The 144,179-nt window shown below is 38.8% G+C and overlaps 4 protein-coding genes across 4 annotated transcripts in view; 2 read left to right on the forward strand and 2 right to left on the reverse strand.

The window, feature by feature from the left end:
- Window positions 1-1,856: 1,856 nt before the first annotated feature.
- On the reverse strand, window positions 1,857-17,734 carry LOC140229706 (WD repeat-containing protein 74-like). Its single transcript, XM_072309950.1, has 10 exons — window positions 17,662-17,734; window positions 16,242-16,348; window positions 13,710-13,904; window positions 12,564-12,707; window positions 12,025-12,126; window positions 11,389-11,489; window positions 10,462-10,517; window positions 8,919-9,061; window positions 3,194-3,250; window positions 1,857-2,762 (listed from the first exon to the last, which is right to left on the reverse strand). Exons 1-10 carry the CDS (start codon window positions 17,732-17,734, stop codon window positions 2,544-2,546), a joined length of 1,197 nt encoding a protein of 398 aa, XP_072166051.1. The 3' UTR covers window positions 1,857-2,543.
- A 1,208-nt stretch (window positions 17,735-18,942) lies between these two features.
- LOC140229715 (E3 ubiquitin-protein ligase UBR2-like) lies at window positions 18,943-88,449 on the forward strand. Its single transcript, XM_072309957.1, has 51 exons — window positions 18,943-19,017; window positions 30,240-30,505; window positions 34,806-34,884; window positions 35,555-35,662; window positions 36,034-36,164; window positions 37,547-37,610; window positions 38,138-38,215; window positions 39,611-39,797; window positions 41,511-41,615; window positions 42,336-42,424; window positions 43,447-43,545; window positions 44,691-44,772; window positions 45,301-45,376; window positions 46,923-47,022; window positions 49,212-49,340; window positions 53,504-53,588; window positions 53,885-53,971; window positions 54,443-54,504; window positions 55,202-55,312; window positions 56,141-56,206; window positions 57,227-57,334; window positions 58,370-58,433; window positions 59,379-59,503; window positions 59,776-59,828; window positions 60,659-60,764; window positions 62,257-62,305; window positions 62,677-62,831; window positions 63,302-63,392; window positions 63,937-64,025; window positions 64,535-64,809; window positions 65,274-65,429; window positions 66,251-66,297; window positions 67,223-67,316; window positions 68,722-68,904; window positions 69,121-69,284; window positions 69,339-69,376; window positions 69,413-69,584; window positions 70,225-70,321; window positions 70,844-70,904; window positions 71,214-71,301; window positions 71,832-71,887; window positions 76,830-76,926; window positions 77,984-78,057; window positions 78,762-78,918; window positions 79,877-80,000; window positions 81,190-81,329; window positions 83,248-83,419; window positions 84,606-84,683; window positions 85,162-85,338; window positions 86,150-86,251; window positions 88,139-88,449. Exons 1-51 carry the CDS (start codon window positions 18,976-18,978, stop codon window positions 88,272-88,274), a joined length of 5,574 nt encoding a protein of 1,857 aa, XP_072166058.1. The 5' UTR covers window positions 18,943-18,975; the 3' UTR covers window positions 88,275-88,449.
- Window positions 88,450-119,610: 31,161 nt separating this feature from the next.
- Window positions 119,611-122,825, reverse strand: LOC140229724 (uncharacterized). Its single transcript, XM_072309967.1, has 3 exons — window positions 122,478-122,825; window positions 121,625-121,914; window positions 119,611-121,448 (listed from the first exon to the last, which is right to left on the reverse strand). Exons 1-3 carry the CDS (start codon window positions 122,755-122,757, stop codon window positions 120,159-120,161), a joined length of 1,860 nt encoding a protein of 619 aa, XP_072166068.1. The 5' UTR covers window positions 122,758-122,825; the 3' UTR covers window positions 119,611-120,158.
- Window positions 122,826-139,231: 16,406 nt separating this feature from the next.
- Window positions 139,232-144,179, forward strand: part of LOC140231206 (uncharacterized) — a 12,452-nt gene continuing 7,504 nt past the window's right edge. Inside the window, exons 1-4 of the mRNA XM_072311387.1 lie at window positions 139,232-139,516; window positions 140,374-140,518; window positions 142,252-142,358; window positions 143,827-143,968. Coding sequence (XP_072167488.1) covers window positions 139,232-139,516; window positions 140,374-140,518; window positions 142,252-142,358; window positions 143,827-143,968 — 679 coding nt within the window. The remainder of the gene's footprint in view (window positions 139,517-140,373; window positions 140,519-142,251; window positions 142,359-143,826; window positions 143,969-144,179) is intronic.

Below are 144,179 nucleotides of genomic sequence, written 5' to 3' on the forward strand. Positions count from 1 at the left end.
TTGAAACATGTGGATGATTTGAAGAGATGTAAAAAAGGAAAATTCATCTTTTTTTTCAGTATACATGTTGTAAAAACAGTGCAGCTAGTATGGGATCTGAAATGCCGTGCTGGTATCAGTTTTTGCTTGATTGTAGAATCTTATGTGATGAAAATTTAGCAATGAGCAGTCAACTAATGGAAAGAAGCTGCCTGTCAAAAAGCACAAATTTTGAAAAATATCCTTTATCAGAACTAGAAATAATGTGTATTTGTAGACAGTCAGTGACATAGCCGACATAAAAAACTCTAATAACCCACTACATCTGGATATGCAAATGAAAATATTAAAACATAGATGAAAATAGCTTGAATTGGTTGACCATCTTGTGATGACTGAACTAAATGCCCTGAATCCACAACATTGAAGGTCCTGGCCAGGGCCAGGAAAAAACCGTGTGTGTGTGTCTGTGTGTGTGTGTGTGTGCGCGTCCAATGTGAAAGCTGTATCTTTTGTTGACATGGATCAACGGACTTACACAATACACCGTGTGGAACGCATGTTGCACCCAAATTCTTTGCTCACATGTCGCAAAAATCCGGTGAAATTTGAAAATGACTGCATTTACAGAATTGGGCGTAGAATAAAAAGTTCTGCACCAAATTTAATGATTTTGGTATCACTGTCTTCTACGGAAGATGCTCTTTCTAATGATGTCAAAAAATATATATCACTTTTAGAATGCAAGGTACTGAAAGTCCACCATTCCGCTTTTTTGGGGAGACCCGGTATAATAATGGAGGTGATCAAACCAGAAAGACCTGCTCAGTAAAGAGCAAAACCTATAGATGAAGAATACCTGTTTGCAGTTTCCCTTTGGGAATATGTCTACGTACCGTATAATGTGAACAGGATTAGATAATGGTGGTCCTGAGAGACTGAATTAATATTAAACCATTTGTGTGCCTTGAGTGTTGATTGGCACAGAAAACCCCATAGCCTTGTACACAAAACCTCAAGTCCCTGATACTGAAAGGGTTAAATTATGCTACTCTCTCTAAAAACATACCCTACTCTTAACCCTAATCCCAACGGGTTTTTTGAGGGACTTGAAACCACTGGGAGGGGGGTTTGCCCCCCCCCCCCCTCAGATCTACGTCGTGGATCGTGCGATCTTCGCGAAAATTTTCACTGAGGTAGAGGCCAATGTAATCTACTAGACTGTAGTTAGATTTTTCAAATTTTAATTTATGTATTTTATATTAATTAATTTGTGCAAAAATAATTTTTTTGCCTATTGACCGATTCTGTGACGCGCTATGTGTATTTTTGGCATGGGCAGCGCCATTACGCGGTGTCTCAGCCGACCCCCCCTTCCCACTCCCCACCCCTCTCCCTACATTAGCACGCGCGCAGAATGAAAAACTGACGCATGGTTGCTTTAGCCAATGGGCGTCTCGTACTGAGTGCGCGAATGCTTGCTTAGTGCGCGAACCTTTGTTACAAGTGCGCGATAAACATGTTGCCCGGGGGGTGGGGGAGAGCAGGGGGGGTCGGCTGAGACACCGCAATTTGAGCTCATGGCTGCACCCAGTGCCACAAAATGTCTGCTGCCCTCAACGAACCCGAATCGGTCAATATATCCAAAAATAAAGCTCCAAGACTTCTAATTTTTGGTGAACATATTCTTTTCAATATCCTCAACAATAATATTGAAGCAAAAATTCAGCTTCATAATTATTATTGAGAGCATCACGCATTGCGGAATAATCACGCGAAGCGTCGAGGGGGGGGGGGCCAAAATGCCCCCGTGGGAATACGGTTAAGAGAATTTCAGTAGCCATTGGGCTGAGAAATATATGACAGCTTATACAGTCACTTACCTAACGTCTCTTTGGCAGTACCAACAACTAATATTGGGATTTGCCTCAATTTAACATCTCTAGCACAAACTGTATGGCCAATGGACTTGAAATTCATCGTGGAAATAGCCAATAAAAATTGAAATATACACATTTTCTCCCACTGTCTGGGTATGATGCACAAGCATTAACAGGGAGTGTAACTCTTTTAATTCCCACACAGAAATGACAGAAAGTTTATGTGTTGTTGTCAATCAAGAAAATAATGTGACTGAACACTGGTAACTTATTGCATTTCAGGGTAAATTCCTTGTTCATAACCATTATAGGACATCCTGAATTGTTATTTGTCATTGAAGAGTAAATCCCCTATGATATGTTTGCCCTTTGATAGCAATTAGTATAGGCAGGTATGTTCATATCATTTATTCTTGTTACTTTTTGGAAGAACAGATCTGAGAATTTACATCCATACCATTTGATTACTTGTTCAGGGACTAAACGATATCTCACTACATTTCCACAATATTCAGTACAACAATGTGAGATACAGCAGAATTCACATCCTCTTGTCTTTTGCAAGACATGTTATAAAAACAAGTCGGAATAATGTTCCTTCACATCAAGTTTTCCATAGAGTCAAAATTTTGCGATTAGTGATGCATCCTGAGAAGATAACGATGACAAAAGGGGACATCAATCCTAGACGTCCCGCGGTCGGCCCGGTTTCCTCTTCTTTCGCCCAACTTGACTCTCCCTGTCTGCCCCGCCCGTTCCTGCACTCTTCCTCCTCTTCTTCTCCCCCTTTGGAGTGGCATCGCTGATCGTCTTCATATCTCGCCAGATCTTCTCGCTCTCTTCATCTTCGTCCTCTGCAGTTTTCCTTCTGGATTCTTTCTTTCTTCCTGTCTGATCATCATCCTGTCAGAGCATAAACATTCATAAAATCAATATACTGGTAGATTGATAAGCCTTCAAGTGGAGTAAAAAAAAACCCAAAAAACAAACAAACCCAACAAACCAACAACTCAACAAAAACAAAACAACACCTAACAACAACAACAACAAAAACCTATACAAATGCAAATTAACAAAATAACAACTTCCTCCGATTATGCTTTACTAATGCAACCACATATCAATTCACATACTTCAATATACTATCAACTGCCAGGAGGGCTTAGCAAGCAGTTAAGTGTTGTTTAAAATGGTGGTTGGAAGTTTTCTATACAACTGATATTCCTTTGAAACTGTAATTGTCTTGGTGATTTGACAAATATTTATCACACCAAGGAACACATCCGTCGCAAATAAAATCAATCGAATGAATTATTGCAGAATCTTTTTCTTACCTGTGTGAAATCTCTTGATGAAAACAGTAAGCAGTTCAGCTTTGACTTGAGGTAAATCTGTGAAGTGAAAAATGAACATTGAGAAAAGGGTGCTGTTATGAGGAAGCAATTTTCACAAAGCACTGTCATCCAAGAAAGTTACACCATTGTTACATCATTGTTACATCATTGTTTTACATCACATCAAATGTTCTTTGTTGTGAAACCTCAATCAGTACTAAGGAATGAATATGGAAGGACAAATGAGCGATACACCACATACAGTAGCTGCTGTGATGAAGTATAAAAGATACTTATGACGAAGGAATATTCTGCAGTGTATTAATCGTGGTGAAATAAAACAGGACTCGGTGTTACTAAGATCACCCATCTCAAATTCTAATTGGTGTCTGCCCATGTCTTAAATCATGGTCAAGATAATTGGATCAAATGATCCTAATTGGTTGAATTATCACGTTGATGATGGGAGGATCGGCCCAAATATCATCCCCATGTATGAATCATTGCTGTCCCAGTATCCGGTAAATTAACAACTCTGCAGTGATTTACAATCCTGTCATGTTTGATTGTATGTGATCAAATGTTTCATGGGCTATTATGAAGACACTACCATTTTTAGGAGTTGACCTCCCACTTCTGTCTTGTAAGAACAAATCCCTGTGGCTTGCCCAGTTTGAATCATGTCTACACAAGATTAGCTGATTTCGAAGACAAAAACAACAACAACAACAAACTGCTTCTGGACTCACCATATTCCAAGACATCAAAGCAAAGATAAACATTGAAAATGAAATAAGCAGCAGAACCCAAGATTAAGAATGTGTAAACTACAGTAAAAATGCCTAAAGGGCTCCACATTCATTACATTCAGTGGCAGTGCATAAAGATCTATGTACTGTAAAAGCAGAAATTTTCACAGTGTTGACATTTTCATGCATTTCGCACAACCAGAAACTAGTGCAAATATAAAAGCACACTAATATTTTTTGTCTGCCATATGTTCCAGTAGTCGATGTCTTGATCTGGCAGAAATAAAAACACACGAAACTCATCTTACCCAGCCGAGCCCGAAAAATTACTCATGCGAAGATATCAACTTTTACAGTATATGGTTTGTACTGTAGTCTTCAGTACATCAAAATTCCATGTAAGCAAGCTCTGCCAATCCATCCCTTCAACAATATAGTCCAAACCACCATGCTTCAGGCCTTTCATGCCTTGTAATGAGCTAATTGACTGGACGTAAGGAATCCTTTGAATTTCACTTCTACAACAAAGGTGCACTTTGTGTACATTAGGTGTTGCATCGTCAGGCAAGCCTTTGGGCAGCACAGGGCCAGGCTTTGCCATATTGCCATGGATAATTTTTGTATGGGATTTAGGCAACCATGGACAGGAATTACATTGAGCCACAGCTATGTCCAGCAGTTCTTCTTGCCTGAGGTAAATCAGGGGCTGTTTTGACAGCCCCATGCTTTTAAGCTATGATTCATGTATTTACTGAGGAAGGTGTTTCACGGAAGGGTGCTTGGTAACATCTGTTTGACAGATGCCAGGACATCAATCATGACGGCAAACAAGGTCTACGACTCCAGATAAGCCATGAATCTCATCCAGTCTCCCTCTCCCTGCAACATCACATCCTGTGTCATTCCTGTGTTGATTTATTCCGCATCATAAAAATGACCCTACACTAACAAATACCGTTGGCTGTGATTGGAGGGGGGAGGTGGGGGGGGGGATATCTCTGTGTGTATCATGCATGGTTCCCCATTAAATCCAAGTTAATGTCATCATCTAAACTGAACATGCCTTCAAAACATACCTTGGGAGCCATATCGCAAATCGTCCATAAAAATACATGTACTGTGTAAACATTCACACGTACTGAAACACTTGTGTTTCATGAGATACTATGCACAAATACAATTCTGACAGAATCTTCAGCCAGGAAAGAATGGGGGATATTTTTGTTTGTAAAACTGTAATGACAGAAAAACTAATCAATCACCATTTTTCAGTCAAGCTGTAGACCCTACATGGTTAGCAGAAATCCTCATAGTGAGTCATACTGGTAAGCACAGAAGACTTTTGGCTACAACTCAACATCCTACTTCTTATCCTTCATCCTTGCCCTGCATCTCACTCCTGATGAGAGGTAAAGGATAAGGAGGGAGGTTGAGGGTCTCTTCTGCTGAGCATCATATCATCCCGTTTATACTGCAGGCGGGTTTCAGAGCCTCCTTGGGGAGGCTTGAAAGCCTGCTCAAAAAAATGGTCTCTTGTCTGTTTATACTGCTCGGGCTGGTTTCACGTCCTTAACAGAATAATATATTCAGATGAGGTTTTAGAGTGTGTATGCTTAGATTGAAAGGAACAGATGGCTCTACCAGTGAGAATATCCGGTTCCCCCTCCCAAAGATCACATCTCATTTGATACAACTGAGAATGGTATTCACAGGAAGTATAATTGATGATGATGATGACAATAATAATTGATACTACTACTACTACTACTACTACTACTACTACTAATAATAATGATGATAATAATAATAATAATAATAATGATAATAATAATAATAATAATAATAATAATAATAATAATAATAATAATAATAATAATGATAATAATAATAATGATAATAATACAATAATATTCCTTCAATTCTTCTTCTTTGTATCATTATTATTATTATCATCATTATAATACAAAGAAGAAGAATTGAAGGAATAAGATTTTACAACATTTCGCCCTATTTGGCCAGTGAACATGTATTTATAGCGCTAGCAAAGGAATTATTATACTTGAAGGTCCGCCACTGTTCCTCTTGGAGCCGAGGCCACACTATTATTGGTCGATGCGGTAGTTTTTAGCAAATTATTGACATTCCCGCCAGAGGGATAGGCTAGCTATTGTTCTAGGTCACATATTTGAGGCCATGGCAGTAATAATGATAACAATAATAATGATAATAATAGAATAATAATAATCTTTATCATTATTATCATAATAACAATAACTAATAATGATGATAATAATAAAAGAATATATAACAACAACAATACCAACGTTGTTTTTTTTTCGTCAGTAATGGATAATGTTATAAGAAACATCTTGCCCGAGATGAATGTAAATCCTTGGCAGGGTTCAATGTCATGATCCTCTGCTAAAGAATCCCAAGCCTTACCTGATACACTACAGTGCATTGCTTAGACTGACATTCACACTGTACATTCCCATTAAATACTGCATATAACACAAACAAATGTCATTTACTGGGAAAATCATCAACTGTAGGCAGCACTTTTTATATGTACATGTATCTATAAGAAAGTTAATGAACACATCCTTATATTCTCCCTGTAGCTGGTTTCAAAAGGTCATTTTAGACTGAGATATCACCAATTGTATGTTTCACTCCACAGACTTTACTCACACTTCACACATACACACACACGCACACACACAGACAAACTTCACAAGTCTTCACTGATATTCAGAGTGATTCCAAACAAAATGCAACTGTCAGCCACAATGCCACTGAAAGGCTACCAATACTACCTTACTCATAAAATGCCTGAAAAGAGCAGACTACAAAAATTCCCACGACAAACAAAGTGCTTCTCTTTACCCTTGCAGCCCTCAAAACTAGTAAAAAAAAAAAATTACATAAAGGGACTATGGAATGCAAATGCATGTTGACTTGTGTTGATTCATGATACCCTCAACATCACTTATGTGGCCAAATGAATATCTAAATAATAACTATTCTTCTTCAGATAACCTGGATACACCCACACACACAAAAACAAAACAAAACCCAAAACACACTTTCCAAACCAAGATTCTGTCAGTGAGATCACTGTCAATCAGTACTAAATGTGATTAAATGTGATTAATAAAAGACACTGGAATTCATGTTTCCCTGGACTGAGCATAATTTATATGTTTCCGTGTCACCATTAGAAATATGATTACACCAGTAACAAAAGACATGCAGGGAAACGTGCAGGTAATGCTTAGTCTAGGGGAAGGTGCATTCTAATGTCTTTTGTGAATCATAAATAGTACCTTACTAGTCATTGACAGATGATGTCACTGACAGAATCTTAGTTTGGAATTTAAAAAAAGAGAAATCATAAAACATAAAGCACAAATTTAGATATTCTTTAAGCCACATATGTGATGATCAAAGTATTCTGAATCAATACAGGTCATCATGCATTTGCATTGCATAGGTCATTGCATGGTTCCTTTAATATTGCTACATGTCTTAATCTTAGCAAGACACAGAAAAGGGGGGGGGGTGAAAGAAGACAGCTACTCTATACGCTATATATTTTGTGAGGTTTTTATTTTCACGAATTTCGCGAGTCAGGTGCTATTCGCAAAATTAAAGAGACGCGAAAATATTGACTCTGATACCAATGTGGATGTGACGTACGCATGTACATTTCTCTGTTCAGTATACGAGTCCACGATCGCGAATTCGTCAGAGATTCCCGATTCGCGAAAATTTAGACTTGCAAAATATATGGCGTATACAGTATTGAGTGTGGTCATTCTAGCAAAGCACAAAGAATGAACCTCTGTGCAGTCACATACAAGGGTGAACCAAATGTCCCTTGCAACTAGTACTACTGGTTTAACATACTTGAAATTTAGCAAAGTTATTATGCAATGTTTTGTTGTCACTGTCTTTAATTTACTCTTCACAGGCTTCAAACTTGAAACAAGATGTACAGGTAGATGTATAGAAAAAAAAAGTGAAATGGAGATATGCTAATTTATGTTACATTTCTGAACTTCGTGTTGTTTCTTGCTTGTTAAGCATGAACTGCATTTTCCAAATTGTCAGTGATTTTGTAGTGGGTAGTCGTGTACACCCTTACTGCCAATTCCCTGCCCAAAGAGGGCGCTTTGCAACATATGATGGCAGTAAACCATTGAGTGACAAATTTAAAACTTGTTGTAAAAAAATAGTTACAGGAAAACAGTATACTTGCAAAGCATGAAGGAAGACCAGGTTTACAATACCTACTAGCTACAGATGCACCCCTGAAATAACGATACTTTATTCATCATTCAAGAAATAGAATCATCTTAATCCAGTCATTTGTTAATGTGCTGGGTTGATACTTGTAACTGACTACTGCTACTCACATGGGGTAATCCAAGGGGTTGGTATCACTCATCCATTTTCAAGTGTTTGAGAGCACGTTGAGTGAACCCCTTCACAAGGTTTGTACTCTCACATGTGTGAGTTGTGACTCCCTTTCACAAAGACATGGGCGCTCCCTTTTGTGCCATGTATCTCGTGGAAAGAGTGCTTTTGCTTCTTGGTAGAGTGGATGGTATGATGCTACACAACTTTGCTCAGCTAGACTCATTGGACCCCAAACCCAAGCCCCTTCACTGCCCAGCAGACATAATGCCCACTGAGTGACCTTGCAGTCCTACAAACCTACTGCAAACATAAATACAGAGTATCACTATGTGCTTCGGACCAGTCAACTGAAATGAATCCATCATGTACTGGCCGATATTTAATCATTGATCAGACTACATCCATGCAGTGTCAAGAAACTACCAGACTGCAGCACCCTTGTGCATCTCAAGCTCAGAGGGTATTGATGGTTACATTTCTCATAGGATGATGGTGAAACTTGGGAAGGTACTGGCAAAAGATGGATGAAGCATGAACAGAAGACAAGTGCCTACCTTGCTCTTGAGTGTACCGTCCTGTCTGTCGTGCACCCTCAGGAACCTGTCGAGACCACAGGACGCCACCAATGGCAGGGTGGGATGGCACCGAATGTCCCGGATACTTCCCGCGAAGCCCTTATATATCCTCCCAACGACCCCTGTTTGAGTCACAGGAAAACAATGCTACCACATCAGCATCTGAGACATAAATACCAGAGTCTTAAATCATGTGCGACCTCTTGGACCCCGTTTACAGTGCGGGGCTGGGCCGAGCCGCGGCCGAGCCCCGCAATTTTGTCCGTTTACACTGCCGGGCTTGGCCGCGCTTTTAATTCAAACCTTTCAATATTTTGTCGTAGTGGCGCTCTGCTTGCAAACAAACGCAATTTGGTATAGTATAGTTTTCAGACCCTTTGCCAACTGGATTCTGTGGCCACGAAGTCACCGTTCGGGCAAAGGCCTTTGCCGAAGGAAAACTCCTTTGCAGGACAAAACCACCTTAAACTATACTAGTTTTCGACGTTGAGGGGGTTAATATCCTGAATAGCGAAATAGTACGGGCAGAGGGTTTGGAAGCCAGACTAAAATTGGCCGCGCATTTACGCATTTGCGTTTACACTGAGAAAAGGCCGGGCTTGGCCGCGGCCGAGTCGCGGCCGAGACCACCTCCAGAGTGTGGCCAAATGCGCGGCCAATTTTGGCCCTGCATTCGGCCTTTTGCGCCTTTACACTGAAATGAAGGAGGGCTCGGCCGCGGCCGAGCCGCGGCCCAGCCCCGCACTGTAAACGGGGTCTTGTTCAATCATTTCTGCATGTAACTGGTGCAACAACCGAAGGAAATGTATAACTACAGGAATTACTACGGGCTATCTATGTATACTGAAATGTATTGGAGATATTTAAAAGGAGGAGCCAGTAATTATAATCTGCAGAGTATGTTTACTCTATGAAATACCCATTGTCCCATAAGCTTTGGGACAAAGAAAAAATATGCCTGCCAGACAGTAATTGTCATTGTACTAATCTTTTCTATGGCAGAAGCAAGTTTATGAATAAGAAACTAACATTTTTTTTTTCAATTATTCTTGCGAATGGCAGGGAAAACAAGGAGCACTTTTTAATTCCCAGTCTGTCTATATCATCTTTCTCTTTAGCTGGGCAATCAATAGTTCTTATGAAGGCATGAGTGAATTAATAAAAAAAAAAAATCACCCCAAAGTACATATTTTCAAATGCATTTATGTTATCCACACTATCGGTTGCCAAACAGTCAAACTTTTGTCTATTCTTGGCAATCGTTCTGCATGGAAATTAAGATGTACTTTATGTGATTACATTACAGATGTGTATATATACATGCATACATATAACAAAAATTGCTGAAATTGTTAAAAATAGCCATATTAATGTGTAATGCCATAGGCCTATATGTATACACAGTGTTAATGAAATTGCTGCAAATTGATGTAACTGCAATGCATGCCATACAGAGAATAAATCAAATCAAATCAAACCCTATTCTTATATAGTGAATCAGGGATACTGTGGGAAGATTTACCTTTCCGCAAGTCAATTTCAGCCATTTTGCCCTGTGTGTTTCCAACTATCACTGACCTGAAAGGTAAATAGCATACATCCAGCATTCATGTATGATCAAAGTTTTGTTTTTTTTTTTTTTTCATATTTTAGGGCCTTTTTAACAAACACACTTGTAATGACCTTAGCTATGTCTTGCACCTGTGTAGGTTCAATGGTTATCAATGTCAAGGCTTTCTGCAATATACAGCACAATGCAACTCTCATCACTCTGAATGGCTAGGCAAACATCATTTACAATAGTACAGCTGCCTTCAGCACTACACAGCATATTTCAGCATATCCACACACTTCATGACACCATCACAGATCATCTCACACTAAAGAATGCACACTCAGGAAATGGGTAAAACAAACAAACAAACAAACATAACAAAACAATAACAAAGTGGTCCTGGACTGGCATGAATGACATAACATTAATGAAACTGTGAGTATTTTGATGATACTTCAGCACAGTGTTTACATTTCTTTGCTTCATTCATTCTAAAATGCAACTTTTTATAGTGAGACACTGGTTGCTAAATGCAACTTCTGACACAGGAGGTAGCATGAAATAAACAAGCCAATATGAAAAAGAAACAAACAAACACAAACACACACACACACACACACACACACACACACACACACACACCAACATTCTTGTCATGGCATACTCTTGTAGGACACCCACAGTAAGTTTGTCCCACAAACGTATACTAAATAAAGCCAAAATCTATTGATTGCAGTTGTGGGACCATTTTTTACGCTTGTGGGACCACTATTCTCAGGAATTTCTTTTGTTGGTTGTCCTACAACAGTATGTCATGCCTACCCACACACACACACACAGATAAATCACAGGAAAAATGAGTTTCAGTGTCTACTTACTCAAAGTGATACTTACTTGTCACCTGGAACCATTGCCATAGAAATGAACGGATATTCATCAAAGGACATATCAAACACAGGCCTCCTCTGAGGTGAGCTAGGGTCGTACACTCTGACCTGCGATGAAGCAACAAAAAGCAAAAATTAACAAGAGTCTAAGAAATCATACAGCTGCAGAACACCTGTTTGTTGACAAACTGTGAAAAAGAGATTCTTAATCTTACTTTCTTTTCTTTTTAAAAAAATCCTGATTAAGCAAAGGAGTTCTATGATATCATCATCCATGATGACGGAGGGTATTCATCTCTTGAAGCCTTAGCATTCTTTTTTTTTAATTTTTTTTTTATAAGACTACAATTATTCAGGTTTTCCTCCATCGCATGATTAGTAAATCTTCTTTTGATTTGAAAAATTGACAGAGACGTAGCCTGATAATATTTGTTATTGGTAACATAACATTGGCAGGATGCCTAGATACTGGTAACATTTGACGATCTTGGATAATAACCCCACAGTAGTTGTTATGGAGATTTACATTTTTATGAGCACTTAGGTATTCTCCAAGGGAGGGTGATCGGATGTCTAAAGAACAACAATTGATGGACACAACCATGCATTCTGTTTTCAAGTCTTGAGCATTTCACAGTCATACCTGATGATGGCCTGTACAGGTGACTATCTTAGACGAATCCTCCATGAACTGCACGTCGGTCACCCACACGGGTACTCTCAGATCCAGGAAATCGTTTCTCACCTGCACAGGGATATTGATTTCATGCACAATAATCATACCTGAAGATAATTCACCATCATTGGGAATGACTGTTGGCTTTGTATTCTGTTTTTCCGCCTTCTCATCTTCTTCTTCTTCATCTTCTCCTAATGCCTGATATTTGAAGGTTTGCGTGGTGAAGTGAGTTTTGTGAAAAGAGGTTTGTCATTCCCATGATATCATTATGCTGTTTCTACAGATAATTTTCTGTTATTTGAATGAACACAAATGGTAAAACACAATCAGATCATAATTAATGTATTTGTGTAATTAAATAAATCTAATTGCTTGGCAGAGCAACATAGTAAATTTGGCACAAAATCATACACAATTTCAGCAGTGCATCAAGTTAAAACAAAACTCTCGTACTGAACACAGAAATGTACTCGGGGCTTTGGCCTCGAATGTGGTCTACTTACATTTTTGGCACGGAATACAGGTTCTGTTGGTCTCTCCAGGTTCCAGACTTTGAGATCATTCTCCTTCCCTCCGGTGGCAACCTGGTTTCTGTGCTTGGGGTGTTGCCGCATTCGGCACAGGTTGGATCCGGCGCTGAATCCTGCCTACAGTAAACCCAATGAACAGTGCCAAAACATTACAACTAGTATCATTACAGACTTATTTATCATGCGTAAACTCACATCTTAAACTAGCCATATTTCATCTTGTTTTCATGATTGACAATATAAAAGCTGATCAAGATTTTGGGAAGTAGATAGCGAAAAAGAACTCACTGCAGTTGCCTTGTTCTCACATCACAGACAACCTAACTAGCTTTTCTTGTGTTGTATTACAAACCATTCAGTAACTTGAACCAATTTTGTGATGCGGAGTATGCAATGTGTGAAGGAAGGCATTTTTCCAGAGCAGCTTTTGGCACATTACTTTGTGTTTTGCAGAATACTCTTTCTATGCACTTTATTGATGAAACTAAAAATACAACAACTGTGGCACATACAACAATGAACTGATATTTCTCATGAATTGAGCTTTAGTGAAGCACATATTTTTGAAATATTGAGTCCATATGCTTCACAGAAAGTATTCCTCATGATGCTGGATGCTGTTAAGAACCCACTGTAATATACACAGAAACTGACTAAACATTTCCAAGACGAGATGCATAATCTGCTGTCACACAACCATGTGGCTGTCTTGCTTACATTAAATGAAACCCTGCAGAAGCTGGGAATAAGCTCCCTTACCATACAGGTCTCTCAGGAACCCTTCATATTGGGCACTAGCACTTGCACCACCACAACAACAATGACGACGACGACGACGACGACGACGACGACGACGACGACAACAACAACAACAACAACAACAACAACAACAACAACAACAACAACAACAACAACAACAACAACAACAACAACAACAACAACAACAACAACAACAACAACAACAACAACAACAACAACAACAACAACAACAACAACAACAACAACAACAACAACAACAACAACAACAACAACAACAACAACAACCAACAACCAGCAACAACCACCACCAACAACAACAGAAAAACTAAAACAGAACAGAAGCCTTAAGTAATGACTTACTGTTGCTTCATCGCTTCCTCTTTCCCAAATCTGGACTAGTCCGGATTCCTGGCAAGAGACCAGTCGGTCATCTTCAAGGACCCCAAGCCCCTTTAGCAGTCCCTTGTCCACGTCACACTGCACAACATCCTCTTCATATTCTGTTGTCTTGGTGTTGAACAGGCGAACTGTGCCATTTCGTAACCCTAACAATACCTAATGAGTGGAGAGAACATTGATGATGACATCACTAGATTGTGACTGTAATGAGGGTAGGCTTTACAAGCAATTTAATTGATACTATATCAAAGTCTGTGAACAGGTAACCACCACTCTCTTTATTTACAACCTTGGCTGCACAAGTCAGCCTGTGTGAGTCAAACTTCATGAGAACTTAGCTTGATATCTCTGATTTTTCACAACTGTTCACTGTGATATTTGCTTTATCTTAATGCTGGATCATGACAAGATTTGCAGTCTGAACACAGGAACAAGGAATAGGAATAGGATTTGTTTGGAAAAGGTGAACACCAAAACCAATGAAGCAAAGCAGCACACCAACAGCTAAAATCACTTAAAAGTATCTGTATTCTGCGACATTATTCTAGCACCCTCTGAAGGACAGTCAGCTCATCGGCTGATCACCCAAGCACTAACTTAGGTCACCGAGATGGGCACCGCAACTGAGGACAATGGAAAGTCAACCCAAGAACAATGGAATAAAGAATTTGGAGGAACATGTTTTTGTCTCAAGGGGTTGGTAGTCTCCACACCTGTAGGGGATGTCTAAAAACCCATCAAGGAAAATGTCACCTATGAAGCTCACAAAGCTATATCATCTTTGATATTTATGGAATTGTGATGTAATGAAAGCCATCATTTGGGACCTTTTTTGTTTATCGTATATAAGAATGACCTACCTAGAGTAAATAATCAAGTGTCAAAGTTTGCTTGTACATGGCTGTTAATCAGTATAAATCCCACTGAGCAGGGAGGTGGAATAGCCACCCTGCACTGAGCTAGAGAAAGTGGTTAACTATGACTTTAAGTACAATATGTGACTGGTTATTACACAACAAACTCAAGCTCAGGTGTTTAAAAAAGCCATTAAAAGGTTTAAAAAAAGAGTAAAATAAGTGGAGATGTTACCAAGAAAATTGACAGTTTGTCTTGCAAGAAAAGTCGAACAGTATAAGTTCCTTGGGGTTATCATAGACTCAGAACTAACATGGAAACCTTATGTTGATGATATTAAAGAAAACGTGTTTAGCCTTTTTGGTATTTACGTGTTACATGTTATAATTACTGAAACCCTATAACTTTCATGTTAATAACTTTCATGTTATAGGGGGGCAAGATATCCTCTTGATCAAACTTTGGCATTAACCCTGTACGACAAAGTAATTTGACCTACTTTGATTAGTGGAGCACGATACAATGTATGTATGAAACTTGACTCTTATCTCCTCAAGGAGCTTTACATTCTCCAAAACAGAGAACCCTTGCAGTTACCTGAAAGTACTGGTAGATGATCACAACAGTCAACAGGATTTATATCAATACCTACAAATTGATTGCTTGAATGCCAGGACTAAAAAAGAATGAATATGGCGTACAATTGAATATAAAAACCTCACATTGTTGAAAAAAAAAAAAAAAAAAAACACAGCACACTTCGTACAACAGTTCAATCATGAAACAACTTATCAGAGCAAACCAAGAGAAACAAAGCTCTTGGCCCCCTGAAAACAACTTAGCTCTCTTTTTGTTCTAGAATTATGACTACCCCATACACGCAACCTGTATCATGTTTCTTCTATCCATTGTTCCTTTTTGTTTTTGTGTTAATGCATTGTTTCAATGCATAGATCTACAGATGTATTTTTTAATCTCAATTTTCCTACACACATAGTTATCATTTGCTTTGATATCCATTAGATTATCATTTCTACCTTATGTGTTTCATTTAGGTGTGATACTATTGATATAATTCATATTTGATTTGCCTTTGTCCATTTACATATGCATATCATATCTAAAGGCTTGCTGAAAGACAGCCTCACAGATGACTTTTACCTTTTTATCCTTACTTTAATAATCAAATAGAATGAAAAACAAACTCCTAATCTAAGAAAGAATCAAGATGAATCAAGACAGTTCACAAATTATTCACTACTCAAAATTCTTCATATTTTCATGTAAAATCAAGGATAACATTCAATTATAATTGTATTTTTCACAAATGAAACTTTTTTTTGTGTGGAAAAAACAGATTATCAAAGCTCTGAAAAAGAATTGCCCAGCATTCACGAGAACATACGGCAAGCTCTTAAATTCTAGGTTACAATCACAGTTAAAATTCATTTCCTTCACTATTGTACTTCACTCAAATCTAACAACAGCACATACATTTACAGCATATGGATTACTTATAAACATATGATTCTGAACGAAGTGATCCTGCTTCTGTTTACAAATGATGACTGCCATTGAACTAATAGCTACCTGGGTATATGAAGTGATTTAAACTCAAAATAGGACAAGTACACTAACCTTGTCTTCTGTATCGTCCGACCAGGCCAGTGAAACTATCTCCTTGTCTTTTTCCAAGCTTGTTAAGTCTGTAAAGTTTGCTCCAATGTTTTCCTTCAAGTTGATTCCTGAACATGGAAAGGAATCAAATAAACAAACAAAAAGAAACGTTTACTTCCGTTCCACAATTGCTTCACTGAAAGATCGGTCTGTATCTGGTCGTCGGGGATTTGTTCCGTGGAGACTGCGTCTGGCTTCACGGATCCCCTCCGAGGAAAGCGATAACGTCTAAAAAATAAAAGACTCCTCCAGACAGACGGATCTAGATCTGTCTACGCAATTTCATGCCATTTAACATGAACTGTTGCTGTTTTATACGAAGTGTTATCAACATGATCAACAATGATCAAATTATTGAATTGAATTGAATTGAATAACTGAAACTGCACTGGTCTTGCACTCGAGACACAGTGAACAGTTCCAGCACGTTTATTTTCATATTTCACTTGACATCAAAATACATCCAAAAAAAGAATACAAACCAAGTAAGATACAAAATATGTCATACGTCGGGACATGAACAGAAAAAAGTGTGTCAGCATACACAATGTACATAAGACTATTCTCTATAACTTGTGAAATATGATGGAACCGCAAAAGCAAAGCTTGTAAACGCAGGTTCCATGAAAAAATACCGGTGTAAATTTTCTATGCAATCAATGGAGATAGGACACAAAGTAATAATGACGAAACGATTATGAAAGCTAAAATATCAAAGTACAAAGGGAAAAAGAAATAAGAGAATAAAAAGAAAAAGTGAAAAAACAAAACAAAAAACAAGAACCCAAAGAATAAGAACTAAATGAAAATATGGCATATATAATTAGGTACACAAGTATATACGTGCACATTATCTATAATCAACTTCATAATGAGTTCAAAATGTTAATACAAATACGGGTGCAGTGATTATATAACGGGAGCATAAACCAGAATTCAATATTATTGACAATTATAATAATAATAATTGTCAATATTATTGACAATTATTGTGAAGATTCAACATGTTCAAATAAAATATTGGGGCCTACAGGCTACAGCTCATCAAATCACTCGTCAAATAAGATTGATGTCTTTACAGAAGATCCACATAACCATTTGACGATGATAATGATAATACAGTGCATCGTTAATAACGACATGAGCTTCAGCCACGGGCACAGGGCAACACTGACTTAGGTCCCAGCTATAGGTTTAATTTCTACAAACATAAAACTAAAGGTATGGGACCAATTAATACTGGTCGTCTCGTGACAATTTAATAACGTCAGTGTCCATACGCACAAAGTTATTATCTTTATCGCTAAAAGTCAATAATATTAACATGAGTATGAATTAAGGCAAACGGCACAAATACATGGATGAATTTCCGAAATCGAACCTTTCAGTATTCCAGTTTGGGCCCCTACCCAAATTTGGAATTGTCGCTCATGATTGGCCATGTGGGCTGCCATCTTGTTGTTTTTTCTTCTTTGTCGTAGTGGGTGCCCTACACACACAGAACTTTGCGACCATTGCATGCACTTGTGTAAATGCTTGAGCGAGCTTCGAGTACGACTTGCGTGCATTGGACCGGAGCTGCTGCTGGCGTAGATCGTGTGAGTCCAGCCAGCCAACCCCGATTTGATGGCCTGAAGAAGAAGGATGGTTGCGAATGTGACTCCTCATCCTCTAGCTCTCACACCGTCGCCACGCATACGTAACCATTTTAATTCCATTTCCAACGCTTACCAGTGCTGTAACGCTATGCATTATTGTACTAGATCTAGTAGATCTAGACGTCCAGCAACTACACCTTACTACAACGCAACGTAAGTTTCCAGCTGCATGAAGAGACCGTGGATATAGCGAGTTCCTCAAGTTGCTCAACAAGGCCAAGCAAGGGCTTCGTCTTTGGATCACCGCCGTTGGTTTAGAGTGTCGAGTGTCAGTGTACAGCCACCTACAGCCAAACGCAAAGCAAAGGAACAGGAACAGATTAGACCTGAGAGACGTCGACATTTTTATTTTTTTTTCGTAGTGCCTAGTGGTTACTTGTCGAGTGCCGATAAGCACGATAAGTGACCTTTTGTCTTTTGATACTACTAAGATCTAGTCAGTAGTCTAGAGACACAACTGAAGCCAGAAGGGAAGCCGAAGCTATGCCCATGTCCCATGAAGGGTAGGAGCAAGTAAAATTTGAGACAAAAGTGTTGTGGAGGGCGTAGTGGGGCCTACTTGTTTGACAGTACAGGATGACTAAATAAAAATCCTTAGACCCCAAGTTTATTGGATTGATTTGACTAAATTTTCAGATTCAAGAACTGAAGCTGCCGGTCTCTTCATTTGAAAAGACTCCTCTTAACCGTTAGAAGACTGCAACATAGAGTCTTAGAACAGTTTTACAGAGACTTTTGTGTGTGCGTGTTTTTTTTTTTTGTATGTTTGGTTTTTTTTTGACAAACATTCGGAGCCAAACGCACTGTCACTGTACTGAACGTGATGTTTGAAGAAGAGATGGATGGTTGCAGGCATGAGGTGTAACAAGACATGATCAATAAAAAGGACTAACGTCGGACTAAATCCCTTGGCCTTGTCCCTGTCTTATGATTCAGTGGCTGTATGTCACTGTGCCTTTATAGTTAGTCCACTATAAATCCTGTGAACAACTAGAACAACGGTTCTAAACGTCTAAATTATTTCAATTCAAAGAGACATGGAAAAGACAAGAAGAACCAAGGCATCGCTCGTTGCCGAGGTAAGTAAAAAGCTGTAGGGTTCTACGCTTCTACAATACAAAATACATTGTACATCATAGCATGACAACAAATATGCATCGCGAGTTTAGATTTAAGAGTGCTTTCATGAATCATGGGACCCTTAATTCATTATTAACCTATTGAAGACTAGGGCCCAGTTTTATGAGGAGTTATAATTGATTTTATAGTTGATTTCAATCAATGATAAGTTTATGGCAGTACAAATGTATGTGTGTTATTTTTTGAAAGGAAATTTAAAATCGAGTAGGGCCCCTAGGTTCTATATCTTTTGATAAAACGGGGCCCGGATAATCTAGTCTCGAGTATACTCTGGCAGGTGTCTATAGGGAAACTTGTGTTATAGCAAAATCAGCTCATTCTCGATGGGTTAATATTTAAATTTAGTTTCCCAGTGTCAGTCTTGCGTTTCCTGCAGTATTTTTTTCTCAATATTATCAGCAAGCCAGAGATGTTTATGAGCCAAGCACAGTTACCTGTAGCTGTATTACATGTATTTACTGCACTTAAAGACACTGAAAAGGCATGACTAGGGAAAGTACTGAAGTAGTACTGGTCTCCGTTAACAGAGTGGAATTCTTGCGTGTTCAGCTTTGCACAATGATGTCATAATTGTCCTCCTTCGTGCAAGATTTCCTTGTGCCCCCCCCCCCCCCCCTTCATACCACTTGCCAAATGTGGGCGAGTACAATGTATGTGCATCCATGCACAGTAAATCTAATCTAACAAGGTTTAAATAGGGTCATGTAAAGTGCATGAAAGTGGTATGGCAAAATTAGTGGGGGGGGGGGGGGCGAGGGGAGGTGCATAAGAACCTCTTTTTCCTACTTTGGTCATATATGATGAAATTGTGATAAACATTGCCATAGTATGCATGCAAAAAATTGCACATTGCTTGCTACTATTCTGGGTGCAGAGGTGCATGTGTGGCTGAAATTAGCCATTGCGATGCTGATGTATTGTCGGGATATTGTGGCCTTCAAAGTTCAATGTATGATCTTGATCAATACGCAAATATAAGACCAGGGCCCTGTTTCATAAAACTTGTTATCAGTGACAAGTTGTCATAGTTGTTATAAGCTACTGAAATCCTTGCTTCTGATTGGCTGAGAGCAGATTCGTCATAGAAAAGTGGTAGTTGTCACAAATAATATTAAGTTTTATGAAACAGGGCCCAGGAGTTTCCTTTCTGGTGATACAGTAAAACTTCTACATGTAGTTTAGAATCTCCTGACACTAAACTCTCTTTGAGAGAATAGTGCTTATGCTATGACACCAACCAAATAATTCAAGAATTGAATGTCTCACTAGCATTGATATTATTCTTTTCTGCTTTCTATGAAACAACTATAAATGGAGTCCGGATACTAGGGTAGCCTTGTATTAATAGTTTGCAGTCATACTTGTGTAAGTGCAGGCAAAAAAGAAAAAAAAAAAGAAAAGAAAAGACAATTGCATGACTGGTGCAATCGAGCATTCAAAGATACATTGACCGAGTTGTACTGAGTTTGAGTCTCTTTGTTTACAAAACTCTGTTTTACCTACATGATGCTGATACATGTATGCTATAAATTTTGCAGTTTTGAAGGCACAATCCAGAGGTCCAACATCGTTCAGTACTCGGGATTTTCTGTCACACTACATATATACATAGGAAATACACTGTATTTCCATATTTTATTGTGTTTTTCATGAATGTCAGTATCTGTATGAAGGGTTTGTTTGCAAAAACCGATAAGTCCATTTTTGAAGATTTTGAAGTACGATCTCTGTCATAAAGTACAAAATAATACCTTTTAAATGATATATTGGTCACTACATATAAAGGTATATTTTTGAAGTTATGGTCAAAAGAAGTAAAAATTTTCTTATTATTCTCTTTATTTTTCTTGACCTTTAATCGCAAACATCTCCATTTGGCAAATATGGACTTATCGGTTTTTGCAAACAAACTCTTCATATGCAGTGTGTGGGATTTACAAATTATGTGTTAAGATTGAGTGTCTTTGCTAAGTTTTTGAGCTACAGCTGTAATTGTTCTAAAGACACATGCTGAATACTCTGTAGTGATTCGAATTAAGATACTGTCAAATTCTTGACGTATGTAAAGTGTAAGGGCACTATCCCATCAACCTGCAAACGCCAACTTCTGTTTTCATTTGTTAACACGTCAACAGATGAAATAATGAAAACATGAGAATCATTTATTCATGTGTTTTGTTGTTATTGTTGTTTTTATGGTGTGCAAAGTCGTAGAAAATTGTCATGACAGTCTGTAGGTGCATGTGGTTGTTCAACATAACAATTTGTTGTTAAACCAAATCTGAACTTTGCCCCTATTATACACTACACTGTGCATGTATGTAAGTCATACATTTGAGCTTTGAGTCCCTTGGCATGCCCTTGGTTTCTAAGATCCTACAGTGTAGAGTTCTATGATTATTGATTATTTATCATCAAAAGCATCCCTCTGTTTTACCTTTTTTAATGTTAAAATTATTTGTCTGAAATTGTATTTTTATCAGAATAATTATCATTTTGCTATGCAAATTACATTGCATATCCTGACACACAGGACCTACAGTAATATTAACAAGTTTTGCTATGTATCATTAAATGTGTTCAAACATGATTACAGTAGGGCACAGTGATGTATTTCTAATAAAACATTCCATTGATATGATATCTTTTTACGTTTCATTGAACTTTTATCCAAATCTTAAGGAAGGAATCTGGCGCAGGGATTTATTTTTTTTTAATCAATTCATACATTTACCAAGTGTCACAACAGAATGATGTACATTGCCTGAAATGTTCACAAATTATGCTTGGTATGAGCAATCTCTACAATGTAAACCAATCTAGAACTCTTCAATGAATCTAGGCTGTAGTACATGTAATGTCAATATTTGTAATGTACAATGTAATATGTAATGTTTGCTTTTGTGTAATGTCAACAATGGAAAATTTTGAATAATATCTTTGAACTACTTTTCATATGACATTTACAACCAGGAGAGCGGAACCCTCAGAAATGTTTGATATTTTCAGAAATGTGTATAAAATTATATTGTGTTTTTTTTTCTCTCTCTCTCTTATAGTGGGTTTGAAGCCCTGGTATGGAGTTACTTTAACCAGTTTTTTAAAGAGAGCATCTAGATACATGTAAGACTCTTTTGATGCTTCCATGTTCAAATGGAACAGGAAATATAGGCAAAATATTACCACTCCTGCCACAAAGTTAAAGAAGGAGTCTGTAAATCATTTTATACAATGGCTGATAGTACTGTGAATCGTTCTGTGCATACACGAGACGTACAGTACATCTAGTTGATCTAGCAACCTGAACGAAAGATTGCATACCAGCTGGGGTCTGTGAAGAGTGCACAGTGTAGCATTACAGCTTGTTTGTCATAGTTGTTCAGATGCATGAAAGCTCTCAACTGTTGATGTAACCTGGATGTACTGTTACGTAGAGTAGTGTGTACAATGTATTGTAGGTAACACACAAGAGGTGGTACTGTTGTACCTACAATTGTATGCAGTTGTAGACATGAGGTGATGGTAACCAGCCCTTTGCAGTTTTAATACTTTAAAATGCAATATTTTCGCGGCAAGAAATTTTTGTGAATTTGAGCCAGCGGCCTTTTTTGCGGCATTAAATTTTCACCGAGTTGCCTCTAACATTCAATGCATATACTGGATTTAGTAAACATGAATTTTTGCATGCATTTTAATTTTGTAAATCTTGGCTCTCACGAAATTTGCAGAAATGCATGCGAACAAGCCTCGTTTTACAGTGTCACTTTTCCCTCACATTGAAATAATGTGTAGTTTGTGGGTTTCTGTTTTTGTGTTGTAGTTTACATTGTGCGTGTGTGTTTTCCTCGGCTCAAGCTAGATCAAGCCGCATGAATACTGCAAAAGCTGTAATTTTCACACACAGATGTTTTCGCAACATGAGTACACGTAGGTCACAGACGATTTCATGAGATTTTCTTTGTGCAATTTGACAATGAGGCTATCGTTTACTCTGTCACTTTACTGTACAGTGTACATGGTGATGTTTTCACCTGTCATTACATTTCTTGAAACAAGAATGATTTGCAAAATTGGTGAAAAGAACATCTTTTATAGTTCATAGGATATCTTTGAAGATTTTGTCTGTGGCTTGATTATGCTACTGTAGAAGTGGAAATTTTCGCGATGTTGAAATTTTCGCGCATTTCGCCCAACCAGAAACTAGCACAAAAATAAAAGCACGCAAATATTTTTGCGTGCCATATAATCCGGTAGTTGATGTCTTGATTCCGCGGAATTAAAAACATGCAAAACTCTTCTAATCCGGCCAAGCGCGAAAAATTAGTCGCGCGAAAATATCCACTTACAGTATGTATGAATTCCATCATACTGGAAGAAATCTCATTCTAATTACTTACAATGTGTACATGTGTCTCTTTGAGTACCGGTATGTGTCTATGTATGGTTGGGGAAGAGTAGGGTAACAAGGGGTGATTGTAAATATTTGTGAAGGAAAATGTACCCTTCTGATAACTTTGATAGTCATGTCCTGGACTTTAGCACACAACAGAGCTACATGTAGTTTGTTGTGGGCATGCAAGTTTCTTTAAATGAGTTTACATAGTGTACAATGTAGTTCTAAAATGCAGTCTATCCTTGTGCCTAAAAAGGGATTTACATGTAGATATAATGGTTAAAGAAGCAATCCTTTAGATGTGAGGTTATTATTTTTCTTTTTATTAAAATAAGGGAAGTTATTTATAACATGTCATATTTTTGTTCTCTTTTTAGACAAATATGAGTATGATGCAATGCTGGTATAGAACATAAACATGTTATTAAAAAGCATGGATTATGTGGGCAGACACTGATGATTCATTGAGTGCTTTCATTGAGTGCTTTCATGTACATGCAATATGTACCGTGTCACTGCAACAGCGGTTGTTTATGTAAACTTGTAAAGAGAAAGAAATAGAAAGACACCCACGCAAAAGGCATCTTGCTTTTTACTGCTGCAGCTAAGTCAGGCTTTCCTGTTCGTAAAGCTCTTTCCTCCAGCTTGGATGTCCCCATGTTCCGCATGCTGTCTGGATGTGTGGAAAGCCATTTGATAGTCCACTCTTGTGTTTCATTTACTTGCACTTTTCACTCTGTACAATTCGTCAGTTGACATTGCATCCTATTCCAGCACATGTGACAGACACGTGCAATGTACAAATGTCTGTACAGATGCACATTATGTGATACAACAGCACGCTGCAGTGGATGCTATCTAAAATTGGTGCACTGCATTTTGCACATGAAGTTCATGTGAAATGGAGCTCTAGCTGTCCGAGAGAAATGAACCTAGAGTCACCTTTCAGACAGACAGCCTAGCTCCAAAGTGTGCAATCTTTCACACACATGTACAAAATGTTTTTGCATAATACAGTGTATACTGTACCGGTACACGTATACATTGTACAGATGCAGTTCTTGTGTGTTCTGTAGAGAAGCCGAGTAGTTTGTTTCATTTTGCGTATAAAACAAAGATCTCTGCCTACTACTGTAAAACCAGAAATTTTTGCTTTAATGACATTTTTGCAAATTTTCCATGGAGCCAAGATTTCCAGATATTAAAATGCACACAAATACATGTATTGTATGGAAATTTGCATATGTTTTGCACTCATCTATTATGCTAACAAAAAAAAAAAAAATAAGGAGGTACAAAATATTCATATGATTTGTTAATTGTCATGTGTGAATGTGTGAATGTTGTCACTTTCATACTGATTGTATAAATGCAGACAGTCGGCAAACATACATTGTAAACATGTATTGTACAGTGTATGTGACATTCATCTTGACGAAGCCCATAAAAACTAGTCATGCGAAAGCTGCTACTATTACAGTCGTTCTGATCCCTGTTCTGACACGTGCTTGAGAAGGCAGAAGATATCAATTTATGCATGTTGCATGAAGGTACACCGTAGACCATACAGCAGCGCCATTGTCAATAGGCTTTGTACAGTAGCCTGTGTGATAGAAGCGGGTGTAGGGAAATGGCAAAGTGCTGTGTCATCGGCCAGTTTGTCTAAATATACAAGAACTTTTCACCTGATGCCATCAATAAAACCAAAAGTGATTCCAAGAGTAAACCATGAATCATTAGCATGTGGCTAAAATTACTTTGCAGTTCAAGTATTGGTCAGGCACAATGGCTCCTCAGAATCATTGTGGGAATGTAAGGGTTTTCGGTGAGATTGTCACATTTTGTTCTTGGTTCCATCATGTACAGTAGGATCCTCATGACAACATTGGAGCCGTCTTGAAGGCTTATCCAGCATGGTGACTAAGATGATATCCCCTCATAGTTTACATTTTATCGAGACGAAGATTTGATTGACTGTATATGTAACAAAGTATTAAATCATATACCCATAGTCTGTATGTTGTCCAATGATTAGTGAAAAGGGCATTGTATTGAGCATTTGGACTGTTTTCAGGAAAACTTGTCCAGGCCAACTTCAACCACACAAAGGAAGAAGGCAGAAGCAAAGTCTTTTGAAATACAGTCCTGTGATTGTAAAATGTACTTGAATAGATCATCTGCACCATTTTGTGTATGGTATGCATACAGTGTACAGTGTACAAGAGTGTGGGGATTGATTTATGGTCACCCGTACGTGATGCATGCCAGATGATGTTTTATTTCAAGTAGCATGATGGTAGATGTTATCATTCTCTAAAATCCATATCCTGTAATGACACACCAGATTGGTATCTTTCAAACAGTTTCCAGCTATTCACAGCCAGAAGTGTTGCTGTATCTTGTGCATGAAAAGTCATTGGCCATGTGAAATCATTGCAGCCAGTTCAACATTTCTTTGATACCATTCATATTAGATTACTGTATATGCAAATGGTGGGCATGTATACATAATTATGGTATATAAATGTCCACACATCAGATATTGTGTAATAATGATTTCAAGAAAACTTGTCTAGGATATTTGTTGTTGTTTTTTTTTCAGTATTGCCGACGTAGTACTAGTCTTAACCGGGTCTAGGGCAATTACCCTCTGGGCAATTAACCCGCACCCTTCCCCTGGCCCTAATCCTAATCCTAATCCTGAACCTAACCCTAACCCTAACCCAAACTCCTAACCCTAGACCTAACCCTAACCCTAATCTTTACTCTTACCTTACCACTAACCAGTATTTGGCCGGGGGGTAATTGCCCTCCGGGGGAAATTGCCCGGATACGGTCTTAACCAACTAAATATTTTATTTTAGGTTGTCATTTTAAACATTAGACCTGAAAAGGAAAACAATACAGTAACAGTAACTGACAGGATAGCCTGGGGTAGAGCCATTAAGGAAATTGATTGTCCAACCCCACATATAGTGGGAAAATGGAAACAAAGAGGAAATCCAACCCAATGATACGATGTACTGTAAAACATGATATATTCGCGGCATGAAATTTTCGCGAATTGGAGCCGACAGCCCTTTTCATGGCATGAAATTTTCGCAAATTGCCACTGGCGTTCAATGCATGTAGTGTAGACAAAAACTTTCGCGTGCATTTTAATTTCGCGAATTTTGGCGCTCGCGAAATTCGCGAAATTAAAATGCACGCGAAAATTTCTCGTTTTACAGTAAATACAATCTAAAAGAAAGAGAGAAATATTCCCTGTAGAATGTTCCAAAAATGATGAAATTGGATAAGAAGTAAGGAAGATATGACATTCTGAAATTTCACATCTCCTTGGGAAGCATTTCTTGACTAGTCCCTATGAATTCAAATGAGCAAGCTGATGATGTCATGCCCTCACAATTTTTAATGTATGTTATATATGAAATTCAATAAATTGTTGTTTTTAGCTAATACAGGTAAATCAAATTCCCATCTATACCAAAATATATTAGAGTTAACATTCTTTTTTTTTTTATGTTGGGTGGTTTTTAACCAACCCATTGAGGATGAGTTCTGAGTATACATGTGTAAGCGTCTATGGGAAATGCGTGTTGTAGCAAAATCAAACCATCCTCAATGGGTTAAGGCAGGTTTTAATATCTATACAGCTCAAATATGAGATTTTTGTCATTTCTGTACATGAAATGAATAAGACATTGTTAGAGCAAGGAGGTCTTATACGTGGAGTTCCAACTGGCTGTAATTATTCAAACAGTTGTCAGATTTCTATTGATGTACAAAAGAATTCTACAGGTGCACTTGTGCCTTTGATGATCGATGTTCGAAGCCGCCGCCTTGCTGAGCAATCTGAAGATTCATTTTGAACGTTATCATAATGTTGGCCATATTTTGCTTATTTATTTATTCAATGAAATGAAATTTCACTTAATGATAGAGCATGTGAAACAAAAGTCAATTCCGTCCAGAAATTTGTGCAAAAGTGTAAATTAGAGATGTATCATGAGAAAATGTTAAAACTGTACCATCATGGAAAGCTGGTTCTATCACTTTTCCGCTTAATTTCCACAAATAAAACTACTATGGAATAATCTTCCAAGTATAATTCTTTATTGATAGATATATCAGATTAGTGCCCGGGTATGCCCAGTCAAGTAATTTTCATCTTTATTTCAGCATTTTTTGCTCAATTTCTATTCGCGCAACCTCGTGTCTGTACCACCTACCTTTGATAAGAAGGGATAGCGAAAAGTAATTACCATCACAAAGATATATCTTCCTTAGAAAGTGGCTGGTGATTATGCAATGAGACACGAGTCAGTTGTCTTCCTATCTGCGCGACAGATCCTGTTTGGCACATGCTTCAAATATTTTTGAGCGGCGGCTTCGAACATCTAGCAAAGGAAATAAGAAGGTTGTTACTCCATTCTCTTGAACCTCCTCGGTGAGAGCATGACATCATCAACTTGCTGATTTGAATATTTATAACGACTGGTCAAGAAGTATTTTCCAAAAAAAAATTGAAATTCCAAAATGTCGTAACTTGCTTATTTTTTATCCTATTTTGGTAATATTTGCACTGTTTTGTATGGAATTTTTTTCTCTTTCTTATGAAGTTGATATCAAATTTTGAAGTGGATTTCTTCTTTAAATGACAGTGATGATGTGGGTAATGATGATGAGGATTAGGCAGGCAAGATATTTTAGAAAGGAAACAAGGACTAACAGAAATTTTGCCAGTGATAACAGAAATCCTGAGAAAGAGGCTAACAATATTGTAATATGACAGCATCTTTTCACAGTCAGCAGTCTAAACCTGCACAGTAGTTCATACTACCTACCCCATGACTACCATTTATCTATTCAACTAACATCAGAATTGACTGAGGTGTTGATGGAGGAGGTTGTAACATTTTCACTTCCACAGAATTCATACAAACATTTGATTGACCAAAAAAGTATTTCAAACAGATGCTGAGGCATTAGCATGTGTATATATGCATATCTTCCAGAGCTTTGATAACCTACAACAAATGTTTGTATTATCCTGTTGAGTATACAAACCATATGCCATTTTGATTTTGTAGAGACTCCCTGGATGTGTCATAGACATGATTTACACATCTGTGTATAATTCATGTACATAATGATGAAACTGCCAAACTGTGAATATATATGTTCACATAGCATAACTTTGCTATGGCAGGTACACATTACTTTCCAGTAATGCCATGCATCTCGTCTGGTTTCCATTCATGATTAACTGTGAAATTATTTGATACGCCCTGTCTTGATTGTCTGCCATGATAACGACTACAGTCAGCTGATTTGATCACTCAAGAAAAAACAAACAAACATATAAGTTCAGTTAATTTTTGCATGTTTTTCATAGTTTGCTTATCTTCAAGTATTAGATATTTTGTGTGATATAATACTCATGGTCTGAGCAAAGTTTTCCCATTTGAGCCTGGTGAAAGATGATTGCACATTAAAGATGGAGTGTACAAACACTCTACTGCAAATCATCACAAGTGGGTGGGGATGGGGAGTTGGAGGGGTAACCTGCATTCACACCATCTATCCTTACATGTAGCTGTCAACCTGGGAAGAATGTGATGTGCATTTCACCTACCTACGTTGGCTTTATGGAATCTTTTGATACCTCCTTCCATCATTTATCTAATCAATTAGCATAGGATCGAGTCCAGTAGAGATTAAAGGTCAGGGCCATTGGCCAGCATTTTGCAGACAGACCTCAGAAGTAGCCCCATTCATCAGATGGTTGTGCAAAGGTGACGATTAGCAAAGCTGGTATGCGTTGACTTTGCGTCGACACTACAAGTAGCACCTCCATGCTGTTCATTCTGATGCTTTGGGGTGCAAGTTCGTTGAATGTTTTTCCTTTTCTGTGTAGTTTGGTATTCCTCAAACTGTCAGTGGCTGACTTTATGATATTGCGAAGAAAGAAGTGTAGAGAGAGAGACTAGCATTCTTTGTCTGTGTCATGTAGCCTGCATGTGGACAGATGTAGATGTCCTGCTGAGATCCACGGAAGTGTGATGTAGAGTTGACACACCAGAGTGACCTTTTGCCACGGTGTACTAATTATGTCCCCTGTCAGTGGAATTAGAATATTTCAAATTCAGTGGTCCTTAGATCATTTCTTTATAAATGCTGTCAGAAGCATGATGTGTATCTATTGTCCAAGGGATTAGCCAACTAACCTTAGGAAAATTAGGATATCAAATTTGAAATTATACATGTATGAATGTGCTATCTGCATCTTATGTGAATGATTGGTCAAAAGTCAGAAAGAATGCTGCAAAATCACTGCAAGACGTGTTCATAACATTGACATCTTTATGTTGGAGTTTGACTTGTTCTGTGTACATGTCCACCCGTTAAACCATGAATTTCTTTCCCGTGGTTTTCAGCCTGTATCTTGTTTTAACAGGGAGGTGAGACACCTCCCTGGTTTTAATGACACTGACGTGATGCCAAGATGAACCCTTGCGTAGCCATAAAGGGCATCACCCCAGATGATGGGAAGAAACAGGTGTCCGATATGTCTCTGGTTGGTTGAGAATGACATTGATGTCATGGCCATCACAAATAGATGATACATTGTAATTCATGTTTATTGGCATCTATACTGTATAACTTCTAGAAATGAATGGTAATGAGATGATGATGATAGATACAAGAAGGACAGTTAAATGATCTTCTACACTGAACCTGCTTCTAATTTTTATCCTCTTGCAGGAGTGGTCCAAGTGTAAAGAAGCGCGGACCCTGAGGAAGTCCATCTTCTCCTTCCTGGCCGACATCGTGCCCGAGATCTTCCTGAGCAACGGACGGCAGAAGGAGGAGGATGAGGAGGAGCTGAACGATCGAGTGGGGCTCCTTCTGGAGTGGTTCCTTTTTGGCGACGATCCCAAGGTGGTGCTAGAAGCCATCAAGGCATCTGAATGCCCGCCCCAGCTGTGCGGACACGTCTTCAAGAATGGCGAGCCCACTTATTCATGCAGGTTAAGATTGGTCTTTAACATTATTGGTGTATATATATATATATATATAAATACTGTATATATATATATATAAGATAAACACTTGTTGGGATTTTGTTTGTTGTTTGTTTGTTTGTTTTGTTGTTGTTTTTTGCAGAGGGAGACCCTCTATGCTCAGAATTCCTCTGTACCCAACACCGAAGTATACCGAAGCGGTAGGAAGCTGAATGCTTGCCATGCGTGCACTTAAGAGTGGCAGGATTGCTCAAAGCAATGATGATGATGATGATGATAGTAGTAGTAGTAGCAGTAAAAATAATAACTATGATTGATGTTGCTGTTTTTATGCCTCCGCCACGAAGTGGTGCCGGAGGCATTATGTTTTCGGGTTGTCCGTCCGTCCGTCCTTCCGTCCGTCCGTAATGAATTTTGTGGACAAGGTAACTATCGAAACCTGTTGAGGTATCCTAATGAAACTTGGCATGTATGTGTATTAGGGGGTGAAGTTGTGCCTATCAACTTTTGGGTGCACATGCTTAAGGTCAAAGGTCAAAAGGTCAAGGTCAAATATATCAAATTTCACTATTTCCACCATATCTAGTGAATGCCTGAAGATATTTTCTTGAAACTTAGTGTATACATGTATTACCCAATTAAGATTCTCTGGTGAAAGTTTGGGTCATGAGGTCAAAGGTCAAAGGTCAAAAGGTCAGGGTCAAATACATAAAATTTTACTATTTCCACCATATCTATTGAATGCCTGAAGAGATTTTCTTGAAACTTAGTGTATACATGTATTACCCAATTAAGATTCTCTGGTGAAAGTTTGGGTCATGAGGTCATAGGTCAAAGGTCAAAAGGTCAGGGTTAAATACGTAAAATGTCACTGTTTCCACCATTTATCTATTGAATGCCTGAAGAGATTTTCTTGAAACTTAGTGTATACATGTATTACCCAATTAAGATTCTCTGGTGAAAGTTTGAGTCATGAGGTCAAAGGTCAAAAGGTAAAGTAAAAATATTAAAACTTCTTTTTTTTCTCCGTACCTTGGAAAATTGTTCAAGGTATCTTCATGGAACATAGTATATACATGTACTGACTGGAAGTGATTATCTAGAGAATGTAGGGTTCATGGGGTCAAAGGTCAGGGGTCAAAGGTCAAGTGCAAGACTTCAAAATTTTACTATTACCCTCATATTTATGCAATGCCAGCAGGGTTATCTTTTTACACTTGGTGTATGCGTGTGTAACCTAATAGAAATTCTCTGGAAAGTTTTTTTTTTTCTCTTTTTGCCTCAAAGGTCAAAAGGTCAAAGATCAAGTGAAAGTGCTGAACTAACTTTTTCCTCCATATCTCGGAAGTGGCTCAAGTTACCTTGAAACTTAGTACATATTATGCATGTTCTACCTGAAAATAATTATCTTATGAATTTTAGGGTCAAGGGCCAGATGAAAATGGTAACAATTTACTATTCAATTCAGAAATTGCACTTTTTCTCCACACCTGTACCTTGAAAATTACTCAATGCCTAAATGTATGAATGGGTCAAAGTCAAATTAAAGTCCTTAAATCCTTAGATACATGCTCTCCTATTCATCCAATTAAACCTACGTCAAGGAAGGTGAACATTCAACACATTTGTGACAAACTTGTCATTCCAATATTTTACCAATTTTGTGAAAATGTAATCACACAGTGTCCACATGTACTATCTAGACCTATTGGGAAAATCATGCATTATGGCGGAGGCATACCAGTCGCCAAAGCGACATTTCTAGTCTATCTCCTGTCACAGTTGCTGACAATATTTGTTAGGTAGGTCCTGAACTGATAGTGCAAAATATAGTTTGTGTTGAACCACTGCTTAATCTGTGGATTATTACAAGTCATTGATTATTGTATACACCATATATTTTGCAAAGTGAGACTTTGCAAGACAATTTCATGAGGATTTAAATTCACTATGGAGAACCTCGTTGACCGAATGACATACACATGTAATATTCCTCTTCATTGGAAATCATGTAGCAATTTCCAACCTTGGGGACGGACAATATATATGTGACCGTGCACCTCAAAACAAACAAAAAGTCGCTAGACATGAAATTTTAGTTAATACCATATTCTGAAAGAGCAGACTTTAAGCTTTAAAATGATGTATAACTCAAATCAAATGGACTCTCCTAACCTATCTAAATATTGGAAAGAAAGCACAAACTCAGGAAAAGTGGGAACTGAGAAAAGAGACTCTGAAGTACAGTGTCTATTCAAGCACTTAATCTTTACCAAAACCGTGCTGGCTGTGTGATGAATGGGACAAAAAAACAGGAAGTAAACCACCAGAGTAACAACAATGAAGGGATTATAAGATTAAATTGAAATTAAACATGCCTCATTAAAACATTCTGTCCATAATCAATGCCAACTTTCAAAGCAGTAGTACTATCCTTTCAAAAGTTATTAGAGTTGAAAGTGAAGAGTGTGGACAAGGTTTTTCAGAAATGAAAAAGGGATTCTAAAGACACACCTAATCACACTATTCTACCAAAAATGTTCGAGATAAACTGCTAAAAAACACACTTTCCTGCCCGTTTTATGATACCAAATTTTAGCATAATGTAAAAGAAGACCTGCTCTTTCAGAAAATATGAAAAAGTCAAGTTCGGCTAGGTTGACCCATTTCACTTATTTTCAGTCCTCACGCAAAATCAGTGTGTGCGACTTTATGTTCGTTTTGAGGTGCACGGTCACATATGGCACTTGTGTTTTTCATAGGGAGGCAATATTTTCACAAGTTGTTAATGTTGTGAATGTTGCTCAGCTTGCAAAATTTGTAGGGAAAAAAAATGCAAATTATATACTAAGTACAATACATCATTGATCATAATGAATTATGAAGATATATTAGACACTTTAGCATTTCAATCTGTTGTGTTTTTTTTTTTTTTTTTGGGGGGGGGATTTTTTTTTTCTTCATTTAAGTACTCTGTTTGGACTAAAAGGTAGGTTTACATGTTGAAGTATGAAGCATATGGAGTATATATCAAACCTTTTTCCAACAATGAAAATTGATGTTTCTTCTGAAATGAAAACTTGCCATACATCAGAAATATGTGGTAGGTGAAACATAGGATATGAATCCGATGATGCATTAGAGGAGACCAAGAAACGAAGGGAAGTGCATACCTGAGACAGCATGACTTCAAATATCATAAAAAGGACAAAAGTAACAACTGTCTTATGACGTAAGAGGTGCAAGTAAATTCTTTGAAATTGTCAATTTTTTTTTTTTTTTTTTTACATATTACACTTCCCATAACCATCAATATTCAGGGTTTGAAAAAACAAACAAACCTGTCTTGTAATTCCACCATAGGTATCTATAGTCATTGTATTTGGGGATAAAAGCAAAGCTGACTTCCTCATGCCTCCATCATGTCTAGACTAGAATGAGTTTCATTGTTTTGTTTCTCTCTTTTTTCTTTTTTACCACATATTTGCTGACTAAGGCCCATCCTGTACTATTGCTTTTATCAGCAAACCTTAATGTGACTATTATTGCAATTTTCTTGTTTTGCTGTTAGTATTCAGAATGTCAGAACTGGGTAATATCACCCAGTGGTCAATTTGACTCTGCAATTGTGTTCCTGGGAAAAGGATGATACTGTGGCTGTCTGTGCTCTGCATTTTTCTCCACGTTACTGTCGATGCCACGGATGTGCGCATTATCTGTAGCCTCCACTCAAGGCTTATCTCATAAATGTCTTCCTGAGTCTGTATCCCGGCATCCGTGATGAGTTGTTCAAGTAACCTAGCTAGACTGCTTGTCTCTAATGCCTTGTTCAACTGCGGGTAATGGTAAATACGCCAGGTCACATGTGCAGTCTAATTGCTTGAGTGCCAATGTCACGAAAGGTTATCTGTGTTATACCAAGTTAAAAGGTATCGTGAGGTTTGCCTGACCAAGCAATAATTATGCTGTCTGTATTTACAGTATCTTCCAAACATAGAAATTGATATGAATACGCATATGTAGTACATAGTAGTAAAGTAGGCCATGTGTTAAAACAAACTTTGCAATTCTTAAGATATAACATGTAATGCAGTTGTCATTGTTAGTTGATATGACTCTCATGCTCCTGCTGATGCTGATTGGCTAGTACTTATCTGTTGCCATGGTGACCGCAGGCACACAAATATATAGGATGCTCTAAAGACTTAAAAGTGCTTCATGAAAGGAAGGCCTGTGTGTGTTCAAGAGAACTGATAGGGGTTTCCCCTGTTCTTTGTTGTTGTTTTTTGTTCCACATTGTTATCAGGGACTGCGCCATGGATCCCACCTGTGTGCTGTGTATTGACTGCTTCCAGAAGAGTGCACACAAACATCACAGATACAAGGTAGGCTGGAAGACAGATACAATGTCAACAGTTCTCTTCCCACCTCAGTTGCACCTCTTTTTGATTTGGAGGGCCAACACACTGGCTGCGTGTATCATTATAGTGTGAAAAGACTAACAACAGCAACAAAATAGTAGTGTATCACATACTAAAGGTGTTCCATTTTTTGTTTATAAAGGAAAGCAGTAACTATCATTCAATTTTAGCAAAATTCACATAATGTAGTCATCTGTTAGTTGGTCATCAGAGGTGTCCAGCAAGCAACTGCCTGGAATATTAGTTTCATGTTAAGAAGATGGTTGCTGCAGATTAATGGCCTGGGAATCTTTTAGGTAGATAGTATTTCTGAATTTGATTTTAAGTAAATGTTTATGATGATAAAATGTTTTTCAATTTTATGTAAAAAAGAAGAAGAATTAAGGTATATTTTCTTGCATCAGTTGTTGTGAGTGAATGATTCATAATTGTAAGAACAAATCTTTCTGAAAAGGTACTAGTGCATTGATGTGATAAAAGAGTGATTTGTCTGGAAGTTTACTAATAGTCCAGTCATGAATTAAAGTGCATTTAGTCAATACTGCAGTCCTTTCACACTCAATCTTTGCTGAGCTATGTTGCAATGTGCCCTTTGACTTGTCAACTCTGACCTGTCAACTCTGTGCTCTTGCAGATGAACACGTCTGGGGGAGGAGGCTACTGTGACTGTGGGGACGAGGAGGCTTGGAAGCAGGAGCCGTTCTGTCAGCTGCATTCCCAGGGAGCCACTCAACCACCACAGGTGAGCTGATGACACCTGCTTGAGTTGCTGAGTTACACTCTGTATCAGTTGTGCAGTGCATCTCGTTATAACGAACATTATAATGACAAAATTCTTATTAGAACGAAGTGAACATTCGGGTCCCAGAATTGTCATCTATGTATCCCTATATACTTTACTGTTCAGCCATAATGAAATTTTGAAATAACGAAAGAAAACTGCCGGTCCCAAGGATTTTGTTGTAATGGGGGTGCACCGCATAAGGGCTTAGCAAGGGATTAAGATAAAGCTGATATGATGTGAAAACTGTTTAATGGTTTGAGTTCTGTTTAAAAAAAGAAAGAAAAAAGAGAATGTCTTTCTTTTTTCCTTTATCTCCTGTATGTTTTCAGAATCCTTTGGACAACTTTCCGGAGGAGATCAAGAGTCGGGCGCTAACCCTCTTCCGCATCCTCCTAAAGCACTGCCGCCACACCCTCTTGCTGGAGGAACCAAAAGTCATCCCGGAGGAGCTGACGCCAACGTAAGTCCTAGAGATCTGTGGTCAGATTGAGACGTCCAATAGCCGAACCACTTGCACGATCAAAAAGACACATCAGCGTTGACCAACCAGCGTTGACCAACCAGATCTCAATCTTTTCATTGAAATTGTTTAAATCAATGTGAATTGGTGGTCTGCATTCATACATGTGGATGATTTGTAGTGTAAGGTTATGATAGGTCAGAGCTGAAAGACAAATGGTACTAGCACTAAATGACTCTTCCTTTAAATATCAAGAGGACGCAGTCATGTATATATGTAACCTGGCATGTAACACACAAGTGAGTTATTTCTGCAGTACTCACTTGAATATCCATGCTAACCACTTTTAAACAGGCCAGTCTCTGGAAATAGGGTGTAAAAAATAATATGTCTTGAGAGGAAAGAGTTACATTCCAAGTACAGATAGGTAGCATTGTAACCTGAGCATGGACATACTGTATGTGCTTATATTTTTAGGGTATGGATCTTTTACGTGAATGGCATTTTTCGTGAGCTGTGTGGTCTTTTCATTTTTCGTGATAATTGCAGAAATAGCACAAGCATTCAGAAGAAAGTGTGAATTCTCAAACAAACAGTTTTGTAAAAACAATGCTTGAAATGAGATCGATTCTCTCTGGAAAAAAGAAAAAAAGAAAAGAAGTACCTGTTACTAGAATTCCAAGGATTTGAGCAAGGCCTGATAGCATGACATCGGGGTTCTACAACTAGTAGTCACCTGATATTACAACATTAGTTGTGTGCTGGCCTGGAACAGTGAGTTTGGGGTAAATCTTTGCTTTTATTCTTGTCAAAATCATGTTTTGCTTGTTGTTATTTTTGAATCTAAGAGCCTACTCATGAAATTCGCCAAAATAGAACCACCTTGAAAATTAAAATTTCAGTGCATGCAGTAATCTATGACATGCCGGGAACTCCATTGTGTTGTTATGTGTGTAACAGCTATGACATTTATGCTGTGCTTACTATTGTCAAAAGCTCACTGGCATTTCTCCAGTAATTGAGCAATATAATATGAACTGTATGTTCAGACATTGTGTGTCATGTACAGAATAAATGGCACTCTGCCACATGGCATAATTCAGATGTGGGCACTCAAAACTGAGGTATCATCATTATTAGTATATGAATGAGATAATTTGTTGAACTTTATTCTTTTTTTTTCCTAGTTGTAATTGTTTATGGTGGAGGGGGATCCCATTATGCTCTAATATTGTATACATGGTGTATATGATGATCTGTGCAGTGCTGTTATAATTTTCTATCTTAATTTCCATCCTTGTCAGGGTTTATGAATTATCAACTAAGTGTATAAGCAGGCCACAAATAACCAGATACCACACGCACATTAACTGTTGTTGCAGGAGAACTGTACCTGAGGTATACTGCACAATGCTGTTCAACGATGAAGTTCATACTTATGACCAGGTAATTGATCGCTGCAACTTTGAGGAAAATGTATGTATAGGGGAAAAATATTTGCTATAAGGCACTTTATATGTATTATATTTTTAAGTAAAAAGTTTTTTGCTTGTTCCATAAGGTTTTTCAAGGTCAAACTTGCCTGCATCCTGTATGGTGTGAAAATATCATACTTGCAGTAATGTTGTATTCATCCATAATCATGTCACAACTTTTAATGAGAAATGCATTTGTTTACAACAAACTATTGCTAAGCTTTAAGGCAAACTGTGTCATTAGCTGCCACCTACATGTTGTATAGAGTTACCCAGTACAAACGACGTCTCTTGTGCCTATGTATATTCATATTTATTCATCGTGACTCTTGTATTATCTTGAAAATTGTGGATTTCTGTAGCGTATAAGTTATTTCCTCAAAGTCTATGGTCGAATTTTTGTCACAGTTAGATTACGTAATTTTGTACATGTCAGTTGTTTGAAGTTGAATGACTGCGAGGTATAAACAAAGTTTCTTTCCGTTCTCACCCGGTCAGGTGATAAGCTCATTGAAGAAAGCCATCGAGTGTAACAGCAAGACAGCGCTTGAGTTTGCAACAATAGTGGATAAAGATGTGAGTACCGTATTCTCCATCCTTGGCATATTTTTTCTGGCTGGGTACAATGTTGATAGAGCTGGATTGATATTCCTACTTTTACTAGAATGTCTGGGAAATGGCATACATAAGAAGGGAGCATTATGATATAAGAAGATATTTTGCCAGAATTTATTAAAATCTATATTCCAAGGAAATCTCGGTATTGTCGGTGGATATCTTAAAGTTAGTATGTTCTCATTTCAGAGCGCTGATGTGAATCTAAAAGAAGGTGATTAAACACAAAGGAAATAGTTTCGATAAGAAAAACAAATTAAAAGAATGAATTCTTGTTCTGCTCTCACCATTGTCCTGTATAGTGACTGAAGTTAAGACATTATGGCCCGAATTCACGAAGGTGGTACAAATGAAACCATGGTTTAAACCATGGACAAAAACCATTGAGCGCCAAGTGTCGCATGGAATATTTCGTTACGAAGTCAGTCATTTCGTCGATGAAATGATTATTTTGTAAAGAAATGACAACATTTTGTAACTAAATGAACATTTTGTCCACGAAATGATAATTTCGTTAACGAAACAGTCATTTTGTCGACGAAATGACCAATTTCGTAACTAAATATTCCGTTTGACACTTGGCGCTCCATGGTTTTTGTCTATGGTTTAGACCATGGTTTTGTTTGTACCACCTTCGTGAATTCGGGCCTATTTGTGTTAATGTACATCATTCTAGAAGATATGCAGTGCATGTATTATTGCATGCTGGAAAACCACAAGGTGACCCCCCCCCCCCCCCCATAAAAAAGATAAAAAGTTAGTTTCCTTTTGTTACTGCCTTTTAAATGTGTCCATTATTAAATGGGGACAGATCAGTGTTCTTCTGTGGCTAAGTGTATTTTAATTACCTCCATCAAGGAGGGAGGAGGTTGTCTGATAGTTGGTGTTGGTTTGTCTGTTTGCAAAAAAGCTCCAAAAATTGTGAACAAATTTTAATGAAATTTGCAGGAAAAGGTGATAATGACACAAGGAACAGATGATTCAATTTTGGTAGTGATGCATGAATTTTTCATGAATTTTGGAAGGATTTTTTTCATCTTTTTGCAAATAGGATCAACGAACATGGGGATTCAAGCTGCACAATATTTGAGCTTTGCATATGTGCTCTAAAGCGCGTGCTCTGCTCGGGCGAGGCGCCGTGTAGCTTTAAACTAATGATGTTAACAAAACTACATTTGGAAATTGAGTGATTTTCAGCATACATGTGTAATGGATGGAAATGATATGCTTGGCGAAGTTCTGCGCTCTATGAGTGCTTTTCTAGTTTCTTTTGTTTTGCTTCTTAATGAGAATTCCATGTAGGCACTGAGTAACTACGAAGATGATACTTAAGTTTGATGTTTTTGATCATGACAGGGTCGTAGTGCCGTGCGCACTGGTCAGGTAAGGGAGTGTGACCAGGCGAAAAGCATCATCGAGCGGACAACGTCACGGCTCGACAGCACCCCCCTCAAAGTGATTGTGATGCACACAACGATGGTGGCCCACCAGTCATGCTGCCTGTGGTTCCTTCGCTGGATGGCCTCACTCGCCGGACGATCAGGTACGTAGAGTTTCATAGCTTCAATTACTGCATAAGCTGTCATTTTCGCGTACAGATATTTTTGTGAATGAAGAGGTGACAGACATTTTTGCGAGATTTTTTTGTGAATTGACATGGAGGCTATTGTAAATGTGCTATTACCCTAGTGCGTGGCAACATATTTGTGTGTTGTTTAGTTTGTGGTCCAACTATGATTCACGAAATTCGCGAAAATGAAACCCTTGCAAAAATAACAGCTTATACAGTAAGCAGCAGTTGGCACACTTGCGTATATATACTCGACTAGTTGTAGAAGGTAAAGTCAAATTCTTTTATTCTGTGAATTTGATGATTTCAGCTTTTATTCATGTTTTGTGTCAAAGTGGCTGTACTCATTCCTGTGACACTTCTTACAGTATCCCCCCCCCCAATCAAGGGGAGGGTTTGGATATGTTAGGATGTTTTGTTGTTATTTGTTTGGTGTGATACACACATTTCTGTGACAGTTATCTTTCATTGACACCAAGTTGGCACAAATATCTTTACCTTTTTTTCTCTGTAATCTCAGTATCGAGTATACCGGGCTGTAGCTATGAGTTGCAAGTAATTCTTGATGCACTAGTAGCCAGGTTTAGTGAACACCTTCCGTGATTGTCTCCTACATAACTGACTTACAGAAATTCATTTACTTCAGAGGCAACTTTTTCTCTCTCTCTCTGGGGGAATGATTGGTTCAGCTATTTGACTGATTGCACTAAAATCAACCTTGATCTTGAGTTCTTGCCACAGTGCATGAACAGCTTCAGCCGTGTTACATAAGAGTTGAGATCAAACATAAGCCAGAATATCAGTTAAATGACAAGTTCACCTTCATAAACATAAGGATTGAGAGAATGCAGCAATATCAGTAGAACACATCAGTGAAAGTTTGAGGAAAATTGGACAATTGATGCAAAATTTATGAATTTTTAAAATTTTTGTGTTGGAACCGCTGGATGAGGAGACTACTAAGGCTCGTGATGTCATATGAGTACAACAGTATAAAGAAAATGTAAAGAAAATTCAACATTTTTTCACTTTTTTCGCATAATAAAAGAGCACTTGACTTGCCTCTTTCTAAAGGCAATGGGAATAATATTACCCATAACATATGTCAGTAACGAGTCAAGGGAATGTGTACTTTTTTCAAAAGATGAAATTTTGTGAAATTCTCTTTATATTTTCCTTATATTGTTGTACGCATGTGACATCATACACTGCAGTAGTCTTCTCATCCAGCGGTGACTGCACAAAAACTTCAAAAATTCAGAACTTTTGAACGGATTGTCCGATTTTCCTCAAACTTTCAATGATGTGTTCTACTAATATTGCTACATTCTCTCAATCCTTATGTTAATGAAGGTGAACTTGTCCTTTAAACATAAGTCTGTGAATGCACAATTATGATTTGCTGATACCTGACTTTTTAGACTTTGGTAACTTTTGTTTGATTGCATCATTTTATGCAGCAGGGCCCAGAATGCAGAAAAACCTTCATATGTGATGACAGTGCAGTCAAATAGCATCAAGTACCTCTTGCAGCGCAGTGGATGTTGTTTATATGCTTAAAAAAATGATTCATTATTTCAGTATTGTCATTTATGTGCATATAATTATATATATATTCTATATACTGTATACTCCTAATATATCACATCATTTGTGAATTGACGTGCTTTATCCTGGACAATGTAGATGCCTTGCGTGTGTTGCTATGTCAGGAGCTGCTTTGGGTGGATGAAGACCGTGGTAGAGCGATAGTTGAGGAGTGTATACTGGATGATACCAGTCTCTGGAAAGGTGAGCCAGTATTACAGAACTTTTTTCTTTTGTATATCAGTCTGTGCTTGCCATACACCAGTGTTAAGTTCTGAGTTGTGGAAGAAATATCTTTCTTTGAACAGTACTGGTGTTAGTGCCATCCTCTGGAGCAGTTATCGAAGCATTTTTCACAATTTCCACACTTTTTATATGTGTACATCTTATGCTTCGTTTACTGTATATACCAAATATTTCACGAACTTCACAAGTTTGGTGCTATTCGCGAATCTAAAAACAAGCGAAAATATTAAATCTTACCCGACATGAATGTGACGTGCATGCAAAGATTTTTAAGTTCAGTACCGTACTCCACAATCACAAATTTAACCACTCGCAAAATTGTTGGGAAGTCCCATTGCGCTAAACATTAGACTCGCGTAATATTTTGTGTATACTGTATATTGCCAGTACTACATGCACTCACCATCTAGAAGATAACACTTTCTCTTATCAAGACCCCACAAGTGCCTTGTAACATCCATGTCACTAGACTTCGTGGAGGTCCTTCATTTGCAAAGTCTTATGCAAAACTGTCAAAGTTTTGTGCTCCTGCATATGATAATGGGACAGGTCACTGTTGGTAAGATTTATCATGATGACGACGACAACAACAACAATGGCTCTTATTGCAACTATAAGTTTCTGAAATTTCTGATCATTGTTTCATTTCATGTTATTGTTTTCGTTGCACTTGTACAGTTGCCAGAACCCACTGGCACCAGCTCTTCATGCTCACATTGTTAATGGATGCTGAACACAAGAAAAAGTTTGCTGCTGTCTTCACAAAGGTAACAAACCCGTGTCCTCCAAATATTCATTCATTCATTCCATTCATTCATTCATTCATTCATTCATTCATTTGTTCGTTCATTCATTCTTACATTAGTGCATCATTCATTCTTACATTAATGCATCATTCATTCATGCCCTATTTGTACAAACAAAACAAACATTCATTTATACAGTAAATTATTTATACATTCTTTTTGCACCATTTGTTGCATCATAATTTCCTTGTTCATTCCTTCTTACATTGATTGCGTTCACAAATTCATATCTGCTTTGATAACTTTCCTGACTTGCTGTTGAAATTCAGGAGATTCTATGATGGCACGAATGTTATGTGAACAAACACCAAATCCAGGAACCAACAGACCAGAATGAAATAAGCATAGAGACGAAAGAAGTGCTCATCTAGTGGTTTCTTTCATTACAATTGTGTTTCGTACATAAATTCATCTTGTTGTTTTAAATTATCTGCGTAGGTTTCTCTGACAGAAATTGACACTCAATTTGCCATGTGAATGCTCTTAAACTAACTTAAAAACCACATCCACTTCAAATTTAAAGCACATTGTGTTAAAATAGTCCACTCCTCTCCTTTGAGTTTATTTTAATTGCTTGAGATTACTTCCTTTTATCTTTCAAGACCAAATTTTTCATGGGTCATTTTGATTTTATGCTGTTCAGGTCCTGCAAACTATGTTTATTTTTGTGATATTGCTACAGGAAAACATGGCTATCAATTGCACTTCTGCCATAGCTTCCAGGCCATTGAGTGCAATGCATTACTTTTTAGTTGTATTTCTTCATGAGATGTTTCTTAAGATGACATGACCTTTGCTCTTGCAACAGTTGCTCCGGTGTTATATTCTCCAAGAACGTAGGGTTATGGTTGTGAAAGGGTTTTAGGTTTAGTTTAGTGTTAGGTTAGGATTAGAGTTATGTTTCATGGGAGCAATTGTCAAAGGAGCAAATGTAATGGAAGTTTTTCTTTATAATGTTGGTTTTTCTTCCACATTGTTTGCAGCACTACCCAAAGATCCTGCTTGATTACGTCACCGATGATCATGACCACGCCCTGTCCATTTCGTCTCTGTCAGTCCAGATATTCACTGTCCCAACTGTCGTAAGTGGAAACCGTTTCTGGCGGGCTGATTTTGTTCTCCCCCCCCCCCCCCCCTTCCCAAGTCAGATTTATGATCAGAGTACTATTAAATGGCTGGACAGAATTTAATGAAACTTGGAATGTATTATCCTCAGCACTGTACAGTATCTGTTAATGAAATAGACTGCAACAGCACAGTGATAAAGTAAAACTAAAAGCAGATTAAGTACCTTCATTTATGTGGTATCTGACACATTTCAATTTCAATTTCTTTTTCTTTTTCTTTTTTGGTATCATGCTGTCATTAATAGAACATGAGAGAAAGTCTTATGATCAGTATCTTTATAGTCACATTTAAAAATGTTTTAAGACTCAACATTGTCAACTACTAACATCAGTTTCAATTTCAATATTGATTCAAATTTTGAATAGATTCTGGAACTTTCAAAAAGGATTCGACTGGATTGGCTGCAAAGAAATATGATGTCATATTGTTGATAAAGACAGAAAGTGTTATGTCAATATTCTGTTAAACAAGAATTTACCTTTAACAATTTGTGGATCAGTGAATTCAGAAATATGAGTAGAACACATCAGTGGAGTTCAGAGAAATAAAACAATTTATTTAGTAATTTTAAATGTCTGAAATTGTGGTTAAATCCATGTGCTGTCATTGCTGGTAAAGAAGACTACAACAGTTTGTAAGATCACGGGGCATATTTAACATGTTTTCACATTCTAATATACTGGAAAATGTCTACCTCCTTCAGAAGGCAGGGGAATAATGTTCTTGAAATACTCTATATTTTCCATTCTATTGTTTTACTATCAAATTGTTGCAGCCTTCTTTTGCTGCCAATGACAACACTTAATGTAAGAAAGTCACTCATTTCAACAACAACAACAAACAAACCACAAAACAACCAAACCACAAAACAACCAAAAACAGAGAGATACATGTACTATCACACCTGTAGACAGTGATATAGCAAACAGAAAACCCTGGTAATATTTGTCATGTTGTGCGAAATTAAGCATATCTTTTATTTTACTGCACTGCTTGTTTTTCTGTCTTGCCGACGTGTGGTTAGCTTTCACATTCACATTGATATGTTCAAGCAGCAAAAACAGAATCAATCAAAACCACATTCCTCATTTCTTGACAGTCTCGCATGCTAGTCGAAGAACACAACCTCCTCTATGTCATTCTCAGGAGTTACGTGGATCAGACCAAACAGTTTGTCGATGGTGAGTGGTTACAAAAGTCATCATTTTCCGTTATGTCATCATTTCAGGTGGCAAGTGCTCATCCCAGAGCCATTTTGGGATGTCACATGCCTGTAATAGACACTTGACTTTTTATCAGAGGGGATTGGGTCTGAATTGCTCTCGGTGCTCATCTGTTTTATGCGCTTTGGAGCAAATTTTTTTTTTTTTTCCGCACTGCTGCCACTGTTAATTTCACAAGTGTCAGCTGACCCTTGTAATAACAAAAATGAAAACGCTGTGAAGTATACTACATATAAAGTATGGGTATCCAGAAAGAAAACTGATAGATTACCCTCTTGGCCTGGCTTATAATCAAAGACATGCTGTAACTAATTTACAAAATGTATGTACTTAGTTTAATGCTATTTTCAGAGTTAAGTGAGGATGTGTATCGAGTTCTGAGGATATTTCTTATTCATCACTTTTTTTTTTCCTCAAACAGCCCTGAGTTTTTCTTATTTTAGGTCGTCACTGTTTCATGTCAATTGTATGCTATTTACTTTTCAGGAGAAGGGAAGCTGCAGTTTAGAAGAAATCCTCCAAATGCAATACGGAGAGCTCAGTGCGCCCTATTTGACCTAAGGTAAGGATCAGAGCGGGTTGATAGATAGAGTTGCGACACCGGAAGTTCTTGCTGATTGGTCAAACCCTCAAAATAGTTCCCCCTGGTCGTATGATGTCGATAAGACCTTAGAAAACCGCGTACACTATTATGACGCAAACAATGCATTCATTGTTATTTTGCTCCGTGGCTCGCGCAAAGTAGAGTTACGTGCTCCGCGCATGGGTTTTGCGCGAGAGTGCAAAATAGCTTCCCCTCGTCGTCATAACAACAATAAAGACCCACAACCCGGGATTTTGAATTACAACAACAATTGTAAAGGAGTGGGACTACATGATATTTCCGTCCTTACATTTTGACGTTCGCCCATCAACATCATCCAGGAGTGTTAAAACAATTCTGAAAATATTTCATCCTTTCCGGTTGTTTGCATCCGTTTCCTTAACTTTGACAGTAAGTACTCCTTTCTCTACTTGATTATGTTTACATGATTGCCGTAAAAACAGGACATTTTTCTCAACAAGTCACACTCCCGTCGCAAGCAACAATGGTATCTCACACTGCCGCTGGGTCCGGGTACTGCGCGCCTATGTGAAAACCCTGTAGAAATATTTCGTCGACATCGACGACCAGGGGGAACTATTTGACGTGACCTTTGTACCCCAGTGTCGCAACTCTATCTATCAACTCGCTCTGGTAAGGATGTAAGAAAAGAGAAGTAGTTATCATGGATTGAATGTGATGGACACACAGACGAATGATGCATTTTTTATAGGTATCTGCTGAAAAAAAAAAAAAGAAGACTTGTATGTGTGAACTCGTGTCTGGTATCATTACAATCTAAATCAAAGTTGCCACCTAGGAACAAAGATGCCCTGGGTCTTGATGTTTGAGGCCATTAACAGTGAATGCCAGTACTCTTTATCAACCTTCATTCAGCATATAAATCTTTTTAACAGCAAAGGGAAAAAAAAACAAAAACAATATGCACGAGAAGAGGTAAATAAACCTGTCTCGAACCGAAGTTTAGGTCATGTGTACTTAATGTGATTGTTAACCAGTCTTCTGTATGAGTATCTCACTGTGTCGGTGGATCAGCTTGTTGAGTGAGCTGCACAAAGACAATAGTGAGAATGACACCGAAAAGAGTATCAAATCTATCTTCATGTCCATGAATCCACCCTAACCACTGCATGTAAGGACCACATACAAATTTCTTCACAGAGAAATGGACATTTGTATGACTCCGTCCCATTCTGTCTACTGTGGCCACCTGCCTGCAGTGGTCACTCTTCGTGTCATTCATAATGGGGGTACTGAAGTGTGATGTCATAGCCATTTATCCCCATGGAAACTGGTTCTAAACAACCTCACATATTGTAGCCCTAACATCTGTGAACACAACTGTTGCTAACCATGCTCGCATCTGAGTTCCTACTCACTGCCAGAAGCCTTAGGCAGAGATATCATGTTTGGAATCAGCATTAAGCTATAAGAAAAGACAGTGACTGTATCACTTTGGTAAGAAAAAGGGGTGCTTCACTGTGCTTTCTCTGTGATGTTCCAGGTATGTGCTGTCAAACAAGCCGGACCCTTGGACGCCTGTGCTGAGAGAGCGAGTTATAGAGGGAGTCCTGGTTCTTCTGGAGCTTCTCACCAGTATGCATGTAAGTTATTTAGCTGTTTTTTGTTTTTATGCCTCCGCCAGGAAGTGGTGCCGAAGGCATTATGTTTTTGGGTTGTCCGTCTGTCCGTACGTCCGTCCGTACGTACGTCCGTCCGTCCGTCCGTCCGTCCGCTTTCGTTTACGCGATAACTTGAGTAATATTTACTGGAATTTTACCAAACTTGGTCCAAGTATGAAGTATGATGGGGCAATTATTTGAGTAGATTTTGGGTGAAATCGGCTGAAGGTCAAAGGTCAAAGGTCAAGGTCAAATCATGAAATTGTATCCGTTTACGCGATAATTCAAGACTGGATAGAGCAAATTTCACCAAACTTTGTTGGAGGATGATGTATAATGGGACGATTACTTGATTAGTTTTTCAGTGAAATCAGACAGAGGTCAAAGGTCAAAGATCAAGGTCAAATCCTAAAATTTATCTGTTTACGTGATAACTCAAAACTGGATGAAGCAGCTTTCACCAAACTTGGTCCAAGGATGATGTATGATAGGACAATTAGTGGAGTAGATTTTAGTGACATTGGCAAGAGGTCAAAGGTCAAACGGTCAAGGTCAAATGCTACAAATGTTGCAATTTCCCCCATATCTATGCAATGCCCAAAGGTATTTTCTTGAAACTTGGTGTGGACATGTACTACTGCGTAGAGATTCTCCAGAGAGAGTTTCATGTCATAAGGTCAAAGGTCAAAAGGTCAAGGTTAGGTGAAAATGTTGCAATATCACTTTTCTCGCAAATGGTTCAATGTATCTTCGTGGAACTTGGTACATACACATGTACTGACTGGCAGGGATTATCTAGGAAATTTAGGGGTCATGGGTCAATAGTCAGGGGTCAAAGGTCAAGGTCATCTCCTCAAAATTTTACTATTTCCCTCATATACTAGTATATGCAATGCTTGCATTATTAGTTTCAAAAATTAATACAGTTCGACCTCGATTATCCGGCCTCCTTTTAATAATAATAATAATTCACAACATTTATATAGCGCGTTATTACATAAAATGTCTCTAAGCGCTATGGGAAAAAGAAAACAATCCGGAAATTTTATCCGGAAATCTCTGTTATCCGGACGCGTTCACGCAGTGAAGGACTTTTTTTTTTTCATCCAAAAATTGAGCAAAAAACAGTGACTTTCATGGATCTATTTCACTAATTTCATAAGATGCGCATGATAGGTTTCTCAATATCTAATGAGGTAAAACATGTATGATTTTCACATAAAGATAAACTTTATTTTTGTGAAGAAGGGACTACAATTTTGCGCAGGCTAGCATAGATTACACCACCGTTGTGGGGTACGCTACCTGCCTACATGTAGCTGCCAGTGCACTGGGACGGCAGCTTGGACGGCAGGTATATACATTAACATTGTGTCTCCCATATCCGGCCAATTCGCTTATCCGGATGAGCGCCGGTCCCGACATGGCCGGATAATCGAGGTCGAACTGTACATGCATTACCTAATGGAGATTCTCTGGGAAATTTCCAGCCAGAAGGTCAAAGGTCAAAGGTTAACGGTCAAAGGCCAGAAAAAAACCCCAACATTTTGTACCGTCATTACACTCTTTCTTCATACCTTGGAAATTACTCAATGCATAAACTTATAAAAAGGTCTGTCAGAATTCAAGTACAAATTCTCAATTCCCCATGTGTACCTGCACTCTTAAAAAATTGAAGCAAACCCAGTTCAAGACATTTCTGACAAACCTGTCATTTCAATATTTTGCCAGTTATGTGAAACTGTCATGGATCACACATTGTGAAGACATTGTACTATACGCCTATTGGGAGAATCATGCATTATGGCGGAGGCATCAGTCGCCATAGCGACATTTCTAGTTTGTTTCTAAGGTCACGAGAGCCCCCCCCCCCCCAAAAAAAAAAAAAATAAATAAATAAATGAAATAAAATAAAACAACAAATAAGAGAAAGCAGTTAAGGTGCCTTTGCCATAGTCCTGCCAACTGGCAGAATTAACAAGAAAAAGTTTGTGCTTCTGAAGGTTAGTTGAACATGCAAGAAAACTGTGACTCCCACATTCTGTCAATGCATTAATTGTAGTCATTTTTGAGAGAAGCTACATGACATGACAAAAATATCTTTCTCTCTCTCTCTCTCTCTCTCTCTCTGTGTCTGTCTGTCTTTATGTCTGTCTCTTTCGTACATCTAGGCAATGGACCACGTAAGGCGTCAGGTCGGCCATCACATTGAGTATGACCCAGAGTGGGAGATGGCTGTCTCCATGCAGATCAGATTGGGTCCATGCATCACCCTCCTTCTAGACTGGTGTGCGTCCGATGTAAGTGCCAGCACATCATCTCTTCGGGAAGCAGTCATGACAAAAATCAGGAGAGAATTATAAGGGCATTAAGTTGCCCACCAAAGCCACAGTGTTTGAGGCAACTTAATGCCCTTATCATTCTCACCTGATGACTTGCACTGTGGATCTGAAGAAAATTTGGGTGAATGTTGTCTTGAAATGTCCTGTTTGCAAAAAATTACATAGAAGATGCCCGTCGTGGTTATGCTTGGCAATATGCTTTCACAATATTTGATTGTGATCAGTTTATAGGAATCTTTAAAAAGAATTTTGTTTTTCCAGAATGAGAGTTTAGTCCTTTGGTTTGAGAATAGAATAAAAACGGTATTTCCAGGAATTGAGTTTTCATTCAGATATAATGCAATATTTGGTACCCTGGGGTACCAAATGAAAATTCGCCATTTTGTTGAATTAATTATTTTTTTTCAGCGCTGTACCCTGGCTTACCAAAAAATGTGTCAAAATATTTTTTAGTATTATTATGCACAAAAATGTTTTCTTATTTGTGATTATGCATCAATTAATGCATGCAAGTGTACTTCGAAAAACACCTATGGTGCTAGTTCATTGCGACGACTTTGCTGTATCCGAATTCAGAATCGGCGTATCTGAATTCGGATACGCATTGTAAATAATGGGCATGAGATGGCGCTATACAACGCGGTACCCCGGGTTACAACGGTACCCTGGTGTACGGCGTGCCGAATCATATGCTGGCCAGGGCACAACCAACAACTCTTTCTACCCCTTTTGCAAAGAGTGTTTGTGTATATGTTAATGTCGGCGTCAATAAAACTACACCATTAACCCATCCACGTACGGGCCTCTGTGTAATCTGTAAAATAGTGCCTGCCTAGTAAGTTGGCCATGAAATTGGGCGCGATCTTCCCTACGGCGTGATCTACACGCGAAGGGCATTCATACGTCATTGAAAAACTGCCTGTGTCATTCCCACTAGGCAGGAGGGATGATGCGTGTACACTCGTGCTAATATGCACTTACTTGACTCAATGCAGCACTAGTTTATGTGAATTTTATGAAAAGAAATAATAAACTGTGCAGGAATTATGAAAAAAAAAATAGTTTCTGTGTATTTCATTCATAAATCCTCTTCATTTCAAGCCATCTGTAATCACATCTTACCCACTTGCGAATAGACGTGTCCATAGTGTCCTCGAGCCCCCAGAGATAGCTCTGGAACATTCCATTCAATGACGGGGTTTTTATTTTGCAACGTTATCTAATAACGCTCATGTAAGCAAGTTCTTGCTATGGCTAATCTATTTTGTAATGTATCATAATCTATCTATGCTGAGATAACCTAATTCAAATTTGCAGAGACATAGAAAAAGATTTGTTTTACAATCGTGATACGTTCAACTACTCATTTACCCTGTGCTGAAATCCGCATGTCTGCTCCGCACATGTTATCGCTATCGCTCAAACTTCGATCGCGATGGCTTGTGTGTGTGACGTCTACGTGTGTGGAGAAGCATGGGGCTGAAAAAACACGCAGCTAGCTCCACGTGGTGTGGTGAAAAACAAATCGGACGTTCGAAGTCGTACATTCAAGAGCTAAAACAGACAAATAGCGAATTCAAAGTCCACTGAAAAGGTCTTGACACTGTAATGTATGTTCCAAAATCATGTCTGGCTTAGTTTTGGGAGAATTTTCTACACGCACGAGATCAGGAATGAGATCGGTAAACTGGCTACAAGTCCAACGTGTGTTCTGTGCGCGGTGAACATGTGACTGGCCATGGCTTGCACATGGTGTAGCTAGCTAGGTGAGAGTGCGGCAAGAACGCTAGGAATGCACCCGAGATGCGGTGTGCTGCAAATTCTTGGGGTGAAATTAGACTTCCTTGTTCAGCCCGTCTAGTATTTATATTTTTTAAAATAATTCTAATTCTTCATAAAATCACGATAAAAAGACTTCAGATATTCATATATATTTTAGAAACGTAATATGAAATATTTTGGGTTTTTTCAGTCCAAGAAAAAAAAATAATAGTTTGAATAAAAAAATAATAATAAATAATCGTTCTTGACTCAAGTCTAATTTCCTGCGCCTTCTTGCAGTTATCCCGCAGTTGCCCATGGATACGATGCATATATAATCAGTTGTTTACGGAGTCGTACCAGTGTACCACCCTACTGCTCTTGTTCAAATTGAGAGGATTGTTATTTTATCGGTGGCATTTATAGTTTTATAACCTCATCCAATAAAAAAGACAAATTCAAACATCAAATGGTGTGACAGTTTTTGTTAGAATTCCCTATCAATATCAACTTGTTGCCAGGATAGTTTTCAGATTTCACTTGCTTCATTATCGAAGCTGTTTGACATTTGAAAGAACTGCTCCATAAGAAATCACCTTTCATTTGTTATTTATTTTCACAAACAAGTATTTTGGTCACATATATTTTTCATTATTATTTCAATGTCATGATTTTTCATGATGGTATGTGTTCTGTCTTTACATGGCAAGATGGGATTTTTTTTTCCCATCCAGGGTCAATGAAGAAAGTGACAGGAAAGAAACCAAAAGGATAGGGAGGAAATGAAAAGGATAGAATACAACACCTGATCAGCAGGTTCTTTATTACAATGGTGAATGCAGTACATCAGAATTTTAGTACAGTTCTAAATAATTTATCAGTTGAAAAATGAGCAAAGAAAATGGATTTCGTCGAGTTCTAAATGAAAACTAAATTAGCATCGCCATTTAGGCCTAGAATATAGTTCTAATATTTACTACAGAATAGACCTGATGCAAACTTGTCAAGCTTTTGGTTGAGTTTCTTCAGAGACACGAATTTTGGGTTGGTAGCACTAGATACCCGAGTGAATAAGAAAAAGGAAAAAAATTATAAATAATGCAGGTCTCTAGACCACTCCCGTGCATGAGCGAGCATCGGCCCCGTTTCTTCAGTGTCGCTCTCGTCATTGGCCTAGGCTATACTACTCGTGTCGTAGTTTTTACTCGCCATCAACGTCATGCACCACAGCAAAACCGTGAATATCACTCCCACCATAGTCACTCTCAGCTCACAAAACACATCAGCAAACGATACAGACATCGCAGACCTAGCTAACTAGCTCTAAACATAGTTGTAACTACGCTACGTTAGACATAAAAATGAAACGGAGGTGAAAAACTAGTAATGAATACACGAAGATCATCAACGATGGCATTTTACCGTAGAAAAAATACACAGAACATCTTGCACCGCAAAAGAAATCGAGGTAAAAAACTACGATGAGGAAAACTAGGGTGAAAACACGATGCTTGGAAGACGAACGATGAAGACACTTTACGGTAAAAATGCTTACACGGAAACAAACGAGTGGGTACCACACAAACTACGATGTTCTCTCTCACACACGTAGATAAGCTACATCGTGTTCAATCCAAAAACTCAACAAACACTAGGACAAAAACTCACCTCTAAAATTGTTGCAAACGAGATAGTCACTGAGAAAAATGAACAAAACACTCTCAGTAGTACGATTGTACTCTGAGAATAAAAGATATAGAATGATACGAAAGCAAAAGAGAGAAAAGAGAGAGAAATGGACGGGAAACCTAGAGAAGTTACCCACACTCACTAACGTAAATGGAATTCAACACAACACACACGTACGTACACACCGTACACAAGGATCAAGAGCTCGTGTAATCAGATATCGTCAAGCACTCTATGAGGAGATCGATATCACCGATACCGCGCGTAAGGAATCACTGCAGTTGCTGGGGCAACAAAGATACATGCGCGCTGTAAACATGAATATTGATTAGTTTCTCAGCAGGCTCGAACCCCTGGCAGGTGTTTTGGCCAATAAGAGACATTCTAAAATAGGTTTCTTTGCATAAATTATTTTTCTGAGTCCCAGTAAGGATCTCTGTGATTGGCTAGAATTATTCTACAGCTCCTGGCCAAGCCTGAGGTCTGAGGACGCCCTCTTTTGGTCATAAATAATGCTTCCCACGTTTTTTGTGGGATGAGACGTGGATGGGTTAATCACCTCCTTAGTTTGAGAGCAGTGCTGATTTTTTTTTTTTTCTTTCTCATTTTTGTAGTTGATGTTATTCTGTCTACTGATTCATCACCTCAAACCGTTTTTTCTCCTCTTTCAGAGGTCTTTGCTGATCAAGGCCTACAGGGCCACGATGGCGGCTCTCAGAAAACTCCCGAGAGAAATGGAAAGAGAGAATGTTCAAGGTAAACAGCTGGCAAATCCCTGCTTGGCCTATCCTGAGCAGTAATATGAAGATGCAGTTTTGTTTTGTTGATATTGTATTTTTAGAGCGTATTTTTTTTTCTTTGTCAATTAAGTCGGCCTGTTCTGTGTTTTTTGTTTTCTGACTCACTTTCTGAGAGTGTTTTTAGACATGTACCATTGAATTAAAAGCATTACAGATTTAATGCATGTCATCGAAATTGTACTTATTTTTGCTTGTCCTTTGTCATGTATCATTTTCATGTTTTTTGTCGTGTTTTGTTTTTCAATCTTACAGTCAACAATAAAGTGAGCAGCTGTATCAGATATTCTGTGAGCGAAATGCCGGTCAGTGTCCATTATTCTTTGGTCAGATTCTTGGCTGGTAAGTAGGAGGAGAATCAGACAGTCCCTTCAGAAGTTTTGATTTTTTGAAGTTTTGGTGCCATCACTGCTGGATAAGAAGAATACAACTATTGTGATGTTTTAAAAGGGGAATGATATAAGGAAAATATAAAGAGAATTTCAACTTGCTATCGTTTTTCTAGCTGAATGACAGAGCACTTGATTTATCTCCCTAAGAAGGCAGGGGGAATAATATTAGCCTCTACATTTGTCTATGATACTTGAAGAAGCTGTACTGGGATGAACCACACATGCGTGTCATGGGGAGGTGCTACAGTGATTATCTCTATTTACAATAAAAGTGTGCACTGTGCGAGTCAAATCTGAACACATAATGATAATTCAAATGAATGTGTACTTTGAGAAAAAAAAAATGAGTAAACCATCCAGGATTTTGAGCTATTTGTTTCGTTAACTGTGAACTTACTCTGAGTAAAATCTTGTTCCCCAGGGTTGCATCTCCACCTTGGCCGGTATGGACTCAATTTCTACACGGAGGGTTTGATGAACGGAGTAAGTGTTATCGAACTTGGGTGAATGCTTAGCTGGTTCCTACAATGGTGACTTTTAAGAATAGGTAGCTGTCTCAGTGTGTCGTAGATACTTGTCAAAAGGAAAAGATGGGTCATTTTCATGTACTACTGCTGTGCAAGAGCCAGTGTCAGTTTTCATTTCAGTAGACCATTAATCCTATGTGTACTTTAACTGCCAATTGGCACAGACAACCCTATAGAATTACACACACTGTCTAATTCTCTAGCACAGAGAGGGTTAAAAGAATCCTCTAATTTTTAGTAGCAGTGTACTCATTGATAGGGGAAGATTAAAAATGAATGCTAGCTTTTGAAGTTTGTATTTATTGAACATGGAACCCTTTTAACTCCCTTTGGCCCACTACTCCCCTGGTATTGACATAGAGGGAAAAGTGATTTGCCATCAACAGAGTTAGAGCAGAAGTTATTCAGTGTGACATTCTGTAATGTTTTAAAAGTTGACTAATTCACATCATTGTTTTCAGGAATTTTCTCAATAAAATCAAAAGCAAAACAAAAGAAGAGGAAGAACTTGAAATGTCACATGTTTGACGCTTGACATTTGATGCAAGTCAAGTGACAGAAAGCTTGTTGATATGCTTCTTTTACTCTCGCCGCCCTGTGCCCAAAGACATGGATCACCATTTCACAATTTGATGTGACCTTTGACCCCACAGCCGACCCTCCTCCCAGAAGAGCTGATAGAGGATCCCCTTCGGACCCAGGTCCTCATTGCACAGGTGCATGCTGGGATGTGGCGGAGAAACGGCTTCTCACTTTTAAACCAGGTTCGCCAGCATGTTCATTGTAATGATAGTAATAATATATTGGTCTTCATTATCCAGGGTAGCCTCTTCAGTGTTACCACTGCTCTATGAGAGGGCCCTGCCATTATCATCTCCCTGGCATTACCAGGTGCTTATTTACACATGTAGGTCGAGAGGGACATAGTGGGTTAAAAAAAAAAAAAAAAATTGTCCAAGGACTTATGCACTTGACTTGATTTGATCTGGGGACCTTCAGTTGAAAGTTAGGATTCCCATCCCTTATGCTGCAGTCCCTCACCATCAGCCAGCATTATGTTTACACTGCAAAAGACTTCTGTTATTCTTGATAAGTGGCATCAGGTTCTGTCATTTTTGTCACAGGTTGAATTATGTGAAAGTAATATAGTGAGCATTATTGGGTTTTATTTCTGTTATAGTCACAAAGATATGAATCAAACCCTCGGCAAGAGGAACATTCTTCTTGTGAGTGGTGATGTTGATAGAATCTGCATTTTTACAAGTGGCACGATGTCCCAAATATGTTTTGTATGTATATTGGTCAACATTAGCAAATTTGTTCAAGTTCTGCACAATGTAATAATCAAGTCAGTCAGATCAATAAGGAATGGGCCAATATAATCTCATACAATTATGACAAATGGCAAATAGCATGTACATACTTCACTAGCTATGTCACACATTACAACACTCCACATCTAGGCCGGAATGGTCAAGTTTACTTCTTTGCAGTTGTTTTCGTGTCTGTACACTTTGTTGCCTTGGTGACATCCCTGTAAAGCTGGTTATTTGTGGGTGAGCTAATCCCTTGTGTGTTCCTTCTCTTACTAGATCTACTACTACCAGAATGTGAAGTGCCAGACAGAGATGTATGACAAGGATATCCTCATGCTACAGGTAATAGGCTCTCACTGCCTTAAATCTCATCATCCCTCTGCTATGCATATGATCAGTTTAGAACCTAAACGGTGTTAAAAACTGCATGCAGATTCTTGATTTAAGAACCTTATGCAGCTTAACCTCCTATGTAAGGTCATATATTTTAGGGTGAAAGGGTGAAAAGTCCAATGAGACAAAATGTGTGGCAAGTACGATTAGCTGAAGCTTCACAAATCACTTGCGGCTGTGTGTTAGTGCAAAACTGTCTATAGGTATGTTACCAACTTTCGCACTTACATTTTATATGGAAAGAATTTGTAATGTAGTGCCTCAGTGAAATCTGCAGTAAAATCACATGTTGGGCACATTCCTCAAGATTGAAATATACATGTATTCATACTTACACAGAAAAGAGTAACTTGTTTCTATCTGTAGAGAAAAGATATAAGGAGTTCTTGGAGTTCTATTTAAGTGATATTATTACAGTCTCACAATGGCTAGTTTGACATGTCTATAGAACCGCAACAAATGACATAATGACGTTTGAATTCTTTGGAATATTGAATATGAAATTGATTTGTTTGACGTGACCGCTAAGAAAACAATGAATGCTTGTAAGCAGGCAACTGGATTGCAAGCTTTAAGTCCCCTCCGAAGGAACAAAGCAATGAGGATACAGTGCCTTGCCTGGGGGACACACCCACAGCAGCCAGGGGACGTGAACCAGAGACCTTGTGATTGATAGTCTGTTACCTTAACCACTGAACCACAACGGCTCCTCCATTTTGAATTGCCCTACCCCATTGATGAACATTAAAGAATTCGAGGTGTGGGTCTTCTTCAATTTGTCTCCCTGTACAAATGGAATTTATAAGATCACAACTGCTGATCTATAATGATCTATCATCTATAAGAAAAACTCACACCTTGCGGTTGCCCTTCACCGCTGTGCTTAGTAATCTCTTACTTTCAGTAAAGAATTTGTCAGTGTCTATGTATGGCATTGGTTGATGGTGCCCTCTCTTCTTGCCTCCCCAGATTGGAGGGAGTCTGATGGATCCCAACGACTTTGTCATCTCTCTGGTCAGCCGATTTGACCTCATCCGCTGCTGGACACGGGAGTTTGAAGAGAGCAAGGCGCCTGAGGTAACTGAGACTGACCACTCTTAGAGTAAGGTTGTGTGAACCAGGTGGCAAGTCATCCCTAAATCCCCGAGGTCCAAATTTCATGCAATCCTAACATGCATACAGGTGCCTTTTACTAGCCAATAAACTATGATGACTGTTTGTATTCTGTATTTCCTTATTCATTGAAGAATGTTGGTCAGATTACATGACTTGTTGTGGCACAATTCAGCAAAGCACCAGTGAAAGTACAATTGAAAATGTTAGTATCCTCTAAAAGATGTTTCTAATGGCATTATGATTATATCTACGACAGTACTCATACAAGTAGAGAGTCATAACAGTGCGTGTGAATGGGCTTTCGTTAGGGTAATCATGGAGCCTATTCAGGGGAGGCTGGGTTTAGGAGGCCCAGCTATAATCAGTGACAAAGGATAAACTTGTATACAAATAGTACACATCATTGAGGGCAATAGTAAGAATTACCCACGCAAGGTACCTCTGAAAAAGTCTAATATGCCCACAGTAATGACTGAGAATGTTTGAACTGTTTTGAAGGTATGGAAAGTGGATAATTATGCTTATGCCGGAACAAAATGATTTGTATTCGTTTTATGAAATGATGAAGCAGATCTTGGTCATTTGATAAATACCGACATCCTAAAGTCCATGTGTTGAGTAAAAATGAATAAAACGTTGAAATCTTACGCAGTCACCATTGCGATGTGAAAATGCTAATGACAGGTCAGTATATTGTACTAATGACTGGTTAGAAGCAAACTTACGAGTTGGCACAATGAATGCCTGGTCATGTGTACACTCTCAGCCAATCATATTTGATGAAGAATGTGCTTCATCATTTTATCACAATCAGATTGATCACTGATTTGCTACAGGACTTAATGGGTGTTGCTCCTTTTCATGAACACTGCACTAGATTATGATAGTCATAATGCACATCATCTGTACCAAGATGTTCAAGGCACTGTTTTTATGCCTCTGCCCAAAGGAGGCCGGAGGCATTATTTGTAACTTTTGTTTCTCTTTTGTTGTCAGGATTGCAATGCTCATCTGCCAGTCATTATCGAAGAATTCCTGGGTCTTCTCATCACAATTCTCTGTGAGTACTCCTCAATATTTCTCTCATTAAAGGGATAATATAGTTTTTGTTGAGTTTTGGTTGAGATGGGGATTCAGGTTTGGATTTTTTGCAAGATAATTAGGAACCACTTACATGAAATATCAAAGAGCATACAATTCTAAAAAAGAAATCAAAGTATATTTGATGAAAATTGGTCATGAAATGGCTGAGATATCCAGAAACAAAGAGATCCGAATAAAAGATGGGACCCACCTTTTATTAGGACCTTTTTGTTTTGCTTTGTTTTGTGCAGAGGATAGGCTCACTGTCCCCTATAACTACACTTAGGTACAAATTCCTATCAACAAGTTCTGTCCATAAGATGCTTTACTATGAGTGGGGGCCCCCATGACTCATTGATAGAGCGCTAATCCTGAGATATCTTGTGGATAGCTGTCTTCAAGTTAGCTTCAAGTACTAGCTATCAACGAGTGCGTCTACATAACTACAAGCTTATCCTTGAAGATAGCTATCCTTGAGGTTAAGGGTCACTGTCTAAACGTAACTATTGTCTGTTGCCCAGCCTACATGATCTACAGTGAAAAGCTGTTGAGTAGATGAATGGTGGACATGGAATGCCTACGTAGGCAGGCCGAGTTTGCCAAATTATGTCAAGAATGTGTTGCTCTATGCTAAGATGCATGTATTCCAGCTGCAATGTCCATCGTCAAGCTGCTCACACTGTCAAATGGCCAACTGTATTCAGACCAGCAACTTTACTTCCAGGCATCTGCTGCTTGGTGATTTCAGAAGTGGTCAAATGTCAAGTGGAATCAGTGCCAATTTCAGATACACTGCTTCTGTGTAATAATTGAGATATGTGTCCATTACTGCATAAAGAAACAATGTACATGACATTTGAATTGAGGCCGAGTGCTTACAGTTCATCTGTACCTAAACCCTCACTTTATTTTTGCGTTGCAGGCGAGAGGTATGTGCGAGGGGTGGGTGAGGTGTCGGACGAGGCTCGTGTGCGACGAGAGGTCCTCCACCAGCTGTGTATCAACCCCATGGCTCACAGCGAGCTCACCAAGGCCCTGCCAGAGGACGTAAGTCACATGCACCATCAATGATCTCTCACCTTTCAACCCTAACCCCAAGCCATGTAGAACTTTGCTCGTTTGTGACAGTTGGCAGAAATTTGAGAGGATAGATGGGAAAACTCTTTGTTCTTGCAATAGGTAATATTCAGTAAGGTATATGCATATGCACTCAAGTATGAAAATGATTTCAATATGTTGATTATTGTTATTATTCATTAATCAATATTCTAATTAATTACTATTATAATTAATACAATTCTGAATTGTTTCATTTCCAGCACTGTCATGAGACTGGGATGGAAGCAGTGATCAACCACGTAGCAGACTTCAAGTAAGTATCAATTTTGGATAGTGTTGGGTTGTTTTTTCCCTCCCATACCAGTTATAACAAAAATCATTGTGGAATTGTCAATATCGATTGGGTAATAACTTTTTGCAACCAGTCAGCTCGTGCCTAGATGTTGAAAATTACAACCACTGTTTTTTACAAGCGAGGTTGTGTGGATGAAGAGAGTGTAAGAAGTAGTAAGTAGGAAGATCTCCAGTGTAATGGCTAGTATTTTTATCACTCAGCTAACACAAACGTAACAACTATTGTATGTTTATTGTTATATTTCAGTGGATTTTGCTTTAATTTCATGCTTCAAATTATTGAGTGATTGAGGCATCATGATCAATCAGTGATGATGATGAAGCAGCATTTATGTAGCGCCATTTATCTGCAGAAACATTCAAAGGCACCCAGCTCTCACAATATGTCACACATCATTTACAAAGTTGCTGGAAAAGATATGTCTTCAGTTCAGATTTGAAGGTATTAACCCGTTGAGGACGGGCTGATTTTGCGACAACACACATTTCCCATAGACGCCTGCCCGAGTATACTCGGGACTCGTCCTCAATGGGTTGCGGCTGTTACAATTCCAAAGTGGGATTGGCAGAGAGTTCCACAGACATGGCGCGACAGAAGAGAAGGCTCTGTCCCCATACATACTGACTATCATCAGTATGCCTGTGCACTGGTATGCAATGAATATACATGCACATATGCTGTGCATTGTAAAAGTAGATGGTTTAAGAACAGCATAGATCAGATACTTGTGCATGCCAAGTGGTAATCGTCAGTTTGAGATATTGTTGCATGCTACGCTATCGTTTCAGGAAGCCGACGGGTGGAGTTGGAAAAGGAATGTACGAGCTGAAGACAGACTGCCTAGATGAGTACAGCCCTTACTTCTACCACTATGGCAAGGTGGATCAAACCAAGGTACGTGTCCCTTACCATGATGGGTAGGCGTATATGGCTGGATAGATAGAAGACGGTTTATGTGAATCATCATTCTTATGGCAAAGTCAATGTATTCTGCGGTTACCTGGATTATAATGACGTCAAAGTGCTTAAAAATTGTCAGATACAAACAATTTTATGCAACAAATGTAAACATTGGCTGCAAAATTCTAAAATATATTTAGTTAATTCTAAATTTATTTCATTGCAGTGGTTTTTATATTTTAGAATTTTGCAGTCAGTATTAACCATTGCAACGAAAATGTAAGGTATTGGTTGTAGTGAGACAAATAAAGCAAAGACTTACTCTTGCAATGACCAACATATGATCATTTGGCAGAGGGGGAGACAGATGCAGAAACTGTTCTGACAACATTCACTTGTATACAATGATATGGCATCCCTTCATAGGGCCTGTCTAATATAGTAAAGCCATTAGCATCTTGAATGCTGCCAGGAAAATGTTTTGCATATATCCCAAGTAGAGAAAGTTGACATGCATGCCCATATATTTGATTATTTCAAGTAGCATAGGAAGACTTAACCCTAACTAGGCCGGGGGGGGGGGCCTCCGAGGCCCCCCCCTCGACGTTTCGCGCGATGTATCGCTAACGCAAAAAGCTATCGCCGCGACGTTTCGTGACTTTTTTCTTTCGAGTCTCCCGCATCTTTTGACACCAAATTTGCGACGCCCGGGTGCGCGGTTCCGAAGTTGCGCATAAATATATACGTGCATGTCAGACCAAAAATTGCTCAAAAACGTGAATTCGTGTACAATTTCAATGCAAACTGTGCTTACAGGCAAATTTCATAAAAGTATGATTATTTTAGGGTTTTATTGATTAAAATCAATTAATTACATATTTTCTTGTTCGTAACAATGTCGCGGACAAGTTTCATCGAAAAAACAATGAAAAGCATAAAGTAAAAAAACAAAGAAATACATAAGAAATTCAAAAAACAATAAAATACTTAAGAAATTTTTTCTGATGGCACAATTTTTTCTCTTATATTTGCTCAGGACACTAAAAAGAATATTTGCACAAAAGATATGTCCATTTTGAGCTTTATTTAGTGATTTATACCAATTTGTCTGATTTCATGCATCATTATGCATAAATTAGCATAATTTAGCATAAATGATAATTTTTTTAAAATTTAACTTCTTAGTACTTTAGATTACATCATAGGCAATGTGTGTGCCAATTTTCGTCGCGATCGTGCAGTCAGCGGCCGAGATCTGGAGGGGGGGCCTGGGAGGCCCCCCCCCCCCCCCTGGCTCTATGATCTACCTAAATAGCCCGGCCTAGTTAGGGTTAAGGTGACATAGAGTCAGAACACGAGATATCACAACAGGGATGACAGAAGTTGCATAGTGATGGGATACTTTCATCATGAAGGATGTGTCGTGTTGTTGCCTTCGTGGCAGTAACGTTTGGTTTCTATCTATTTATTTCCCATCTCATTATAGTCTGAGGAGCAAATTAGGCAGAGGAGAAAGCTGGAAGGGAAACCTCAATGTGAGTATACAGTGAATGACAGTACTTAGTGTGATAAGTGGTGCAAAGTTTAATTGTTGGGAGTGAGGGCTATCTATTACATGAGCAGAGCAGAAGTGATGTGATATATGAAGTTTGTGTAAAGAACGTATCAGGGTGTAACATTTGATGTGAGAGCATGGCAGTTAGTCATATATATATTGTCTGTTGAGAATGAGAAGGGCGTTAAGTTGTCTCGAATGCTATGGGTCTTGTGACAACTTAACGCCCTTATCATTCTCAACCGACGATATGTACATGCAGTCAACCCACCTACTGCAGCTCAGTAGACTTAGGCTATGTCAGTGACTGCTGAAAACTCTATGTCTTGCTGTTATCGTTGTTGCCACCAGTGATTGTGCCACACAAGCAGCCAGGGCTGACGGCCGGCTTCAAGCCGCTCCTCCGCATCCTCCACTGCGACACCTTCATGTTCATCATACGCACACTGCTGCTGAGGGTTCGCAAGCCAAAGGGAATCCACCTCACCGAAAACATCATGCACAGAGTGAGTGTGGGTGTGGGAAGGGAGGGGAGGGGGAGGGGGAAGGGGAGGGAAGGAGCAGGGGGGGAGGAGGAGGGATAGGTATAGTATATGAGTGTTGGTAACAGAAAACTGATTGGCTCTACTGAATGCATTGTGTTCTCTCAGTAAAGTGGGCAGATATCAAGTTTTTGTTTTAAAGGTAAATATACTGAGGGATGCTTGATACATACATGTTGCAGGAAAACGTTCTTCATATCCTTGACCTGTGACCCCCAAGTAAGCGTAGCGTCATGCTTCTAATGTAGTTTTTATAAACACACACAAGAAGGATGAAACATGCTTTTACATATGAAAGGTCAAGGGGACTCTACTGTTATCATTGGATCAGTCTGATGAAGATGGATGCAGTCTGTGTGTTTATTATTGCCTTTTGTACTCGCTGTTACCGTTAACTCAACAAGTCTATGTTGTGTCTCTCCATCTCTTCAAAGGTGCTGTACCTGGTGGGCGTGGCGATACTAGAATCGGAGGCCAGTCATAAGGAGGGCAAACCGATGACATTCATGATCAAGGCAGCACACGGTAAGTCACACACAGATTTCCTCAACTTGACAACCCATTCAAATTGTTGGACAAGATGAAATCCTTTGTGAACTTTTCCCTTAAGGTTTTTATACCTTGTCTTCCTTTTATATTAGGGGGAATATTGATGGTGTTGAAAATAGTATTAGATTGAAGTTTGCAATATTAAAGGGGGAAATGACAGAAGTCAAGTTTCACAGACAAAAACTTTTTGAATGAGGCAATGTGAGACAGCTCCAAAGTGTGAATTTTTCATCTTGATGTGGGACTAGTCCATCACCATTTATTCATGCACCGTTTGTAAAACTTTTTGAATGAGGCAATGTGAGACAGCTCCAAAGTGTGAATTTTTCATCTCGATGTGGGACAGTCCATCACCATTTATTCATGCACCGTTTGTGTCACAAATTCAAATTTTCAAGAATAAGTCTTGCATGTGTATTCGATGCTTGAAAGAAAGGATCTATCCAGCTGTTTCTTGTGTTTGTTTGTTTTTCCATATCAGTGTCGATTTGCCTTGTTTCTTCTGTGTCTTCTCATGCAGGGTCCCCCAGTCTTTTGGAGGCCCTTCAGGGTCTGGTGGGTTATGCCCGCTTTGAGGCTCACAGTGAGTTCCTTCAGTGGGTGCTAGAGGTGAGTTCATCTTACTGTCACTCTTCCATGTGCTACCCCCCTTCCCTATCCACCCTTATCCCCCCCCCCCCCCCCTCCCCGTTGAAACAATTGCAGTCACTTTGGCAGCAGGCCAGAAACAACCAATCAGCTGTTACATTAGTAAATGTTTCCACGGTAATGGCCTTCTTTGCAACTTGGAAACTCACAGATATTTCTGTGACACAGGACTGAGACGTAAGTTGTTTGAAGTGTTCGACCAATAACTGTATGTTCAGTGACATCATTGGGATGCAAAAGACACCAGGAAATTTGTGAATTACTTGTCTCCATAGGGCCCATTGCATTCATCTGTTGCTACGAAAGTATGCGTTTTGAATATCATTTATATCATTAAAAAAACCAAAATGTCATGGTATCATGACAGTTATTTCGATTCAGATATCTTTGGCTCTTTGTTTTTGTGAATGCAAAGTGAAGATGAATTACAATCCTTCAAGCTCTGTTGTTCTTGTGTTCCATTTCTGCAGAAATTCGAGCAGGTCCAGAAGCTGACGGGCCACCCGGCTGCCCAAATGAAGCCGCCGCCTCCCCCGGCCAGTGCCTCAGGCAAGGAGGATGCGGCCAAGGATGCAGAGGAGCGCAAGCGCAAGGCGGCACTGGCCAAGAAACGCCGCGAGCACCTCATGACGCAGATGTCCGCCATGCAGAAAACCTTCATCCGCAAAAATCCAGAGTTCTTTGATGCAACCAATGAGAGCACCCCTCGTCACCGAACCTCCTCCACCTGTAGCATGGACACTGGGTAAGAACAAATTTTTAGATATTCAAAGTTTCTTCTTAAATTGTGGTTGTTTTGATACCTCTGCCTATCTACTTTGCTCAGGCCTTCTAATTGGCATTTTTTTTTTTACTATTACAATTTTATAATTCTGAAAAAAAAAGAAGATAATGGTAACATCTTTATTTCGAAGGGATTCCTCTCAGCCCAAGGTTTTGCCTACTCCCAGTGTAGAGTTGATTGTATTGTTTGTAGGAATAGTCTAGATTTTTTTTTTGCAGTTTGTGTATGACTTTTTGTGTTTTTTCCAGACTGTTGTACCAGACTTATTCATTTTTCCAGATGTGGGATATTAAAAATGCATTTTTCTACAGCAATAATCACTGTTGTTCAATTCAGATGATTTTATTTCCATACAAAGTAATACAAGTTATTGCCCACAAACCCCCCCCCCCCCCCCCCTTTCTCTCTTTCCTCTATCTTCGCAGAGAGCCTGTTGGCTCTGAGTACCCCTGCTGCCTCGGTCCCAGGCAGAGCCCTGCCGTCATGGCCGAGGTGTCGACGGCAACCTGCATCCTGTGTCAAGAGGAGGAAGATATAGCATTTGATAATAAAGCCATGGTGCTGGCTGCATTCATCCAAAGGTACTGAGTGTAGTATTGGTGGAGTTGAGGTTTGGGGTTTTAACTTTTTGTGAGATATTAAGAAACCACTTATGAAATGTTATAGAGTATTGCCATTGTAAGAGGAATTCAAAGTTTATTTGATGAAAATCCGCTTTGGAATGGCTGAGAAATCCAAAAACAAAGTAAAACAAAGCGATCGTAATAAAAGATGGGTCCCAACTTGTATTAATATCGTTCTGTTGTAGATATCTCAAGCCATTTCAAAACCAATTTTCATCAAATAAATGTTGAATTCCTCTTGGAATTACATGCTTTTTCACATTTCATGAGAGGTTTCTCATTATCTCACCAAAAAAAATGTTAAAAACCTGACGTTAGGTCTCATCCAAAACTATACGATCCCTTTAACCTCACAACTTTTGCAGTAGGGATGCAGTTGTCAAGTTGAAAAGAAGATTCAGTCAGACAACAGAATACCCATTTCTAGAAAATCACCCCTAAGAAAGAAAAAAAAAATCTTATGACTGACCTGCCATTAATGTGTGTCTTCAAATGAAAATGTAGTATCAGTTTTGTGCTGGAATACTGTGTCCAAAGATGTTGGCTCACATAGCTGTTGCGTACATCATACTACCTTCTGTGCTCACACATCTTATAGTTATCAATAACAAGATTATATGTATGATGTTAAATGAGATATATTGATATATTATATTTTCCCAAATCAAAGTAGAGTGAGAGATAATCAGGTAAATTGATAGGTAATTTTAGATAGAAGGCTCTGATGATGTTGCACAATGCCTAAACTTGTCTGACCCATTTCTGTTTGAATCTGACAGGTCAACAGTTCTTTCAAAGGCAAGACATAAAAGAATAGAGAACTCTGGTAAGTGAAGCCATCACCTGTTGTGGCTTATACTTTGGTTACCTATATGGTACACAATTGAGTAGAGTGAATTGTAAATGTGTTATGCACCTGTGTCATAATAGTAAATATTATGCTGATACCACTAATGTAGTGAAACATGTAGGATATTTCAAAGTAGTGGAAGGCTGTAAAATTTTGACTCACAGTTATAGAATGTGTAGAACAGCACACTGTAATGTTTTGTGTCAGAAGAATCCTTAATGTTTTTAATTCATGTGCATTTTCATACAAAAAGTGAATATGACAGAATCAATATTTTAGCTCTATTTACAAAAAGCTTCTCTGACTCAACCCTTGCACCCATACAAAAAATATCTCTTTTCCTTTGCTCACATTTTTTTCTTTCTTCGACTTTATGTAGGATGATCTATTGTTGTGAACATGATCAGGCAGTCAGAAAGGAATAGTTCATTGCAAATCTGTGTGTAATATTCATCCATGTAAAATGTGATGATTTTTATTGATCATGTCAATTTGTTCTGATAGCTACTAGGTGCTGTTTTTGTTTCTTTTTATAGTATAATTTTTATTTCTGTAGTACTGATGAGGGAAAAAAAAAGGATATTGCTGTGTCCTTTGAGAACATATGACAAATTATACAGAAAGTGAAAGTACTCTAAAAAACAAAAAGTATATACGGAATAGATTTATTGACATGATTTGATGTTGTAGAACAAACTGCCAGAGACAATTTTAAATTGTGAGAAAAAAGGAAGTGATTCAACACTCCCATAAAGAAAATCAGAGATATTCAGAAATATCCAGAAATGTACAAATCTGTATTTCAATCAGAAGAGCAATGTTATGTGAGAACAGTTCAAAGGGAAGAGAGACTCAAGGGTCATGTAATCTATTTTGCTGATTTATGTATCTTGCTCTGCAGAGAAATTTGATCCACTGTTTGCTAGCGCCAATCTCTACTGGGGAACGAATGTCAACTCTTGCGGCCACATCATGCATGCCACCTGTTGGCAGGGGTAAGACGTCGCAGAACTGCCTGCAGATGCTATCGCTCTTAAAGGACAAGTTCACCTTCATTAACATAAGGATTGAGAGAATGTAGCAATATTGATAGAACACATCATTGAAAGTTTGAGGAAAATCGGACAATCCGTTCAAAAGTTATGAATTTTTGAAGTTTTTGTGCAGTCACCACTGGATGAAAAGACTACTGCAGTGTGTGATATCACATGCGTACAACCATATAAGGAAAATATAAAGAGAATTTCGCAAAATTTCATCTTTTGAAAAAAGTACACATTCCCTTGACTCGTTACTGACATATGTTATGGGTAATATTATTCCCATTGCCTTTAGAAAGAGGCAAGTCAAGTGCTCTTTTATTATGCGAAAAAAGTGAAAATATGTTGAATTTTCTTTACATTTTCTTTATACTGTTATACTTATATGACATCATGAGCCTTAGTAGTCTTCTCATCCAGCGGTTCCAACACAAAAGTTTTAAAAATTCATAACTTTTGCATCGATTGTCCAATTTTCCTCAAACTTTCACTGATGTGTTCTACTGATATTGCTGCATTCTCTCAATCCTTACGTTAATGAAGGTGAACTTGTCCTTTAAAACCTTTTACATGCCTGTGCACTGAAGTTTGAATGTGACGATCCATTCACTTAGCGTTAGGTCAATCACCAAAACTTGGATTTTAATGCAAAGTTGGACGAACCACTTTGGTGAAAAGATATTACATCTCATAAATGCTGTGGTGATACAATAGCGACCCTTAGATCTGCGATGCAAACGCTTAAGATGACGCTAGTAGGCAAAAAAATGGTGTTCTGCACATGCGCGAGACGGCTGTTTCCATTGTCCAACCTGGAAGGAGGCGTCGTCGTTGCATTTGCGTGACAAATCTGAAGCTTGCTAATGTGGACTAGGGAGATGACATCCTTACCTATTGACAGTCACTTTCAGTTTGTGTATGCTGATTGGTGCGAACAGCATGCCGGTGAATATGCCAGTTGGTGAATGATTTGCAGTTGATGTTACTATCCACTAAATGCAAATGGCAGGTTCTACAGAATTTCTGGCTTCTGCAGCATTGTAAATGAAGGAGCATAGTTTACTCAGAAAATTGCGTCTTGGTTTTACATGCTTGAGATGAAATTGAATTTAGAACAACATTCTGAACCCTAGCCAAACCATTTTTTGTCGTTGAGGGAAATGAATATATGTGTCCACCAAATTTAATAACAATATTTTGAATGTACATGTAGTTTTATCGATAGTTGAATGATGAAAGTATCTTACGTAGAACTGTAGAGAATATCAATTTACAAAGTAATTTCAGAGAACACCTGAAGGAATTCACGTTTCTGTATAGTAATTGCATGTTTGGGGGCATAATTTTGTGCATACAACAGGTTTTTTGAGTCTCTAATGGCCAAGGAGCAGCGACGGAACCTGCGTGGGGCGCTGAACTATGACATCAGCCAGCACCAGTTCCTGTGTCCCCTGTGTGAGACACTCAGCAACACCGTCATCCCGCTCCTCCCGTCGGTCCACAGTCTGCAGAATGCGGCTCAAGAGGGTGCTGTCGCAGAAAGGTACTCGTGTTATTTGGGTGTGATAGTCAGGTCTCCGGGTGTTCTTTCATGATAAGACATTTTGAGTGTTTGTCTCTTTTTTCTTTTTTTGTTGAGGTATATAATTTGTGGTTGAGGGTATTACATTATTCCTTATTATGATCAAAAGTGACTGTGATTAGGGTGCAAACTAGGCTATTTCCATCCATGGATATTTCGTCATGATGCTTACCACAGAAAATCTCCCGAGACCCCAATCAGCCTGCAGGAGTGGCTTGAGGGCATCCAGAAGACCTTGCAAGCCTCCGCCCAGCAGCAGGAGTTTGAGACGGCTGCCACGGCAACGGGGAAGAACCAGGAGTCCGACGTGGTCCCGATGGAGTCGGGAGAAGGTGCGCCGAGTGACGGCGCCACAGCAGCTGGGGATGACGAGGCTGCCGATGAGGGCGAAGAAGAGGGGGAGGACGAGGATGAGGAGGAGACGGAGGACGATGTGCTCGGCCATGGTAATGCAGAGGCCCACATGGAGGGAGAGGCCGCTGCCGGGGCTGGTGACGAGGACATGGGAGCGGTCGGCGGCGGGGCTGCGGCGGGTGCTGCTTGGGGTGATGATGTTGGAATGGAGTCGAAGGATGATGCCAAAGAGAAGACGGGAGCCGTGCCAGAGAGGACAGGGGCAGAAGGAGAGATTGGTGTGGGAAGTAAGTCTGTTCTCAAGCACTTCTTAGATAAAAGGGAAATCAAAGGAAGATGAAGTATGAGCAAGATTGTATTGTCTTATGTGTCCTTGGATAAATTAACTCGATCATCAGGGAGTGCCTTAAATGTGGAACTATAGCATGAGTAAAGATGGGATCTTAGGCTTGTGTAACGTACAATTTGATTTCATGGTAGTTTAATTCATTTGTTCAGATTTATAAGCTGAAAAGGAAGTGGGTAATCTTGTATATCAGTAGAGAAGAATGATTTGCATCTTCTTAAACTCTTATCTAGATGTCTTCCATCTCATTTCATGTCTCCCATTCTCATGTCTTCTCTCTCATTTTCTGAAAAATGTGATACGATTTTAGTCAGAACTATGAAAGCAGTTTACATGAAAGCTAGCTCAAAAATATCTTCCACTTTCCATGTTTATCCTTATTTATTAGTAGTTACTGATTGAAATATTAATCCTTCTATTTATCAGTCTATATGCCTGTTTATTCTTTGTGTATCTATTTATGTATCCATCTTCCTATCTATCTGTTTATCTACCTATCTATCTACCTGTCTATCTATCTATCTGTTTATATTTTTATATATCATTACCATGACTATCTCTTTGTGTTTCTGCTTCACCAGGGTTCATGCCGTGCCAGATTCCATCATTGACCAGACTCCTGGCTGAGACAGTCTCCCAGAAGTTCCAGCAGCTCTTTCAGTTCAACCAGGTCTCATGGTATGAATGACACCTCAACTTTCCCTTTTTACTTTGCCCTTCCTTGTCCTTTACAGCTCTCCTATCGTACATCCTGAATGGTCACATCAAAAGGGGGAATAATCTCCGTGGTATCGCATAGCAATTTGCTATGCATTTTGGATACGACTCTTTTACAGGATGCCATTTGTGTAGCAATTTCATTACGTAGAATTGTATCCCATTTTGTTGAAAATATATGCCTATTGACTTAGAGTGCTATTCAATTTCAAGAAGGGAAATTTTCCCCTGAAAAATATCTGAAGATTTCAAAGACCCTGGTAGACCTCAGTCCATCTGTTTCCCTGTAAATAGAACAACAAAACTACCAAGTATTGAGTACGCGTAAATCCCTAATGCTGATGCAGGGAAACATTTCTGCTAATCATGCAGCATTATTTATGGCAGTTCCCATGTTTCTTGGCTCTCTAATGCTCTCCTTGAATGATTTGTTTGAAGTTGGAAACTATTGTTACTACTCGCCTATTTTTCTTCCTACTGCAGCTTGCCAATCTCTGAGAGTGTAAAGGAGATGATCAGACACTTCACAAGATCAGCGTACACTGTAAGTTGGGATTTTGATTAAATGTTGAATAATGACTGCTCACACAAACTCACAATAGGTACCATTGCACATGCACACACGTACACACTTCACACATTCTTTGTCATTAGGGCACTAACATCGAAGATTAACAAAAATCTAACTACACCCAGTGTACTACTGTGCAAGAATGAATTGAATTGGCATTTAAACAAAACAAAAGGAGGGGAAACGTAAAGTGTGGAATAGGACAGAGTATAAAAGAATAGAGATCAGGAATGCACTTGTCATAATGCATTTTGTCAAAATATTCTGTCCGAACTTTCCCAGGTTGGTCTCCATGTGATGCCAAATGATGATGACAGGAGAATGGCGATCCTAGCCTGGAACACGTGTGCCTACTCCATCCAGGCCACAGGTGAGATGAAATCAAGTTTGTGATGTATTGATATGATATCTTCCTGTCAGAGGGGAATTTACCGAGCACATTTCCTTTCGGGCAGCACTGTGTGTGAGTACTTTACTGTAAAAAAAATAATTACTTTTGTAAAAGGTAATTTATTGTCCAATATGGATATGTTATGTCTTCCTTCAACAATCTCTTTTTGTCTCCTGTGATTGCACACATGGATTGCGCAATACGGTGTTTGGTGATGTTAAAGGGAGCTGTTCCCAGATAGTAATAAATGCAAGGAGAGCAACTGTTTTCCTCACAGCAGAATTATCAGTGACTGATGGTGATGCTGTGATGACGATGATGATGATGATGACACTGATGATGACGATGACATTGATGCTGTCGATGACGATGATGAAGATTACAATAATGACAGTGGCGATGCTGGTGGTGATGACATTGATGATGTTGATAGCAATGATGATGATGATAAATTAACTAGTGGCATTGACACTGACAAGTATTATTTGTTGTCATATTTTCATCCTCAGAGGTTCAGCTGAGGAATGAAGGGAAAGCTCTGTTTGGGTCACTATCACAGAGACAGGTAAGTTTCCAAATTACAGATCTCATTGCCTCTGAAATCTGTTTTCTGTTTCCATAAACATGTGACACAGAAGTGTATTTGTGTGTGTTATGTGCAGTATCAATTACCGTGTCCTTGTGAAATCATTTTGATAGTTCTGAAACAGAAACAAAAAACCGGATGTTATTACCAAAGTATTAAATTTTCCTTCTCGTATTATAGTGATGAAATGTGATATATCTTTGGCATGTGTCAGGGGTGTAGCAGAAAAGATATAAGAAAACGCATCTTAAAAGAAAAAATAATAATAATCATAAGCTGTTGGGTTATTTTTTTGGTGTTTCCTCCATATCTGGATATAGTTTACATTATTCGCTTTGGGAGTATAGATTATAGAGTGTTGTAAATGATAAAGGTATATTGAAAGCGTATCGGAAACGTATGGAGGATGTACGCTGAGGCGTCACATGAACTCATCAGTTTTAGATTATTTATTCCACGGTCTTTTTGTTCCTCTTTACTGTCACACAGTGCATGCGGCATTTAAGTTATGCCTATTACCAGGTAACCATTCCAACTGTGTGCACAAACAAGTATTATGTAATCTGATTTTTGTTTTTCTCTGTAAATGAACTTGGCATCCGAGAGTCAACTGCAGCATGTATGAACGATTAATCTGTTTGTTTGTTTGTTTGTTTTTTTTTTGTCATTACTGGCATCATCAACTTATCATGATGGGGCTGCGGTATTTTTCTCAAAGCAACTGATTGACAGCTGATTATTTGTCGTTAGAGTAACTATGAGTAGGGATTTGATCCCGATTCTGTGTTAGCCCTTTTAGGAATGGTATAAGACCATCCCCCTTTTTTTTTCTTCTTTTTTTTTTTTCGTCACTATGTTCTTCTCTCATGTTATGGAATGCCAAGCCAAGCTGCTAAGCCGGTGGATGCTGTAACCTAATCTTGATTAATATTGTATTTCAGCAGCTGGTCTTTAATCTGATGTAACAAATTAACCTCGCTGCATCTTTACTATTGATATGGTATGCAACTTTACGACTGCTACTTGAGCCATGACACTATGGCAACATTATTAAGCCTTTTGACGGTACCAAGCCCTTTTTTTTCCCCCTTTTCTCCTTTTACATACCCCCAGTTTGCAGCATCACTTACATTGATGGTGTCTTGGTTGTTTAATTATTTTGATTTCTGATATATATATTCTCCCTTTGGTATTCATTCCTGCAGTATCTATTTTTCTTTCCTTTTGCATATCAAAATTGATACTCTTTTGATATGTGTCAAGGGAGTGTCAGAAGAGGAATAAGAAAGTGTATAAAACCATTTTATCTTTTTCAGTGTATTAGTGTATTAAGAAAAACCCCCGAAATGAATCATTTTTTATTTTAAGTGTTGTATATAATACATGGGTTTAGTGAATGTGTATCAGAAAACGTAAGGAAGGTCTGTTGAGTATCAGGTGCTGATAAATTATGTATGTATCCAGTAATAGCTTATTTTCTTCCAAAGTCGTCCTCTTTCTTGTTATTATCCACTGCTCTTTCCACACGGCATGCCATTTCGGATATGCCTGTTGCTGGTAACCACATCACAAGTAAATAATCACATCTGCTTGCATACTCTAGGCACCTATATAAAGGCCCGGTCACACAGCCCAAAAAGTGCGTAAACGCATGAATCACGCAAGAAATTCGATACATGCGCTTTGTCTGATGTGGAACCTTCGGAGTTGTGCGCCGGATCGGCGCTTGCTTTACGCGATTCCAGGTTTTGAGCAGCTCAAAAATCGGCTTCGCGTAAGAGTTTATGCAGTATTGCGCTGTTTTACGTAATTTTTGCATAGTTTGCATAGTTCTTACGCGGACAATGCGCGAAATATGCGTGGAACATCAGTGATCGTTCGCAAAAATTTTGCCGCTATCGTGTTCACACGTGAATCATGCGTGATTCACAGGCAGTTCATTAGTGATGATACGCAGATTATGCGTGGTTTTCCATGGACCTCGGTCATCGTGCACAACCACGTATTCACCCTATTTGGGGCCTTTGCGTGCCTATGCGCTGAAAGTGCGTGGTTTGTTAGTGATTTTTGCGTGATCTTTCCGTAGTTCTTGCGCAATTCATCAGTGATTTTCATCAGGTAAATCAGCGAAAATTCTTGACAGACAAGCACGCACAACCAAATTTCATGCGTGATTCATGCGTTTACGCGACTTTTAGACTGTGTGATCAAGCCCTCATGCAATGTGAAATTTCGGTGTAAAAGAACCTAGCTGATGAGGGTGCTTCTGTTATTGGGCTGGTTACCTCCAAGAGTGTGGTGTTTCTTTTCTTTTCTTCTTAGCAATTTTTGTTATCTCTGCTACTTTTTTCCCTTTCTTCTTCTTCTGTCTTACGCTGCTTTTTACCAATGCCTATAAGGTGGTCGACATAATGTTGATGTTGAATTGTACCAGTAGTAGTTATTTTTTTCTCTTTTCTTATCCAGTAATACAGTTATTTTTCTTCTCTTTTCTTTTCCTTTTCCTTCTTCTTTTACCTGCAATTCTCATTATAATTGACACTGATAATGCTGAATAGTTTGGATAGTTTTGAAGTAAACATAGATAGCATTTCTGAAGTATCCTTTTTTGCTCAAACAAATCATGATATTCATTATTTGTGTGTGCCAAAACATAACTTTTTTTTTAACACTAGGATCCCTCGTCAACATGTCAACGTTGAACTATTTTTCCGCACAATACAATGTTATCCCTGTTGAATTTTGATACACTGATATGTTTTTCACATACTTTGATATGAGTCAAGGGCATGTCAGACAAAGGGATCGAAAGTGTATGAGTATATTAAATTTTGTCCTAGTGTATAATAAATAATCTAATAAAATTATCTTTAAGGAGTGAAAAACGGATAGCAAAATAGTACACCTGTGTATCCTCAGTGGCATGTATTGTAACTTGTCTGATGAGAAGTTGGCTTCCGAGAGTACTCCTGCTGGACTTGATGGTGGGTATATTGTGGACTGGTTGCGTTAGGGCTGCCCCGTCGCTGTCTTACCACGAGTGTCGCCCATACTTTATTTTGTGTACAGACTCATGACTTCACGTGACCTTGGTGGGTGTCTCTGCTGGGGCAGCGTGTAAATTTCCTGTATAACAACAGTTGAATTGGATGATAAGGAAATAACAGGCCCTGCGTCAATTGCTAATGTATTTTACCTTTATTTCTCTCAGATTGGGCATGATCTCGCCAATAAGATTCCTACATCTCAAAAGAAATTTTATGAATTTCTTCAATCACCCAATTTAAATTCATTCTTTTTTATCCGATTATAAGTTATGGGGTAAAATATATCATTATGAGTTTGGAAAGTAAAAGAAGTTCGGGACCTGATTCTATTGATAATGTTATTTTGAAAAATATAAAGGAGAATATCATTGAACCTTTAACTTATATTTTTAATTTGTCATTAAGTAATGGTGCTGTTCCATTTTGAATAAAAATTGCCAAAGTAATCCCAATATTTAAGGAAGGTAATAAAGAAGGTATTTGTAATTATAGACCAATTTCATTGCTGTCATCATTTTCAAAACTGTTAGAAAAAGTTGTTTATTTAAGACTTCTTAAATTTCTTAATTTTTATGACATTTCTGATTTACAGTTTGGTTTCTGCAAAGGACATAGCACTTTTCAAACAATTCTCTCCTTTATTGAAAAAGTAGTCAAAGCTGTAGATAGGGCTCATCACAGAGTGGGTGTCTTCCTGGACCTCTCCAAGGCCTTCAATACCATTGATCATAAAATATTACTTTATAAATTATGTCACTATGGTATTCGTGGTAAGACCTTGGAGTGGTTCAGGAGCGACCTTACAGCAGGGAGGTGGAAAGATGGCAATTAATACGTTTCTTTATCTGGTCAAAACTCCTGCAACCAATCTGTGAACTGTGGTGTTCCTCAGGGTAGTTTACTGAGACCTCTTTTGTTCATTTTGTACATAAATGATATAACAAATGCTTCTAATATTTTATCTTTTATACTTTGTGCTGATGACTCAAATGTTTTTCTTTCCCATTCAGATCCTCACATTCTGATGGATTTGTTAAATTCTGAACTAAAAAAATTGTTATGTTGGATAAGGTCAAATAAGTTGTCTGTAATAAGTAAATCTCCTTAAAACTAAATGTATGTTGTCTTTTATAGGGTCAAAGGTCATATTGTTGGTGGATGGTTTGTGTGCGCTCAATAGGCTATTCCTCGACGGATTTTGTTCAAATTTGGTATGAAGATATGTACTGTGATAAGATCTACAAACCTATAGATTTTGGATCAGCTGCCCCCAGTGTTTTGTCTTTTATAGGGTTAAAGGTCATATTGTTGGTGGATGGTTTGTGTGCGCTCTATAGGCTACATTTGTTAACGGATATTGTTCAAATTTGGTATGAAGGTCTACCATGATATGAGCTGCAAGTCGAAAGATTTTGTGCCGTCTTTTATAGGGTCAAAGGTCATGTTGTTGGCGGATGGTTCATGTGCGCTCTATAGGGTACATTTCTTAACGGAATTTGTTCAAATTTGTTATAAAGATCTACCACAAAATAATCTACAAGCCTATAGATTTTGGATCTGCTGCACCCAGTGTTCTGTCTTTTATAGGGTCAAAGGTCATATTGTTGGTGGATGATCTGTGTGCGCTCTATAGGCTACATTTCTTCACGGATTTTGTTCAAATTTGGTATGAAGGTCTACCATGATATGAACTACAATTTTCTTCCAGTTTTTCAGGGAAAATGAATTGAATGTTTGAGTTGTATTACTTATACATGTATGTCACACAGTTGGCGAGGAAACAGTGGTGTGGGTTCAAATAGTTTGCATGAAATACACCAGTGTCGGTTGAGGGTGATGTGTATCTCATAGTTGTGTGTTTTATTTAAACCCAGGACGACTGCTTGCGTTGCTTGATCCGCTATGCTGTGGTCAACAGCTGCCTGAGTGACTACGCCCATGTCCAGCAGCACGCCATTAGGCTCCTTTCTGGTGAGTCTGTCCGCAGAGAATGACCTCATTCTGAGACAAATTAACATGGGCTATTAAATTGGAACATGCTGTCACAAGCTTTGCTTTTGCGGTTCCTTCATATTTCACATGTTATAGAGAATTTTCTTTTATGTACATATGCTGACACACTTTCTTGTCATGACCAACTTTATATCATATTTTGTATTTTGCTAATTGCTTGTTGGTATTTTTGTTTCTTTTTTGTAAAGTATGTGTACAGATGTGAAGTGAAATATGAAAATAAACAGCTGGAACTGTTCACTGTGTCCGAAGTTTAAGACCAGCGCAGTTTCAGTAATTCAATTCAATTCAATGAAAATTATTTTCTCTAGATATTTTTCTTTCTTGATTTTTTTTGGTGATACTGTGTAATAATGGTACAAGCTCATTGTTAAATACCCATTGTTAATTTGCCCCCTAAAAATTTCATGGCATCTTGATGACTCGAGAAAAGGTCTAAATATTTCTCTAAGGCCTGGTAAATGGCTATATGAATCACAAGTAGAAAAGATTCGTAAATTTGGGGCCACGAGGTCAAAGTTCATGGATTTAGGACAGATTTGTGGTCAAAATTCTATGGCTGTATAGTGTATACAGTAATTCAAATGAGCATCTGAATAAATTGCATGAAACCAAGTGTGAGGATGTACTGTGACAGGGCAATTCTCTTTTTGGATCATGGTATAGGGCTTATGAATTTAACCTGTCTGTGTCTGAAATTTCATGATTGCCACTTTTGACGGTAAAAAGTCTTTGGCAGAAGTTGATTAAGCAGTATATGTTTGTAAACTAAATGAGCAGTTTGTCGTGAGGTTATCTGTGGGTTTAGTGTTTCTGTGTCAAGGTCAGGTGTTGAGATGAGACTCAAAGATTGATAAAATTAATATATTAGGCGTAAGATGCCTCCATGCCTGAGGTCAGAGGTCAGAATAAGACTCTAGTAAAATTGATACCATTATGAGGGCTTCAACCTTTGAATAACCGAAGGCTAGGTATCATTTTGTGTGACTCCTTTCCTGTTGGTTTTCCCCCACAGCTCTTTATCCTCAGGAAGCTTCTGTGACATCACCTGAATCGTGTATACTGGACATTGACATGTTTACGTTACTAGTAAGTGCGTTTATTCTCAAGTTGATTCTGTAAGAGCTGTCAGTGGTGTGCTGTACTGCCATCTTCTCCTATGTTAATGCACGTACTGTCCTCCGATTTTACTCTTTTCATGTACTTTTCACTGTTAGTCTCATTTCACAGACACCTCTTTCCCCTTCTGTACCATTATCCCTTATTTGTAGACCTTCAAGGAACACCAGAGACATTGGAAGAGAGATTGTCTTTGAAATTAAACTGTTGTGCAAATTTCAAAGGAAATGTAAGCAACAAGTGAATTGACATAATTTGCATTTTCATGGCATATATGGAGAGAGCTGAAATGAAAAAGAAATAAGATAGTCCAGCCAAATCTTGATATCATTTTTGTAGTTGATCATCAGACCAAAGTAGATCTAGCTCTGCTTTTGATGTATCGACATGGATTAGTATCAGTAATGTGATTTTCAAGATTTTGTCTTTGATTATTACTCACGTTTTAAAATTTCTTGTATACCTTCATCATACCGTCTGGTTTTGTATTTGAGGGAAAATTCAAATATGAAGAAGGAGGGGGAAAAAATATCATACTTTGCTGGCTTGACTGTCATATTAAATTTCTTATGCAGAGATAGAAGACATTCTGTAAAGTCTTTTGCTAATGGCTTGGGGTTAATATGTCCACCAAACTTTAATACTTTGATGTGTCTTCTGTGCCTTCCCCACAGGTCAGTGTGTGCATGTCACTGCCCCGCCTCTACAACAGCAATGAGAGGCTGTCCATGAGTCTGATGGGAGGACCAGTGAGTGATCACCACCTCCTGAGGGTCGTCTTCACCGCTCATCTCGCCCAGATCCTCCTCACAGCACCAAGGGACATCACATGTGAGTAGTGCGGGGTTGGTTGGTTTGTTCAATGGTTTGTTTTATTTTCTATCTGACAAGATGGCTGGGTAGCCCACATTCAGCTGCACTGGTTGGTCTTCCATGGGGTCCAGTTGGATGTGAGGTGGGACTACTTCATGGGGTTATGCACCCTGCTTTTCACAATGAATGAATGAAGTGGGATCTTTTCCGTCCGTGAGTTGTGACTCTCTCACACGTGGGACCTCCATTTTATGTCCTATCCAAAGAACAAGAGTGTTTTGCCTCTTACCAGAGGGGACAATGTGATTACACACAACTTTGGTCAGCTCAATGTGGGAATCAAACCCCAGTCATTTGGATTGGGGTCTTGGGGGTCACCTGTTTACTCACGTTATACCAGGCCCTTGCCTGAGTGGTTGCTTTTGAATAACATTGAAGCTGCTACTCTGGGCACTTACCCTGGGAAAATATGACCATATTATAGTCATTATTAGCATCCTGGGTTTGAGGGTTGAACAGGAATGTATTGGCTTAAAATTGTAACTCTGCTTTTCTGGGGCATTCCTCTCCACCAGAGCTGTCAACTTGTATTTCTTTAAGTGAAAATGATTGTGTTTCATTTTTTAGCTTGCCTGTTTGGCTCAAGTGAGTGATTGCAGCCATTCGTTGTCCAGCAGAGGGCCAATAAATTTCACATTTTCATCTTCTTGAAATTACAATGTAAAATTTTACCAAGCTCAATCAATTATCTCTACCAGGAAGATGGAATAACTATTTGTTCAAATGGGCACCATGACCCCCTTGATGTCTGCTGAATTCATCTGGCAAGTAATGGGTCCCCCCCCCCCCATAGGGTCTTAGATGTCTCCCTTGGATACCTGTAGAAAGAAATGTCACATCTTGGCCATTCAATGTAATCTACATTCATTTACCTCAGATTGTCATGATTTTGCTCTCTCTCATCTCTTCCTCCTAGATAATGTGGAGATGAATTCTCTGTCGGGTGATGAGTCGATGGAGGAGGACGGTAGCAACGTGGACGGCAACGGGGAGGGTCACCATCTGGTCCGAGTCTGCGAGATGCTGCTAGAACTAGCCGGGTAAGAACCACAGAGGAGTACCCAGCTTGGTCTTCAGTCATATTCCGCTACTCACACCAAACCTCAGTGCTTTGTGTTGTGATGAGATCTCCAAGATATCTTGATTTTCACATTTAAAGAGTTGTTTTTTACCATGAGTCAGTTTCTCCATTTCCTTATACAAAAGCCTCCCAAAACATCAAATACATAAATGTAGTAAAAAGTACATCAGCCATGTGATACATAAACATCAGTCATGTGAAACACAAACATCAGTCATATGCCCTATATAAACAGATGTGAACATATCACATATGTTTACACCATCCTGTGTGTAAGTCAGATCCCTCAATTTTTCAAAGCCTCTCATTGCAATGTCTCATCCTTTGTTTTTGGTAACTCAGAATCCAGTCAGGCATATCAACATTATTCCTGCCACAGGCAGAAGTGGGAATTCAAGCATGTCATTTTAAGGGGCACATTGCAGAAGTCAGTGATCCATGCATCATTAAAATGGGGTTAGCTGTAAAACTTCAAGGGGGAATGTGCACTAGTCTTTTGCCCCCAGGGGTTTACTATGAAATGTTGATTGCAGAGATGACACTGACAGTTTGCAACAGTGTGGCAAGCTGAATCCCAAGGAGAGTAGTGCCTGGTTCAAACACCATCACAGGGATTTGCATGGTAGAACAAAGCACACTGTTCTTCCCTCCTGTGACTTGCATTATTGACACAGCTTTGCCTGTATATTGACACAGCTTTGCCTGTAAATACCATGCATACGCCATGTAACTCACAGAATTCATTCAAATACACATTACACTAAAGCAATATGTGTTTCTCCAGCTGATTTCTCAGTTGACTCTTTCTTTTATGAATACAGATGTCTTAGAAATGGAATCTGTGGCAAAATAGTTGATATATTTGTCAGTCATGTTGGGATGAATGTGATTTAGATTTCTTATCTTTTCTGTTTATATGGTATCCACTCTGTCTACCATGTACTGTTCACTGTCATCTTTCTTCTTGTTTTTTTTTTTTCCACATTTAGCTTGTTTTTTGCACATATGTATAATTTTATTATTTTGTTTCATTTTCCTAATTTATGAACTTTGTTCTCTCGAATATCTTTCCTTTCCTTCTTTTGTTTCTTTCTTCCTGCTTCTTTTATTCTTTTCCTGTCTTTCTTTCAATGTGCTTTTTTCTCTAGATTGGAGAGGGTAAGGATCCCCCCGCCCCAGGGCTGGAACCTCCTCAAGCACGTCCAGGTGGCTTGCCTGCCGTTCCTCCGCTGCGCCGCCATCTTCTTCCACTTCCTCACCGGCGTGCCATACCCAGCCGAACTGCAGAGTGAGTTATCAGACACAGAGAGTCAGCTTTCGCAGGGTAGGGATCCGGGAGCTCTTTTACGGCTCGCCGCTTCTTTTGGACATGGCTTAGAAGTGACGTGAGGGTGCAGTACAAGCATGCCTTGAAGTTTGCATCCTCTAACCAATTTTCATTTTTTGGTGTTTATTCATTATTTTCTCTTTTTTTGCGATGTACCAGTAATTGATTTGGGTAACAAGAGAACCCATTGGCGTTTGACTTGAGAGGTCTGCTTCTGTACAGGGCACTACTGTCAGCATGCAGTGAGGTATTGACCGATTCGGGTTCGTTGAGGGCAGCAGACATTTTATGGCACTGGGCGCAGCCATGAGCTCAAATTGCGGTGTCTCAGCCGACCCCCCCTGCTCTCCCCTACCCCACGGGCAACATGTTTATCGCGCACTTGTAACAAAGGTTCGCGCACTAACCAAGCATTCGCGCACTCAGTACGAGACGCCCATTGGCTAAAGCAACCATGCATCAGTTTTTCATTCCGTGCGCGTGAGAGGGGTGGGGAGAGAGAAGGGGGGGTCGGCTGAGACACCGCAGTAATGGCGCTGCCCATGCCAAAAATACACATAGCGCGTCACAGAATCGGTCAATAATAAGATTTGCCCTCATGTTGACGGCGCTGCATGGAAGCATCGGAAGTTGGGTGCATACTTGAAATGACACATGTGGGACTAATATGTTTGTTTAACAATGTCCCATGACATACCACTTCATTGTGGTTGTGTGAGGGTAATGAAAATCTCACAGGATATGATTGCTCCGGCATGAGAAATCCAGCTGTGACATAGCATAATATTTGAGGGGGAATATACCACTCTCATGATTTATATCACGGAATTTGTGCATCTGTGTTTCCACTAATATAAATGTCCATGCCCATGGTTTATATCCTTTTTTTCAGTGCAGTTCCTTTCATTTAAACATTATTGTTCCACGTCCAAATGTATCGAAGCTTGTGGGTGTGATAGTCCGAGTTTGATATGTGCACCAACAATATTATCAGTAAACTGAAACCATAAAGAGCCCCTGAGAACATATATTTACTTTTTAAAACGTGTTTGTGGTAGCATGATTCCTGTCCATGCTTTCGTGATGCATACGTGTTCAGCAAATATTTACAAAGAATGCATGAAGTTCTCATGCACTCAACCCATCGATTTAACTGGTAGTACATCTGTGTGTTTTTTAATGACATCAGTGCAATCGTATGGTTAACCATGTTGGTTGGTTGTTCACTGTTGCTCTGTGATTATATCAATCTCCATGATACCACATTGTATATGTTTCTTCTTTAGGTGGCTGTCCACAATGTGTTTCAGAAATTTTAAAGATAGAAGAGACTCATGGCCAGAGAATCATTCCCAAATTGACTAAATGAATATTCCATCATACATGTGGAATTTTTTTCTTCTGATTTTTCCTGTCAAGTTAAAACTGTGGCATCAGGATAAGCAGTAGCAAGTCATCGTTACCAAACTGAAATTTTGTTATCACAGCATCATTTCACACATTTCCAAAGTTAAAACTGTTACTCTGGATCAAGATGCATTTAACCAGTTGAAGACTAGTCCCGAGTATACTCAGACAGGTGTCTATGGGAAATATGTGTTATAGAAAAATCAGCCTGTCCTCAACGGGTTAATGTAAGAGCATGTTAGGTTTGAGTTGTTTTTGTTGGCTTTACATACAAGCATTAGGCCCAGTCTGTTTGAATAAATGAATTTAACTGTACTGAATTGTTAAGCAATGATATTTCACACACCGCCTTGGTGCTGTTCAATTTATTGATGCAGTACAAGGAATATTGTGATAAAGATACTATTTGTATATTACACGATATTCAAGGTGTTAATCTTTTGTGTGTATGTTTGTCTTTGTGCGTGGTCAGACCCTGGTATCGATGAGTTTGAGCCACTGTGCCAGTATCTGGACCTGCCCACCAACCTTGCCAGCCTCTTCAACTGCTCCTCACTCCCTCTCATGGAGGAGATGATCAAGCAATGGTGCTGTCATCCCGACATCAGGTCAAAGGTCACCCATCAGCACTCTGACCTCGTCAGGTGAGTTTGACAAGCAGTAGAAGGTAAAGACGCTCCATCAAGTTCAGGTATTTTGGGCACTGTGCCATAGTGGATAGGACTCCTGACTCCCAATCAGAGGACCCTAGTTCGATTCCTGCCCAGTGCTTGCATCCTTGGACAAGATGTTTTTTCCCCACCTTGTTTGTCCCTCTCGACCCAGGTGTATAAATGGGTACCTGGCAACAGTAGGGGAATAATAATGGCAGGGCCCTCTGGTAGAACAGTGATAATAGTAAAGAGGCTACCCTAGATAAAGAAGACCATATTATTATTATGATCATTGTCATTACTCCCAAAGATATGACACGTTTGATGTGTTACATGTACATTCATCAGGCACTATCACTCATCTCTTAGCTGTTTAAAGACCTCATAGAGGTAGAAATAAAGAACCTATGTACATTTGTTTGTCTTTTTCTTCTTTCAAACTTGTCAGACTATTGCCATCATTTGGATTGGTTGTAGGATTATGGCTGTGATACTTCTTCCATGCCCAGTGAAAATCTTAGTATTCCATCAATTGCTGTTTTCTTATAAGAATTAAATTTGAATTTATTATTCATATTTCACAGCAAAAGACAGTATTTGTCAGTACTGGACCAAAGAGTACAAAATCATCCAAAACAATTCAGAGCGTAAAAATTAATCACAAAAGTGAATGCAGTGATTCATAGATAGGTAGATAGCACAAGGCTTGTTTTTGACTGAATGATGGGACCAAAGTTAGAAGTCCATATCATGCAGAACTGAAATATTAGGAACCCAACTAAACTATTGTTCGCATGCATTTTATTTACAGTATCACCCATATAGTTACAAAAAAGAGTTCCACTGTAAAACACAATATTTTCGCGGCATGAAGTTTTCGTGAATTGGAGCCGACGCCTTTTTCTCGGCGTGAAACTTTTGCGAGTTGCCTCTGACATTCAATGCAGATAGTGTGGACAAGAACTTTTGCAAATCTTGGCTCGTGAAATTTGTGAAATTCAAATGCACGCGAACATTTGTCGTTTTACAGTAACCACTTTCCCTTTTGTTGTCAGTTTGACTATGTTGGATTTTTATATTTCTTAATAGAAAAAAAAAATTACAGTTGAAGCTATGGTTGTAGTACCTGGGAAGATAGAAGTTGATGAAGATGATTGTGATCCTGTTCTGTTTTCAGGTATCCCCTCAAGATTAACCAACTTATTGATCTACCTCGGGACTACAGCGACCTCATGAATGACAGATCATTATTTGCGTAAGTCGAAATGAATCATTCCCAATCACCTTTGCGATTTTTAAAGTTATTGTGAATCAGTAACCTTACAAAAGGAAGCAGGACCAATGAGAAAAGACATGGAAGAAAGGGATCATGAATGCTGAGGGGTTAAGATGTGCTATGGCTGACTTTTTAGCAATTGTCACCCTCTGTTCAAATGTATTTGTAAGATTGTAACTGCTGATCTACATTTTAACAAATATGCCAGAAAAAAGGGACCCAACAGAATTTTTTCCCCAACATGTTTGTTAAAATGTGACAATTAATAAAATCGGCCACAGCTCAAGAAAAGACATGTTTTGGGGTATTTGTTTCACTTCTGTTGTAATTACATCGAAATCATTCGTATCTGAGCAAAATCCTTGCTCACTGTGGCAGTACTCACTTTGGAATCCTGTAAGCTCTTTCCTCGCTTTTGATCATCAATAACAATCATGCTCCCCTGGATCTCTTGCAGTTGCCCTCGAGGGAGCAGCACCCAGAGTGACAGCCGGGCCCCTGCCATGTGCCTGGTGTGCGGGACAGTGGTCTGCTCCCAGAGCTACTGCTGCCAGAAGGAAATCAATGGGGAGATGGTGGGTGCCTGCACTGCCCACGCCATCATGTGTGGGGCGGGGTCGGCCATCTTCTTGCGGTGAGTTTAATGACCCTTCAAGTGTACTTTGGAGATAAGGAACTCTGTGTGGCGCGATGATAGTCACGGGTATATCGGTTTTCAGGCTGAAGCCTGAATTTTGAGGCGTGGGAAATATCCATTTTGATAAACTCTCTTGTTTTCTCTGAAGCTCCTGTTATATTAACTTCTAGCCCCTTTGTACATTCTAAATGACATTTCTATTAACTCAATGGGTAATAAAAAAGACTTTATCTGCCCCAACAATAAGACCTGAGAAAGTCAATTGAAAGAATACTTAGAGAAATATGAAGTTAGGAATTTCAGAAGTGATGGATTAAAGAAAAAAAAACAAAACAAAATGACACATGTGGAATGATGAGTGCGTTTCTCTGTGTTTCTTTTCCATTTTCTTATTCCTGCACATTATGTAGCTGTATGGCATTCAGAATTGATCATGTATGTCAGCAACAACAACAAAAAGTACCTCTGAGAGGTCTGGAATTTGCGTGACTTCATTCTATTGCCTCCATGTGAGTGGATGCTGCAGGCATTACTGAAGGAGGAGAATCCTGGGTGTTTAGTGTACTACACACCACACACTGTAGTGCACTTATCACGTTACCTTCAAGCAATCTCTTTTCATCCGTCTACCTCCAGTGTGCTGTAGGCTCTCTTCGACTGATTGCTTCTCTTCACCCACACGTTACGTCTGGCTTTGTGGATGGTATTAATGATGAGACAAGGGTACTTGAAGCTCTGCCGTTGTGATATTGAATGGAGTCGTTTTGAAAAATAAGAAAGAATGATAATTGTTTTTGTGGGCTTGCAGGGTGAGGGAGTGCAATCTGCTGTTGATGTCGGGAAGGAATCGTGGATGCTCCTACACCCCGCCCTACCTAGACGAGTATGGAGAACCAGACCCTGGTCTCAGGTGAGAGAGCGCTTAGAGTATGGAAGTGTATCCTATTACCGAACAATTTTAATTCAGTTGCTCCCAGCGGGCTTCCTTCTGAATTAAGTCAGCTAAAAATCTGCCAGTATATAATAGAAATGTTGATCATTCTAGCTGTAGCAGTATTCCTTGAAAAATAAGCCACGTACTCACAAAATGTGCATTTGAAATGACCCTTTCACAGAAGCTGCCTCTTTTTACTGATGCAAATCGTATTGTATTTCCGAATGTGCGCCCTCTAATGGGGAAATTCATACATTGTATTTTTGGTCAGTGTGATTATAACGCTGGATAAGGAACATATTATTTTCATTATTTTGAATTTACTTACGTTTTTTTGCCGCATTTTAGCAATTTTCCAGTTTGGTTTCCCCTGTGACCGTGATGAAATAACAGTGCGCTGTACCATGCGTATAAAAAGCATTCTACACACTTTTAATGTACACGTTCGGTAATAGAATACCTGCCTATACTAGTCCTTCATTGGTTGCACCTTGAATCTGAGGGAATTGTGATCAGCAATAGTTGTGCTGTTACTGCATCCGTAAAGAAACTAAAGCCCAATTATAAATGTGGATTGAGTGCAAGCAATGATACTGTAAAACATGATATATTCGCGGCACGAAATTTTCGCAAATTGGAGCCGACGGTCTTTTTTGTGGCATGAAATTTCGCGAATTGCCACTGGCAATCAATGCATATAGTGTAGACAAGAAATTTCGCAGGCATTTTGATTTCGAGAATCTTGGCGCTCGCAAATTTCGCGAAATAAGAATGCATGCGAACATTCCTCGTTTTGCAGTAATAGTAGAAGACATTAGTGAAAGTTTGAGGAAAATTTGGCTATCAATTCAAAACTTTTGGTGCTGACATCGCTGGATATTAAAGGAGACCACTACACTCCACGATGTTATTATGAAACATAGATATACAGAAAATATAAGGAGAATTCCACAAATATCATTTTTCATGAAAGTACATATTCCATCGACTTGTTACTAACTTGCATTAAGGGTAATATTAGTCCCCCTGCTTTCTGAAAGAGGTTAAGTCAAGTGCTCTTTCATTATGCTAGAAAAGTGAAAATTATGTTGAATTTCCTTTACATTTTTTTTTTCCTATTGTTGTCCATAATGATGTCATTAAGTGTAGTAGTCTCCTTAATTTAATGCAGTGATGGAATATTTGTCATGTCATGAGTAACAAGCCAAGTCAAGAATGTTGAGTAGATTCTGTATTTTGGGATGGAAGGGTAGGACCAAACAGTATGTGATATGAACAATGCAGCATTGGAATGATGCATGGGGTGTAAGCGACCAGAAACAGATGAATCAGATGCTATTGCTTACATATCGTAAAACCAATGCCCAAGAGCTGAACGTTTCTGAATCACAGCTGTTGTGCAATGAACATTGGTTTTCTACCGCAATCGAGAGAGTGAGGAATATTCACCCACCCTATATATTTGTTCTTGTGGCTGCATAGTCTCTCCCAAAGTGGTAATAAAGAAAATCACATTTCAGAACACAACAGTGTCCCAGTAGAAGTGAAAGGAAATTATCAAGCAGAGTACCGTATACGCCGAATATTTCGCGAGGTTTTTATTTTCGCGAATTTCGCGAGTCAGGTGCTATTCGCGAAATTAAAGACACGCGAAAATTTTGACTTTGATCCCGATGTGATTGTGACGTATGCGTGTACACTTCTCCGTTCAGTCCAGGACTCCACGATCGCGAAATCGTCGAGAATTCCCGATTCGCGAAAATTAAAACTCGTGAAATATATGGCGTATACAGTACCTTGTTTGCAGAATCTCAAAAATGCCAATTGTATATCTCTTTTTACACTTTCTGTGTGTGTCTGTAGGCGTGGGAACCCCCTCCACCTCAGCAGGGAGTGCTACAGTGAGCTCCACAAACTCTGGCTCGCCCACGCCGTCCAAGCTACCGTCAGTCGCCGGCTTGAGGGCAGCTCCCCTCTCATGAACTGGCAGAATATGTGAATCGCCATGGCAACCCCATCCGTTTGGCCAGCCCTCTAACACAATCTCCGCTGACACGCAAAAATATATCACTGGGACTTGTAGTTCAACTATTCACTCACTTGGCTAATCAACACCCTGGGGCCCTTTTACCATGTGACTAGGTTACTATGGCAACTATTTGGCATTGCCAAGCATACGCTCACTGGGTATTTCAGTTGTATTGATGGTAGTTGCAATAATTTAAATGAAAAGTTTGGTGTATGACTATCTATGAATTAATACCCATTGAAATCATGAGGAGCATTTTTTTTTTTTTTTTTGGCATTTTTGTTTTTTCCTTGAGTATACCCTCCTTGGTTTGAAGGGCAATGCAGATGGATTTAAGCTCAATTCTCTGCTGAATGTGGTGTCACCAGCAGGCGAGACCAGTACCCCGTCAACATTACCATTGATCCCTCTCACCCGCTTCCAGCTTCTCCCGCTTCAAGGTGCCGTGATAAACGTGCAAGGCACGAGATGCTTCAGGGCAAACCCAATTGTCCTTGCTCTGGCTCTTCCATATATCAAAAGTAGCCGAATCAATCGCAGCAGGAGTCAGCAGAAGACCTACAAAGCAGCTTTCTGTCAGTGCAATTAAGTGCCGTATCCATGGAAACGCTTTACAGATACCGTGGTAAGCCCATCTCCTGCTACGTCAGTAGGTGAGAAGTATTTTGCCATTAGAGTGTGTCTGAAAAATCTGTTTGCTCTATTTGCCATACACGCAAACACGTATATTGGCTAAAGATAAATAGATTCACTCGGGTTGTTTGTACCTTTCTCCCATCTTTGTGCTATAAGTTAATTAGAGTAAAAATGTCACCTCATTTAAAATCTTGGCCTTCCCCTTCCAAGATTAGAAAATGTTTTGTAGACTTGGGCAAGTGACGATTTATACTGTCTGTACCAAGGCCCAGGCAGATAGTCAGCAGCAGAGGAGTACTCTCCATATTTCAAAGAAGTGCATGTTTCGAGCTTCTTTCATATTTCACTGTGGATGTGTGACAACACAGATGCATGCTTTCATTTTGTACAACTTTCTTACCCTTCAATGTGCATGTCCCTGTACCTTGACGGCAGATTTCAAAGGTTCTATGTCCCATGTACGTCAATGCAGTATTTTAGTGCACACAAAATTCCAGAGAATGGACTGGGCTGTGTCTGTAATACATGAATGCTTCTCAGTATAATCCTTTCATTTCATACCATACTGACATAACATGCTGTATTTTGTGTTTGTGTATTTGTGTTTAGACCTATTATCTAAAGATTATCTTCTAGAAAAGAGCCAGGAGAGTACTGATGTTATGCCAAAGACTGTAGTGTGTGATGATGCGAACATGGGTGCAGTTTGAGCCAACATGTTTCAGTCCATCGTCTGGAGGTGTGGTCATTTCTTATCAGTTTCACTCGAATAGATTTTGTATTTGCTGGTTGTTTGCTTGGTAGTACCTATGAAAACAAAAACAAAAAAAATGTTCCGCTGTTGTGATAGCAAGACAACCTACTTTTGGAAACTTTAGAAATGCTTATCTCCTGCTCAAAAGTTCACACCACACGTGAGATATGCAGTCAAAATTTTGCAATATTCAGTTGTATGCATGAATTTGTACCCGTGCTTTTCATGGGCAATATCTCTTGCTTATCATATTCATCAAAACTTATTTTTTCTAGCTTTTCAAATAAATGCATATTTTCATAAATCTGAACAGTGCATACAACATGTCTGACCTGTTGTCAGATGAACCTGGAAAGGTGTGACATCTTTTACAGTGAACTATAAAAGAGATATTGACTGACGGAGTAGGCTACATGAAATGTAAATACAGAGCAGTAAGAAATACTCTAAGGGGAGTTCATTCTTTCGAAAAAGCTGATGATAATTCAAATCCTGAAGTGAAATGATTCTGGTTTATTCCCAGTGGCACCAGGAACAGTTGATGTGTGTCATGCATTAGTCAAAAACAAAAACAAAAACAAAAAAAAAAACAAAACAAAAAAAACCTCTCATCGTAATTGGACAGATGAACAGTGTTATTTCATTTACATCTGAGAAGATGGCTGAAAAACCTGTATTCAGCTGCAAATGGTAGTCTTCCATGGGGTCCAGTTGGATGTAAGGTGGGACCACTTTGCCGGGTTAAACACCCTTCTCTTTGAGTAAATGAAGCAGGATCTATTATGTGTATGAGTTATGACTCTCTCACACATGGGACCTCCATTTTATGTCCTGTCCGAGGGGATGGTATGATTACGCAACGATGCTCAGTGGGACCCTGGAATTGAACTGGGGTCCTTGAGATCATGAGGCAGATGCGCTACTGACTAAGCTAACTCACCGCCCAGTGGCTGGTTTTGTTGGAGTGGCACAGTCAGACATGACTTTGGCCAAGTTGAGCTGCTGTTTGCTTACCTGCAGGGCGCATTCTGAATAATCTGCTGTACAACCAGAGACATTCGTGTCATGAAACCTTTGGCAAATGGCCGACCATGTTTTGTGTTCGGCATTGTACTGGCATTCAATGCATTGTCTAGACAAAAACTTCTGTGTGCATTTTACTTTTGCAAATATTGGTTCTTTGCAAAATTTGCAAAAGTTTCATCTATGCAGACATTTCTGGTTTTATGGTAATGATGGCTATGATTGACTGCACATAGCCAGTTAATAAACCAAATTACGGTTATGTTCATGTAGAGAACTGCTAAATGTTTCAAGTTACTGTCCATGATCTTGTGTGGCTTGAAATTTGACCACAATATCCCAGTTTGGGGTCACTCTGAAATTCCACAAGCGTTAAAAGTGAATGCCTCCGAATAATTAAGACTATCCAGCCAGAGTCTTCAACACAGATGACAACACTACTGGTCAATACTGTGAGGGCTCTTATAAAGGAGTATGGCCACTCCTTGAAGTCATAGGGACCTGTCTGCTAAACATTAAACAATACTTGATGTAGGAGAAAGTCAGTAATCTTATAACTTGTGTGTGTGGGGGGGGGGGGGTGGGACATTGTAATGAATTAATGTGACATCAACTATTGGCCCTCAGACTCTTGTTGAATAGTACACTTATCTCTGGTAAAACAGTAAAAAAAAAAAGAAGGAAAATACTAGCTTTCTTTCATCCCTGTTAGTGTAACACCATGGGTAGGCAGTGGTGTTAACCTTTTTTGGATGCAAAAGTGGAAGGCACAAAAAAAAAAAAAAAAACCTAAATTGATTTCTCTAATGCTCATCAGAGTTTAAAGTGCAATTTCATGCCGTACCGAAGTTGGCTTTGATGGATAGGGTAATATCAGATATGCAGAATCACAGAGGTTTCACAAAATTGGACCTGAAACTATCTGGGGAAAAAAAGAAATTAACAAGTTTTTCATGTTTTCTGGAAGCAGCAACATCAGGAACAAACCACGCAGACATATTGGAGGCACTTTGATGTGCATGTATTCATTTTTTGGCTGCCTGACTGCTCCGTTGCACATCACAAGGTAGACCCCTACCAATCATACAGCACACAAGTTATACAGCCCATGAGTCATACAACCCACAGGTTACACAGCCCACGAGTCAAGCTGTCCATGAGATCCAACACTAAGCAAACAAGGCCCCCGAGACCGACACATTAAGGTCCATGTTGTAATGTCGAATTCATGGGCCTTATTTGCCTAGTGTCGAACTCATGGACTTTATGACTCGTGGCTGTATGACTCATCGTCCCTTTTTCATTGTCAAACTTGTGAACTGTATGAGTTATGCGTGTCGGTCTCATGGGATGAACCTGACTGCTCACAGCGCTAATTTCAACGCAAACCTGTACTTGCAAAAGTTTTGGGGGAGAAAAAAGCTGCACTGTCAATAAGTTTGCCTGGAGTGTCTGTCTGTTCTGGCAGGGCACATATCATGTATGTGGTTCAATGAAATTTGCTCCTGCAACAATTTCTCCCATGAAATATCTGCACACTAAGCCAAACATGAATTCTACACACTAACACAGCCCAAACCCCAATCCTAATCCTCACATCAAACGAAGCGTAAAATCCTATCACAACATTGACCCTAACCCTAATCCTATCTCCGTTGAGAAAATAAGAACGGAGGAAATGTTGTGTCACCCTTGTATGTGCCTTCTGAGAGCCAAACATTTCTGCCCCAAACAGAGCCTTCTTCTTCAGTAATGCAAAAGTTCATCCACCTCAACCCCCCCCCCCACACGCACACACATACACTTTGCTAGGCACTCATTCACACCACCAAATGAAATACATTTTTACCTTATGCAGTATTTACACAGGGTATCTTATCAAATGCCTATAGGTTTCTCTTTGCTTGTCAGATTGTTTTCAAGCTAATCTTGTATATAAAGTGAATGTTTACATGACAGTGGACAGCCTCATCTAGCTTTGAAAGAAAACAAAAAGAAGTAAAAGAAAATAGTGTTTTTAAAGTAGATTCTGTGTTCATGTGTAAATTTTGCCATGTGAGACAATTGGCGTACTGATGATCAGAAGGCCAGGCTGCTTATAATGTATGTTCAATGTTTATGATATATACGAGTGAAGGTAGTGTGATGGGGGCACTTGATTTTCATTTGTTTATAAACATTAGGATGCAGTCATGCATTTGCAAATGTTGTCTCCCAATGCGTGTGCTGTATTCTTTACATTGTATTAAAGGCTCTTTATCACATGTGGAATTGAATATTGAGACTCCTATTAACTGGTGTGCCATTCAACATTTTATGTACTGCTACATGGTTCGTCGCTGATTTGCAATACTGTGGCCTCTGAAACCCCGGCAAACTCTGCTTTCACCGCATAATCTTCATTGTAAGTAACATCTTGTGTTTATTCCTGTCAATAGCAGATGATCTGTGACGGTGTTGGATTCCTCTTTTATTGGACAGTTTCAACGCGGCTGTTTATTGTGGCAGTCTTTAAATCTGACACCTTACGTTGAGAGCTTCGCTCATTTTGTTTCCATTTATTTTATTCCCCAAGGAAAAATGTTTAATCTGATCAGTGTGGAATAGGCAGAAATGAATCATGACATGAATCATGACATGAACTATGATTTGGCTGCGTGTACTGACATGCGCTTGGTTGTCAAGATAGAAAAAATGGTGTACAAATGATATGTGCCAATGCTGCTGTGGCTTTTGTATTGCCTCGGTGATGTCTTTTGTTACTCCCAGAGATGCATATCTATCAAACGGCAGTGATTGTGAATGTTTTTTTTTTTTTCTGGAAAATTGGGCTGGTGTTTGAGCCAAGTCAGGGATAAACTGTAAAACTAGAGACATTCGCGGTATGAAACTTTCATGAATTGTAGCCAACAGTCTCTTGCGCGGCATGAAACTTTTGCAAATTGGCACTGGCATTTAGTGCATCGTGTAGATAGTAAAACAAGAAAACTTTTGTGCACGTTTTAATTTTCACAAATCTTGGCTCCGTGTGACATCTGCGAAAGTTTCATGCACACACACACCCACAAAACAATGGGTTTTACAGTGTATCTCTTTTCTAGAAAATTATTGGAAAGATTCTTAAAAGTTTGCTGAATTATTTGCTGCATTTCACCGCCTTTGGGCATTTTCCTAGATGCTTCTTCGTGCCAAGAATTACTAGCGACAAATTTTGTTTCTCTTTACTTGAAATGATGCGACACATGTACAGTGGTGTCACAGATGAATTTGTGCTCTTTCAAACATTCTTGCAGAGATTTCTAGTTTGCAGAGTTATCATAGGAAAACGTCTCTAGCTATACATATATCGTGGTGTGCGTGCGTAGAAGATTATTCCGAGAAGAGCATGTGAAATTCTGGGACCATGTGGTAAGCGCGGTCAAAGTCTGAAATTTCATAAGGCTCACAATACCTCAGGAAATTTTCGATGAAAATAGGCCAATTTTGTTGGTGCATGCATAATTATTGAAGCGAGAGAAATATGAGGAAGGAGAAATGTGGTATTCCAAACATTTTGGGAGCATTGAAGGATCTTTGAATGCAAGTGAAAGTAAGTTCAAGGACAAGCGGACAGAAAAGCTATAAGAATGTGAGTGGTCTTGGATGAATCATAGTCCGATTATTGAAGTCAAGGATCAAGTACTGAACTAGCACAGAGTATGGAATAACAGGATATACATCTTCTGACACAAGCTCATGAAAATGAATAAGAACACTCAAATGGAATATAAAAAAAAAAAAAAAAAACGATGACTAATAATATGATAACCAAATAAAAAGATGAATGATTGATGATATAATTGTGGAATTGCTGATGTAAAAGTCAAGGACCAAAGGTCAGAGTAGAGTTCAGAGTTCAGAGGTCAGAGTAGAGTTAGTGACTTATCAGTAAGATAAGAAGGGGAACAAAAAAAATTACAATGACAGCTAGTGTGCACATGTGAAACTAATAATGATGGAAATAAAATGCATGTCAATAGATAGAGGCATATCTTTTGACATCAAGTCAGATTTACCAAGTATTGAAAATACATTTCAGCATTTGGTGCAATTTTTATTGTGAAAAATGATGAGATAAATGTAGGTGAAACAAATCGAACTGAAGTAAAATGTGTACATTTCTTTCTAAATGCATATATTTTGTTGCGTGTGGGATAGTTCTATGAGTAAGTTTTGAAAACACAGTTTCGTCTTTGAGGTGTAAATTGTTATTGCCAGAGTATATAGTGTGATGTCATACCTCAAGATAAAAAGCTCATATTTCATGGCTGAATAAAAGTTATGAGAGTATTGAAATGATTGACCACATTTTCATCCGATGTCAATGTTGGTGTTCGTGTGTCTCCTTCCGTGATTTCAGTGTTTTATAACCTCGGGGTGCTGAAGATTTGAAATGTCACTTTTATTATGACCAGGCAGGCACTTAACATGTTCAGGTGTTGTTCTGGAGAAAGTGACCCTTGCATCAAAAGCTATGAGAGGAGTGTTTTTGCTTTGAAAAAAAAAAATAAAGAGAAAAAATATATTGAGACACTACTTCATTCTTTCGATGTTTTGCATCCATACCATGGAATGTACTTTTTTTTTTCTCTCTCTCTCAAAATGTGATGTCTGTGGCTGGTGGGGTTTAATTGAGTTTAACTCTAATCACAGCTCAAACACTGACATGTCTTTTTTTTTCATGGTTGAGTTGTCCATTCCACACAGACACTTTTTCAAACATAACTGATGTAAAACATATTTGTGGAATACTGGAACTAAAGTGTGTGCTTCAGTGTTCCAGGAGTGTACTAGCCTAAAACTATGTTTAAACCTGCAACTGTGTTTCAGAAAATTGATATGTTCTGCTAGTCCAGAGGACTCTATGTGATTGCTTGCCTCAAACAAATCACTTGAACGCTTCAGTATGTATTCTAAAATTCTCAAGCATCATTGAATATTTCTCAAATTGTTAATTTGCTGCAATAGGTTCATTGATTATGTGTACTTTTGGATGATTTTTACCCACTGCACTCAGCATATAACCATACAGTGATGTCTTGATCTCTTACACTTTGTGTATTGCAAGTAATTGAACTTAAGACAAATGCACACACACTCCCGCCAGCAAAATTGTGCAGGAAGATAGTGTAGTACACTGTTAATCTAGCATGAGAGCTTGGCGACATAACTATTCATGAGTGGCAACATGAAAACAGTCATGTGACCAGTTGTGCCAGTTTCAGCAAACTACCATATTGACCACAATATAAAGTTCATGTTCTTTCTGTATTACAGTGTATATGTGCAAGGTATAGGCATACTTCTTTCACTGACTTGGCTTTCAGACAAAAAAAAAAAGAACAACAGAAAAACAACTTGTCATTTAATTGTACTTTTCTGTAATATGTGATTGGTGAAGAAATGTGTAAATGTGTTGGTGCTTTCTCCAACTCGGCTCTTTATATCAGACCTTCTGTGTCATGGAATAGCTAGCCTGTATGACTGTCAATAGCCATACAGTGGACACAAATCTGGCATGGGAACCTTCAAATTGTCTGAATAATATTTATATCAAGATGCATGAAGTTGAAATTAAGAATTCTCTTCATGTGTTGCCATAATATTCTCAGACATGGTCAAGTGTGGATAACTGCTCTCTGATCAGACTGGATTTTTATTTTCTATTCAATTTTATTGTTTTGGGTTATTGCATTTGCCCGAGAATAATGGGAATGATAAGAAGCTGTCAAAATTACAGATCTCATGTGTGTGGTTTTCTGCATGTTTTTGACATTCAGAGTGTTCAAATATTCTTCATAGATCTTATCATTATGTATAGCAGACATGCAAACAATAAACTTATACCATATTTGGTAACATCATATAGCTTGAAAGTCTGTCTAATGTGCTCCTTGTAATTACATTCTAAATGATATACCAGCAATATGTATGTCTGTTTGTATCTGTATGTTGATATACATACATATATATATATATATATATATATATATATATATATATATATATATATATATATATATATATATATATATATATATATATATATATATATATATATATATATATATATATATATATATATATATATATATATATATCTGTTTGGTATATATCTGTTGGGAATATGTAGTTTGTTGAGGATTGAAAAGTGCTAAATGCTGTAAAAGCAGAGCAAACCGATCCACCGCGCCACATGAGCACAGAAACACACCACTTTGTCAGTCTGCCTGAGGATCGCGACAGCGTGAAACCGACGGTAGCAGACAAGGCACCAAAACACAGGTACGCATATATATGTATATATATATATATATATATTTATGTATGCATACAGGTATTTTTGTGTGTGTACGAATGCATGATTATGTTTAAATATACATTATAAACAGACATACACAGACCTGTAATACACAGACATAATCTTTTTTCTTTCCTTTTTTTTAATATCTGACGAAAGTTGGAATAGTTATATTGCAATGTGGAGCTGGTAATACCAATTCACCAGGGTCCCATTTCATAAAACTTGTTATCCGTAACAACTGCCACATTTCTCTTGACAAATTTGCTCCCAGCCAATCAGATGCAAGGATTTCAGTAGCTTGTAACAACTATATCATAACTTGTTATTGATGGCAAGTTTTATGAAATGGGGCCCAGGTGGTTACAATCCACATGTTAAAACTACAAAGCAAATATACATATGCATATATATATATATATATATATATATATATATATATATATATATATATATATTCACATATACTGTATATTGTATACTTATGAGACTTACACTCTTACACACTTTATATAGATAATTTTATATACAAAATAAGATTTACAAATCAAGAAAGAAACACAGTCGTTCCCTATGCCAAGGAAGGACGTTACATTTTCATTGGCATTGGTTTGTTTTGTTTGTTTGCTTGTCTGTGTGCAAAATAACTCAAAAAGTTGTGTACAGATTTGCATGAAGCTTGCAGGAAAAGTTGATGACACAGAGAACAGATGATTGCATTTTGGTAGTGAGCCAGGAATTTATAATGAATTTATGAAGCATTCAAAAAAAAAAAAATATTTTGGCAGATACTAGGTCAATGAACTTGGGAGTTCAGGCTGCATGTATTTGAGGTTTGCATACGTGCTTGATAGCTCTGCTCGGGTCAGGCGCCATGCAGCTGGAAGCTGATCACATAAATAGGGTTCTGCACAGTATTTGGAAATTGGGCGATTTTCAGCATGTGTATATGGGTGAAAATATGAGCTGCTGGGCAGAGGTCAGGGCTCTCAGAATGCTATCTTATAGTTGGGCATGATTTTAGGGGGTGATATTCATCATTTCCAAACACACAATTCTGCATACCTAGATGTTTGTTAATCTGAAATTAAGATGAGGTTCCAGAAGCGGATCTAGAGGGGGGGTTGGGGGGTTGCAACCCCCCTCAAAAAAAAAAAAAAAAAAAAAAAAAAATCCGGGGACCATTTTTTTTTAATCTTATCTTTTTTTTTAAACTTGTAATTTTATTTTTTTTCTATTTATGGCAATGACCTCTTTACCAAAAATAGTGGTGTTTTAGATGCAAGAAAACGCCATTTTCACACACAGATTTTCAAAAATTCTCCCTACTGTGGGAGGGGGGAAACCCCCCTCCCACACCCTCCCCCCCCCCCCCCCCCTTGCTCGCTCCGCTCGCTCGGGCTCGGTCGTTACGCTCCCTCGCATACCGCCCCCAACCCCCTCCTTTATAAAAAGCTAGATCCGCCCCTGGGTTCATCATTCCAAACATATTGTGCCATTATTTTGAAGGCTGGTTGATCCGATAAAATGTTCAACCAAAAATGAAAAAAAAAAGAAGAAAAATGTATGTACTATAACAAACCTTCTAAATTACAAACACATTTCATTTTTGGAATTATGAGCCATCATATATATAAATAGAGTGTATTTAGACAGATGGTATCCATGACTGACTAGACCTCCTTTCTTCCTCTACCTTTCTCTTTCTCATCTCTTTTTCTCTGTATACCGGTACTAATGGATGAATGTGCGAGTGTGTGCGTGTGTGTACTATGTCTGCCAACAAATTAAGCAAAGATATGTTTTTGTGTCAATAACAGATGACTTGAGTACACATTGTGTTATTTTAATTTGGACTAATCTTCTGTGTGTATTAGTCCATATCACAAAAAGTGCTTGGTGATTGTATGTACAGTATTTTATCCTTTTTGGTTTGAGGGCTCCAGCCACAAGCATAAATTTGCTTCTTAGGAGTCCTGGCATGTATTTGTTTCTTGTTTCTTGTACATTGTTTTATATTCTGCCAAATAAAATGAAATGAAATGAAATGAAATAATAACAAACCATACATCATTTTTTTTTTTTTTTGCTTAATGAACTTTCGGTATAGCGAACCTTTGGAATAATGAACTACTGTAAAACTATGCATTTTAATTAATTCTTAAAGATCTTGGCTCCTAACAAAACCCATAAAATGTCATAAAGCGTGAAAAGGTTTCACCGCTTTTTAGGTAGAAAACGTAGAAACGTATGAGAGAGGTATGACATAATTTTTCCCCTCCCCTCCCCTCCCCCTTCCATCCCCCTCCCCTCCCATCCCCAGATCTTGGCTCCTAACAAAACCCATAAAATGACATAAAGCGTGAAAAGGTTTAACCGCTTTTTAGTTAGGAGTATGGATCACAAAAGGGCAGTTTCCACAGTATGTGTAGAAACGTATGAGAGAGGTATGACAGAATTTTTCCCCTCCACTCCCCTCCCCCTCCCCTCCCCTCCCCCTCCCCTCCCCCTCCGCTCCCCCTCCGGTCCCCCTCCTTCCCTTCCCTGTTTGGCACAGACATTTGACTGGTACACGTTGGACTACTCGCGCGTGCTCGCCAAATGACAACAAGATAGTAAACAGTACACGCGTACCCGGACCCTATGGCCCTCACACTCTCAGCTCCCAATGCCATGCATGGTACACACCACAGAGTATCGAAGCTACACTACTCGTACCTGATCTTACACACTTTTATACTACACAGACGGTGTTCATGCTGGACTGAGTCGATTTATGGATAGAGACGGCTTTGGTGGTGCTATTCTTCGGGAAAGTTCAGGAGCAGTTAGAGCCTTTTTTGATGGTCATTGATGCGGAGGAGCTGACATGATACTACTCACGTACGCTCACAACACAAGTGATACTGGAAATCCCTGCGCCTTGAATCTGTGTCGTTACTGAGGCGAGGTTCATCTAAATATTTCAAGAAGGTACACTATAGGCCCTAGTACTTTATCCTGACAAATTACCATTGTATTTGAGCTGCTCGTGATGCCTGTTAGTGTAAATACAGTTGAACCTCTCGTATCCGGACAGGTCGGGACCGGGGCTCATCCGGATAAAAGGGATTTGGCCGGATACGGGAGACTGACAATGCTTTATACATGTGGGTAATTCCGTGAAGTTGGGGCACAAAGTGTTACATTTTAGCATAACTCAATACTAATTATGCTATACATATATTCTTTATAGGCGTTACATTTGTGGCCTTGTATTGACACCATACATTTTCCTGGAAATTTTGTGCCATTCAGACTCAATTTTGATGAAGTTATTTTTAAAAAATGTAACGGTGTCCTGTAGCATCGTGACGTGTCCATGTAGCCCGACCAGACGCTGTTAATACGCTACGCGAATACAGCGTCTGACCAACGAGCGGGCACCTACAAAGTGGGGAACCACAACACAACTACAAAACTTATGAAAATTTATACGTTCTTTATAAACAATGTATAGTAAGGGTACTAGGTCTCGCGCAGGAACGTAATGATCGCGCATAGCGTAACTGCGTATAGCAAGCAATATTACGCGTAGGACTAAGCGCAAAATTTGCCGATACGCCCATGGAATAAAAATACCTGACAACCGCTAAACATGAGAAGAAAGCAGGTAAGAAATTTTGATTTCAAACAAATTTTGCACCAAATTTCCAATTTTTTGGAACAAATTTTTCACTAAATTTCCAATTTTTCACCTAATAATTTACCTACCTTAGCTTAAAATCTTTTTTTAAGGATGTTGTAGCCTAGACGTGTCGTCTCGCTTGTCTCGTTCGTATGATCGTAGCCGATAGAATTCGTAATTTGTTCGATCGATCGTTGATAATATTCTACGAAAGCCGAAGCACGCTACAGCCACAGAGAGGGGCAGACACTTTCACGCATGAAACTACATAGGGCAGCTGCGCGATCTTTACATACCCCGAGAAGGTGAACGCATAAAAAAAAGTCCGACATACAAACGGCGACAGCGCACTACTCCGTCATCGTATCATCAGGAGATTCTGGGAGGTGATTTTTCTGCATTTTCGCGATATTCATTGAGAAATTCAGGTACGATTACGGAATAACTTCTATTATAAGAGCATTTCAAATTTTCGTGCGCGATATCTAGACCCCTCAACCATACACGTTACCAAACGTTACTCACCTTAAGTGCATGCTTGTATTACAGAAGGTTCGTAAGTCCATTGAGAGCCCTCGTGATAAGTCCGTGAACCAAAAAATGATACTTTCTGGCGGATTCCCTAACACCGTCGGGGTTCATCGTTGCAGAATTCAAAATGGCGCCTTGATCTCTGCGGAAATCTTTTGCGTGCGTGCGATGCGCTGCTTGAGTGTTGGTGTAGCAGCACGGTCGACAGCGCGACCTTTTGAAAGGGCATTCAGATCATGTGACCTCCCGGATATTGGAAATGGCCTGGCGTGAAAGACGATGTACCGTTCGTGAACCGTTCACACATGCTGCATATAACCATCATTTTAGGTAAGTTATCAAATCTAAATTTCAATATTCATAGCATAGATATGAAGTCTCATTATCATTTTGTTCGTCAGATGAGTTTGAAGTGACAAAAAAATGATCTAAAGTATCAAAATTCAATCCGATCGCATGCTATCGTTGGACCCTCTTCGTGTTTGGAGCTTCGTTGGTACAGCCCTGTCGCGCTACGTATGTACAGCGGCGACTGGGCTGTGTATAGTTAGTGTCCATGTAGCATCGTGATAGATAAAATCTGGTCCTAAAAGACAAATTAATGCAATTAGCTTGACCAAAATTTGATATAATATGCATAATTACTAGATTAGTCAGATAGCTAAATATCTTAACTCTGTTTTCCACAGTTTTATTTTTACAAGAAAATTACACAATGTGTCACTATGCTACAAGGTGTCCACCATATGTAACAAAAAAGGACACCGCATAGCATCGTGATACATTTTGTAATTTTCTTTTAAAATTAAAACTGTGTACAGGAAATTTAAGAATAAGATATCTAGCTATCTGACTAATCTAGTAAATATGCATATTGCATCAAATTTTGGTCAAACTAATTGCCATAATTTGTCTCTTAGAACCAAATGTTAAAATTTCACGATGCTACATGGACACGTCACGATGCTACAGGACACCGTTACATAATTGTTTAATAACTTCATCAAAATTGAGTCTGAATGGCACAAATTTTCCAGGAAAATGTGTGGCCTCAATGTAAATGTAAAGCTTACAAACAATAAATGTATAGCATAATTAATATTGAGTTATGCTGAAATGTATTTTTCAAATATCACGATGCTACATGGACACTGCCCCAACTTCATGGAATTACCCATAAACATATACATGTGGTTCCCCACACATGTACTGATGTAGCCCATCCGCCCATTGGCATTGTAGTACCACATGTAGTAATGTGTATACTGCAACCTAGCCCGACCAGACGCTGTTAATACGCTACGCGAATGCAGTGTCTGACCAGCGAGCGGGCACCTTCAAAGTGGGGATCGAACCACAACACAACAGAAAACTTATGAAAATTTATACGTTCTTTATAAACACTCAATCAGTGTAACGTTACACGTTACCAAACGTTACTCACCTTAGGCTTATAACTTAAGTGCATGCTTGTATTAGAGAAGGTTCGTAAGTCCATTGAGAGCCCTCGTGATAAGTCCGCGGAACCAAAAAATGATACTTTCTGGCGGATTCCCTAACACCGTCGGGGTTCATCGTTGCAGAATTCAAAATGGCGCCTTGATCTCTGCGGAAATCTTTTGCGTGCGTGCGATGCGCTGCGCTTGAGTGTTGATGTAGCAGCACGGTCGACAGCGCGACCTTTTCAAAGGGCATTCAGATCATGTGACCTCCCGGATATTGGAAATGGCCTGGCGTGAAAGACGATGTACCGTTCGTGAACCGTTCACACATGCTGCATATAACCATCATTTTAGGTAAGTTATTAAATCTAAATTTCAATATTCATAGCATAGATATGAAGTCTCATTATCATTTTGTTCGTCAGATGAGTTTGAAGTGACAAAAAAATGATTTAAAGTATCAAAATTCAATCCGATCGCATGCGATCGTTGGACCCTCTTCGTGTTTGGAGCTTCGCTGGTACAGCCCTGTCGCGCTACGTATGTACAGCGGCGACTGGGCTGTGTATAGTTAACTGCAACCTTTTCATTGTTAATACACTCAGTAACAGACCCCAAAATAGAGGTGTATGTTAATGTTGGAAGTAATATGTAATATGTGTGTTTGTGTAGGAGTTCTCAACAAGGAGTTGGGAATCCCCCTTTCCTCCCGTAATTACTAAAAAAAAAGGCATGCCCCAAAAAAAAAATCACGGCGAGATTGCGTCCGTATAATAGAGAGATCCGGATAAAGGGAGGCCGGATAAGAGAGGTTCAACTGTACTAGGGTTCTACCGGTAAATGGGCGAAAACGGTATAACTGCTGTGTTGTTAACTTGTGGTGCCTTTGGCCTGCTGTGCGTACGGTACATCGTTCATGGTAGCCCGACCAGACGCTGTTAATACGCTACGCAAATACAGCGTCTGACCAGCGAGCGGGCACCTTCAAAGTGGGGAACCACAGCACAACTACAAAACTTATGAAAATTTATACGTTCTTTATAAACAATGTACACGTTACCAAACGTTACCCACCTTAAGTGCATGCTTGTATTACAGAAGGTTCGTAAGTCCATTGAGAGCCCTCGTGGTAAGTCCGTGGAACCAAAAAATGATACTTTCTGGCGGATTCCCTAACACCGTCGGGGTTCATCGTTGCAGAATTCAAAATGGCGCCTTGATTTCTGCGGAAATCTTTTGCGTGCGTGCGATGCGCTGCTTGAGTGTTGGTGTAGCAGCACGGTCGACAGCGCCATTTATATATCGTGAAGAAGAATGTACTGCCGGTCACATCACTGAGTTGTCGTACAAGGAGAGAGGAAGTTGTTGCTTGCAGATTGAGATTTGGTGTGGCAAGATTAAAGATAATAAAAAGTTTTGGTACCTCAAAAATTTCCTTGTCTTAGTTTGTGTTTCAGGTTAAAGTACCTTTCATATAACTAACACTGTGAGATTTAATTTACTCGCCCCAAAGTGCTCTCATGTCTTAGTAATCATGCAATTAACTGCGACCAGCAGCCCCATACGCATAGCGACCAGCAGTCCCATACGCATAGCGTAATCGGGCTTCGCATTGTAGCATTCAGGATCATGACAGATTTAGTATCGCGGGATAAATGTTAACTTAAAATCCCAAAAATTCTTCAATTTGAAGACTTACCAATTAAGGTGAAGTATTGAAAACAGGCTTCGGGCAACGTTTGGTTCTGCCTACAGTCCCTTTCTGTTCGAATTGATGACTGAATGTGACTCGGCCGAGAGGACCTTGGGAGAGCGACATACACCATGTACACTGAATACTACAGCCAGTGCATGCGAACACATCACATGCGCACAAATTTCAAATCCCATATCAACGGATAAGATGTTTGTGTGCGCATGCGCTGGCCGTAGTAGTCAGTGTATGCATCGGTCCATGGTGTATGTAGCTCTCCCAAGGTCCTCTCGACCGAGTCACATTCAGTCATCAATTCGAAAAGAAAGGGACTATTGGCAGAACCAAACGTTGTTCGAAGCCTGTTTTCAATACTTCAACTTATTGGTAAGTCTTCAAATCGAAGAAATTTTGGGATTTTAAATTGACATTTATCCGCGATACTAATTCTGTCATGATCCTGTATGTTACAATGCGAAGCCCCATTACGCTATGCGTATGGGGCTGCTGGTCGCAGTTAGCTATACGTACAATGGGCTGCACGCTGCTGGTCGCAGTCAGTGGTTTCGTACAATATTTATCGACGCTGTACGGCGACGGCTCTGGTACGAAACCATTATTGCATGATTACTAAGACATGAGAGCACTTTGGGGCGAGTAATTCTCACAGACAACGTACTTTAACGTGAAACACAAACCAAGACAAGGAAATTCAGGGAAACTTTTGAGGTACCAAAACTTTTTATTATCTTTAAATCATTTTATGTATATCATTGGCAACATCCGACGGGAATGCGTGCCACATGTATGGTTCGAGAAACTGTAGAGCATTATTTATTACATTATGATATGTTTGAAGATGAGAGGAAGTTGATGAAAACAGAAGTTAATCAGAAAGAGTTAAATATATGTTTTATTACAACCACCCAATATACATATCGTTTTGAAATATGTCAAAAGGACAAATAGATTTAGATTGCTGTAGACCCTGTGTCTTTTTTTTTTCTTCTTCTTCTTTCTTTTTCTCACATAGTTTTCTAGGTTTGTTTTTGTTGCTGTATTTATAGCACACTAACATTGTTGATAAACTCACTTTAATTAAGCTCCAAATGAAAGTGCTTACAGTATGAGAAATTTATTATTACAGTATGAGAAATTGATTATTATTCAAATTGTTTCTAAAAATTTCTGATATCTTTGCGCCCCCCGCCTGCTCTCCGTGTATATGAGTGGCCTAGGCCTTTGTGCTGAGAAGCCTGCTAAATGTACATAGCTGGGTTGGCAAGATTATACCATTAGACAGCGGTTGGCAGGTTGAGTGGACCAGTGCAAAGGACAGTTTTTATGTTTATTTTATAACATATATTTTGAAAAATATTTTTGTTTATGATAAGTCCAAAAAAAAAAATTAACGTGGTGTCTAAAAATAAAATAATGAATTGTTTGGCGTGAAATATTCGAGTTTTGAATGCAACGCCAAAAATTATAACAACAACAACAACAACAACGGTCGACAGCGCGACCTTTTGAAAGGGCATTCAGATCATGTGACCTCCCGGATATTGGAAATGGCCTGGCGTGAAAGACGATGTACCGTACGTGAACCGTTCACACATGCTGCATATAACCATCATTTTAGGTAAGTTATTAAATCTAAATTTCAATATTCATAGCATAGATATGAAGTCTCATTATCATTTTGTTCGTCAGATGAGTTTGAAGTGACAAAAAATGATCTAAAGTATCAAAATTCAATCCGATCGCATGCGATCGTTGGACCCTCTTCGTGTTTGGAGCTTCGCTGGTACAGCCCTGTCGCGCTACGTATGTACAGCGGCGACTGGGCTGTGTATAGTTACATTCATGGTTGCATAATGTATGAAGACGTGGACTGTGGAGTCAAACACGCGAAAACTGTAACTGTTAGGCCTACTTCACTTTTTTGTATGAAGGGCAACTATCACAGCCCAGTTAAAATTGCTCTCTGGTCGGGCTAATCAAACCAGTTACCTGCTGAAGGGGTCCTCTATGGGCTACAGTATGTAGTATGGCTGATGGTTTTCGTGTCCACTAGTACACATACATAGGTTCTAACACTCAGCAGTTAGACACCCTATATAGCATTGGCAAGTACCGTGTATGAAATATGTGTAGGCACAATTTCTATTATTAGTTGGTCTGTGGTTATAATGAGGGAAAACTGGCAGTCCCCCAGATCCCATTATAGGGTTTCCCTGTACCCTGGGTACTGCATTTCTATGGTTACCTTGTGCAAGCCCTTCATTTCTTGTCCACTGTAAAACCAGAAATGTTTGTGTGCATTACAATTTGTGAATTTCTAGAGAAAGCCAAGATTTGTTAAACAAAACGCAAGCGAAAGTTGTCTACACTGTATGCATTGAATGCCAGCTTGGCGACACAAATTTCATGCTTTACACTATCTAGGTCTATGAGGATACCACTGTTGAGTAGTTTAACTTCATTAGTATAATTTGTTGATTATCTGCCGTGCAGGCATTTTATGAAGCATTGCCAAATCAAGAAATTAATATGTTTGTTTAGACCCTTCCTTGGTTCTTCCAATATCCATAGAAATGCTCTAAGTTTGACTTGGCCTGTCAACCACAGAACTATTTCACATTTGGTTAAGTATCTTCACTTTACTGAAGAAAGCAAAGTTCTATCCAGGGGGATGGGTATAGAAAGTGGAAACTTGAAAAAAAAATTGCCCATGCTACTATTACTGGTAAAAAAAGATTTGAAGTGAATTTGAACAAATGTATCTCGACTGCTCATGCACACACATTTTGTAGATTATACAAATTATCTCAACAAAACTTTACATACAGTTTGTACATGGATTATGCTTGCATAGATTGCTACTGGTGAAGGTCAAGATACACATAATCATGTATACATGGGACTATGCAATATGCTGATGAGCAACTCAATATTATACTATGAATAAATCAAAGTGCTTTACTGGTATCATTAACCACTTCCATTGTCCTTCATTAATACCTACAAATGATAATGTTCTACATTTTCTAAAAACAATCTTACTTTTTTTTTAAATTAGGCCAACCAAACTCAAAGGTAGACGTTGCTGATTGCACAGTCTAAACTTCTTCAGTAGTAGGACAATTGTGCTGGTCATCGGCTTCTATTCAGAGCTAGTAATAGTATGGAGAGTCACCTTCCCCACATGCGATCCATACTCTCCCACTGTGTGCATACACTGTGCAAATGTGCTGTATAGTCTCCCAAACCCCCACAATTCTATGTAATGAAGAGGGTGGTAATACAGTGGTATTAAAGGACAAGTCCACCTTCATGCACTGTGGATTGAGTGAATGCAGCAATATTATTAGAACACATCAGTCAAAAGTTATGAGTTTTTAAAGTATCTGCACAGTGACTGCTGGATGAGAAGACTATGACAGTGTATGATGTCACATGGGTACAATGCTATAAAGAAAATATAGAGAGAATTTCACAAAATTTTGCTTTTTGACAAAGGTGCACATTTCCTCAACTCGTTACTGACCTAAGTAAGGGTAATATTGTTCCCCCTTGCCTACTGAAAGAGGGAAGTCAAGTGTTCTCTTATTATGCGAGAAAAGTGAAAATATGTTTAATTTTCTTTATATTTTCTTTATATCGTACACATGCAACATCACAAGCTGTAGTAGTCTTGTCATCCAGCAGTGACTGACCAGAAACTTAAAAAATTCATAACTTTTAAAGGGATTGTCTGATTTTCCTCAAACTCTTTCTGTTGCGTTCTATTAGTGTTGCTGCATTCATTCAATCCCCATGTCTATGAAGGTGAACTTGTCCTTTAACAGTTTCTGGCTGCACAGTGATAACAAAGATCGAAATATAAACATCAGTCTCTAATGTGTTCTACTATTCATTGCCACATTTACTTACTCCACATATCCCAGTTTCATTCCCATGATACAGTCAAACCTGTCTATAGTGGCCACCCAAGGGAGACGAAAAAAGTGGCCGTTATAGACAGGTGACCACTATAGGCACTTTATCCAACTTTGTGTGCATTGCCTGTCAATGTATCATCATTGTATTTGTACTTACATGTACATAGTATGTATGTGTGTACGTATGCACACGTGTGTTTCATGCATTGGACAATGCTGATGTTTATGAAATTGTTGCACAGTAGCATGTGTACAGTCGTGAAGAAAGCTTAACACTAACTAGTGCATTATTATGACTGAGTGAGTGATGAATGCAGTGGTGGCAATCACTGAACGTTGCCAATGAATGACTGGCATGGCTACAAAAGCATGGTGAATTATCGGCTATGTGGCCTTTATAGACAGGTTAAAATCTACCGCGGGAACAAAGTTTGTGGCTGCTGGCCACATTAGACAGGTGGCCGCTGTACAAAGGGTCTTAAACAGGGCTTTTATCTCTGGGGGATTTTTCAGTGGCAGCTATAGACGGGTGGCTGCTAAGGCAGGTTTGACTGTATTAGCAAAAACATTTCATTTATTCCCATCATGAAATGCAGTGCTGATTATTTTCGAGTCATGGACTATTTAGACACCAAAGTGAGTCAGATGGCACGCAGCATTCCAATACAACGGCAGACTCACAAAATCCATGGCCTGCCAATCAAATATGCATGCAGGAGTACTTGATCCTTACACACTCACACCATCAACATCTAGCTGCAGTTTGTTGGTGAAAGTGAGTACAAGGTGAAGTGATGCTCCATTCATTAAGGTGAAAAGTGTACAATCAAAATGAGTGCGATGTGATGGGAAAACACCTCCAGATGGTGACTGGCCAAACTTGATTCGAGAAACATAATTAGCAAAGAGTGATTTCAGCTTGCTCTCAGATCACAAAAGGAACTAGAGAAGCACTCTGATAGCGCAGACCTCCGCCAAGCATGCAACTCATTTCCACCATTGAGCTTGTCCTTCCATAGAGATTTCAGTGATTTCTACCCATACGTACGTATAGCATTGTGTGCTGAAAGTAGCCCGATTTCCCAATTTAGAAGCTTTTGTTACGTCATAAACCGTCAGCCGCACGGCGCTCCTCGCCCCAGTAGAAACTAGAGCACGCACTTTAGTGCGCACATGTAAACCTCAAATACGCACAGCCTGAACTCTCTGACCCTACCTGCCAAAATATCAAAAATTCTTCATAAATTCCCCCAAAATTCTTGGATCACTACCAAAATTTAATCGTTTGTTACTTGTGTCATTCTAGACCTTTCCTGCAAGTTTCATCCAAATCCGTTAACTACATTTTGAGTTATTTTGCACAGGGACAAACAAACGCACAAACACACAAACCAACGGTAACGAAAACATATTGACCTCCTCCCTTGGCAGAGGTAGAAATAGAACAGAAGATCTGTTTGCGTACAGCATTACGTGTAATTTCCCGAGAGTCATCGTGCTCTTTCACACGATACCCGAGAGGAGTGTGACGTCATAGCGAGGTGGGTTGAGCGCGGCGCAACCGATTTGGGTGATAACCGGGGTTAATGCGTTCGAAATTTGTGCGATGAGCCGAGGGTCGACACTCACGCATGCGCAGTACGCTAAAACTACGTCGTAACAGGGTGACGTCTGGCTCAACGTGCAAATCGAAAAGTCCCTAGTGATGCATGCAAACAGGCCAGACAACGCTAAGACAGAAGATGTGGGCAGCGTGCCATTCCATTGGTCGACTGGAACCCATTAATATGATTGTTCAATAGGGTTCTTGTGGTCATGAATAATAATGGATAAATAATGAAACGGATCTCAACAGGCACTTGCGCTGTCACGGTCAGCTGGGCTTGCTTCACTCGCCTGTTATAGCCTTCATACAGCCAGAGGGCCTTGTCGAAAGACTAGACCTAGTCTGAACGTGGAGTGCAATTTCCCTCTTGACCCCCCCCCCCCCCCCCCTCCCCTTGTATGGATGGGTACTTGTACCTGCCAATGCTTGTTGCTGTAATTGCCATATATTTCATATGTTGTTGTTTGTTTGGTTGGTTTTTAGGGGAGAGGGGGTAAATTTTGACAGTCACTCCAAATATACATTTGTTGATTTAACAACACATGAACATATAAACTCGTACATGTATGTATGCCATGGTTCAAGTTTGCAAGACTAAAATTTTGTTGCTGCCTCTTGTAATTACACCTATAGCTGCAGGCTCATTTTTGTTGTTGTTGTTGCATTTTGTGTTAGTTTGTGTTTTGTTTTATTTTTTCAGTGTTTCCCAGATCTAACTGATGCCACACATCTGTCTCAACCCCCTCATGCTATATTCTAAAGTTGCTGGTGGTCTCTTGTGTTGTAGGGGAGTAGCACACAATTTGGGCGAGCCAGCACAAATTATGTGACAAGAACCATAAGAGGGTTGACATTGCAAGAAGCGCAATCTCATAAAGTTGCAAGAGTCACTTCACGTTTGTGTTCGAGCTGACCCTCATCTTATTTCCCTTATTCACTGTAAATACAGTGTATGTGTCATTAAAATCCGTCCATTCATAAATATCCTACCAGTCGATCTTGAGAATATCATTTAGCTTTGTTAAGGTCACCGTTAGCACAAAACATGTTTGTATATATGTGACGGAGCCAAGTTTTTGGAAAGCACTGAGTGCTGCCCTACCTGTCACTTGCTGTATTGAAAGGTAAACTGAAATAGATGTCATTGCAATTTTATAAATAAGACATACGTGTATATGAGTAATAGTTCCTTGGATAGGAATGATGAGTATTTGACTATGTTCCAATCATCAAACCATTGTCTGTTCTGTGCATTTGAATCCTATACCATCTATTCTTCCTCTCTCCCATTTTTCCTTTCCTCTCTTCTCAACTCCCATCTCAATTTTGTTTTTATTGTTGGATTTTTAGGGGTCTTATTTGTACTTGATATGTCTTAGCTCATGTATGCATTTTGTCGCATCACTTCAGTTACTTTTATTTAACCCCTAAACAATATGATATGTTAATGAATATGTTTAAAGGACAAGTCCACCTTCATAAACATGTTAATGAAGAGAATGCAGCAAAATTAGTAGATCACATGAATAATCATCACATCGCAGATGCTTATCTCAGTGAATTAACAGACCAAAGTGCCTGTTGGTACAAATGACCTTTTTCTGCTTATGCACAAAGTGGAATTACAAACTGGTCTATTTGTCTCCTTCCGTGTTTCAGGGGGCCCAAATTTTGATGTTACATCATGTCATGCAACTCATGTCATGCAACGTGCTAGCCATGCTTCTTGCGAGCATCTACTATTACGAAATAGTATGCCTGTATGGCTTCCCGTTTTGTGCAAACCTCACTGGTCCTCGTATACTCCCTCGATATGCAGTCTTAGCCTGTCTCGAGATTGTGAGCTAGATCAGAGGGAAAGTCTGAGAGCTGACAGGCACACATGCTTGATCGGGTAAAAGTGGGAGAATGTAGAGGTTACTGAAAAAAGAGGAATGTTCGCCTGCATTTTAATTTCGCGAGAGCCAAGATTCGCGAAATTAAAATGCAAGCGAAAGTTCTTGTGTACACTATGTGCATTGAATGTTGGAGGCAACTCGTGAAAATCTCATGCTGCGAAAAAGACCGTCGGCTCCAATTCGCAAAAAATTCATGCAGCGAAAATATCATGTTTTACAGTACATGCAATCATGTATTTACGTAATGCATTTGGTCTTAGTATGTGATGTGATTCTATGATTTGATAAAATGCAGTATTGAATATCTGTCGGCACTACTAGCAGTCTGCCTGTCTGACTTCGGCCGCGTTCATGCGAATTTCGTAGCCAGAATCACAAACATGAATCATGATTCAAAATGGCGTTTCAAATCACGGTCTTAGCAGAAGAGCGTTCATGCGGGCTTTCGCAACGCTGATTCTGGCTGAGCTCATCCCTTGCCATTGCGCAGCGCACTGCGCAGTTTGACCTTGTCTACGTCTCTGCAACTCGAGCCAGACCTCCTTATTCCAACTGTACAGGCCTTTACGTTTTTATTTTGGTGAATACTTTCCGATAAGCTGTGGTATTCAGGCTCTGCCCACAGATCGAGGAACAGATCGAGGAATAATCCCAATTCTTCGTCTCTCCAATTATTTCCCTTGGTAGACACAGCGCTGCAGCCATTACTTTTATCATGGTAGGGTCCATGCTTTTATCAACTCAATCGGAGAGTAATTACATGTATTATTATATTAAACAGTTAACGTTAGATACTAGCATAGAATCAGTGTATGGCGTTGATGTAAACAAACAAGTGCAAGTATAGTACGAAAAAAAACGATTCATAAGACGTACACAAGCGCGCAAACAGAACTAGAAGCTGTGGGATACCTCATGAGACACGCATGCACACAGCGCACAATGACGTCATAGAATCATGATTGAAATCACGGTTGCGTTCGTGCGGTTTCTGCGATCGTGATTCTGGCAGAATCATGATTCAAAATGCCCTTTTTTCCGCATTTCAGATCGGCGTTTTGAAACGCGTTTTAATGGAAAAATCGCATGAACGCAATGCATCTAAACACGTTTAGCGACTAAACGTGTTTAGAAATGCAATTCTAGTTTTGCATGAACGCAGCCTTCTTCTCCCCATGACATTAGCTGACACTTCACTTAATGCTATCAGTTTTCCACCAGGTCAAGCTCAAAAAGTGGGTCTTCATCAGCTCGAGCATGAAGAATAGCCCGCTATTTCTGATCCAAAGAATTAGCCTGATCAGAAAATAGCCCGCTAATTTTGCAACGAAGACTGAAATAGCACGCTTTTCCGATCAGAAAATAAACTACCGATATCTTGGACTTATTTGCAGAATTGCCAGCTAATTTGCAAAATAGCGAGCTAATCTCAATGCGTCTTTGTCACCTCGAGCTTAAACATCGGCACTGCATGCGTTGCGCACCACGCAGGAATGTAGGCAGTCGGGTTGGAGTATGTTCGCGCCAGTACCGTTCATTTAAGTGCGCATGCGCCAGCATCGAGCTTATAAACCCCACCGTGCCTGAAGCTTGAGCTAGTGAAAACCCTATTGCACGTTTCAGCCGACATCGGGCTCATTTCTGTGATCCCCCATAAGCGTGCTATTCTTCAAGCTCGAGCTGATGTAGACCCACCTATTGTGTACACCCACCACAAGACTGAACTTGAATGCTGTATACACATATTTAATGATCCTAATTAACAAATCAGGACTCCTGACAATTTCATGAGTAGTTAGATTCGCCATTATTTTGATGAGGAGTAGGTCTACAGTAATGAACAAAGAAATGTTTGTGTGCTCCTTGTATTCATGTCAGGATCAAAGTAAATATTTCTGCATGTTGTTTTATTTGCAAATTATAGGATACGACTTGTGAAATTCACAAAAATAAAAACCCTGTGAAATGTGTGGCATACGTTAAAGCTCTCTAAATGAATATCACATTATGTGGTAAAAACAGTGGTTTTGGGTAAAAAAAAACAGTCAAGTTGTTTGTACTGTTCTTGTGCCACTGTACATACTAATATATGTACTTAGTAAAATGAAAGCGGTTATTTGTGTGCATTCTGCCCTTGGTTTCTACAGATAATAATCCCCTGTTCATTCCAAGATGACGCTGAGAGGAGGAGCGGGAGATAACATGTGAGTGTGTGATGAGCAGCTCTGCATTGCTGAGGTCAGAAACCACTCCGCACATCGCAGCCAGGTATGATGTAACAGCCAACTCACGAGTCAGAGCCATATAGCTAGCCGGCCTCCATTCTGTGTGTTGATGAGCGCAGAGAGCAGTGAAGAGTCAGGAGACTAGCAAGGGGTTCTGCCTTGAACTACACCGTCCATCAGGACTATGATAGACCGCCAACATGGACACTTCGTCTTCTTTGGGACAAACCAGAAGCCCAGCAACCTGCAGTGAGTAAATTTGCTTCCATGACATCAGTAACCAGATGATATGCACAAGCGCACCCACTGTACTCTACCTCTTGACTAAACTTCACCAGCAACAGGCTGCCTTGTTTGATTAAAGGAGTAGTTCACCCTCATACATACATAAGGATTGAGAGAATGCGATGATATTAGTAGAACACTTTCGTGAAAGTTTAAGGAAAATCGGACAGAATTTTCAGAAGTTATGCATTTTTGAAGTTTCAGTGTCGGCATCGCTGGATGAGAAGACTACTGCAGTTTGTGATGTCACATGCATAGAATGATATGAAGGTGATATAAAAAAAATCCAACATATTTTCACTTTTCTTCGTAATAAAAGAGCACTTCACTTGCCTCTTTCAGAAGGCAGGGGGAATAACACTACCCTTAACATATGTCAAAAAAAAAAATAATTTTGTGGATTTCTCTTTACATTTTCCTTATATTGTTCCATTCATGTTACTCACATAGTACATTGTCTTGTCATCCAGCAGTGACTGTGCAAAAACTTCAGAAAAATTCATAACTTGTCTGATTTCTTCAAACTTTCACTGATGTGTTCTACCAGTATTGCTTCATTCACTTTACAGGTCCATAGTATATAAACCCGTTGAAGACGAGTCCCGAGTATACTCGGGCAGGTGTCTATGGGAAATGCATGTTGTAGCAAAATCAGTCTGTCCTCAACGGGTTAAGGTAAACTTGTCCTTTAAAGGTAGGGGATACCTTTTACAGAACTCCCAAAATGCAGCAAAACATTAAATATGAACCTCAGGGGACTTGTTTAGGCCACTGCTTAGAAATTTGGAAGTCAACAGTTATCTACAATTTGAATAATGCACAAAACTCAACTACTCAGTAGTTCTGTGTGTCAGCCACACTTAAGCCTTTTTGTTGCAGTCTTCTGTTTTTTTTATCAATAAACACAAATCTAAAAGTATATGAGCTGATGTGATAACATATAGAATGTGTGGCAAGAATGCATATAGAAATGTTTGTAAGTTTTGATGAACTTTATTGACAAAATATACATGATGGACACACATGCAGTGCATGGGTCTGCAAAGGTAGCCTAGTAATGTACTGGAATTTACGGGGAGCCCCGAAAAGAATTCAATTCAAAATCTAACGGTCAATAAAAATGTACTAAATGTTACCTTCCACTTTCAATACTTTATGGGAGTTTCTAAAATGACACTCTCTTCAACATACCACTGTGTTTATACAACTCTTCATTTAAGGCATGCAAATGGGATTCCCTACCTTTAAGGGCTCAATGTAAAAGTATCTCTGGTCCTGAGCATTTTCTTGCAAATCACTAACAAATCAAACAAAATGGAGGGATGTTGTGGAGAGGAGTAAATTTCCTCTTTTCTGTATTTTTTAAAATCACAGGTTTCACTGTGGCGCAAGAGCTGTATTTGTATTTGATGAAGAGTTATTTCCGTAGCTGATTATGAGCAGAGAAAGAGAGAATACTGTGTTAACATTATGAGATATGAATAAGAACCACTTGAACTAGTGATTTAGTAGATCAATGAATCAATGGACTCCAGGTTAACATATTTGTTTTTTATCTCAGTGATTTTGATCATCTCAGGTGATTTGGGTAGAGTTCTGTGTATGTATTTGTCTTTGATTTTATACTTGAATAAAAGGCATTTTTGTATGTATGTGTGTCCATGTGTGTGTGTGTGTGTGACAGAGAGACTTAAAAAAAACTTTTCATTTTTATTTATCTATTTATTTATTTATTCATTCATTTACATGTATTTTCTTCTTTTTTTTTTTGCTGCGAAGTGCATTCATATGCAAAGAGATTTGGTTCTACTTTGACCCGTAAGGAAGTTCAAAATTTGTATCAAACAGTAATTTAGGCAATAAATTGATGAGGTTGGGGGTGGGGGTGGGGGAGGAGGCAAACATCAAGGTAAAAGGTCATGGTCATATCCCAGACTGTCATTGTAGCAGACAAGATGTGTATATTGAGTCAAGACTTTAACTACAGAAAAAAATATATCACTTTTTATCTACTTGAGATATTAGAGATTGAAGGGATTGAAATATCATCACGAAATATTCTTAATTACGTTAAAAAGTGCAGTTTTATTTGAAAGGTTCAATAATGCTCTCTTTGATGATGACCTTATTTAAGCAACTTTAAAAATCTGTTTTTGTTTTTGTTTTTGTCCTTTTTTTGCATTGAAGCTCGTCATCACTCAGGGACGAAGTATCACAGTGCATTTGACTAATCAGTTGGAAAGGATGAACAATGTTATACGTGTAGATATTCATTATAGATGCGCACATACACACACACACGCACGCACCTGTATACTAAGAAACACACATATCCATACAAACACTACCGCCAACTCAATTCCACCACCAAGATGAAGTCAGATTTTGTCACATGATTGAAATGACCCATATTATGTTGAGTTACACTTTGTAGTATTTTCACAGTGCATATTTGATGATTTCATGTTGTGAGCTTATCATACCAAAACATTTGATTTTGTTTGTCACATATTTTTACCTCTGCTGAGGGAGGAGGTTATGTTTTCGTTACCATTGGTTTGTGTGTTTGTTTGTTAGTTAGTGAGTTAGTTTGTCCGTGTGCAAAATAACAACTCAAAAAGTAGTATGGATTGGGATGAAACTTGCAGGAAAGGTTGAGAATGACACAAGTAACAAACAATTAACTTTTGGTAGTGATCCGAGAATTTTTGAGGAATTTATGAAGGATTTTTGATATTTTGGCAGGTAGGGTCAATGAACTTGGGGAGTTCAGGCAACGCGTATTTGAGGTTTGCATGCGCGCACTAAAGTGCGTGCTCCACTTTCTGCTAGGGTGAGGCGCGCTGTGCAGCTGAGGGTTTATGACGTAACAAAGCCTAGGCTTCTATATAATTGGGAAATCGGGTGATTTAGGCTTCTATATAATTGGGAAATCGGGTGATTTAGGCTTCTATATAATTGGGAAATCGAGTGATTTTTCAGCATGTACTGTAGGCTTCTTTATAATTGGGAAATCGGGTGATTTTTCAGCATGTACTAGTATACCTATGGGTGGAAATCACCGATGTCTATGGAAGAGCCCAAAGAACTTTTCCCCAGTAGTGGAGAGGAGAAAAATCTCTTGGGAAGAGCAAGATCATCGGTGGAAGTAGTTGCTTGGCGGAGGTCTGCGCTCTCAGAGTGCTTTTCTAGTTTTTATTGTAGCCACTTATATGAGGTCATTCAGCTCTACATTATCATATTTCTTGTGTCATAGAGCTAAAAGGAGGCATGATACCAGAATGTGAACTTTTGCTTAATAATTTCTGTTCAATTTCTATACCGTGCATTATTTATATCCAATAATATGAGAATGTTTAGCCCCACACTATTACTATGTTTCTTATATCATATAATAGCCAATAACACAAAGATAGCTTCTCATTATTGTTATACCCTCTATGGGCATACAGCTAATAATACGAGAATGTGCAGCTGTACATAACTCTATATCATAACCACTAAGAACCCTTTGGTGTAGTGGCCCTCATAGACAATAACCAGTCCCGCTAGGTGAAATTACACTGCTAATGTGTGCAGCCATTGTGATACATGACCTATACCAGTGAGCTATTTCATGTGTTGCTTCTTTGTAGATGTGATGAAATTGTGAAGCAGGGCTTCTTAACCTTTTAACCCAAGACCTACTTTGGCTCATATAAGTTTTTTTGAGGCCCATTAAGTTTTTATGCCTCCGCCAACAAAGTGGCCGGAGGCATTATGTTTTCGGGTCGTCCGTCCGTCCGTACGTCCGTCCGTCCCTCCGTCCCGTTTTGTTTTTGTCAATATCTCAAGAACCGTGTGGTGGTTTTACATCAAACTTGGTATGAGGGTATATCCTGGGGGGATAATACTTTGTTTGGATTTTAGGGTCACGGGGTCAAAGGTCAAAGGTCATAGGTTATTTTGTGAAAAAAAAAGGTTGAAAATTCATGTTTTTCTCCATATCTCGCAAATGGTTCAAGGTATCTTTATGGAACTGAGTATATATGCTTGTTCCAATGGGCAGTGATTATCTAGGGAAGTTGGGGGTCATGGTTCAAAGGTCAGGGGGTCAAAGGTCAAGGTCAACTCCTCAAAATATCACTACTTTCCTTATATTTATGCAATGCCTGAAGGTTTTTTTGGTTTTTTTTAACTTGATGTATGCATGTATTACCCAATATATATTCTGTGGGAAGCTTCTTGCCAAAAGGTCAAAGGTCAAAAGGTCAAAGGTCAAGTGAAAGTGCTGAATTGCACTTTTTCCTCCATATCGCAAAAGTAACTCAAGATATCATCATGAAACTTACATATTTATGTATGTTCAACCTAACAGTGATTCTCTTTGGAACTGTGAGGTCAAAGGTCAAAGGCCAGGTTTAGATAATGCTATTTTCCCATTTAAGGGGATATCACACCTATTGTGTTTAGGGTCTGTATTTCCTACCAAGGTTATATTTTCATTGTTTTTTTTGACATAGGTGTATAACATAAGCCTTCAGGAGTATTTTCTGCCCATATGTAATCCGACACCTGTTCCGTTCTACATATAAAGAAAATAATAAGAAAACACTGTTTTGCTCTTATACAGACAACCCCTAGTGTTAATCTTTCTAAATTTGGTATGTAAATGAAGTATGTAAGGATAAACAGATTAATCGTTTTGGTTTTGTGATTTGACTTGTAAAATATTTTTAATTAATTTTTTTTCAAACACTCATATCCAAGTTGGCTAATTATGTATTCATGCAACTAATTAACTAACTTCTATGACTCTTATGAAAAAAGGGAAACGGTTATGAGCTCAAGTATCTTTTCAGAAATCTTCTTACCAACTCTCAAGTCATTCTGTTAAACCATGTATTTTTAATGAATAAAACAAAATACTAATTTCTTAAGAAAGTAGTATTTTGAGAAAACAAAGGAAACAAAAAGGTATTACAATATGCACAATACATCGGTCATTACTCTTCTAGGAAAAACATATGGAGCTACAAAACAACTACCATTCACCAAAAACAGCTATGGATATATCACAAACACCATTCAACACCATTCATATCTCTCTCACATGAAGTATATGGTTGATAGTTATTAATTAGGGGGAATTATAATTATTCCTAATTGACCAATGTAATATTCTTGTCTACGCAGCCACCTTCACTAACATACCACATGTACTTCACTTCTCAGGCCAAAGTTTGATGCTGTAATAAAGAGGCATTGAAGCATCTTTACATAGCCAATATATACAAACATTTAATCAGCTGAAATTCAAAGTATTTACATTTATGACAAATAATTGCTAATTAACTAATCTACTACCAAGAAAATGATTAACAAAAAAAAAAAAAAAAAAAAAAAAAACTTATTTACACACGAGGCCAGGTCGCCAGCGACAGCGTGCAGTCTGGTTCACCACTGGCGACCTGGCAAATAATGGCAGTTGGTGCTGGATGAGGCAGTGGCTGTAGCAAAATAATAATCAAAGTTAAACTCAATAAATACAATTATTATTTACAAATGGAAAATGAAAAATTCAATAAAATCATATAAGCTATAACGAATATGTACAACTGGAAATGTTACATTAAATCAAAATCATATGTCTATAAAGGATATTTACAGCTGGAAATTTTCTACAAAATCAAAATCATGAAATAATCAGCATATATATAACAAAACATGTGTCATAATAAAACATTGCACCATAAATATACATATCACATCATACAAACTATATACGACTTAAAAAATTACACGTAACCCCTACTACATGAAAACCCACACACCTAAAACCCTCCCGCCTCATACAGTACCCCTTCCTCTTCCACATAGCCCTCCTCCCTTTCCTTATTTCCCTGCCTAATTGCCTCCCTTTTCTTCTTATTAGCCTCCCTTGCCCGATTATCTGCATTACTAATCCTAGCCTTATCCTTCCTACGTGCAGACAACAAGGCATGAGCTCCCATGCTGAGATTGAGGCTCTGTAGTAGTCTGTGGCGACCGATCTCGGCGCCGCTGTTGAACGCCATTACAGCCATGTTGACTGCAATGTGAACAACTTTGGCAGTCCTCCATACGTGTTTGGGACACCTTTTCCAGATGAGCTGGTTGAAGGCTTCATTCTGGTTCTGGGTGTACCCTGGAAGACATCTCGAGAGAAGACTTTCATCACTGAGTCGCTGGAACACAGGCAAGAGGGGTTCGAGGAGCCGCCCATCAAGATGGTGGTCCTTGTCCTCCATCTTGCCGTGTTTTCTATACTCACACCAATCGTCGTTAGGGCAGTACTGGTGGCGGATCTCATCATCAACTTTGCAGCTGTGATAGAGAATAGCCAATACTGCCCGCTGCAAATCCTGTGTTGCCCTCGCCTTTTCTTCACTATTCCTAATTATCCCCTTGCTAGCTTTACGAATTGTTGTTCTATATAACTTACTAAGCCTACCTACTGTCCCCTCATCCGCATTACCATGTAAACACCCTGCCCCACGTCCAGCCCCCCGCTTATTTAGCAACTTCCTAAACTCCTGACTATGGCTATCGCTCTTCCTAAACTTATCCAAATGATTAAACATACGCTTCCCTACATGCCCTACACAATCTAACTTCTCTACTTTATGACCCTCCCCATATGTTTCCTCTACTGCCTTGAATGCCTTACTATCCCCATCACTAACCATGTACTTATACCTTAGCCTATGCTTATCTACTGACCTACCCCATATTGCTACTGCTGCATCTACTTCCATCTTCCCACTAGATCCCTTATGCCCTCCCAAACAGTTGTCCTTATGCCCCTCCCACCAGTTCCTATACTCCTCTGTATCCCTATCCCACCCCTCCTTTAGTTTACATTCCCTACAAACCTTAGATAATACCTCCCTGTCTAAAACCTCCCCACTGTCCATGCTAATAACTACCCCCACCCCATGATTAGATACAAAGCCCCTTTTATGCCACGTGCCATCATACGATACTGCCACATCCAGCACCTCCTCCTCCTCCAGTTCCGGGTTCTCTGCCACCACCATCTCCCTGACACGCTGCCCAGCCTCTGCCATCTGCTGATCTGCAGTCTGTAAAAACCCAAACCAAAAATGGATGAATAGATAAAAACAGAGAAGAGGAAACAGAAAACATTTGATAATCAATGTTTATACCTATGATATAAAAACAGTAGTGGTAGGCTTTTTACAAAATTTAACAACTTACAAATTGTAGATCTGTGGGAATGAAGATAAGTATCTCTTACCTCACTGCTAGTAGTGTGCAGGTGGTTCAGGTGATCCTGAAAGCTCTTGCTGTTCACCGGGGCGGGAAGGTTCATGTAGGCACACAGGTCAGCCAGAGCTTCCCGCCCGAGTCCCACCTCCATAGCTCCAAGAACGGACCGCCGATTGATGGCTGCAGATTGTCCAGCACCCCCTGCTACATTTGGTGATGTTCTGAATGTGTGCTCCATCTTGCAGATGGAGCACCGGAGGACAAGGGTGCTGCACAGTCCATTACGCTGCTGGTCAGCCTCATCAATCTGCAGGAAAGCTGCATACAATGAAAGAAATATGCAAATTATGTACCGTAGTATTTGTACTTTATATAGAAATGAAGGAAAGGAAATGACAATAAAAAAGCATACTTATTTTAATCCTAATGATAACATTCCTACCTGCTCTCTTTGCATCTAGAAATACAATAGCCACTACATTGTAGGTCTAACCATCATAATACCATCACAGAGCCATGTCACAATAATCCTGGGCCTGGCATGATAAATGGGTGTGAGCTTTCCGTGACATAATATGAAATAAATTACATACAAATTATGCAGATAAAACAAAATTACTAGAGAACCTAATCATACATTCTACCTGACCAAATATCAGCGGTGAGTTGTTACTTTATCAGAGTCAGAACCTTGGATATGGCCTACGTTAAAAAAAAAGATTAAAACTGCGGACAGAAGTTATTTACTGACATTGCCTTTCTTTTAGACTGTTGACTATAAAATTTACCAACGGCGAAGTCTGTTCATGAACACTGCACTGACATTGAACAATTACAACATCTACATAAATAAAGATGATAAACAATGCAAGCTTACTCACCTTCTGGGCAAGAATGGCCCTTGAATTCTTCAAGAGCTTTACCAAGGAGCCGCTTGTTGACTATGATGTTCTCGTTCTCGGGCTCTGGATCGGGAAGGGTTGGGGGATTTTCAGCACACAGAAGTCTATGTGTGGGACTGTGTTGTGAAGAAAGCTTTCTCCTGGAAGCAGTGTCCTCCTCAGGTGTAGCAGCTGCTCCAAGCTTCATTTTCTTCACAACATTTGCTGAAATCCCCCTGAAACCCTTTTTCTTATAGTAGCTGCCTTTTCTTTTTCCCATTGTTGAGGTTTTGTTTGGAATATCCCAGCGATAAAACAACAGAAACTGAACTAGGTAGTGAAAGTATTATGAAGTGCCACAGCAAAGGCATGAGTCAGAGATATCTGTCACATTCCTCCCACTAGATGGCAGCATATTGTTTTTCAGTGCCTCTAGTCTAAGAACCCAGGCTCTGCCCTTCATTTTGATATGTCATTTGTGAAATTTGGATAAAAAATGATAATTTTAGGACAGTTTGAATTTCTCTATATTTTCATTGTTTCTGGTCGCCGATCAGGTTAAAAAAACAATAAGAAACATTAACTTTTAATCAATTTTTTACATACTTAGAGTGAAATTTCGAAACTATTTTTTTTTTGGTAGATCTAGTGATAGTTCAATATTACATTGCCATCAAAATCTCAAATTACAATTTTTATTGATATTTTGGCCCCATTATAGGATATGTAGCACCTTAATACTGAAATTATACTTTTTCTCAATACCTTGAAAATTACTCAAGGCATAAACTTATAAAAGGGTCAAAAGTCAAGTAAAAATCATCAGTTCCCCAAATACCTGCACATTTTAATCATTCATCCAATTGAACCTAGTTCTAGGAAAGTGAACATTCAGCACATTTGTGGCAAACCTGTCATTTTGATATTTTGCCAATTGTGTGAAACTGTCATCACACATTGTCAAGACATTGTACTATAGACCTATTAGGAGAACCATGCATTATGGCGGAGGCATATCAGTCGCCGTAGCGATATATCTAGTTTTTTTTTTTTTTTTTTTTAGGCCCAGTTTAGATAGTTTACATTATTTTTTGTTTGGTTTTTGGCCAACATCACAGCCCACCTGAGAGAGCTTTGTGGCCCATCGCTTGAGAAGCGGGGTCAAAGAATAAAAGACTGAAAACTAGCTACATACCTCCATTGAATGCTTCCCCTTCAGGCTTTGAATGACTGAAAAAGGAGCTACACTGATTCTGTACATGGTCAGGATTTCTTCTTACACTCTACACACACACACACACACACACACATATCGTCACTTGGTTGACAAGACCTCTTATCTCAAAGTTTGGTGAAATTGACTTTTTGTTGGATTAATGGTCAGATAATCAGTTAAGTGATGTCCTGTCCAAATTCTTGCTGTCTTTAATATTAAAACCAAAAATGAAGCCACCATGGCATAAAAAATGAAAAGCTATCCCATTTGATATAAATAGTGCTTTTGCTGTCTTTTTTTTTTTTTTTTTTTTTTTTGTTCAGGTTTGCTCTCCTGAACATTTGACATTTTGCAGATCTTCTAAAGGTATTTTCACCCCAGTGATGATATGTTTAAACACACCGATCTAAAATGCTCAGTCTCTTCTAGGACAGATAATCTCCAGTGCTGTAAACAAGTAGAAAGTACTGAATATGTGGAGAGATAGATTAGTCATTAGACAAGCTTGCTTTTCCAAACTTTTCCCTGATCATACCTATGTCATGACATACTGCTTTCAAATCTATTTCTATTGCACGGCATCATGTTTTTTAGGTCTCTTGCAATTTGGCCTCAGTACTAATTCTGGTTATTTTTCACTGAGCCCAGATTTGACTATACTGCAATTAAACAAGATTTATTGAAGCCCTATATTTCTGTAAGATGTTTATCTCATTGCAAGAGTTTCTTGTGTTTGGTATGTCATCAACAAGAATAGTTACGTTCAGACGGGAGCCCTTAACCTCGAACTTCGAGGTTAGAGCTTGTAGTTAGGGACCGTGAAGATGCACTCGTAGTTAGCAAACCTCGAGGTTTGCTCAATGTTTCGAGCCACGAGAAATCTTATGGTTAGCGCTCTAACCACGAGCCGCGGGGGGGTCCCCACTCGTAGTTAAGCACCATGTGGACACAAAAAACAACGAACTCGAAGTTAAGAGTGACCTCGCCGTAAACTCCAGCCCCCACAATTTCCCTCTGCTTCCGGGTCAACCTCCCAAACGTACACCACAAATACACTACACGTGAAAAACCTATGACGCACGACACAACAACATCATCTTTTCTTCCCATGCGCTTGATCTCTGAAACTGAACACGTCAAACTCGCTACTGTATTCTATATTCTTCTCCGATGCTAAAAAAATGTTTTTGACGAATATCTTCATAAAGGCATAAAGTCATCAGTGCAGTGCTATCTCTGCATACCATGACAGAGAAAAAGAGTACCTGTAAGTGAGTCCGACAGGGTTGGACTAAAGAATAAATAGACGCCTTGTTAGCAGTGTGGGCTGAAACTTTCGGTTTTGTGGGTTTAACATCGAGTGGGACCCACTCGTAGTTACGGGGGGGGGGGGGGGGGGGGGGGGGGGCAGAAGCTTAACCTTGAGGTTTCGTAACCTCGAGGTTAAGATTCGTCGTGTGGACACACGTCGTAGTTAGGGGGCAAGAGCTAAACCTCGAGGTTTCCTAACCTCGAGGTTAGGGCCTGCCGTCTGAACGTAACTAATGTCTCACAGTTTCTGGCATTATACATTCTGCTCTGGCCAGGTGCATATTAAACTCCTGATACTACATTTATAGCTGTTGACTTGTTGTATTAACTGTCCTTCGAATATTCTTATTTATCTATCTTGAGTGTCTGATGGTACTTTGCTCTTGAAATTTAGTCTCTTCTAAAATCAAGTGTCAATACAATGTACATGTACTGTGTTATACGCTGCACCCCTTTTATTTTGGTCCCTAATGGGAGGAAAAAAAGAAGAAAGATAAACTGTTGAAATGACTCAATGTATGCACTTAAAGGGGAAGTCCGGACGATTATCAGCCATGTCCCGTGTAAAGAACAATATTTCATAAACCTATTACCTTTTTCCCGATGAGAAAAGACCATCAGATACATTTACTATGATTTTTTGAAAAAATAAGGTAATTCTTCGTGTACGAATTGGTCGCGAGCAGCCCTTCGTACTATCTGTCCCAGGATGCATTGCGCGTGACGTATCAGGCTCAGTTTCCTCAGCTGAGAGCACCACGAGTGCAGCCCAGCTGCGCATCGATCTCCCATTGCACTGCTGACTGCGGCGCGGTATCTGCATGCCTGCCAAGGGCTGCCTAGTTGGCGCTACCGCAGGAGTCCATACACCGTTTAGGAGTAATGTTGCCAAGCGCTGTATTCCTTTAGTCAAATCATCTTCGATATATATATTTAAAATCCGTCAAAGATTAATATAAAATAGTTGCAAGTTTATGACATTTTCATTTATATTGATATATTATATGTATTGTAATATTGCCATACTTATTTGTGTCCATCCCATCATTTACATGTACATTCATCGGCTACTGTATTGTTGCCATCACAGTGATCAGGCATACATTTACAGAAGTACATCTGCTGCTGCCAAATGCTATCACAATCCGCGATCGTTATTGGTTTTTTTTTACTTCTGAGTGTGAACAATCTGAATTCAGTCTGTCAATTTCAGAATTATTGCCTCTATTGTTGTCCAAGACTGTTGAGTATGCCTGACGGTGGTAAATTACGACCGTATAACTTTGAACCATGGAAGAAACGCAAGCGCCAGTGCCGCCGCCGGTGGGGAGTATGACGAGGCTGAATCGGGTAGTATTTGTAAGTTTTGACGGCAAAGTTGTCAATTCTAATATTGGAGAGCCATCTGGCGCACCTTTCCCGCTCATTTTCAGGATTCAGAGTGGCAAAGAAACTCTTCTTCCGGCCAAACGCTTGACACATCGGCATTTTTACGTGCGAAGTGAAGCAATAACATACACATGTAGATTATGCGGCGTGCATCCGCGGATCCGCTGCATGGCCAGAACCACGCAGTACGCTACTGCTTGCTCGACTCGTATCACCGTTGCTCATGCAGGGCTCCCCGAGCCAGCTGAGGCTCCAAACACTGAGCAATGTGGGGCTAATACGTCACGCCGTCACATGATCTTTCTAGCCGGCGTACAGAAATTGAACAGTTACAATTCAAAATTAGTGATGCGAAAAAATCGATTGTGACGAGTTGGGAGGGTATTTTTTAATGAAACTTAGTCATTTTGTTCTTTGATTTAAAAAATGTAGATTATGGTGAAATTTAATCAAAATCGTCCGGACTTCTCCTTTAATGAAATGTGTATAGACATGCATTATCACACAGTGATATTGTAGGGAAAGATTTGAGTCATGGGGTCAAAGGTCAAGTGAAAATGCTAATGTTTGACCATTTTTTTTCCCATACACGATATATTTTGAAACTGACATAAAGTATTGTCATAAAAATTCATGTTTATGTTACCCGATAGAGATTATGTGGAGTATGTTATTAGTGTGGGCCTGTGGGATTATAGGTCAAGGGAAAATGTGTAAGTTTCACTAAATTACTTTTGAAATGGCACAAGGGTTCTAGCTTCATGCGATTTATAAATGTATACTATACAATGTACATTAATAGTGAGAGTTAAAATCTGTTGCAGTTCACAGGTCACGAGGTCAAAGGTATGGACCACTGATTAGCTGCGATCATGGAAATCTAGGAAAGCATTATTTGAAACAGAAAATACATACTATTAAAACTGAAAATCTCAGAAAATCCAACTAAAGAGGAGAATATTATAAATCAGCTATTAATTTTCTGCATTCTACACCTTAAATTTGTTGATTGGCTAGAATGGAATGCTCAACAGCTATTATGACTGCATGACATTTTTGAAAATTACATAACACTTGAAATGCTGCCTTTTGTATCATACAAAGTGCACTGGTCTGGCCAAATATCCATTAAAAAAATAATAATAATAATGATACCTTCCCAGTGCACAGCAGGTTCCATCATCAAACTTTTCAAAATTCCCAATTCCCAAATTATTGCTTTCTGAAACAATTTTGCCATCCACAAGAAACTAGGTTCAAGGAGTTTATGTATAACCACTTAACACATTTTGAGTTGTGCCATCAAACTTTGAAACATGTCATTTTAATTTCTTGCCAGTCTTATGAAACTATTGTTTCCACATTGCCAAGCTGTACTGTAGACCTATTGGGAGAATAGTGAGAGAGCAAAGGCATGCCAGTCACCATCATAGCAACATTTACCAGATTTTGGAAGTCATTTAATGGAAGGTGTGAAAAGATTTTTCAGTGGCCGCTATAGACAGGTGGCCGCTATAAACAGGTGGCCCCTGAGGCAGGTTTGACTGTATACTTATTCTTTTGTTCTTACGTTTGCCCACTAATACATGTGTTTGGTTTCATGTTAACATGCAAATGCCCCTGATATTTCTTGGGCAGAGCTGCGTTAAGTTTATTTCTCTGAGCTATGGTAGGTATGTACAAACATTGTGCATCTCAAATGTAAAATTGCATGCAAAGAGCATTACAAATACTTGATTATGATACTCACTGCTTACTCTCTACTGAACACAATCATTTAATGTAAAGAAGAAAAGCTTCTTTGTAGTTTTATATTTTACTGATTATTCAACAGTCTTACACTTTCGCTTGTCTGCTTTTAACTCATTCTCCAATACCAGTGCATTTGATTTCGGAAGCTGCCTTTCACAGTTCCCATTATGACCAATGTGATAATTGAATAACACCCATCAAACTTTAGATCTTGTGTACAATGTGTATACAGCACTTGAAAGATATGAATATCAGAGTATGTGAATTTCATTTTCATTTTGCTGTGTTTCCGTGTTATGCAGGAAGTGGCCACATAAAAGACAAAAATATTCGCTCACTGACAGAGGAAATTTGGGCAGTTTTTCACAGAGTTCTTTTCTTTGTTTCTAAGACAGAAAGAAGTAACTGGTTTGTTAGGACTGAATAAAGTCAAGTGTACTGATGTTTGTTTGTTAGTACACCTGAGTGTATAAGTATTTTTGTATGACTGGCTAAAATCTTATCAAAAAATCCACAAGTGTGCCAGCTTTTTGTTCATGTATGTGTGTGTGCATGTGTGCTGTAATGTGTCAGCATGATAAAACTTTGGTACAGTATACAGGTGTCTGTGTACTGCTATTAGATTAATGCATGAGCTCTTGGTAGTATTGTTATCACAATCAGTTCTTTGAGGTGTAGCTTTGCCTGAAAACCCCTCTTTGTCCATGATCATTGGGGGGGGGGGGGGGAGGGGGTGGGGGTGGGGAGGGACTGCATAATGTTAGTACATGTATTCATGAGTATCGGCTTGTTGTGATCAGTCAAATTTGGATGAGAATTATTTGTAATTATCCTGAATCCTGGATATTCTGTTAGTCAGAAATGCCCTGTGAGTCACTATTTTTTTTTTTAATGAAAATGAGGTCAAGGTGACACATACTAATTGTAGTCTCAATTCAAAGCCTTGCATAAACTGTAAAGACAACATTTTAAGAATGAATTATTGTAGTAAAGAATTCAGAGCTGTTTTGTTTGTATCTTGGGTAAATAAGTATATCATAAATAGGTATGTTCAGACAGTGATCCTACTAGAGGATAAACTATCTTCAAGGATGAGCTCTATAGGGCGCCAAGTGTGATTCGGTCAATTTTGTTATGCAATCAGCCATTTTGTCGATGAAATGACTGATTTCATAACGAAAACGACCATGCAATTCGTGCGCCCCATAGAGCTTATCCTCGATGTTAAGGATCACCATCTGAAGGCAACTAATGTTGAATATTCGGTTGAGTGGATTTTTAAGCATCTAACATACATTGTAACTACTACAAAAATGATTGGCAAATATTTACATATTTGCACATTCAATGAAGCTAACAAGCAAAGTTACACACACACACAAAAAAAAATGTTGATTGTATGAATGTTTCCTCTTGTACAGTAACAATATTGTAATTTCATATTTGTATGGAAATATTTTCGTTGCAAATTTTGCCGGAACCTGACTCTCTGTAGGTCACCTATTCTACCGGAGTATTAAAAAAAAAAAAAAAGAAGTGAAGGAAATCGAGTCAGGTGTGATTTGGTATTTTTTGTGTAGTATTGATATGCTAGAGATACTTGTTGCTGAGGGAGTGTTGGATGAGAAATGATATCTCTGTCAAGTTACCGGCAGTTGATGTAGGTGTGGTTAGATAAAAAAGAAAAAGAAAAAGAAAAAAAAAAAGAAAGCAGCTGGAAACAAACATCCTGTTGTCATTGGAATATGTGCATGAGTTTGCAGAATATGACAACAAAAACATAACTCGGCGCACTGGCCATACCTAAACCTATATAGACATAATCTAAATCGCACAATCATGCGACACATAGGTAGCATTAGTTAAGACAAAGAAATGTTCTTTGAATGGTCTGAACACATCTGTCATTCTTCACATGTCAACATTCATTTTACAGTACTAACAGTATCAAAACTTAGCTGAAGTATTTTATATCTTTTGGACCTAGAGAAGAAGATATTCTAAAACCAAGGTGAGGACTACCCACCCACCCCTTCCTAGTCCAGATACTGGACGATTTTTATCATCCGCAGTCCCCACACACTCGGCACCCACCCAATGCGCCCAACCGCTGATTGCGACACTCCACCAATTGGTACTCCCGAAAAAAATCGTCCAGACTACCCTGCCAGAGCGAGCACGATAATGTAGTATGACATCATCTATTTGATATGCAGACGTAGCCATTCTTAATGAATATGCATTACGAGTGACGGCCACTCGTACGTAATCGTATTTTACGAGACACAGCTGATCGCATCACCTCCCTGGGCCATCGTTTGCAATGTTCTCTGTGCAAAAGATACCCACCACGTGCAACGCGCGGGGGGAAGGTTTTCTCATCAGGGCCAGTATGTTATTCACTTACAAAGCAGTCAAATTTTCACAACCCTTCCATGTCTGTGCAACTTCGGTACCGGTATTGCCAGTGTGAAAACTTGCCGGCAAATTATTTGTGTGGATCTACTCAGTTCAATTCAATTCAATTCAAACTTTAATTCGTTTTCAAAAAAAAAGAAGAACATAAACATTTCACTTTCTTTGGTAACAGAGAATAAGGTTACATATACATGTAATCAAAACAGAGTAAATTCAGAAATCATAATTGTAGAACCTTGGGGTAACAAATAATGTTGTAATGAAAATTGACTGAAGTGATATAGACAATATAACATTACACAAAATATCGAAAATGGAGGGACCCACTAAAAAGGCAATGCTTGTAGAATTTGGACCCCTCAGGTACAGAATGTCAATAAAAAACGAACTAATGCAAAAAAGAAAAAATGGGAATAAAGACAGATAGAAAAAAAAAGTCTGGAAGCCCAATAAGAAGACAGAGTAACACACAGACACACATGCACAACGAGACTGAGACGAAGACAGAACGAGACAAGTCTGTCAGAATAGGAAAACAATACAACGGACAGAAAGGTAAAACAGATCCAGCGATGCTCGACAGAACTACTGTATATCGAAAAAATAATGGGATGCGTGGAAAGGATACAGAAATATGAAAAAATAGAGAGAAATAGAGTCGGAAGTAATACAAGTGGGATGGAATCTACGCTGTAAGTGTCTCAGGACAACAGGGACGAGAAATATGTGACAGTATATCATTGGTAATCCAAATTCTTCGAAAAGAAATTAAAATGAGCCAACAGGCTGGTTCAATTCTGTAGGAACATAACATTGCAATAAGAAAGACTTTAATCTCCTCTTAAATGAAAATATAGAGGGTGCAATTTTTATGTCATTATGCAGAAAATTCCAATAAGTTGGGCCAGTATAGGTAAGAGTGTGCTTAGCAAGAATTGTTCGTAAAAGAAGTCAGTGAAATTAATTGGAACGTCGAGTGGGATAGTCATGGAATGATTGATTTCTTTGAAACATAGAATCAAAAATGGAGGGGAGTGAGTTGTTGCTGTTAGTATACATATTGCCCCAAATTAGATAAATACCAATCTTTAATTTTTAGCAGCTTCTTAGCGGCAAATAACATATTTGAGTGGGAGGGTATGAAAGGATAACTGATGACACGGAGAGCTTTCTTTTGAAGAAGGAACACTCTATCTAGTAGGTTCTGGTGAGTGTTGCCCCAAACTAAAACACCATAATTTAGATAAGGCAATATCAATGACGAATATAGCATAAGTAATGATTTTTGTAGAATATACAATTTCATTTTATTTATGACACTTATATTACTTGAAACAATGTAGCTCTGCAATTTTTCAAACCACCTGGTATATACATGCATTTGCTTTTGTCTTTTTACTGAGCTTCACCAGAGGAATTATTTTTTTTTAATGTTCACTGTACATCACAGTCAAGACAGACTGTTCCTACTCACGTTCCTATTCACAAGACCACCGACAGCTGTACCTTTCATAGATCTCTCTGTGACTTGGCCGGAGACTGAGACCAAGACCACAACAAATAAATGAATGAAAATAGATAAATGAATAAATAAATAAATACATAAATAAATAGATAAATAGATAAATAAATAAATAAATAAATAAATGGATGAATAAAAGGATGAATGAATGAATGAATAAATATATAAAATACTATGTAAAACCAAGGAGCTCAATTACACACGCTCCTTGGTAAAACTGTAAACAGAATGCGTATATGCAGCTCTATACTTTGGGTAACGTACATATTTTTGTCATGTGTGTGATACATTGCCATGAAGATCGATGGATACCTTGAAATTAAACTTCAATGTAGTTCTTTCAACACCTATACATGTAATAAATATGTGGAGATGTATATGGTGAGAATTTTGAACGATGTACAATTGCCAGTTTTCGCACCTTCGGACATTCGTTCCCTTAGAACACGCCAAGATGATCTAAGAAACCAGATTATTTCATGTCTCAAAGCCTGGTAAATTTCCTTGCAGGAAATGTATGGATTGGTTGACTTTTGACAAGGAAAAATACGGTAAAAACGCTATTTTCATAATAATTTTTGTTTGTCAAACTAATAATGTGTCTTTTTTATGGTATACGTGGCATCTAATAATCTGACCATGTTCTGGATCTGACATATCATGGGTATGTACCACAAAATTATAAGAACTTTATGAAAATATCACAGCCCTATCAAACGGGGAACGTCCGTGATGCTTTTATCTCTATCGCTGCTGCAAATTATACTTTGTTGTCCCAACTGTATAATGTATACAAAAATTTGGTATTCCAGCTCATGAACATATCCTGCAAAAACTGTACGTCTGCTAGCTGGATGGGACGTAACATTTTTGTTTTAAATATTCAAAATTTTACTCAGTTTACGTCACGGACGTGCTTCCGCTATATTCACTAATAAAGATCGTAGCCCATTAAACGTTATTGACGATATTGTTCTGATTCCAAAACGACTAAGATCTAGCCGCACGATAATGTTTGTTTTGAGCTTCTGTCCATCCCTTGTCAAATGGGAACCGAAATTACATTTTTAGACGAGAAAAAAAAAAAAAAAAAAAGAACGTCCGTAATTATTGAAACGTTATCGAGTAGGACACCATCTTGCTTTGATGGCGAAGGTATACATGTTACTTTTGGCTTTAGCCTTTAGCCGAGGAGCTGCACGTCAAGTTTGGAGCGGATTGGTTCGCAGTTTTTGGACCATGCAATTAGATTTTAAAAAAAACCAAGCAAATAATTAATATTTTCTCTGAAAATTCACCTCCTAATTCCCCTCTGAGCAATTCATATGTTGTAAGGATGTCAAATTTCTTATAATTTGCAATGACAATCTTTTTCAAATTTTTGATAGAGGTAGGAAGGCTATAATAGGTACTCTCTGCCGATTAGTTACCCGTCCTTCATGGAACATGACCCAAGTAGTAGAACGATGTCCGTGACGTATGCAATCCGACCGATAGGGATAACTTTTCCCGAGTGTCCTGTATTCTGTATTTTGAGTATGGTATAGCTGCCATCTCAAACAGAATGCATCCTTTTTTATTTTTTATTTTTTGGTCTCCATCACGAACGTTCGATGCATAACCATGATATCTAATACCTTGGTACATTCTCTCTCTCTCTCTTCACGACGATTTTTCTCTCAATGAATCTGCTGCGAGCAAACAGAAAAACAAAACAAAACAAAACAAATCCAAAAAGTGCTCAGCAGTAACAATATTGAAACAAAAGGGATGAATTAATGACGGAAGAAGTCTGTAATGAGCATGTGTTGAAGAAGAATCGGAAAAGTTTCTGAAGGACGTGGAAGCAGTTGAATGAAAATGAAAAGAAACAGAGAAGGGATCGAGCTCCAAAACACAGAGAAAAAGAATTGCCAGTGCACTCCCGTTATACCGAATGCCTCTGGGGAAGTTTTTTTTTTTTTTTATTTTTATTCCTCGAAATGTCGTCACAAGCGAACGAAACTAATGCAGTATAATACAATATTATTGTCTGATGAAAAAACGCAAATCCTCCGCTTTTCATGACATGTTTTTATTTTTATACCCATCAATGAAAACCAATGTTGATTTGTAATTCTCTCCCAGATGTTTTTTTTTTTTTTCATTTTACATTTAAGAGACAGAGAGATCGTCAAATTGTTTGTGCTTTTGTGCTTATTTGAAAACAAATATAAAAGTAATGATTTAGATTAAGGTTGCACTTTGATACGTTCGCTCTTCCAAAGATTCGTTACTCCGAAAGTCCGAAGGTTTATAATTCCGAAAATGGAAAAAAAAAAGAATGTTCATAGTTAATTCAGGAGGTTTCTTATTAAAAGTGTTCTTATTCCGAAAGTTTGTTAATCCGAAAATTAAATATTAATGTACACTCTTTTTTAAGATCCGTTCTCTCTAAAAAAAAAAAAAAAAAAAAAAAAAAAAAAAAAAAAAAATCGAGTGAAAATATTCACTCTAAAAAGAGTGAATACAAAAGAAGAGTGAATTTCGAGTGAAATTGGAGTAAATTTTGGAGTGACGTCAGGGATCACTCAAAGATTTGGGAGTGATCCCTGAGGTCACTCTCAAACGAGTGAAAATGAGGATTTTCACTAAAAATTCACTCCAATTTCATTCGAAACTCACTCTTTTTTGTATCCGATTCACTCGATTTTTTTTCAGAGAGTTCTTCAAAAAGTGGAATGGGCCTGATATATAGGTGAAATCGATTATCATGAGGTTTTGAAAAATCTGGAGGATTTGGTTATTAAATTATTTGTTTCTCCACATTAAGATAAACGAACCTGATTTTTCATGTTCCAATTAATAAACCTTTCAATTGAACTTCGGAGATTCCTCATTTATCGAATAAAAAGCTTCATGATTATATGAACTCTATCAAATTTAAGATTGACAAACTGTATGAATAATGAGCCTCGGAAATGACGCGCTATACAAAATGTTTGTTAAAGAAACCATATTGTATAATATCGAAGTCACAACATCCATCCAAGTTATATGGACTTATTGGCCCGAATTCACGAAGGTGGTACAAATGAAACCATGGTTTAAACCATGGACAAAAACTGTGGAGTGCCAAGTGTCGCACGGAATATTTCGTTACGAAATTGGTCATTTCGTCGACAAAATGACCGTTTCGTTAACGAAATTATCATTTCGTGGACGAAGTGTTCATTTAGTTACCAAACGTCATTTCGTTACAAAATAATCATTTCATTGACGAAATGACTGATTTCGTAACGAAATATTCCATGCGACACTTGGCGCTCCATAGATTTTGTCCATGGTTTAAACCATGGTTTCATTTGTACCACCTTCGTGAATTCGGGCCATTGTGTCTTGTTATGACGAAACTGACTAATATAATCACACAAATTCTCCTCGGTATACAGTGTGTACCACAAGGAGCAAACGCAGAGGAATTTCTTCCTATAAAGTATTCGTTTGCCCTTACCCAGCTAAACTTCTTATTTCTATAACGGCGCATATTTCTTTTGTGTTTCTATGTCAATTCTTTGTCATATTTAGCTGTGGCCTTGTTCGTCATAAGCAAATTTTGCATTGTAGACTTTAGATAACAAATGTAGGAACCGAATCTTTACTTCGTGATAACGAAGTTTTGATAAATATATTCGTTCTCAAGGATGGACAACGTCACTGAGATTACACGTACGTTTGTACGTTCATTTACGAGAGATGGGAAAAAAAATGTTTTCTCTGATTCCTCGGCATAACAAGATAAACAAACTTTTAAATTGAGAAATGGTAATATCTATTCATGATTTTGCAGAGGAGTTTGTTCTCGACATGAAATCGCTGTTTGTTGTGAATAGAATGCGTTTACAACTCAAGAGAGCTGAATTGTTCAATATATTTTTTGTTCCGAACGTCCGTGAGCTATACGCGAACCTCCGTAATGAAAAATATGTTATGTTTGTTAGATTATAGAGACTGCTTAGATAAGATATCTTAAAAAGATATGTTATTATTTTGGAGTAAGGATTGAAGTATGGGATAGTGAAATAAGAGGTCAAAATATTGAGTTTCTGTAAAATGGGCGTATAGTGGAGAAAAATGTTCAGCGGAAGAGCAATATTTCAACAGAAATGCATGACGAATTTGGTTAAATCATCAGTTGTCTACAATTACGTACAGGTTAAGAGTACAAGCTTAATATTCTGCCAACACATACACATGTTTAATATATTTAAGATTTTGAGCTGAATCAGCATGTGCAGTACTATTCCTCACGGACGTTCGCTGCTCTGGACATGGCAAATTTCCGCGGTTGATAAAAACTTGTTCCTCTGGGAAAATCATAGCATGTAATTGGGTTCATATTAAAGCTTGAGTATACACTTTCAGGTAAGATAAATAATTGGGAGAATATCCTACTTTTTAAATTTTGGCTCAATTGTACATCTTACGGACATCTCTACATTCTGACCCATATACATTTATAAAGGAAAAACAACTTGTCGATTGTGCTCCTTCCTCTGTCGTTGTTAATGAGAAAAAAACATTTTACTGTGAATGAGTGTTACATGTGCAATAATGTATGTTCTTTGCCTAGTTAGGCATATAGGCCTGTAGTACGGTAAAAGAGAGAATAGGCACAATGGCCTCCAAATGTAGTGAAGTCCTTGCAAGCATTCTTCATTCGTTATACGATCAAAATGTTATTGTAATAGAGGAAAAAACAGAGTGGATAATGTTGTAAGCGGAATTTCGATATAATGTTGAAAACTGTGGTTCACTTTAACGGGAGTGAACGGTAAAACTAGTGGTTATAGTATAATTATTTGAGTGGATGCTTGGATGCTTTGAATTGAGAGAGAGTGTTCTGAATGATTGATGGCAGAATGGAACTATAATCAGACAGCATTTCTAGTAGACGAAATCAGAAGGTTAGACAAAAGCAAACCAAATTAACATATTTTGATTTATAAGAACAAGAAAAGACATAATCGAATAAAGAGAGGAAGAGGGAGAGATGTCCACCAATTAGAAGCAGTAGACTATTCTAATGACAGACACAAGTATACAGCTAGACGCTCACATCTGACCATGTCGAGTTTAATATATCGTGCCGAGAAAAAAAAAAAAGGAATGACATCCCTTTGATTTCATCTGGCTGCTGAACCATCTCGAAATCATAACATTACACCTTAGTTCTTTTTTACATGATAAAATTTTCGTTGGCACCTGAGATGAAAAAGAAGACGTTTAGGAGAATTTCACAAGAATATCTGTACCTATGATTCCCGTAACATCGGCAATTGTGTTATTAGCCACGAATTTGATGATCTTTCATGTCGTGCTTGGAGAAATTAGCAAGATTGCATCCAAGTTTTAACCTCTACCTATCAAATAAAAGAAAAATCAGGTAAGGGACCAAGAGCATTTCAAAACGACCCTGCAATCGCGCTCTCATGACCTACGGGGCCGCGGGGTCACACTCGAAGTCACGCGTGCGAGGACAGATTCTGCTCTTTTTTTTTTTCCGGGCTTGCCGACTGTGCGCGCTGACCGATAGAGCCCACACAGAAATAAATAGATTAGTCTGACTTCAATGTCATGTTATATTTGTTTCGTTTTTAATGTCGACAATGTCGTAAGCAATTTCATTCTAAACAAGAATATTTCATAATAATAATACATTTCTATGCATTTTACGGTATTTTTATTCGACAAAATTGAATTTCTGACAACCTAACTCATGTAGGAAAACCTTGTTACTGATCCTATTGTCTAGAATAACAGACTACGACTTCGTTTTGCATACAGCCTGATTGGCATGTCGATAAGCTAATCAGCGGAGGAGTTGGCAAATTAGGTGGAGCCTGGAGTTTACGAGTTCCCCCTGAAATGAGGGGAAAGTGGCAGGTTTGACTGGACTGTATTCAGGAGGGGTGAATTGTGTAATACAGTATATACAGACACCATCAACGTACGTCCGTACACACGCGGGCACACTACGAATACAGTCCAGGAAGTGGACTAACCCCTTCCCCTTTCCTGCTGTTGTAGCTGTTTTTGTTTATGTTTTCAATTTTTCAATGAACCATATCCATGGAGAATATGTATTTACATAAGCAGACTTTCCTATGAGCGTATCAGGGCAATGACCCCCAAGGACAATTACCCCACGACTAAATACTGGTTAGTGATAAAGTTGGAGTAAAGATTAGGGTTAGGGCTAGGTTTAGGGTTAGTTTGGGTTAAGGTTAGGATTAGGTTCAGGATTAGGACTAGGGTTAGGGTCAAGGGAAGGGTCTGGAGTAATTGCCCAGGGGGTAACTGTCCTAGAAGCCCTATTAGGCACGATGCTTGTTTTGATTTTGCTTCTCTTTTCTTTTCTTTTTTTTTTTTTGGGGGGGGGGGGTTGTCAAGCCCACCGGAGGTGCGGGGAGACTAAGGGATCGCCTGCGGCGTCTGTCTGTCTGTCGTCCGTCCGTCCGTCGTCTGTCCGCAACGCTACAAAAACTTGAATAACTCTTTACTCTGGGCTTTGATTGCAATCAAACTTCGAGGGAAGAGGGATCATACAAAGTTTCACATTTTACCATATATGAAGGTCACCTCAAGGTCAAAGCTCACAGGCAGGGGTCAATGAACTTTAGGGCCCAATGTTAAGTTTTTATGGCGCGTTTCTATTATAGGTCATAACTTTTGATCCATAGGTCCATTTGTGACTAAACTTGGATGGTAGATGTCCCTTGGGGAGTGGATGATAACCACAAGGTCAAAGGTCACAAGCAGGGGTCAACGAACTTTTAGAGCCCAATGTTAAGTTTTTATGGCACGTTTCTATTATGGGTCATAACTTTTAGGTCCGTTTGTGACCAAACTTGGATGGTAGATGTTCCTTGGGGAGTGGATGGTCACCACAAGGTCAAAGGTCACAGGCAGGGGTCAACGAACTTTAAGGGCCCAATGTTAACTTTTTATGGCACGTTTCTTTTTTGCCATAAATTTTTACCCTTTTATATCTCTTTTTATCTGAACTATATCTCTTTTTTTATCTGTTATATCCCATTCGCGTACAATTTCTTGTACGCGAATGGGCGAGACACATTATGGCACTTGCCTTGTATTTGTTTCTTGATGCCTACAGCATTGCCAGCGACACATTTCAAAGAGAAGAGGGAGCCTGATGATACCGGGAAGGCCTCAAGAAGTCCTTACAGCATCCTCCCACAGTCCGCGCCCGAGTGGGACGTGCCACCACCTGCCAGCATTCCCAAGGGGGCCAGCCCGTCGTCGTCGTCGTCGTCATCGTCGTCGTCAAGGCAGGATCAAAGCGTCAACTCCATGGCGGTGATGTGTGCTGTCTGTGGCGACCAGGCCACCGGGAGATACTTTGGTGCCCAGATTTGTGAAGCCTGCAAGGTGAGTGGAGTCGCAGACATTATTGACTTTGAAGGATATTTCACATTGGACTTTGTTCTATGTGTACAGGGGCAGATCCAGGAATTCTGTAAAGGTTCAAAAAATGAGCCATTAATTGTACTTAATCATAATTTTCGTCTTTTTCTTAGAATGCATGGTCAAATTTTCACCAAACTTGGCATGTATTATCATGTGAGTGATATCGATGATACTATTTGTTGGATACAGACAAAACCCCCAAATTTAAGAATCTTTTCAAATCTTTTCTAAAATTGTAAACATATAAAAGCTATAATGGTGGTGCTACATGTACTGCGTGGAAGGTGGACTTGCGATACTCAGGTGAGTACGAGACCCCCCGGTCTCTTGTTTTATTTCTTTTGTTTTAACAAAAACTAATTAGGGGCGCGCGCCCAGTGCGCTCCTCCCGGGATCCCCCACTGGTGTATGTCCCTTCCCTATTTCTTACTTGAGTTCATAATTACATATGATACAGAAAGTAGTAAAGAGAGCTGGTAATTTTCCTCAGTCTGCCCACATGTCTTTGTTCATCAATCTATTAACCTTTCTACCTTCAGTAACTTCCTGTAAGAGCTGTTAATTTGAAGTCTTTAAAGGAATGATTGTAATAATAACAATTATTGTATTGAAATGATGATAGGCACACCACTTTTGATACGGTGTGAGCATCGGATGTTACTGTCAGTTTTGCTGTAAAAATTGACATTAATGCAATTATTCTCATCATTATTGTAATCATTTCTGTGATTATCATCATCAGCAGCATTATCATGTCCAGTAGCAGCAGCAGCAGCATTATTGGATAATCATGCCAGTTATGAATGCTTTGAACACAGAGCTTTTTCATACGGAGCACACGGAAGGGCGAGCCCAACTTTCGATGCGTCAACAAGCAGAGCTGCCCCATCACGCCTCTGTCCAGGCTGCTCTGCCAGTTCTGCCGCTACCAGAAGTGTATCAAGGCAGGCATGGGGCGCAAAGGTAAGCGTGAGAATCTCAAGAGAGTTTGCGTCGCAATCCTTTGATTGAAGAATGAAACTGAATGAGAATGTATACATATGTAGATTGAGTGAATGCAGCAACATTAGTAAAACACATACTGTAAAAGTGGATATTTTCGCACAACTAATTTTCGCGCTTGGCGGGGTAAGAAGAGTTTCGTGTACTTTTAATTCCGCTGAATCAAGACATCACACACAGGAACATATGGCAGGCAAAAATATTCGCGTGCTTTTATTTTCGTGCTAGTTTCTGGTTGCGCGAAATGCGCAACAATTTCAACACCGCGAAAATTTCAACTTTTACAGTAAGTGAAGTTTGAGGAAAATCAGACAATAAGTGTAAATGTTATGAATGTTCAAACTTTTGGTACTGCCATCATGGGATAAGAAGACTACAGTAAAATTTGTGAATTCGCAGTTAGATGATTTGAATAAAATGTAAAAATAATGCCACAAAATGTTATTTTCTTATCAAAAGTGCACATTTCTTCCACTTTTTAGTGGATGATGATGAGGGTAATGTTATTCCCCCTGCCCTCTGAGAGAGGTAAGCTAAACACTCTTTCATCATGCAAAAAAACAAAAAAACAAAAAAATATGTTGAATTCTTTTTGTATTTTCTCCATATTGTTGTCCTGCTGTGAAATCATAAATTGTTTTAGTCTTCCTATCCAGCAATGGCAGTACCGAAATTGTAAAAATCTGTCAGTTTTGAATGGATTCAAACTTCACTTATGTGTTCTACTATAATTTCTGCATTCGCCTAATCCACAGTTTACATTGGATTTTATTCCCTGGTAATGCTTCAGTTGAATGGTGGCAAGTCAAAAGCCCCGCTTCAAATCGGCGCTTCAGAAAATCTTGCAGTGTTTGCGTGCATCGCAGCAGTGCTTCTCGATCAGAGCAAATTGCGCTCATGGAGATGTACATGTACAAGTTGTCCTCATGCCTGGTAACATTGTTGCCTCCCCAGTGGGAATAATTATCTTGGGTGGCCTTCAGCTTTGCTCATGTGTGCTGGAATTTGTCTGCAACTTGTAGTGGTCTCCAGGAGTCAACATGTGTCATTTATCATAGATAATCGTCGATTATGACGTAATTGTAGTGCGTAATTTATTTTGCTCAGCTTTCACAGCAGACAAAGAAAACCTTTGCAGTAAGAAAGCCACAAGTTTCATCAGTGTATTCCACAATCACTGTAATTGTCCTGTAGTATAGTCTAGTATTCACATGTCAGACAGTGCAAGATTGATTGAGTTGTTTTTTGGTTTTTTTTTAGGGTTTTGTTACGGCTCATTTAAAACAAGAAGATGCACAAGTAAATGAATGGTGCAGCCGAACTGTAGTATGTGATTATTGGGATATACTAGAGATACTTGATTACTGCTGTTACTGAATGTTTCTGTAATGCGCATTTAAATAACCATGCTGTGAGTACAACAATCATACTTTGTGGGACTCTCTGCCTGCCTAGAAAATTTTGTATAGCAAACGACCCCACCTTGACAGTAGCTCGATCACAGCGAAATAGGTACGGACTTGTCTTACAGTACTCTTGAAAGTAGTGCATCCTAAGTGAACAAAAACAAAACAGGAAGGATAAATTGTTTGAATTCAGATTTAAGTATTTGAAAATAACTTAGATGTACAGTTGAGTGCTTTCTGCTAATATGAATAGTGGCATCATGTACCGGCCATATTCTGTCCATTCAGCCAAGCAGCCAGTGAAGGACATTGCTCAGGATCAGGTGCCGTGCAAAGTGTGTGGGGACGTCTCGTCAGGGATACACTTTGGAATCTACACATGTGAAGGGTGCAAGGTAAAGAATAGACTGTTCTCTTGCATTTGTTTTTGTTTTTTTCCCCCTATGTAGATGGCAACTCCAACATATTTGTATGCATACGTGCACGTATTTAAACGTTGTAGATCAATCAAACGATTACAAATTACGTAGCACTTCTATATGACTGAGAGACAGAGAAATGATTTTATATGGTCAAATGAAACAGCCAGTGGGGGATCAATGGAAGGAAAAGTCACAGAGAATAGAGGAAATCCAGTGTTGTTGGATATCATTAAAGGGGAAATCCAGTCCAAATATAACTTCATCTGATAAAAACGAATGAAATCTTACACATTCAGTGATAGAAATTTGACTGAAATTGGATGAAAAATAAGGAAGTTATGACATTTTGAAGCTTTGCTAATTTCTGCAAAACAGTTCTTGTGCAGGGGATATGAATATGCAAATGAGTGAGCTAACCATGTCACATCCTCACAATTTTCCATTGATCATGTAAAAAAAAAATGACAAAAATTCAATGTTTCTGTCATTGAAGTCTGAAACATGATGTTATTCCTGGTTGATTAACTTCAGAATAGTGATCAGTTAGATACACCAGGATTTGAGCCTCGGGCATAATTGCATTTGAATGAAAAACTTGAAATTTCTAAATTTTTTGTACAAACTATATGGCACATTGTGAGGGAATGACATGCTTACTGTGCCTTTGTGTATACATATTGACCGTTCAAGAACTGTTTCCTACAAAATTAGAGAAAATTTGAAATGTCATAACTTTCTTATTTTTCGCCAGATTTCGATCCAAATTTTACCATTGAACTTATATATTCATGTATTATACTATTTTACTCTTTCTTATCAGACAAACTTATATTTGGACTGGATTTCCCCTTTAACCCAATGAGAATGGGCTGATTTTGCTACAACACACACATTTCCCATAGACACTTGCCCGAGTGTACTCGGGACTCGTCCTCAACGGGTTAACCCACTAAAGTCTCTAAACCTCAAGGGGCTGTCTTGAACCCTACATTTACATGTCCATAGTATGTTACATGTCCATAGTATGTAGTGTGTTAGAATGTGTGTTTTGTCACCTGGATCATATCATCACTGGATCACCCTGCTCTACATTAATATTTTTCTCTCCATGGCTTGATAATTAATTTGTTCAGCCACAAGCAAAATTGTGTACATATGGTAAACCTTTCTGCTTCATCCGGTGAGTACCATGGAAAAAGCTGAGAACGAGAAATCTGTAGGTCCTAGTGAGCTGAAGATGAAGATAACCTTACAAGAGAAGAGAGCACTCAGACAATGGAGTGATTACCAGATAAGAGACCTGCTGCACAGCCAGTTAATAGAGAAAGAGAGAGGTAGATATCTAGATCTGAAGGAAATATATCAGGTACATGTATAGCAGTAGTCATGAGACTGCATGTGGAATGTTTTTGTTTCATCGTATATTGCTTCTGGGAGCCAGGGTTTCTTTCGGCGCAGTCTGAGGGATGGCAACACGTACGTCTGCTCGGGCAACGAGGAATGCATCATTACACCCGTTACTCGCAACCTGTGCCGCTGCTGCCGCTTCAGGAAGTGCCTTGCTGTTGGCATGTCCAGAGCAAGTGAGTAGATGCCCGTCACAAACATGATGAATTTTACAGTGTATGACTCGTAGCAGCATCCCTCTGGTGATAGGACCTTGTTTCTCTGTTGGGACATATAATAAAAAACCTCACAGCTCAGTTTTGAATACCAAAATACTGATTTGAGTTTTAAAACACGACAGTTTTCAGTGTAGCCCAAAACAAGATTTCTGTGTTTGTTTTTTCTTTG

Source organism: Diadema setosum, chromosome 1 (genome assembly GCF_964275005.1).
Source record: "Diadema setosum chromosome 1, eeDiaSeto1, whole genome shotgun sequence".
NCBI classification, from domain to species: Eukaryota; Metazoa; Echinodermata; class Echinoidea; order Diadematoida; family Diadematidae; genus Diadema; species Diadema setosum.

What these genes read in the sequence shown, in the direction of transcription:
- LOC140229706 (XM_072309950.1), bottom strand. Translation starts at nt 17,734, where the DNA reads ATGGCAGCCCACATGGCCAATCATGAGCGACAATTCCAAATTTGGGTA. An exon ending in CCAAACTGGAATACTGAAAG is followed by an intron (nt 16,349 to 17,661) that starts GTTCGATTTCGG and finishes TTCCATGTTCAG; the next exon opens with GAATCAACTTGAAGGAAAAC. An exon ending in CCTGTACAGGCCATCATCAG is followed by an intron (nt 11,490 to 12,024) that starts GTATGACTGTGA and finishes GCTTCATCGCAG; the next exon opens with GTCAGAGTGTACGACCCTAG.
- LOC140229724 (XM_072309967.1), bottom strand. Translation starts at nt 122,757, where the DNA reads ATGGGAAAAAGAAAAGGCAGCTACTATAAGAAAAAGGGTTTCAGGGGG. An exon ending in GGGCCATTCTTGCCCAGAAG is followed by an intron (nt 121,915 to 122,477) that starts GTGAGTAAGCTT and finishes CATTGTATGCAG; the next exon opens with CTTTCCTGCAGATTGATGAG. An exon ending in TGCACACTACTAGCAGTGAG is followed by an intron (nt 121,449 to 121,624) that starts GTAAGAGATACT and finishes GGGTTTTTACAG; the next exon opens with ACTGCAGATCAGCAGATGGC.
- LOC140229715 (XM_072309957.1), top strand. Translation starts at nt 18,976, where the DNA reads ATGGAAAAGACAAGAAGAACCAAGGCATCGCTCGTTGCCGAG. An exon ending in AAGAGAGCAAGGCGCCTGAG is followed by an intron (nt 57,335 to 58,369) that starts GTAACTGAGACT and finishes TTTTGTTGTCAG; the next exon opens with GATTGCAATGCTCATCTGCC. An exon ending in GCAAGGTGGATCAAACCAAG is followed by an intron (nt 60,765 to 62,256) that starts GTACGTGTCCCT and finishes ATCTCATTATAG; the next exon opens with TCTGAGGAGCAAATTAGGCA.